The sequence below is a fragment of the Lepisma saccharinum genome, chromosome 2, assembly GCF_977018435.1.
Source record: "Lepisma saccharinum chromosome 2, izLepSacc3.1, whole genome shotgun sequence".
NCBI classification, from domain to species: domain Eukaryota; kingdom Metazoa; phylum Arthropoda; class Insecta; order Zygentoma; family Lepismatidae; genus Lepisma; species Lepisma saccharinum.
This window is the reverse complement of record NC_139230.1, coordinates 150,762,450-150,906,628: the sequence shown is the minus strand read 5'-3', so window position 1 is coordinate 150,906,628 and position 144,179 is coordinate 150,762,450. Positions and strand designations below refer to the sequence as shown.

The 144,179-nt window shown below is 37.3% G+C and overlaps 1 protein-coding gene across 4 annotated transcripts; it reads left to right on the top strand.

Moving 5' to 3' along the window:
* The first annotated feature begins 54,460 nt into the window (after positions 1-54,460).
* LOC145984145 (solute carrier family 41 member 1-like) lies at positions 54,461-142,170 on the top strand. 4 transcript variants are annotated; one of them, XM_083117606.1, is made up of 10 exons: positions 54,461-54,576; positions 63,510-63,537; positions 80,626-80,941; positions 96,756-96,935; positions 105,007-105,151; positions 111,505-111,651; positions 117,807-117,954; positions 128,456-128,664; positions 135,776-135,921; positions 141,190-142,170. In XM_083117606.1, exons 3-10 carry the CDS (start codon positions 80,648-80,650, stop codon positions 141,373-141,375), a joined length of 1,455 nt encoding a protein of 484 aa, XP_082973732.1. In that variant the 5' UTR covers positions 54,461-54,576; positions 63,510-63,537; positions 80,626-80,647; the 3' UTR covers positions 141,376-142,170. The 4 variants fall into 4 exon arrangements, with proteins under 4 accessions (XP_082973732.1, XP_082973731.1, XP_082973730.1 ...); XM_083117605.1 differs by lacking the exon at positions 54,461-54,576 and adding an exon at positions 54,685-54,768; XM_083117604.1 differs by lacking the exon at positions 54,461-54,576 and adding an exon at positions 54,776-55,055.
* The last annotated feature ends 2,009 nt before the right edge of the window (positions 142,171-144,179 follow it).

Below are 144,179 nucleotides of genomic sequence, written 5' to 3'. Positions count from 1 at the left end.
TACTCTGAACTTAAACCGGAAGTGGACCGGAAGTAGACCGGAAGTGGACCGGAAGTGGACCGGAAGTAAATATGTGTGGGTGTTTGTGTAGGTGTGGGTGTGTGTGGGTGTAGATGCAGCTAATAAGATTACACTTGACAGAGTAGCACACTGTAAGCAATAAGCTCTTATGAGCATCTTGGCTTAGTTTTAAGTGTAGCCAAAACAATATCAAGATGGGGGAAAAATTTTCAACAAGCTTATGGACAACAATTTAGCAGATGCAACTTTTGTACACATGGCCAAATCAATCTGGGGGGTCATACTTTCACGGGAAATCCCCGAGGGCTTTTTTACAAAAGTCTTGGGTTAGACAGAGTAGCACACTTGAGCAATAAGCTCATATGGACATCTTGACCTAGTTTTAAGTGTAGCCAAATCAGTCTGGGGGGGGGGCTCATACTTTCTCGTCCTAGTAATAGGTCATTTATCTCTACTCAAACAAACATAAGCTTCATGAAAGTCTTTTCTCTTTTACTTCGATGGAAATTGCACTAATTCAACTATTTTCATTATTAATTCTTCGCAAGGCAGGAATTATTCCGCAAAATGGAAAAGAAAAATGAATTAATACAGTGTTCTTAAACAAATGTACAAACGTTAAAAAACTATAACAGCATTTTCAATTTTGCCCTCAATTTCTACAAAACGCATACTTCTATCTCTCCAAATGCGATTTGCATGTCATTATTGCACTCTGGGTGTCAAAAACCATATAAAATGATATATTACATTGCCATGTTATGCGATAATATGTTCTTTAAAGAAAATCGAAATATCCAAGATGGCCGCAATTTCTGCAAGATGACTATGGGCCAGATCATGTGACCATTTTTTTCTAAACCACTAACCATAGTAGAGAATGTCTGAACAATCAAAACGTCTGGCTCTCAATCTTCCAACAGAACCTTCCCAGCTGCTACATTAAACGGAAAAATGGCAAAAGTAAAAATGGCAAACGGAAAAAAATGGCCAAAGTGAAAATGGCAAATGGAAAAATGGCGAAAGCAGAAATCACAAACAGAGAGCAATAGCAAATGATAAATAATTGATATAAATAATTCAAATGTAAATTGTAAAGAAGAAAAATATTGATGCTGTGTTTAGCAATATCAATATTTGATTACGTCACTTTACATGCATTGCAACTTTAGGTTATGTGCTACTCCTCATAAGAAATCCTGCATTGTTCTTTTGTTATATAGCACTGTCCGTGTAAATTATCCTAGTTTTCTTCTCTAGCAGTTGTCAAGTACATAGTATGAAATGTTCTCTTATACAGTTCAAAATGAAATCTAGTGTTTTATGTTCACTTGGATTGCACGGATGTTCATTTCGTATCTTCATGTCATTAGGTCACTTGGCTATCATTACAGCATCGTAATCAGGTGGATGATTATGGTCGTAAGAACACACATGATTTGTTTCAATAAATTTGTTTTTAGAATTCCTCGACACTTGAATTTGTTCCTCCATCTTATTACATTCTTCAGATCAGACTGTTTCGTACACGAGTAGATAGAAGAGCTTCTCTGCAGGTTTCCGAAATTTAACAATTTTCATTTTGAAAAAGTAAACAAGTTCGTCTCTCTGAGAGAAATAAGTGACACAAATTAGTGCGGGGGGTTAGTTAAGGGCTGGCTTCAAGTCCTGCTAGTAACAAACACGTGTGATTGGTCAGCAGGTGTGCGCAAGGCGTAAACGTGTTTTCAGTCAAAATGAAAACCCATGCTATGCTGCACCCGCCAACCCCCCTTAAGTTTCATGAAACACACATGCTTCAAATTATTTACAAACGTTACCTTTTATTAATATGTGATTCTATAGCGTCAGTAACTTCTGCCAGAAGAAATAAAGAAATAAACGGCATTATAATTATTTTTGGAAACATCAAATAAAATGTATCAATTCAAAGACAAATTAGTGATAAAGACACCAAAATTATATTAACTTTTAATTTCAAACTGTGAAATGCAAGACATATAATTTCTCATGTAAAATCATAACATATTGTATTTGCCATTTTTATTCTCGCCATTTCTACCGTTGCCAATTTTTCCGTTGCCATTTTTTCCTTTGCCATTTTTACCTAAATTCGTTTTCCCGGTTGAGCTAAGTAGGATTTACTCGATTTTAGTCTCGATTGTATTGTAGCGTTTAGTAAGACTAAATCGAAATTTTCTGATTCTAAGAAGAAAAATATTAAATCACTAAATATAACAAGTAAATAAGTTTAGAAACGCTAATGCTTCAATGGAATTATTGTTTCAATTCCAAGATAAAGTATAAAAAAGTATACACAACGGGAATACTATATGACCATTTTCTAGGAGTGTGCGGGACAGAACTTTTTGGGTAGGGACGGAATTTTTTTAAATCCCGACATTCGGGACGGGAGGTGTTCAAAATTTCCCCAAGCTCTGGAAATCTAGAATTCTATACATCATTTTCACTTTAAGTGATTGTTTTCGCATTTCTGGTACAAAAACTAACAATTTTGGATAAGTTCCAGACATTTACAATGCAGAAAACGTCGAGAATTCACGACTTTTTAAAATGACCATTCTGTATTTCCCGACTGCTCGGGATCCCGAAAACTCTGGAATTCATTTCCCGAAGTCGTGATCGGGACGGGTAATTTTTTTTCCGATCAAGGTACCGACGTTTCGGGATCCCGCACACCCCTACCATTTTCTAATATTCGAAACATATCTTATTTATGTTTATTGTTGGATAACAAGTTCTGGATCAGTTCTAGACATGTATTAGATATCCAGAATTGTATGTATTTTGGATATCTAGTTTTGGACAAGATCTGGATATGTTTTGGATATCAAGAATTGCATGTGTTTTGGAAGAGATCTAGCGACGTAATGGATATTCGGAATTGGACAATGTTTCTTACAACCAGTTCTACACACGTTTAGGCTGTGTATTAGATATCAAGAATATGTCGAGATTTAGATGTCCAGTTCTGGATATCTTATAGACGTCCAATGGATATCCAGAATTGGATATCCAGAAATGGATATCTAATGGACATCAATTGGATATCCATAATATCCATGGATCTGATCTAGACATTGTGGATATCCAACGGATATCCCTGGGAGATTTCCGTTGTATGGGAACATTTCACTGAAAAGGTGGCCCATATGGTAAGCACCTGGTGATTTGAAATTGTAGCCTACTCTTTTTCTGAACGCTCGCCGAGTACCAACGGGCAAAGTTCTATCATTTATTATAGTCCTCACAGGAATGTAGTCATTATCATTGTAATGTACAGGAATATCTCGTGGACCTCATTTTAGCTTTTAAGTCGTTCGTCTCACAGTACCTTGTAATTATACTGACTACGTTTTGGCCAAAAATCCTGGAAACATTGAAAAAGTGCAAGGTTTGGACCTCTGGTAGGTACAGTCACGGACACTTCTGGCTTGTAACGACCTTATTGAAGAAGCACTGAAGCAAGCCATCCATGTCTGACCACCAAGCGCCTTGTGACTAGACAACCCAACCAGCATTGCAATTCTGCTGCTTGTATACCAGTCACGGGTATACATCTCTGTAAATTGAGTAGTGATTGATTGATTGATTTAGTTTATTTTACTTCGCGTTTTGTGCCTCTTGGCTAATTTGCGAAGATGGGGATGAGTGATGAAATGATGAAATTGATGAATGGACATTCACAAACAACCATACCCGACCGGGGTTCGAACCCGGGACCCTTGGCGCCGCAGCGCGATGTGCTAATCACTCGACCACAGGGTCGGGCTAAATTGAGTAGTGATGCCAAAGAGAAATACGAGATGAAGATTGTCGGAAGTAATGTCTCGTGTTCTCGACATGGAATAATACTCGGTCCACGTTACGTTCCATTATTTAATGTTGTTTGGGAACGAACCTGACGGACTGGGTTTATATTTTCACTCCTTGTATTACAGTAAATTCCATATTTTACAATTATATTAATGCTTTGAACGAAAATAATACCCAGAAAAATATCGAACACACGTGCACACCACTCTTCTCACATACATGCACGTGAAAACAAACACACAAAACTAAGTTTTAAATTCCAAGTGAATGTCCAAATAACAGTAAATGGAGAAGCACGATGTGCGAAACATGGGATATTTCACAGAAAGAATGCGTCTATTTTTGACATACGTGGTTTCTATCAATAGACAATTAAACAATTATCAGTTAAATTAAAATGCATTTGTTTTTTCAGGTGTTGAGGAAGGAAAGAGACTAACTGGAGAAAAGAAAATGTAGTGTTATTGATAGTGTGTTGGTTAGCGTGCAGATATTCATCATCGAGCCCTGGGTTCGATTCCAACCATGGGCAAAATCTTTAATTTTTTTCTATTAGTGAACAAGTATATTATATTGTTTTCTATGCATTGTGACGAAATTTAATAATTTAATCTGTCCTTTCATTCTTCTAATAGGTTCTCTATCACAAGGGATATCGAGATTCTCTATCTTGGCGAAGGATATATTCTCAATGGTTCCGTAGCTACGATTCTCCAGTCCCTTACACCCGCTTGTCTTATTTATCTACATTCTTCATATCTACTCATGAAACACCATGAATCAAACGAAAACACACAGATATAGTTATAACAAGAAACACACCTCGCATCAAAGGTTCCAAGCTCGAGTTCTGGATTTTGTGCGAGGGTGATTACTCCTGTGTGTCTATTTATCATCTTCGTCTAAAAAAACATTCCTCACTATTCCCATGATTAACCTAGAGAGAGACCAAAACTACAAGCTAGGCACTGCAATGTTGTTGGTAGAGTGTTGGTTAGCGTACCGGGCTCTCACCAGAGAGATCAATGTTCGATCAAAGTGCAAAACTTTTATTTCTTTCCATCAACAAAGAAATGTGTAATATGGATTTGAAAGCATTTTGACGAACACACATGAAATTTGAGCTTTTAATGTATCAATTTGTTCTTCTATTAAGTCTTTTATCACAAGAGGACATAGCGATTCTCTAGCGAAGACAAATATTTGTATTCCACAGCTACACTTTTTCACTGCCCTTCACCTGTTGGCTTTATTTACATCGTTTGTTCAAACTAACTCACGATATATATTACAAAAATACATACAACAAAGGGAACATTATCCCTCTGACAGTGAGAACCATAGAACCCGGAAGGCTCTAAGCTCAAGTTCTCGGTTTTTATGCGTAGCTTTTTTTTCCAAGCAGGAACTGAAGGGACTCAAATAACAAAATGCAGAAAATACAAGACAATCCTATCCATGCATCTTACCTCACATCATGAGAATTACCAATATAAACAGAAGACTGCAGAGAATAATATTTACGATATAGTCTATTGTTAAACAGGCAGACAAACAGACACAGGAAAACACACAGAGAGAGAGAACAATATGAGGGTATAAACACCAGAATAGAAAATATTAGAGGTGTGCGGGACAGAATTTGTTGGGTCGGTACGGGATCGGGACGAGAAATAGTTTTAAATCCCGACATTCGGGACGGGAAAAATTTTCAATTTCCCGACAAAGTAGGGAAATTCTCGGGACGGGAAATGTTCGAAATTTCCGGAAGCTCTTGAAATCTCGAATTTTACACGTCATTTTCACCTTAAGTGATTGTTTTTGCAATTCTGGTACAAAAACTAACAATTTCCGATAAGTTTCAGACATTTACAAAGCAGAAAACGACGAGATTTGACGACTTTTTAAATTGACCATTCGGTATTTCCCGACTGGTCGGGATCCCGAAAAGTCGGGAAGTCATTTCCCGAAGTCGGGATCGGGACGGGAAATTTTTTCCCGATCCCGGTCTGACTTTTCGGGATCCCGCACATCCCTAGAAAATATTTCAAAGTAGCACGTTTTACAGTAATATCCGAATTATTATCAAAATAGTTTCATTCAGTCCACTACTTGACTACACTCTCTCTTGGAGTGTTGGTTATCTTGTCAGGCTAACATCCGGATAACCTGTGTTCGATTCCAAGAATAAGCAAGATATTCTTCCTAATTATCTCCCGTGTAATACTTTAAAAAGTGTGTATTTTAGTTTTTTAAAACTTTTAATCTATGTTGCACTTCGCATGTTGGCTATCCAAAACCTGTAAAGATGAAAATTTGCAAACATGTGCATCGTTCCGATGAAGTGAATGAAAAGTTGCAGTGTATTCATGTAAGTGCTGGAACAAGATAATGATTTATTAGCGCAAAGGATGCAAACACAATTGAGATTCTCTCCTGGATGTGGGTGGTAACATCAAAGCGAAAACGTCATCCCTAGTGACGATACTTCACTTAGCACTGACAGTAGCTTTCTTCTTTCAACTTATTAATTTCCACTTCACAACGAAAGCATTAGGTGTTGTGAGAAGTGGTCGTGCTTACTACGGCATCGAACATCCATGCCCACGGTCGCAGGTTCGAGTCCAACTCTGCGCGAGTGCTCTTTTTCTTCCTTAGAAAATCACGTGGGAACTATTAACGATTTCTGCTTTTTTTAATATTTTTTTATTTAACCAAATGATGCGCACCTCTACCCGCATACATTCCGTGGTAAGCGCGTATTGCCCTAGCTGCTAATGTGGTACGCTAGGATGTCAGTTTTACATCGTGTTTTGTTATAGTTTCCCCTTTCTTGTTTTATTTCTTTTCCATACAAGATTCAAGACAGATTTACATACTGATTTGTATAGTTTGTTTAATGTCGCATTTTTACAACTTTTAGCTAATCACGACGAGGAACCATTAACTTCTTGCAATGTGTTATTGATATAGTTTGAAAGATTAAAAGGAGAACTTCGAATAAGGTTTCTTGGAGTTGAGTTGGTGTTTTAAGTCCACTTTATGCACAGTAAGGCTAATCGGGACTGGACCTACAGCTTAAAGTGGGATCCGAACCACTTGTGCCTCCACCGGGTATCGAACCCGGGACCCCTTGATTACAAGGCGATGACGCTACCACTGCGCCATGGGGGAGGCCTGGTTTCTTGGAGTTTCATTCTGTGAGAACTCATGAGAGAATGTCGTATCTCATCTAGAATGAGTAGAAAAACAGTGTAAGGTTATAATATAATTGTTGTTGTGTTGCACAATCGTATGCTTACCGGTTCGACCTTATAATTTTCGAACTTGAATGTCAATAGTTATAGAAGAAAAAAAATCATGTATCTGCTGCACTTTTGCACTCACAATATGACAGTCGTTATTTGATACACGGAAAACAAAACTTTATTCGTACTGCGAAGGAAACCTGCAAACTTAGTAGCTTATTCCTGCCTGCTAGTAGACAGGTTCTCTACGTTAGACAGTGAATCACGTGGTCGGTTCTTATCATTGGAACGCGACCATGGGCATGCAAAAACACACTCCCACCAAAAGGGAGAAATCTAAGGAAGTTGTTTCGATTCGTGTGGAGAAACAGAACATTGCACGGGATATAACCGATCGAAGTTTGTCTTCAGCGTACTTTATAAAGGCAGAACGACAATACGGGACGTAGCAAATATAATGTGAGGCAATTATTTGTCCATTTTCCTATCCGGGCAATTTTATTGCCTTTGCGGGAGTTATTCGTCATAGTAGTTGTTGCACTATTATTGAATTTCTTCAGTATACTGACACCATTTTGAGACAGAAAAAGCAGGTCATCATATTTATACTACCGCTTTAATCTGCTTCCTTCCCCCACTTCATTTCAAATACATACGAGCGCGCGCGCACAAACACACACACACACACACACACATAACACAGTTATGACATTGGTTTTATTAACAGCTGTAATAAAAGCCTTCATTACTAAATAATTAAGTGATAATTGGAAGGTATAGTTCGCAGTTCAAAATCAAGTCATAAAATTCAGACCACGTGCAAGTAAAAATACCTCCTCCTGTCCATCTAACTTCCTGAACAGTTGCGATTTCTAATTTAGGCGTAGCTACCACAGTAGCTACAACAGTACCACACAGTAGTAGTCCATTTACATCGTCATCTCTGCCATTTGTGAGGCATTCGTAGAGGCATAGCATACATGTCCTACACACATATCGTAACGAACCGTGAAGTTCGTGGGATCTTACCAAGAACATTAACCAATTAATCAATGGGTGATGGAACTTATTCATCCTTCATCCTCGATGATGAGAGTACTCGTCATTAACATGACGAGTTAAACGCTTGGCAGTGCGAAAGGCACAACTAAAACTAAATCCCTAGCAACTAAAACTAACAACTAGAAAAGACAATGGTCACTCATTGGGTTTTATGAACCTTTGAACCTGAATCATGGCTGGGTTAGGATAATTACCTGTCTATCTGAAGAATGAAGATAATTTCGAAGAATAAAATAAACTAAGTCCTCTCTAGGCTTCGTTGCAGGTTGACCAGGCCTCGCCTCACTTTCCCTCAACTCCTTTCTCAACTCTTCTCTCTCCTCAATCCAAATCAAAAGTCAGTTCCCTCTCAGTCTCTCTCACCTCTATATCACCCAGGCCATGGAGACCTTCCTCCATGCCGAATCGTGATTTTTACTGCCTCTATTGCAAACAGCTGACTCCATAGGCTGATGGAACTTCCTATATCCTGAATACATCAGGAAGTTTGCAAAGCACAACACTGTGCATTATTTACATACCACAGATGTTGAGACAACTGAGATAAACAAGTGAATGCCCTGGTCAACATGAAGCATCAGAGAGGCTTTAAATAAAATATAATCTTATGGATTGATACGTTCTACCGCCGCGGAAACAATTTTCCATTTTGAAAATTTAAAATTCAAATCTCAAAGCTTGACATGACCCAGGATCTCCAGTTTGATATATTTTCTTAAAAAAAACACAAACAAAAAATATAAAAACAACAGGATGAAATTAATTGAATAACAAAGTATAACTTTCTCTTTGCTTCCTTACCCATAGGAGATGGGTTAGCTGTTGAGTTTGTTTGTTTTTAAGGCCACCTCAAGCACAGATAGCCTAATCAGGACTGGACTTAAAGATTATAATAGGATCCAGAGATGGATTCGCTCCACTCAACTAAATATCTGCTCTTAGGTGCAATAAAAATTAAACTGTGGTTTTAATGCCAAATATGGAACTTAAGTTGAACAATACTACTACTCAATCAATAAAATCCAAAATATGTCACACACCATCTAAGAAATTGAAACACTTCACGCAACTTTATGATCTCTCAAAACCATGTCCCCTATCTTATCCATCTTATCCATAAAACTAGAATGGAAATGTGATATTTAAGGACAAAGAAAGAGGATATGGCACAATCGATTATTCTGGTTGTAGTTATGAAAAACACTATGTCACTATGTAAATAAACGATAATATTGTTGCTTTTTCCATCTTGTTCGAGAAGAAAATAAAGTTTTAAAATAGTGACCATTAAAAAGAATTTGATTTTCATTTGAATCTGTTACATGTGATCCATGGGCGTTTCCTCTATTTTTTTAAAAATTTTTAACACTAGATAAAACATAACCTTCTTCTTGAATTGTAAACTATCTATTGCCATCCAATTCTTGGATCATTGTTTATTTTGGTTATTTTGTTATTAAGGAGAAAAAGAACAATCTTACCGATATTTGGGTAACTTGAAATAAAGGATCCTAATTGTTAAGAGATGTCGGCGTTTTAACTGAAAATACATATCTTGATCACATCACTTTCTTTTGTGAAGCAACTCTTCCATATATATACGGTATTATCCGCGATATTAATAACTTAAATAAATCAGCCAATCCTGGATGAAAACATGATATATATATTGTGTTCGTAAAACTATTTTCTGGCAATCCCTTTGACATAATTCAATTGTCACAGATATTATAACACAAAACAAATGTATGTCAACATAAATGCATATCCCCTTGCGACAGAATCCATGTGAAAAACTCAGAATATACGAGTTTAACTACATTAATCCAATTCAGTACTGTTGCTATTTTTAAAGTTGGCAACTTATCACACAATTGTAATTCCAATTGCACGCGCCCAAAAAGGAAATTCAGGGCAAAATAATTAAAATATAAACACCTAAATGGAAAGAAAATAACATGAGGAAGTGTTGAATAATGGGTCCACCATCCTTCATTTTCAATTACTTCCTGCAGACGTTGTGGCATGTTAGACACCATCCTCGAACATAGTTGAGGACGCCGACGCATACTGTCCCAAACTTCGTGCACGTGTTGTTTCAAATTTTCCAAAGAATGGTATTGCCTTGGATCCCAATCCCTGCTGATTATTCCCCATATGTTCTCGATGGGATTAAGATCCGGTGACTTGGCTGGCCATTTCAAAAGTTCAATTTCAGGATGTTCCTGGAACCAATTTATCGTGCCTCGTGATGTATGCACGCTACTGTTATCTTGCATGAAGGTTATAGTTGGCATTTCCTCTGCTGGAAAGAGTGCTCGAACACTAGGAATCATAGAGTCCTCTAGTAAACTGGTGTATTCATCTGTGTTCATGGTAGAACATACATCGACAAGTTCTCCAACACCAGAGGTAGAAATCCATCCCCAGCAACACAGTGATATACTTCCCTGTCTGTAGGTGGGCACTACGTGTTCGGCCTCGTATCTTGTATTGTCTGGCCGCCAGAGTGTTAGCAGTCCAGATGAATCGGAACGGAAAACTTTCTCATCTGTCCATATTACCTTTTCCCAGAATTCTAGAGGTTTATTAATATATTCTCTAGCAAACTGAAGACGAGCCTCTCTGTGTCTTTGTGTGAGATTGACCTGTAAGCAAAGAGGAACAGTACTTTTAATATCATACCCACCAATCTCATTACGCGGCAGTGTTATGTTATGAGACTAAAATACGGGTGCACCGTGTCTTCTCAGAATTTTGAATATTTGTCTTGAAACCAAGCTTTGTCGAACCATATTATTATTACAACATATAACTTTACAACAATCCCCATGTAATAATCTTCCATATCTCTTCTGAACACTAAGTCTTGGAGTATTTCTCTAATGTGGTAAAAAGAAAAGTGTATTATTGTCAAGCATTGTTTTTCGATCTATCATGGCAAAATTCTGATTTATTGTTTGTGTCTAAAGTATTAAATAATATATATATGAAATTTATGTTAAATGCAAACTGTGTAATCTCTGAGAATAATAAAACCGTTGTCCCATTCGGCATCAGATCTCGGAACCGCAAGCAATTGGCGGCGCCGCCGCTGTGGTCACGTGAAGCTGCTGTGCTCCCAGCAGTCTCCACGGAAGCGGGCAACTAGGTGGAATGCAAGTACGGGATCCGGTGGATGGCTGGTGAGCCAGGAAGAAATGCATATTGAAATTAACTCGACAAATTGTAAATAGCTACATGTCACGAGACAACGGTATAATTCAAATGGAACTTGCCCCGTTTTAAAGATAAAATTTCCATCTCTTTCCACTCCATGTAATAAATATTCAACACAACTCCAATAATGATGAACTCAAAAATAACAGTAATAATAACATGTATTACTAAACGTAGTAGTAGCAGCCCGAAAATTAGCAAAGCGTAACAGCTTTAATTAAGAAAAGTGATGTTAGGATATTTTGGGTCTGAAATTCGATTCAATGAAATATTCTGTATCGGATTTTGATGACTGGAAAATGAGAATATAAGCATTATTAGTATTAATTGGGGAATTCAGGATTATATACTCTTGAGTGTATTCTAATTAGATATGACAGAGCATTCAATTTAAGAGGTAATATCCAGCTCTTGCACATCAATATTAATTGGAGTGTAATATATGTAGAGGGTGGTTTATAGTTCAATTGTTGTTCAGTACTATTTACGTATTGCTCTTTTGTGTAAATAACATAGCAATCTCTACAGAAGCAGACAAAGATTTAGAACGAAACTGAAGGGAGATACGTAATATCAAGCATTGCATTCGAAAAATAATATACTGCAAGAATAATTTCTAACTTGCGGAAGTTAGTGAGAGATTTACTACACGTAGAGAAGATTAATATTATTTTCATATGTTGATTACAGAGTTTCCAGCAGATACAGTAGACCATTTCAAAATGGAGGTCTTTGGACTTGGCAACGAGTAAAATATAACAAATAAAAAAAAATATTCTATTAGTGAAATTTACTGGGAATTAATATGTTTACACCTGGTTATGTAATAGATACCTACGATTTTCGTTTGTCTAATAACTGTATGATTATCTGAAAAGAAGGAACGGCAAAATACCAGGAGGTTAGAGAGAGATGTCATGAAACACTGGAGACTAACTACAGCACTAAAACTAAATTTCACAAATACTTCTTATACTGTACTTTAAGTTCAGTATATTTTGAGAATTCAATTTCACATCTAATGATGAAATGAACCACAATGGTCGTTAGAAATTCTTATTTCTCTACGAAACACCAGATATCCTACACATGACGTCTCTTTCTCATTTGCTGACGTTGGTATATCAAGCGAATCAAAACTAAATTAGATTTATTGTAATGTCGTGTGGTGAAACATGTTTCATGAAAATGTATCTCCCCTCGGAATTTATTAGACTAAAATAACTCTATCTTCCATCTATCGTACCGATTAAAGACCAATCAGAGTGCTTCAATAGTTACCTAAACCTTGAAAGTACACAACTAGTGTGACGATTTTTATGTTGTTTTTTTCATATTTTTTTTCATTTATATTTCCATTTTAGTATGTCACACTTCAAGACTTCCTAGAGCTTATTATTGGCAGGTCTACTGAATGGTAATTCCTTGTATTTGCATAATGATACGGCAAATATTGGCACAGAGAATTATAAGGGAACAAAACGTGAATCTGCAAGAATTTTGCTCACGAATGGTGCACATTTATCCGCAAAATGTAAACAGTTGCAAAAAACTTTCGTAAACTTAAATATTTGTAACAAAGAGAAAATTAAAATTCTATGCATAACATTTTATCCTTTACGATCTGATCATATAAAAGTAAAACATACAAATTAGTAACTTTGTTTGTATGGGTGTAAAACGTAATCCGTTATACTATAAGACAGCCTGGCCATAGCTTATAGCTTACAGTCAAAGATTTTAGAATAAAATCGTAATAAACAAATTTAGACATGGGAGAGATTAAACAAGACGTGAGTAGAGAAGGAGACATAATGTTGCACTAAGTAATCTGTTTGCACGCCCCCCACCAAATTAAAATATTAAAATTCAATACACCTTGATGTATGTCCTAAAAATATATAGCAGCTAGGTTGATCTTCCAGAGTGTTTGGGAGTATTTTCGCTTTGGTTTTATGTTTGTTTCTTTTCATGAGATTGGAACAAAAATATAATTGTTCATTGCTACGGAAAATCTAAACTATTACTAGCATCTGATTTTTATTAACTTTTTAAAAAAATATATTGTTATGATTTCTATTTTTTCCCCCTAATACTGGATTATTGACCTAATGTTGCGAAATAATATTACTTTGAAAATCTCATTCGTGAAACATGCCGAAATATTCAGTCCATTTTTATTTACGATTCAGTTATAGCGTACTTGCATAACCTAAAATTATGGCGTTCAGTCAATGACACCTATACATTGCTTATGCCAGAATTTTATTTCGGGAGAGGGATCATCCCTTATCACCAGCCGCCAACTGAAGGCGAGAAAGTGGGGTAGAACTACTGTAGCTGATTTTCTCCGTGCATTACAACTTATTATACTACAATATGTTTAATCAAGGGGTTGCGAGTTCGTTACTTGGTGGAGGAACATTGCACAGTGGTTCGGATCCTACTTTAAACTGCAGATCCAGTCCCGATTAGCTTATCTGTGCATATAATGGACTTTAAACATAATTTCTATTCAAACAAGATGTTTAATCCTGCAAATGAAGTAAAATAAATTACTACTATACACTATTTAAAGTAGATATTTTATAAGATATTGAGGGGGGGCTTGAGCTCCCCAAGCCCTCCCCTTCGCTACGTGCAAGATTACTTACCTTCCTTGCAGCAATGCGTTTCCGAAGCCCATTCTCCCTTAGTCTTCGTCGGACAGTCCGTTCTGAGCAATCCAGTTGCAAAGACCGCAAAATAGCTGTTGCGGACTTAAAAGGATCTCGCCTACTTGACTCAACAATTGCATCTATTTCCTGTTGAGTGGTTGACTTTTGTCTGAAACGCCTCTGTTTGGTTTTCAATCCACCTTCTCCTTCTTCTTCATATCTCCGTACCCACTTACACACAGTGTTTAAAGAGTAAAAAAAAAAGTAAGAGTAAAAAAAAGAGTAAAAAAGCACGCATATTGTGAACCAGATTCGAACGTACGACCATTGACATTCTATGCAGGTGCGCTAAAACTCACGGCTACTTTTACCCAGAAGTATCCACAAAATCACTTGTTTCAACCAGCAATGTGCTATTTTTGAATTGCTAAAAAGTCATATCACAAAGCGAATCAACCGTTAGAAAGGAATTAATAACATAACCCACAGCGCTACAGCCCTTGGAGGGCCTTGGCTTACCTACCGACTGCTGGTCTCCCTCCCACACTGCTCCTCCGACACCTGTTATAGCGTGGAGATCTTAGACCAGTATTGGAATAGTCGGGGGGTCGGCCCGACGTATCCCCATCCGTTATAGTAGGTTTTCTTGACCGGTTTACGGTCACTCACTCGGAGCTTCCCAACTTCCTCACGATGGTGGGTTGCCACCGGCCCTGTACGTAGGCCGAATAAATTCCGACCAGAGCCGGATTCGAACCTACAAGGTCCCACAGCGAACGATCTCAAGACGAGTGAACGTCTTAACCCGCTCGGCTACGGAGGAGGACAAAGTAGAAATGTAGACATTAATAAATTAACATTTGTGCTAGGTCATACAAGTTTTTTATGTATCTTATATGGATAACACATTGCAAGAAGTTAATGGTTCCTCGTCGTGATTAGCTAAAAGTTGTAAAAATGCGACATTAAACAAACTATACAAATCAGTATGTAAGTCTGTCTTGAATCTTGTATGGAAAAAAAATAAAACAAGAAAGGGGAAACTATAACAAAACACGATGTAAAACTGACATCCTAGCGTACCACATTAGCAGCTAGGGCAATACGCGCTTACCACGGAATGTATGCGGGTAGAGGTGCGCATCATTTGGTTAAATAAAAAAATATTAAAAAAAGCAGAAATCGTTAATAGTTCCCACGTGATTTTCTAAGAAAGAAAAAGAGCACTCGCGCAGAGTTGGACTCGAACCTGCGACCGTGGGCATGGATGTTCGATGCCGTAGTAAGCACGACCACTTCTCACAACACCTAATGCTTTCGTTGTGAAGTGGAAATTGATAAGTTGAAAGAAGAAAGCTACTGTCAGTGCTAAGTGAAGTATCGTCACTAGGGATGACGTTTTCGCTTTGATGTTACCACCCACATCCAGGAGAGAATCTCAATTGTGTTTGCATCCTTTGCGCTAATAAATCATTATCTTGTTCCAGCACTTACATGAATACACTGCAACTTTTCATTCACTTCATCGGAACGATGCACATGTTTGCAAATTTTCATCTTTACAGGTTTTGGATAGCCAACATGCGAATTGCAACATAGATTAAAAGTTTAAAAAAACTAAAATACACACTTTTTAAAGTATTACACGGGAGATAATTAGGAAGAATATCTTGCTTATTCTTGGAATCGAACACAGGTTATCCGGATGTTAGCCTGACAAGATAACCAACACTCCAAGAGAGAGTGTAGTCAAGTAGTGGACTGAATGAAACTATTTTAATAATAATTCGGATATTACTGTAAAACGTGCTACTTTGAAATATTTTCTATTCTGGAGTATTTTGTTTATATTGGTAATTTTCGGGGTTCTATGGTTCTCACTATCAGAGGGATAATGTTCCCATTTTTGTGTGTATTTTTGTAAGATATATCGTGAGTTAGTTTGAACAAACGATGTAAATAAAGCCAACAGGTGAAGGACAGTAAAAAAATTGTAGCTGTGGAATTTTTCGAGAAAATATTACATATATTTGTCTTCGCTAGAGAATCTCTATAACCTCTTGTGACAGAGGATTTATTAGAAGAACAAATTGATACATTAATAGATCAAATTTCATGTGTGTCTTTTCGTCAAAATGCCTGGAAATCAATATTACACATTTCTTCGTTGATGGAAAAACATTGCCCTTGGTTGGAAACGAACATAGATCCCTCAGATGAGAGCCCGGTACGCTAACCAACACTAACAATAACACTGCACTGCCTAGGTTCCAGTCAGTGTATTTTTTTTTTATTTGAGTAGTTTTGGTCTCTCCCTAGGTTAATCACGGGAATAGTGAGGAATGTTTTTTTTAGACGAAGATGTTAAATAGACACACAGGAGTAATCACCCCCGCAAAAAATCCAGAACTCGAGCTTGGAACCTTCGATGCGAGGTGTGTTTCTTGTTCTAACTATATCTGTGTGTTTTCGTTACATTCATGGTGTTTCGTGGGTAGATAAGAAGAATGTAGATAAATAAAACAAGTGGATGGAAGGGACTGGAGAATCGTAGCTACGGAACCATTGAGAAGATATCCTTCGCCAAGATAGAGAATCTCTATAATGTAAAAGACAGATTAAAATATTAAATTTGATTTGTATCCTTTAGTCAAAATGCCTAGAAAACAATATAATATACTTGTTCTCTGATAGAAAATAATAAAGTGTTTAGCCCATGGTGGGGATCGAACCCAGGCCTCGTTGATGAAAGTTCTGCACGTTAACCAACACACTATCAATAACACTACGTTTTTTTTTTTCAGTCAGTCTGTTTCCTTCCTCAACACCTGAAAAAGAAAATGCATCTAATTTCTCTGATAATTGTTTCATTGTGTATTAATAGAAACCACGTATGTCTAAAATAGACGCATTCTTTCTGTGAAATATCCCATGTTTCGCACATCGTGCTTCTCCGTTTACTGTTATTTGGACATTCACTTGGAATTTAAAACTTAGCTTTGTGTGTTTGTTTTCACGTGCATGTGTGTGAGAAGAGTGGTGTGCACGTGTGTTTGATGTTACTCTAGGTATTATTTTCGTTCAAAGCATGAATATAATTGTAAAATATAGAATTTACTGTAATGCAAGGAGTGAAAATATAAACCCAGTCCGTCAGGTTCGTTCCCAAACAACATTAATTAATGGAACATAACGCGGCCCGAGTATTATTCCATGTCGAGAACACGAGACATTACTTCCGACAATCTTCATCTCGTATTTCTCTTTGGCATCACTACTCAATTTACCCGTGACTGGTATACAAGCCGCAGAATTGCAATGCTGGTTGGGTTGTCTAGTCACAAGGCGCTTGGTGGTCAGACATGGATGGCTTGCTTCAGTGCTTCTTCAATAAGGTCGTTACAAGCCAGAAGTGTCCGTGACTGTACAAACAGTGAAATATATTATTCTGGCAGAATCCAGAGATACTGCTCATCTTTCCTGTCTTAGAAGCTCTTGTATGTACCAAAAGGGCCTCCCCTATGTCGCAGTCGTAGCGTCGCTGCCTTGTAATGAAGGAGTCCCGGGGTCGATACCCGGTGCAGGCACGTGGTGGTTCGGATCCCACTTCAAACTGTAGGTCTAGTCCCGGTTAGCCTTACTGTGCATAAAGTGGACTTAAAACACCAATTCAATCAATGTTGTACCATGCCCACAATGTAATTCAACACCTCCCTAAAGAGCAGCAAGCTGCTGCATGGTTCTTCCTTGTGTCACTCCTGTTCCAGCCAGATGGTAGCTTTGCAACACCTAGAACGTATTTTGTCAACTTCAGTACGTATCTGTAACAGGTACGTACTGAAAGTCTATCCACAGTTGCTTTCAAATTCGTTTGATTTCTTCGATCTTTTATCAACTTACTATCCCATTGCAAAACTAAAATATGTTTTATGGTGCCACACCATTTCTCACTCCCACATTTTGTCAATGATTTATTTATAGCCAAATCGCTTGTGCTTCCCTTTTGAACCATGTAGTGTTCCGTTGTCAAGATTCTGGCCATTAGCTGTGGCAATAACAGCTGCCGTGACCATCGTGAACTTTCTGTCCGAAAGGTTGATACAATCTAAGATTCGAAGAAATTCAAAGCAACACTTCAAACACCGAACACCCCACCTCAACCTGATTTAAAGAGAAATGAACACACACATTTGAAACAATGAACTGGTTCGTAGATGTAGTTCATTAAAATATTTACTTATACATAAACCTCTATCTTTCTTCTTCTTCATAATCAGTTCCCAGCGATTGCTCTCCTTGAAGCTTTGACTCAAAATCAGATAATGACGTCAATACAACTGTTTCAGGACTTTTTATCCGGTGTCAATTGCATTCTACATTTGTTTCATCGTATTAGTAGACTAAATACATTTATTTGAACGCTATGAAATAATACAAAATAACCAATTTGCTTTAAGTTTTCATGCAACATGATATTTATATGTGCGAAACTCTTTGATACTGCATATAGCCATAATGCAAAATTTTTGAGTGCTTTGAGTGACCCCTAAATATTTTTCTATTGCCACAATATTTTGCACAGAGTACGTCTAGACCTAATGGAATAAAATTAGCAACTATGCGTTGAAATCCGAGAATTTTTTTTGCCCAAGTTATGATATATATATATATATATATATATATATATATATATATACCGGGTGTCCCAGAAGTGTTTCCCTGATTACAAACTTTATTCATATCCGCTATATGCAAGGTAGAGATGTGAAAGTGGTGCCAAAATGTTGGAAAACTAACCAAGTTCTTTTTGTTGCAGGTTTGAGTAACGTGGCTGTAGTGTAGCAGTGTCAGTGCCCAGAAAACCGGAAATGTTCATACGAGCGTAATTCGTTAGATATTTGCTCTATAGCTAAATGAGCAACAGGTGGAGATATGCTTTAGGTACGTTTACTGTTGTGAATGCTTCCCTAAAGACACAGTGGAAATGTTGTCACCTTGTAATGGAAGGGGCCCCATGTTCGTTTCCTGGCTGAGCCACTAGTGGTTTGTAACGAACATCTGATCAACAACCAAAAGTTGGCTCGATGCCAACAGAAACTGAATCACACTATTAAGTAACTACGTGCAATGTTCTCAAAACGTGTCTCTGGAGTGTGGAAGCTCGCCAAAAGGACAAGCCTTACAAGGTCGGAAGATGGATACGTGTCTTAGTAGCAAACAAGTGCCAAAGCATGATCATGTGCTGACCAAGTCAACATCCCGAGGCCACTGCTGACCACCCAGCCTCCTCCAGGCTGTCTATCAGGCTGTTAGAAGATGGACTTCTCTTTGTACACTTCGCAACATCTTATTTGACCGCCCTGAAAAATTTCAAAGTCCGGAATTCGTAAATTTGGCAGCATAGCGCTTCAGAGCCAACTAAGAGTAGCCAACTTTTCGACATTTCTTCTTCCTGAATGAAAACGCTCTTGTGATTTGTTTTAATTCTTTCACATTCCATAAAGTAGAGATACCCTAAAGCAGTAATAAAATATATGAGTAGACAAAAAAATGTTAAGTAGAAATACGAATGTTGAAAATATTTCAAGATTCTTCGTTCTGAATTTGAAAATAGGGAAAGGTATGTGCATTGTGAAACACTGAACAGGTTCTCATCCACCTGGAAAGAATTGCGGTCACATTTGAATGCAAGAAGGCAAATTTATGATGATTTTATGCGAAATGTTTAGTAAAGATACCTTGCACAACACCAAACGATTCTGCAAAGTGTGTCTTTTCCTTGGTTCTTGACGAAAAATGGTTCGAAACTCCGGCACAATGTTGCTTCAACTGAGATTAACGTGCTTTACTGAGCTTTCTGCTAGCAAACTCCTGGAGTAGTTGGTTAGATGACAGTACTTTCGTTTTTTTTTACTGTTTTCGTCAAGATCGAAACATCGTAGGTTCAAATCCCACCCTTTCTTTATTATTTTTTCCTTTTCATTTGCCGAGTACGAAGTGTTCTAATAACGTAATATAATATTATATGATATTACTGTAAATATTTTTGCGATGCATGCTCAGTGGCGGCGATTGGGTTTCAAAACTGATGGGGCAAGGTGGGGGGAGGGGGGGGGGCAAGGACAGTTTCTTTCCCTTGGTAGATAATGTTAAGCATAGTGCGGGGTCATCTGCCACTCCACACTCCATAATCGTCGCCACTGTGCATGCCTCAAGTAATGCTTCTACTAATGTTTTTAATCTTTCAGTGATTGGCAGGGTTTTAGGAAATACTTTTCCTTTCATTCAGCTGTTATAAGTTAACACATATTAAGAACTTACATGTCAACTTTCTGCATCCGGAAATGCTGGACATAAATCGCATAAATATCAACGGAAATATCCAAGAAACGTAGATAAGCATTCTCGTAAAAAGCCGTTTACTTCCCGAAAAAGATTTTGCAAGGAAGTAGGTTTGAACCCATGACCTTTCATTCCATAAGCAAACGATACCCCTACCCCACACATGCACTCGGTTTGGATCCCACTTTAAACTGTAGGTAAAGTACCGATTAGCCTTACTATGCATAAAGTTGACTTAAAACACCAAATCAATCAATTCATCTCCTTTCAGAGTGGGCTTTTTCCTATGATACTGTAGTCGGCCAGCATCCGAAAATACAGTTCTGCTTCGCGTACACCAGAGTGTAGTAGCATTTAATATTGTGGCTAATTTTACTACAGATTAAAGCGATAATAGTGTCCAGAAAAACAACCTCAAAGTAGATCGTCACACAAAGTATTTTAATCCATTGCGAAACATTTCAGTTAAGAATAATATTATGCTTTTCCATTGACCTTATTTTCGATTCATGGTGAATTTGCTAAAAGGACCACGTCAAGAAATCTAAATGTGTAGGTTTTACTAGTAAATGCATTTAAAATGCACGAAACAACAGGGGAGGAGAAAAATAAACCTCAAAAATAAGTAAAAATGCAACAAAAACTTTTAAAAATACTGACAAATAAACTAAAAGCCAAAAAAGGCCGAGAAATGCAAAAAAAAATGTAAAATAGAAAGTGTTTTCCGGCTCTAACTGAAGGGAAACGGACATGATATCAGGTTTAGCATTGTTTATAAGGGTCAGAAAAAAAGTTGATTTTTCAACTTCCGGATCCTAATTAGTATACTTTATAATACAGAAAAAATCAAGTTCACATTTCGAAAATGACTTGGAGTTTTCCACCACGAAAATATGTTTTTCATAGTTTGAAGTTCGTTAGTATTAACTTTCAAGGCTTCCATTGTTTTAATTTCACACATATTTTATATTTCATACGTTGAATATCCCTTTCCTCTCTCATTTCATACAGTCTTTGGAAAAAAGCTGAAGTTTCTTGTCAAACGGGGTCTGGTTCAAATGACTCCTTTTCGCTCTCCTGTTCCTACTTTAAACAAACAACAAAATACTTCGTAACTAAACGATTGCTTGTTCAAAACACGGAATTTTTACACAATTTACAAAATATGACAAAACGCCGATAGACATGTTCATCATTTTTCCCTTACAGCGTTTCTCGATTTTATCTGAATTCGTTTCCTCATGAAAATTGCCAAGAGGAAATTATAGATATAACATTATGTGTGAATTGGTTTCTTCAAACTGGTAGCAAATTTTAACATGAGCTATCTGGAGAAGAGATAGCGTGCTTGATTTTCGCGAGGGAGGTCGTAGGTTCGATTCTCCACCTAGGCAGAATTTTTTCAGGAGTTTATCGTTGGATGTCAAGTTTATCCACCGTGCTAAGAAGTTAACATTGGTCTCTGTATTTCACGAGAGGATAGGAAATAGTTGGAGGAAGTTATTTCGATGTTAGGAGGAAGTCACATGCCACGTGGAATGCGCAGAATCAAGTTACATAGAGCAAAATCTGTAATGGTGGTTTCGAATATTGCAAAGTTAGTGCGGAAAGTTTGTTATAACTGATACTCGTACTTTCTGTTTAAAGAAGACAAACATTTCAGATACAAAGCAGTTAGGAATTAACGATCATTATGAGGTTTTGAATTTTTTTTTTGTTTGTCACTCACTATATAAATACTTATTAGTAGTTTCTTATCGAATCGGCCTTCGTCGCAATAACAATTTATACTTATGTTAATTAGCGATTTACTATTCGTTTTAGACGCATGGTAAGATGGTGGTGAGGGGATTGACAACAGTCATTACGAAGGAACGGACATAAAATTATCAATCTTAGCAATTTGAACTCATTAAACGCTCCCCTTCGTTACAGTAATGCACTACATCACTATTCAACATAACTGTATATCTTTTTTTAGTATATCGAAATCAAATAATCAATATTTTAGGTGTCAGTGAAGAACAAACAATACATAACTTAAATAACATTACATTTTTCATCCTGAATACATATATGTGATTTGTGAATTAATGTGTGTGTTAACACAACATATGAACAATAACTAAAAAGAAAAGTTTTAACTTTAAATCCTGGAAATCTCCAACTTCTAAGGGAAAATATGGCCAGAAGGGACGTCCCTCAAATGTGCATCGGATTCATTTTTTTAAAATATTCTGTTCAGAAAACAAAAAAAAAAATAATAATAAAGAGGAGAGGGTGGGATTTGAACCCGCGACCTTTCACGCTTGACGAAAAATAAGGATAGCAACGCCTAACCAACTACTCTACTTTAACTGAATGACATTGCACCCTTAAAAACATGTTGACGTTTATGAAGACTCCCACCTTCCTGTGTTTCAAGCACATTTTCTCGACAAGTCGTGTAAAATATATGTTTTTGAGAACTGTTCGATATTATGCAAGGTATTGTAAATAAAATGTCGCATAAACTACTCACAAATTTGCTTCTTTCTGGACAAACTTGATGGCAATTTGCTCCAGGTGGAGAAAAACTCTATTCAGTGTTTCAAACCCCCCAACTTTCAAGGCGAGCACGCAGAATCGTAAATATCCCTCAAGGTTCTTTTTCCAATTTATTATTTCTGTTTGATTGTTTATTATAATAGCGGTTTATAGTTTCTAAGTTCATGGAAAGTGTTAAATTGAAAACCTCTCACCGCAGCGTTTTTCGTCTAGTGGAAGGACCTACTCAAAGTTGGCTACTCTCACCTGGAGCCGAAGTACAATGTTGCTAAGTTTACGATTTCGAGACTTAGAATTCTTTTGGGGCGGTCAAATAAGATGTTGCGAAGTGTACGTATTTACTCCAAGTAACTCCTTTCTCACTAACACTATAGGAACAGCAATCTCCATGATATCATACTCTATCCTCTAATAAAATGTTGTTACTGTTACTTAGATGTGTCTAATTGTGTTCTTCCCTAAACAGGTACAACCCACACTAGTAAACAAATCAGTATATTAAGTCTCTACCATCTAGAATAATGTGTTCTCTTACAGCTTCCCCCCCGGACCCCGTGGCCGAGTGGTTAGCACATCACGTTGTGACGCTAGGGGTCCCGGTCCCGCTCGGGCTAGGTTGTTTGTAAATGTCCATTCATCAATTTCATCATTTCATCCCTCATCCCCATCTTCGCAAATTAGCCAAGAGGCACAAAACGCGAAGTAAAATAAACTCAATCAATCAATTACAGCTTTCCCCCATTTTATCTGAGCTAAACTACCCTTACCGTTTAACTTGGTGGAGGCTCTCTGCCTTTTCACTGCAGAGGGTTGATCCCAGTACTCTCGTTGGAGTATTATGGTACTCCACCCTTACATTTGGTAGAGGTCGCTTTTCTCTGCTCTCTTACAGCGGAGGGTAGATTGTGGTACACATGGCTATAATTCGTCATTAATATGTTTTTCCTTCTTCAGAAACTCCCGGCAAATGCTGAGGGGATACATGTGTTTCTCTTGTTTCATACAGTTGGTTGTTTTCTTATCCTTATTGCTCCCCTTCGTCGCTTTCCCCTTGTATTGTATTGTTTTGTACCCGTTTGTTGTCTATTGTGAAATTACGCAACGGACATAATATGAGTTTTGTATTGATTTTTCTTGTTTCTTGAATCTGAAAACGCATTGCCTGCCTGCAAGTCCTCTTTCATTACGCTGTCCTATTGTGGTAGGAAGTGATTATCTTATAGGTCGGTTGGCTTTCGACAGGATGTGGTTTATGATAAATAAGCTGAGAGAGAGAGAGAGAGAGAGAGAGAGAGAGAGAGAGAGAGAAGCAAAGCTCGTTAACTTTATCTTACCGATTCCTTGCTCATTGTCCTAGGTTCGAGCCCTACTCCTTGTGGGTGTGGCAGGGACACTCTATCTGTTTTCTATCAGTATTCAGCTCTGAGTCCGCATTTTCTGAACTTTTCTCTACTTCAGAATGCTGGCGTGGGTCATCAAAGAATTTTCGAAGTTGGAGTGGAATGTGTACTGCGTTAACTATGGGTATTGTAGATTTACATAATTTGGTGAATTTCATTCTCTACCGTCATGTGACGATTTTCATGTAAGCGGATTGATGTCAAAATTTGATATTTTGGTTTCTTATAAGTGAATACCACCCATACATTTTGATTACTTATGTAAGCTACAGCTGGTATACGACAACTCTCTGTCTTTCCCTTCTTCTTTTGCCTGGTAGTGTTAAATATTGCCATTAAGGACTTTTTGTTTGTTTATTGGTTTTAGATGTGTAAAATGCACTAAGATTGTCATTTACTTTTTTGGTTGATTCATTACACGAAATATAATATTCAATGTTTATATTAATATATTAAACTAAATTCTGTACATTGCTTTAGTCCTTAAAGCAATGTTTATGTGATTTAGGTTAAGTTATTTTGTGTCCTAGAATTAAGTAATTGACTTAGAATTTGTACTAAAAAGTAAAAAAGTAAAGTAAAGTGCTCCCCTGTGCATAGCACCACGCCATGAAAGCGTATAGGGGGTGTGAGAGTAACGCCCCACACTTTCTTGATCCGGTCGTGAGTGGAAGTGATGTGATCAGTGGAGGTGATGTGTTATTCGACGCTGGGTGGGCGCCGGGGCCGCTTCCATCGTTAGAAAAGTTCCCGGATTTGAACCGGGATCGAACCCGGGACCTTTAGCATGGTAGTCAGACGCGTTACCGACTGAGCCACCGCGGCCACAGAATTTGTACTATTGAATGTATTATACATTCATGTTGTGTAAAGTGCCATATCCTTGTTTCTTCTGATTGTTTGAAAAGAAATCTAGGTTCGCGTATTAGTTGCAGACATATTGGTACACCCTGCATGTAGTAATAACATATTTTAGCTCGTAGAGACCTTAAAGCGTTACCCCGTAGTTTGCAGTGTTGCGTAGGTAGGTTCATTCGGCAGTAGTGAACTGCGGTAATTTCAGGCCCGGAAAAGTGAAGTTACGATTACCTTGCAATATTACTTACAAGTATCGTAGTAGTATCGGCTGTGTTTTCAGCAAGTGGAGTTGCACATGCATTTTGAGCTTTTTGAGTAATAGAAGTGTGAACTAAGAAGTAAGAAATTGAAATATATTTATTTGGTGGCAATAGGAGCCCCAGTTGTTTCGATTGTTTCCGTCAAAAGGACGCTAAGTAGGGCGATAATGAGGAATTTCGCCGCGATATTGTTTATGCTTGTGCTGAAGGCTATATTTGATATATTTATTGCATTAGATACATGCTTAGATTGCATGTTGTTTTACGTCGTGTGCTCATATAGGAGCAGTTCTCTAGAAGACGTTGCGTGCCAGAGGACGGCCAAGTCTTAGGTATATAGTAGCTACTAGTGATTTTTATTAAGTTATGCCGAAGTTACATCATTGTTTATGAGTAGGAAATATACAGTATATGTATGTAACGAGTCGTTTACATTTCGAGGTAACTAAGTTAATAAGTTGACTACACATGAGTATAATGAATTTCCACAGTGTGTGGACTAGGAGACTTCGTTATTTTGTACAGTGAGGTTCAATTCTGTGGTCGCCATATGAGAGTAACAGTTCGATTCCCGAAAGCTCACGTTCGACATTTGTTAATGGTTGCTTATGAGTTTAAGCAAGGCTCGTTACATGCAGGTAATCGTGCAAGGTAATATTTTGTGTTATTTTTCAATACCCTAGTGCAGAGTAGTAGCTACTTGTATTTGCATTAAGTACATCCAAAGTACGTAATACGATTATCGTGCTTTCAGTTATTTAAAGGGCAAGTGTCTTTGCTTGGTACACGCACTGCGTAAATTTCGATCATAAGGTCTAGTCTGAGTTCCTGAATTGAGGGTTCGCCAACTGCAACGCTAACATACGGTATAAGTCCTGAGTGACTTGGTTCGATGCTCGTTTAGCATGGTGATATGGTTGCATAGATGTTCTTTTGTGGCAATTATGGATAATTCTTATATATTTAGGGTTTCTTTACATAAAGTGTCTCGTTATATATAATTCCTAAATATTATTTTGTTATTGTAATGATCCTTTTGCAACACCCTGTTGCCTATAGGTCCCTGTGTGCCTTATCATGTGATTGGTATATGTAATTTGATCGAGTAATTGCTCTTCGTGGCTGCTTTGTTTTCTGTCCCTTTCCCGTAGTGTTTTCTCTTTTATTGTACTGTCCCCCTTACAATTGGACACAATTCTCATTTTTGTTCTGGGAGAAAAAGGGAAGATTAGGACGTAGACAGGAAGTAGCCATTCTCGGAAGTTCGGTGACGTCGAATTTAGATCGTGACGTCTTATCACTGACTACAGGAAGACTCGCTCTTCCTTCTCTCTCCTAGAGCATTTTTTTAAAACTATGTCAATAACCTAAACTAGGTAAATACATTAGTGTTATCCAAATGTAGGTTAGACAAATAAATGTATTTATAGCCGTTAATAGTAGTGAATTGTGAAACTAGACATATTGAATATTGAACATATTAGTCAACAGCGGATTTTTAATTAGTTGCCTACTGTTTTCCGATAGGCAATAGATATTATAGAATTACTGATTAACTCAGAAGGACCCCACTTTCTTGAATGTATGGAGCCGTTAGTTGTTCCAACCTATATACAGTTTCCTGTAAGTACCAATCAGGAAGTATTGGAATTTATGTGAAGAAGTGGTCCACGTTGAACTTTTGTAAAATAGGTCAATACTGTTGTTAACTAGTCAGTGGTATGGGTTACGTTATGCCTAGAATAAGTAAAATGCTTAATTATATTATGAAACTCATATATTTTCAAAGCTATAGTACTCAAGTGCATTGGTTACTTGTGCGATTCTTGCTTCTCCGAACTAATGTTTGTCGTATGTTTGTAGATTTTCCCATTGTTGTGCTTAATGGATGGAAGCTGATGGATATTTTATCGATTTCATCCTACTTCTTGCTACCTGGTAACAGATGAATCCTTCTCATCTATTAATATTTTCGTATTTCATTTTCTATCCGAACCAGTGGAAACAACAAGGCAAATTGTTGACTGAATCTTTCTTTCGAACAGTAAAATGGAAATTAGTCAAAATTCTGGACTTCGAAATCTTATGAGAAATATAAAATTTCTACAATAATAATTTTACACTAAACAATGCAAGTGCTGAATTGTTACATACATCGAAAGTACTAAGACAACTTGCGAATCAACGTTCCAAAATTTAAATGAAACTGATTTTATATCAGTGCTTAACTGATAGAAGGAATGTTAACCAAAATTTTGATTTACGTAGTAATTCAGTACGCTCTTAGGCAAAAGTATTTCACTTTCAGGATTGCATTTTAATTTGTGACAAGATTACGCTGTTTATTTTATAATTTCAGAAGTCTGTTTCCGTGTTGGTCCATGTTGATTCGTCGCCTCATTTTCATCCTAAATTCTTCCTTGTTATTCTTGTTAAGGACTTTCACAACGCTTGTTACTGCAAATGAAGTGAACTATGTACTGATCGATCAAATTCTTAAATCTCATGCTCCAATTTGTGTTGTAGTTCAAGAAGAACTCTGATCAATGAACTTTCCTGTGAATACTCAAATGAAAAACAAAAACAACGACAATGATATTGTAATATAACCAATTTCATCCATTGTGTACAAACTGTTCGTGATACATGGAGATTTCTCTTTAACTAACATTAATGTTTACCACTAACAATTTCCAATTCCTTCAGTTAGGTTAGGTTAAATCTCTTGTACCTTACCCTTGACTTCAACAACTGCGTTGTTAACGACACTCTACAACTATCATTATGCCATCTTCGTTTCTCTGCGATATAGTTCATGTACTTTCCTAAAGCCGCTATCGCAAATTCTACATTAACGCTAGCCTTCGCTATGTGCTTAGATGGGACCATCTAAGATAAGGTAGGGCAAATGTAACGAGCATCTGATCAAAAACCAGAAGTTGGCTCGATGCCAACATAAACTGAATGAGTCTCGATTAGCTTATCTGTGCATAAAGTGGACTCAAAACAAAAACTGGGAAAGACGCCTAGTTGGGACGCCTGCTCCTCCATTCCCCACACTGTTCATCATCATCACCATTCACCATTCTTTCTCGTTCTCACAATTAGCCAAACGTGCCAGAAAGCGACTCTAGATAAGAGAATAACAAAGCAAACCATCCATCCATCCACATTGCCATGAATGATGTGGCCAAAAGTTACAGAAAAGCGACGTAAAAGTAGAATAAATATATACATTTGGAAACTGTATATTAACTAAAGAAAATTTTCGTTTCTGCAGAAAAGTCAATATCTCGTACATACCTTTTACAATATCATAAAATATATTGAGGAAACTGATGTATAAACTCGAGTGTTCTAAACGTATTGCAGTTTTAAAATTTCTGAGCAAATATTATGACAAAAATAATTGTAATTCCATAAAGTGTAGGTCTATCGTTCTTGTAACAATAATTTCTTGCTGGTGAGATCCTATATACTAACAATGATCAATGCTGAACCATTGATTGCTGGCACTATTGCTTTGTCATTGTAGTGGAGAATGGATCGCTCGTTTTTGCACTGCAAGATGTGTTTTACACAGTAATTAATGACATTTTGCCGTCTCTTACACCATGGATATCCACAGGATAATTTTCCTATGGTGGCGCAAATGAGAGGCTTTTTTTTAGGGCTGGCTCAAACGAGGCATGTTTTCCCGCAAAATAGCGATGCAGCTTAAGATACGTAGCTGTTAGCCAGAATATATTCATATATGTCAGCTCAGTTTAGTTATCTCAATATTAGATTTATTCTATACTAATGAAATAAATTACGCAGATTTTTTGCTGACGCTGTGGTCACTTTCAAAATTTTCCTCAAAATGCAGAGAAGAAATGTATCTGTAGCGAAATTTTCGCTACAACTGCAGGAATTTTGTAGCTTCGGTACAACTAGGCCTATATATATATATATATATATATCAGAGGCGTATATTCGGGGCTATCTAGGCTATCTGCGAAGCCCAGACTCAGTGAATAAAATACAGAAAAAAATATCTATCAGAAAATGTGCATAAAATTGTTCATTTCAATAAGAAGATGAACCTGATTTCTTAGAGGAGTTGGAAACATTCCCCGCTTTCTTTGAATTCGCGAGACGGCTGGCCCAGCGCCGGCGGGCAACTCCACGGGGGTGACGGGCAAGCTTGACAGAGCTACCACAAAGATCACCCGATCAATGTTGCAAACCAATTATTCCCAGCATGTAATTTCCCCAGGATCAGGGAATTGTGGAGCCAAACTGTTACAGGAGAGAGAACAGGATTGCATATGGCGGGAGGAAAACCCTCTGAACTTCCTCAACAGTTTGGGTCAATGTTGCAAACCAATTTTTCCCAGCATGTAATTTTCCCAGGAATGGGAAATTTTGAAGCCAAATTATCGCAGGCAAGGGGAAAGTGTGTCATATGGCAGGGACAATAACATCATCGAACGCTTGCAGAGGAGTTGAAGAAGAGGTTGTTGACCTTCAAACACCTAGAGATACAGTGGGGAGTAGAAAATTGTTGGCTGAGCGGGAATGATTTATGAGTGCATCTAAAAATTACCGAAACGACAAGGACCAGTTCTAGTCTACATCGCGTCGAGTGGTCTTGGTGCGTGGAATTTATTTACAGGCAGCGTGTGAATACAGTAGTGAGTGGATTGTATTTTTGTGAATGATATGTGCTGTGTTGTGTAGTGAACTGAAATGTGGGACATAATTAACAAGCTGTCTATTCGACTTACGAGTGACGATAAGCTCCAAATCGTTGTGGATTTTTCTTGTATGTCCACTTTATGAACATATAAGCTAATGGGGATCGGACCTACAGTTAAAGTGGTATCTAAACCACCATGTATCGAACCCGGGACCCCTTATAGTTTCAAGGCAACGACATTACCACTGCGCCAACAAGGAGTACCCGAACTTAAAATCGTGAAAATAGGTAGGATTTTTTTTTTTTTTTTGGATATAGGCCTACGTATTTAACAATATGGGCCTGTTATTTATGCAAGTAAGAATGAAATTCTTGAAATCCTTTCCTTATTGACAGTGTACTTTTCCATGTTTTATTTATGAGGTACAGTAGAGCGTCGATTATCCGAAGTAATTGGGGGACATAGGTGTTCGGAAAACTGGTTTGTTCGGATAATCGAACTGTACATGTTTATTTGCCAAAAAGAAGTACTGTACAGTAAATTTATTCATAAAAACCGGCATCTCTTTAAGTATGTATTACAAAGTAACGTACAAAGGCAACTTTAGTAGGAATATATAGTATGTGGTACAGTTTATTAAACAAAAATATGTACATATTACATACGCATTTTGCATGAACAATACACACAGTACACAAAATTAACGTTTAAAAAAATCCTTTATTTTGGTCTGTCTAAGCAAGCCTACACGCTTACGAGCAGCTAAGTCACGTACTTTTTTCATTACAGATATCTGAAAGTGAGCGAGTACACAGTTCGGTTAAGCGGTCGTTCGGTTGACCGACGTTCGGATGATCGACGCTCTACTGTATATATTTTTAATCACATGCGAATCACATTAATATGGTGCGATAGCCCAGGTTCTTAACCCAGTATACGCCACTGATATATATATATATATATATATATATATATATATATATATATATATATATATATATATATTGTCATGGGAAGGAGAACAGGCGTCAAAAGCTAAAAGCAAAAACTAAGTTACCTCGAGCACACTGACCCAATCAAGGCAGCGACAATAACAAAATTCCTCTGGCTAGACAGAATCCAGCTTGCAACTTCCTGATCGAAAGAGGGAAGTAGTGGCACGGTGGCTTGCAAGCTCATCAGAAACACGGCACGTGGCGAGTCGGATAAGTACCCCGGACTTTTGGGAATCATCAGGAGTATTCTAACGCTATCGTGGTCGCGCGTTCGACGCGCGCCAGCCTTCTATCTGGGGTAACTGCCTCGCTGGTGCCGGGGTAGTCACCAGAGTCCGATACGCCTGGGGGATTGCTGCCCGATTAGGTGAGTGTGCTTTGCTCGTCCACCTTCCTTACCACCTTGCCGAGTCAAGGAGGGTTATCCACAACCTGTAAAACCCAGTTGAGCATTGTTTTACTGCTATATCCCTAAGTGACATCCCTCGTACCTCGTTAAACCCTTGTCACATAAGAATATATATATATATATATATATATATATATATATATATATATATATTGATTGAGTTGGTGTTTTAAGTCCAGTTGCACAACCACAGGAGAGGGCAGAGGCATTGCCCCCCGACCTTGGACAGAAACCAATTCTAGGGGGGCAAACATTGAAGTAAAGAAAAGCAAAGCTAGCAGAATCTAAGACTATCAGGACAAAATGATACTCAAGATGGAACTAGTTTTCATATATTTCTTCCAGACGGCCAGGAGCACCTGCAGTGGGAGGCACAGAGGAGCAGTTGCCCCCCTCCCTCGATTTCAAATGATATGCAAATAAAAATACGTTTCTTAAAATTTTCTTGCTCGCTTCGCTCGTAATGCCTCCTTTTCTTACAGCCTCATCAAGTTCAGAGCCGTGTCGGACCTGGGCACAGAACGATGTAAATGAAAAACGTTGTAAAGGAGAGAATGCTATGGTGCCCCGTGAAATTATTTGCGCCATATTAAATCAACATAAATTGAGAGTATTTGAAAATAAGATCCTTAGGAAAATATTTGGACCTACAAGGGATGAGGAGACAGGTGAGTGGAGAAGGTTACATAATTTAGAACTACATAATTTGTATTCATGTCCAGATATTATTAGAATAATTAAATCAAGAAGACTTAGGTGGGCAGGCCAAGTGGCACGAATGGGAGAGGAAACACGAGTTTACAGGATTCTTGTTGGGAAATCTGATGGTAAGAGACCTGTAGGAAGGACAAGACGAAGATGGAGGGACAACGTTGAGATGGACCTAAAGGAAATTGGTATGGATTGAAAAGAGTATATAGATCTTGCTCAAGATAGGGACAAATGGAAGGCCTGTGTTGCTGCAGCCATGAACCTTCGGGTTTAAGAAGGCTAGAGAGTTAGTTAGTTAGTTAGTAGTTATTAAATCAATATTGTTTTCAGTCTGTAAAAATTGGATCTAAATATTTTATTTCTCGCTTCGCTCGCATTGTCATTCTCTTCTGTAATACATTGTAAATTACTAGAGAGAGAAGTAAGACCAAACATGTACTTCAGACTGTTGCTGCTAAACAGTTTTGTTTTAAATGCATGAACAATTGTTGTGAGGAAAAGGAACACACACATTTGAGAGACAATTTATATCATTTTTGCTGTTAGTGTGTCATGAGGTGGATTAATTGATTATGTAATGTATTTAAATAACATATGTATATGTGTATTAAAGAAAATTTGAATACGTGCACAATTTAGTGTTAACATGTTACATGTGTATTTTATTATTTTACATCGCTCCATGTTGCATATATGTAAAAAACATACGTTCTACCTAGAGTTACACATGCCACATGTACAAAAGGGATTATATTCGCCATTTTTGTCTTTCAAAAATACAGTTAGTGTGCTTGTTTCCCATTATTAGCTAATGTGAAATTAAAATATTGAAAAATGCCAGGAAGAAAGCCAATAATTATAATAATAATGCCATTATTAATAATAATGGCATTATAATGTTGTTGTTGTTGTTATTATTATTATTGGCACGTTTATCCTGCTGGTACTTGTCCCCCTCCAGACAAAAATTCGTGGTTGTGCCTCTGTTTAAGCCCACTTTATACACAGTAAGGCTAATCGGGACTGGACCTACAGTTTAAAGTGGGATACGAACCACTATATGCCTCCACCGGGTATCGAACCCAGGACCCCTTGATTACAAGGCGACGATTCTAACACTACGCCATCGGGGAGGCCCGTATATAGATCCACCTATGCAGACCAGTTTTTGATATAGCCCCAATAGCAATAAGTCAGAGTAAGTGAAGTTTTAGAATAGACCTGGCCACAAAATTTTCAAATTAGTTCTGAAAACAGCGTATTGAAGGTAATTCTTTGTTAACCTGGTAAAACTGGCTGTTGAACTGCTTTAAAAAGAAAAAAAAAGCATTCCAATAACTCAGTTAATATGTTCGTTTTGGATCGATGATTTTAACAAACAAGGATAGTTAATCAAAATTAAGATAAAAGAAACAGTAATTGACGTATTGATACATTATAATACGATAAAGCATAAGAAGGAATTCGTTGTGTTAATATATTATTTTTTGTGGAATGGTATGTGGACAAAAAAATGTTTTTTCTTTCTTATCGTACGTTCAAGATTGTTGGAAATTATCTTGGAAGAGATCAATTATTTTCGATAGACGTGTGCTGTCTTATTCTTTTGTACAGTTGGGTCTATCAATAATAGCAGGTAAATTGTCCATTTCAATTGCAAGATTCAAGAATTGAAATAGAAACCAACCAAAGGGTTGTCCATCTTTGCACCAGCATCAGAACAATTTCATTCACGGTGGATATGGTAGCAAGAAGTCAGATAAATCATTTTCAGACGAAAAAAAGAGGCATAAAAACGTAGATGCAACAAAAGTCATAAATAAACATATAAAGCCACCACAAACACTAAAAATGTAATAACTGATTACTATTGATTAATTTGGTTTATTTTACTTCGTTTTTTTGCCATTTTTGGCTAATCGCAAAGATGACGATGAGAGATGGTATGCTGAAATTGATTTGAGTGACACTCACAAAGAACACCCATGACCATGCCGGGATTCGAGCCCGGTACGCAAAATGTGATAAGAAACACAATGTGTATTGAACATGATACCAATGTACATACATAGCTATCCCGATATCTAACAATTATTACAATGCTACAATAAAATAAATGAAGCGATAATTTGTTACTGTTTTACAGTTAAAAAGCAAATACTCTGAGACATGGGCGTGCTAAGAGTGGGGATTTTAGGGTTAACTGCCCACCAAATTACTTATAATAAAGCTACACTACAGTGGAACCACAGGTAAAATAGCCTGTGCAGACCCGCGATTCCTGAGAATCGTACTCCAACAAGAGGGGAGGGGTACAGTGGAGCATGCTTCCTTATGGCCCAAGGGAAAGGTGTGCGAAGGATTTTGGCCAAATGTTCTTTTCCCTTGTGGCCGCCATAGCACACTAAACATGAGTTGAGTTGAGTTTTGGTTTTTAAGTCCACTTTATGCACAGGAAGGTTAATCGGGACTGAACCTACAGTTTAAAGTGGAATCCGAGTCACTTGTTCCTCCACCGAATATCGAACTGATTACAAGGCGAAGGCGCTACCCACTACTCCATCGGGGAGGCCCACTAAACATGAAAAAATAACTTTATGTCACCACATCTCTTACTTCTCTCTACATCTCCTTCTACCCCTCTTTGGAGCGGAGGGTTCGCCACTGTGTGTGTGTGGGGGGGGGGTGTATGAACGGAGTGGCCAAATGGTTAGCCTTATCTATTTTGGTACGAAAGGTCACAGGTTTCCCCCGGTGAAAGGTCCAACAGTTCGATGTTATAGACCTGGCATCGTGAGGTCAATTGGGGAACTATTTACAACCAACAGTAGGAGATTCTGGTTTCGAGAGCCACAAAACAGCGGCGATGAGACTCGATGTGTTTGCCACGCACCACCCAATATTATGTATATCACAATTATATGCTGTACGTGTTCGTCGAAAGAAATTATCTGTTCGACACAAAGAAGAATAAAATAACTTTTGAGGCTTGCGTGTTGATTGAGTGATTGAAATATTTGTTTTGGATTCCTCAACACCTTGTTTTTTTGCACCCGTCACATTATACGGGGTCCAGCCGTTATCGTTGCTAAAATCAACTGCCTCTGAGGACTAAAATATCCTTACCCAGTTAAAAGCTGAGGCTGTAAAAGGGCACTCAGCACACATAAGGACAAAACACAGGACAACACACACAGACCTACAGAAAATTATAATGGCCGTAGGTCCAAGCGCCAGAGCCTTGTCGACCTTCAATATTGCAGTTACTAGTGTGTACTACGTGGTAGTGAGGTTGACATTTGGGGTGCCTTCTCAAAAGGCCTTTCCAGATTTCCCAACAATATTTTGGGGACCGAGGAGGCAATGTTCACCAGGGACGGCATGTTCAATAGCCACAACAGCCATGTCTGAGATATGGACAATCCGCATGCAATCATTGTGCGCCATCATCAACATAGGTTCGCAGTGAATGCGTGGTGTTGCGTAGTAGGTGACCACTAGATAGGCCCGTACATTTTGCCCTCTACTTTGTGTGGTGGGAATTATCGGGTGATTCTACATGACGTATTACCTGAACTTTTGGAAAACGTGCCACTGGCAGGTAGACAACGTATCTCGTTTCAACAAGACGGCGCCCCCGCGCATTTCGACCGGGCAGGATCGTTGGATTGGCAGGGGTGGACCTTTACCGTGGCCACCTGTCTTCCCCGACCTCACACCACTGGATTTCTTTGTGTGGGAAAAAATGAAAAGGCTCGTGTATAAAACCCTTGTGGAAAGTGCTGAGGACCTCGTTGCTCGTGTGAGTGCCGCTGCTGGGACAATTGGTGACATGCAAGAGGTATTTGCGCGTACCAGACAATCAGTGCTTCGCCGATGCCATCTTTGTCTTGAAGTCAATGGCGGACATTTTCAACAACGTCTCTGAGTATACCGGTGTTTGTGAGCCCCTATCAGCACCGCATAGTGTTCTTTAGTGAAAGGTACGAGTGAAGATTATGAAGATCGCTGTACTACATATCGTCGAACTGCATGTGCGGAGGTTGTGCGCTTCTCAGGGGAATCCCTTCAAGATGTGCTGTGCCTGGAAATGTTGCATGCCATTGTGCGTGTTTTCTTGCCATTCTACGTCTTCATTCCTTCGAGGATTGCCCACTTTCTTTGGGGAGCTCTCTTGTAGTATGTATAGCCTGACGACATATGGCCATTGTTTAACTTTTGTTTTTCGTACTGCAAAGTAGTGTGTCAACATTAGGGGATTGAAAACGTTTTTTTCCTAGTTTTCCTGTATTTTTTTTCATTTGGGATGGTGTCCTAGCAGTAGTGGGACATGTGGACATACGTCGTCATTTCATACTGGCTACATTCCAATCTCAACATTATGTAGAAAATAGTAGTACATTTCCTGAATTTTCCATCAGGGATTCCTCACTTTCTTTGTGAGTCCCCTTTCGCAATTTACACTGGGCCTCAATTGCTGCACCATTGTATTCGTCAGGTACGACTTCCTTTGTATTCTTTTAATCCGGCATTGATATCTTTCTTCCTTCTTGAGTTATTGTGCTTTAAACATGGTGTGCCGCGATTTTCGCACGCCTGTCACTAGAAAACGGTGCCAATTTCGACATTTTTTCACATGGCATTTTTTCCTTGTTTTTACTTGTCGAATCACCTCCCAAGCGTTGTAACATGTATTTTGCAACACCCTCATGTTCATATAACATTATTTCCTCGTCTCCATGCGAGGAACATGTTCCCCAAGTATTGGCATATATTTATCACGGACCACGGAAACGTATAGAGGACATCAAAACAAACAACTTTTCTCAGTAACATTTTTCTCGTTGGTGCGCTACAGTCGTTCAAAATAGCCCGTTTTGCCGCCTGAATGCTGGCAACCACACACATCATTTGGTTGTATTTGTGACGTCATATCCCGTCGTGAAGCGATACGTTCCAGGGTTGCCAAAAACACACATATTCTGTGAGAAATGACATAGCTACAATCAGCCACATTATGTACCGTAAGACAAAACAAGAAAACACGTTCTGTAACTTAACAGGAAGTAAACAAACGATACGAAAAATGGTAAAAAAAAAATATAGAATTCAAATGGAAGTGAGTGGTCATATCGAATTTTGTCTCAGCTTACATGTCAAATATTTACAAATCTAGTTACCAAGTTGGCATCTACAATTTATTCGATCCACTTCGTCCTTCTGATACTAGTTGTCTGTGATACATTGAACAGATGACAAAATAGAAATGAAAGAACTCACAATTCCAAAGGTAAGAAACACATAATATAATGTATATTCAGGGCATTATGAGACAAGTGGCAAAAATGGTTGACAATACAGGGATATAAGTAGTTGTAAAACAAACTCTCCGACGACCGTGTTTATCTATGCACCAGATACACATGTAATATTTTGCAACTATGAACAGGGCAGTATATTCGCTACTGATTCATCATTAGATTTGTGCGACAAAGAAAATTGTCGCAGAACAAAAACATGTTATTCCTATGGAGTTCAGTGCCCTGATGACGATAGTGGAAACAGTTTTTCGCTATCACCTAAACTTTTCTCTGGAAACGCAATTTTATCGGCGCAGGACTGCATGTTATTGTTGTCGCGGTGCTCATCTGCACAGCCTGTTCCTAGGGCTCGGCAGTGCATAGGGGAGGGGGCGTAGAGGAAAGGGATAAATAGCCACTTGGTTGAGGTATAGTGGAGTTGCAGTTATTTGCATCAGTCAGTTGCTAGAGGAATCACGCAGTGTCTGTTCCTGCAGTGTGTCGTGCAAAACCCCTAACGTGAAGAATACTGTTTGTGCGTGTTCGCTTGTTTCTTGTGTTCAGCGATGTCTAGGAAGTGTGGTGAGTTTACGACGAAGTCCCAAAGACATCCCATTTCCCCGCTTGTCAAAAAGGCGTACGAGTTGTATTTTGAATCAAAGGTAAATGAGGGTAAGAGTTTGGCACCACAGAACTGTTGCTCACGTTGCTTCCGCTATTTAAGTGACTGGTTACATGGAACCCACCCATCTATGCTATTTGCCGTACCACAGTTGTGGAGGGAACCTAGAGACCACATAACAGATTGTTACTTTTGTTTAACAAAAGTAACAGAAATCTTATGTAAATCAAAACACACAGTTTCATATCCAAATTTTGAATCTGCAATGCACCCAGTTCCAAAACTACCAGCGGAATGGACACTGGAAGATGAAACAGGCGATGGTAGTGACCAACCAATAGATCACGAAGATCTTTATTACACGCCATCTACATCACAGCCCCAACCACAGCCATTGTCACAGGCAGAATTGACCTATCTTGTAAGACACCTAAATCTTTCAAAAAGGCAAGCAGAATTACTTGGGTCTCGTCTTCAAGAAAGAAACCTGCTACAACTAAACACTAATATATCATTCCGTAAACGACAGCTTGGTCTTTCCACTTTTTTCTCAATGGTAGAGAGTCTGGTATATTTTAATGACATAAATGGGCTGCTTACAGAATTTGGAATGATTCACAATCCTGAAGAATGGCGCCTATTCATAGATTCCTCAAAAACTAGTCTCAAAGCTGTTCTCTTGCATAACGGAAACGAGAAACCTTCGATACCAGTGGCCCATTCCGTTCAGTTAAAATAAACCTACGAGAACATGAGACTACTTCTGAAGTATATTGGCTATTCGAACCACAAATGGAAAATTTGTGGTGATCTCAAAGTTCTGGGGCTTGTGCTGGGAATGCAGACTGATTACACAAGATTGCTGTTTCTTGTGTCACTGGGACAGTAGGGCAAGGAAAGACCATTATATAGTGAAACAGTCGCCTTCGAGGGAAAGCTTCAATCCGGGTGAAAAAAATGTGTCGCATGAACCCCTTGTTGATAAAGACAGTGTGCTGTTGCCACCGCTCCATCTGAAATTGGGCTTCATGAAGAATTTCGTGAAAGAAATGAACAAAGATGGCAGGGGTTTTCAATTTTTACTGTCCAAATTTCCTGCGATTAGTACTACAAAAATTAAAGAAGGTATTTTCATTGGGCTTCAGGTTCGTGACTTGATGAAAGACATAACCTTTGAAGAGTTGCTGACAGATACTGAGAAGGCAGCTTGGCTTGCCTTCAAAGATGTATGCAACAATTTCTTGGTTAACGTCAGGTCTGACAATTACAGGGAACTGACGGAACACATGCTGGACTGTCACAAGGCTATGGGGTGCAACATGTCTTTGGAAATACATTTCCTGCATTCTCATTTGGATTTTTCCCGCCTAATCTCGGAGATGTAAGTGACGAATATGGTGAGCGATTTCACCAAGATATAGCTGCCATGGAAAGACAATATAAGGGAAGATGGTCACCAAACTTTTTGGCAGGTTACTGATGGACACTCCTACAAGAAGTTTCACCATCCGCCCACAAACGGAAAGTTTCCAGGACACGTTCTAACTTGTAAGTACATTTCAAGCTTTTTGCAGCTTTCTCGTACCTTTTTTATGTTTTGTAATACAAACAATTAATTTTGTTCCATGATCTGTATTTTATCCAGCTACAGGTTCCTCCTGTACTGTAATGGAGTCGTTTACAAGTGTTGCGACTTAGTTTTTCATGAATTACAATCTATTGCTAACTATATGGAATACAGGCTAAGTGTACAGTGTCTCTCAAAAGTTTTAGGACAACGACCTTTTAAACTAGGCAACCCAATTTACACAAGCCGTTGGTGGGTTGCGTGCAGAGTTAGGCTCAATTTCAGGGTTGCCACATGCACAATAGATATTTATAAAATACGCGAAAGAAATATAAACAAGTATTATTGTATACAATTATTAAAAATATCATTATTATATCGCAAATGACAAAATTCTTTCTGAAAGAAAAAAATAGGTTTTCTAGTATTTCATCGCTGATGAATCTACAGTAAGGAAAAGAGGTGAGAGGAAACGAAAGATTACAAAGGAGAGGAGAAAGAGTAAACGAAAGGAGAAGAGGAAAAGTAGAGGAGAGAAGAAAGATAGGATAGACGAGGAGAGGAGATGTAGTGAGGAGAATGGAAAAAGATTCGATGAGAGATGAGGAAAAAAGAACAAAGAAGAGAAAAGAGGAGGAAAACGAGAGGAGAAACGTGCCACTGGCAGGTAGACAACGTATCTCGTTTCAACAAGACGGCGCCCCCGCGCATTTCGACCGGGCAGGATCGTTGGATTGGCAGGGGTGGACCTTTACCGTGGCCACCTGTCTTCCCCGACCTCACACCACTGGATTTCTTTGTGTGGGAAAAAATGAAAAGGCTCGTGTATAAAACCCTTGTGGAAAGTGCTGAGGACCTCGTTGCTCGTGTGAGTGCCGCTGCTGGGACAATTGGTGACATGCAAGAGGTATTTGCGCGTACCAGACAATCAGTGCTTCGCCGATGCCATCTTTGTCTTGAAGTCAATGGCGGACATTTTCAACAACGTCTCTGAGTATACCGGTGTTTGTGAGCCCCTATCAGCACCGCATAGTGTTCTTTAGTGAAAGGTACGAGTGAAGATTATGAAGATCGCTGTACTACATATCGTCGAACTGCATGTGCGGAGGTTGTGCGCTTCTCAGGGGAATCCCTTCAAGATGTGCTGTGCCTGGAAATGTTGCATGCCATTGTGCGTGTTTTCTTGCCATTCTACGTCTTCATTCCTTCGAGGATTGCCCACTTTCTTTGGGGAGCTCTCTTGTAGTATGTACAGCCTGACGACATATGGCCATTGTTTAACTTTTGTTTTTCGTACTGCAAAGTAGTGTGTCAACATTAGGGGATTGAAAACGTTTTTTTCCTAGTTTTCCTGTATTTTTTTTCATTTGGGATGGTGTCCTAGCAGTAGTGGGACATGTGGACATACGTCGTCATTTCATACTGGCTACATTCCAATCTCAACATTATGTAGAAAATAGTAGTACATTTCCTGAATTTTCCATCAGGGATTCCTCACTTTCTTTGTGAGTCCCCTTTCGCAATTTACACTGGGCCTCAATTGCTGCACCATTGTATTCGTCAGGTACGACTTCCTTTGTATTCTTTTAATCCGGCATTGATATCTTTCTTCCTTCTTGAGTTATTGTGCTTTAAACATGGTGTGCCGCGATTTTCGCACGCCTGTCACTAGAAAACGGTGCCAATTTCGACATTTTTTCACATGGCATTTTTTCCTTGTTTTTACTTGTCGAATCACCTCCCAAGCGTTGTAACATGTATTTTGCAACACCCTCATGTTCATATAACATTATTTCCTCGTCTCCATGCGAGGAACATGTTCCCCAAGTATTGGCATATATTTATCACGGACCACGGAAACGTATAGAGGACATCAAAACAAACAACTTTTCTCAGTAACATTTTTCTCGTTGGTGCGCTACAGTCGTTCAAAATAGCCCGTTTTGCCGCCTGAATGCTGGCAACCACACACATCATTTGGTTGTATTTGTGACGTCATATCCCGTCGTGAAGCGATACGTTCCAGGGTTGCCAAAAACACACATATTCTGTGAGAAATGACATAGCTACAATCAGCCACATTATGTACCGTAAGACAAAACAAGAAAACACTTTCTGTAACTTAACAGGAAGTAAACAAACGATACGAAAAATGGTAAAAAAAAAATATAGAATTCAAATGGAAGTGAGTGGTCATATCGAATTTTGTCTCAGCTTACATGTCAAATATTTACAAATCTAGTTACCAAGTTGGCATCTACAATTTATTCGATCCACTTCGTCCTTCTGATACTAGTTGTCTGTGATACATTGAACAGATGACAAAATAGAAATGAAAGAACTCACAATTCCAAAGGTAAGAAACACATAATATAATGTATATTCAGGGCATTATGAGACAAGTGGCAAAAATGGTTGACAATACAGGGATATAAGTAGTTGTAAAACAAACTCTCCGACGACCGTGTTTATCTATGCACCAGATACACATGTAATATTTTGCAACTATGAACAGGGCAGTATATTCGCTACTGATTCATCATTAGATTTGTGCGACAAAGAAAATTGTCGCAGAACAAAAACATGTTATTCCTATGGAGTTCAGTGCCCTGATGACGATAGTGGAAACAGTTTTTCGCTATCACCTAAACTTTTCTCTGGAAACGCAATTTTATCGGCGCAGGACTGCATGTTATTGTTGTCGCGGTGCTCATCTGCACAGCCTGTTCCTAGGGCTCGGCAGTGCATAGGGGAGGGGGCGTAGAGGAAAGGGATAAATAGCCACTTGGTTGAGGTATAGTGGAGTTGCAGTTATTTGCATCAGTCAGTTGCTAGAGGAATCACGCAGTGTCTGTTCCTGCAGTGTGTCGTGCAAAACCCCTAACGTGAAGAATACTGTTTGTGCGTGTTCGCTTGTTTCTTGTGTTCAGCGATGTCTAGGAAGTGTGGTGAGTTTACGACGAAGTCCCAAAGACATCCCATTTCCCCGCTTGTCAAAAAGGCGTACGAGTTGTATTTTGAATCAAAGGTAAATGAGGGTAAGAGTTTGGCACCACAGAACTGTTGCTCACGTTGCTTCCGCTATTTAAGTGACTGGTTACATGGAACCCACCCATCTATGCTATTTGCCGTACCACAGTTGTGGAGGGAACCTAGAGACCACATAACAGATTGTTACTTTTGTTTAACAAAAGTAACAGAAATCTTATGTAAATCAAAACACACAGTTTCATATCCAAATTTTGAATCTGCAATGCACCCAGTTCCAAAACTACCAGCGGAATGGACACTGGAAGATGAAACAGGCGATGGTAGTGACCAACCAATAGATCACGAAGATCTTTATTACACGCCATCTACATCACAGCCCCAACCACAGCCATTGTCACAGGCAGAATTGACCTATCTTGTAAGACACCTAAATCTTTCAAAAAGGCAAGCAGAATTACTTGGGTCTCGTCTTCAAGAAAGAAACCTGCTACAACTAAACACTAATATATCATTCCGTAAACGACAGCTTGGTCTTTCCACTTTTTTCTCAATGGTAGAGAGTCTGGTATATTTTAATGACATAAATGGGCTGCTTACAGAATTTGGAATGATTCACAATCCTGAAGAATGGCGCCTATTCATAGATTCCTCAAAAACTAGTCTCAAAGCTGTTCTCTTGCATAACGGAAACGAGAAACCTTCGATACCAGTGGCCCATTCCGTTCAGTTAAAATAAACCTACGAGAACATGAGACTACTTCTGAAGTATATTGGCTATTCGAACCACAAATGGAAAATTTGTGGTGATCTCAAAGTTCTGGGGCTTGTGCTGGGAATGCAGACTGATTACACAAGATTGCTGTTTCTTGTGTCACTGGGACAGTAGGGCAAGGAAAGACCATTATATAGTGAAACAGTCGCCTTCGAGGGAAAGCTTCAATCCGGGTGAAAAAAATGTGTCGCATGAACCCCTTGTTGATAAAGACAGTGTGCTGTTGCCACCGCTCCATCTGAAATTGGGCTTCATGAAGAATTTCGTGAAAGAAATGAACAAAGATGGCAGGGGTTTTCAATTTTTACTGTCCAAATTTCCTGCGATTAGTACTACAAAAATTAAAGAAGGTATTTTCATTGGGCTTCAGGTTCGTGACTTGATGAAAGACATAACCTTTGAAGAGTTGCTGACAGATACTGAGAAGGCAGCTTGGCTTGCCTTCAAAGATGTATGCAACAATTTCTTGGTTAACGTCAGGTCTGACAATTACAGGGAACTGACGGAACACATGCTGGACTGTCACAAGGCTATGGGGTGCAACATGTCTTTGGAAATACATTTCCTGCATTCTCATTTGGATTTTTCCCGCCTAATCTCGGAGATGTAAGTGACGAATATGGTGAGCGATTTCACCAAGATATAGCTGCCATGGAAAGACAATATAAGGGAAGATGGTCACCAAACTTTTTGGCAGGTTACTGATGGACACTCCTACAAGAAGTTTCACCATCCGCCCACAAACGGAAAGTTTCCAGGACACGTTCTAACTTGTAAGTACATTTCAAGCTTTTTGCAGCTTTCTCGTACCTTTTTTATGTTTTGTAATACAAACAATTAATTTTGTTCCATGATCTGTATTTTATCCAGCTACAGGTTCCTCCTGTACTGTAATGGAGTCGTTTACAAGTGTTGCGACTTAGTTTTTCATGAATTACAATCTATTGCTAACTATATGGAATACAGGCTAAGTGTACAGTGTCTCTCAAAAGTTTTAGGACAACGACCTTTTAAACTAGGCAACCCAATTTACACAAGCCGTTGGTGGGTTGCGTGCAGAGTTAGGCTCAATTTCAGGGTTGCCACATGCACAATAGATATTTATAAAATACGCGAAAGAAATATAAACAAGTATTATTGTATACAATTATTAAAAATATCATTATTATATCGCAAATGACAAAATTCTTTCTGAAAGAAAAAAATAGGTTTTCTAGTATTTCATCGCTGATGAATCTACAGTAAGGAAAAGAGGTGAGAGGAAACGAAAGATTACAAAGGAGAGGAGAAAGAGTAAACGAAAGGAGAAGAGGAAAAGTAGAGGAGAGAAGAAAGATAGGATAGACGAGGAGAGGAGATGTAGTGAGGAGAATGGAAAAAGATTCGATGAGAGATGAGGAAAAAAGAACAAAGAAGAGAAAAGAGGAGGAAAACGAGAGGAGAGGAGAGGAGGAGACGAGAAGAGGGAAGTGGAGAGTAGAGTAAAGGAGAGAAAAAGAGAAGATCGAAAAAAGAGAGTTCAGTGGAGTCGGCAATCTAAGACAGGAAAGGAGATAAGAGGAGTGGAGAAGAGTGGGATGGAGATAAGATGCGAGAAAAGTAGGGTAGGGGATGTGAGATAAAAGCAGAACAGAAAGAGGGGAGAGAAGAAGGAGAAGGAAAATTTTCGTAAGTTTTAGACATATCCCAATGTGTTCATTGTCCACGCCGTGGGAAACGGAATGATTCAGTTTGGAATTAAAGATGGGGGGAGGGGAAATATTGAATTACAAAATCTCATTTTCAACGAACCGAGAAGTGGAGAAAAATTGAAGAATTCTTATAAATGTTAAAAATTACGTTCATTTTTTTAGTGGTGTAATCGCAGGTAAAATCAAAGATCTTAGGCTACATGGAAGATTTTGATTTGCTCTGAACTCAGCCAAAAGGCATTTCGCACCGATCTAATATATTCTCCAATAAATTTCAAAATGTTATTGAATGCTTCATGTCGATAATTTGACCAACGCATCCATTCTTGACGCTCAGACGATATTTTCTGCAACTACCTCTTCTCTCCAGTTCCTTCTCCTCCTTCTCTCCCCTCTTTCTGTTCTGCTTTTATCTCATATCCCCTTCCCTACTTTTCTCGCATCTTATCTCCATCCCACTCTTCTCCACTCCTCTTATCCCCTTTCCTGTCTTAGATTTCCGACTCCACTGCACTCTCTTTTTTCGTTCTTCTCTTTTTCTCTCCTTTACTCTACTCTCCACTTCCCTCTTCTCGTCTCCTCCTCTCCTCTCCTCTCGTTTTCCTCCTCTCCTCTCCTCTCGTTTTCCTCCTCTTTTCTCTTCTTTTTTCTTTTTTCCTCATCTCTCATCGAATCTTTTTCCATTCTCCTCACTACATCTCCTCTCCTCGTCTATCCTATCTTTCTTCTCTCCTCTGCTTTCCTCTTCTCCTTTCGCTTTCTCTTTCTCCTCTCCTTTGTAACCTTTCGTTTCCTCTCACCTCTTTTCCTTACTGTAGATTCATCAGCGATGAAATACTAGAAAACCTATTTTTTTTTTATTTCAGAAAGAATTTTGTCATTTGCGATATAATAGTGATATTTTAAATAATTGTATACAATAATACTTGTTTATATTTCTTTCGCGTATTTTATAAATATCTATTGTGCATGTGGCAACCCTGAAATTGAGCCTAACTCTGCACGCAACCCACCAACGGCTTGTGTAAATTGGGTTGCCTAGTTTAAAAGGTCGTTGTCCTAAAACTTTTGAGAGACACTGTACATGTGGCATATCTTTTCCAGAAAAATTCGTACGTGATGGAACATTTCTGATTTCATTTTCGTAATCAGCGTATTTGATTTAGTAAAGGACACCTTCTCTCATCTCGCGGCAAGACACAAAGTTCAAATTTGTTGCACTGTTACTGTGGTTGTACGTGTTTTAGCCGTAATGTAACAACGTGAACCTCGGATACTTCCGCTATCAGCACAAAAGTACCACAAGGCATCTGGACACAAACCTGTAGATATCAACCTTGCAACGAAATTTGAAAATATAATTGACATGTAGCTGGTCGTAAACAGCCACATGTAAGCTGTAAGTCCAATAAAATTTATTGTTGTTGATATTTGACATGTAGGCTGAGACAAAATCCGATATTGACACTTCATTTTGAATACGTTTTTCACCATTTCCCATATCCTTGGTTCACTTCCCCCTTCCCCTGAGATTACTACTGATCTTCTGGCTGGTGGGCTATGATGTTCGGTCTAATGGAAGCGTTTCTAGCTTCGTTTTACAGCTAATAATGTGGTGTAGTTGGTAGTTTGTCATTTTTCACAAAATTTGTGTGTTCGTTGAAACACTGCCGTGCGCTGTTTCGCCGCAGGAAATTACGTCACGGATAAGATCAAATGTTGTGTTGGGTTGCCAGCATCCAGGCGGCAAAACGGTCTTTTCTGAACGGCTGTAGCGTGGAATCGACGCAGCAACGAAAAAAGTGTTGTTCAGAAAAGTTGTCTGTTTTGATGTCCTCTATACGAATCTGTGGTCCATGGGTGCCATTAAAATGACACCCTGTATATATACTATCCAGGGTGTCGCAAAACTCTTTCAACAACGCTTGGGTGCTGGTATATATCATAAAAACAAGTAACTTTTCCCTATAAAGTTTACATCGAAAGCGCTTAGTTTATGCGCTATAAGCGCTTAAAATCTATCATGCACGTATGCAACCCAACACAGCAAACGCTTGCTCTGACATAACTATCAGGGGCGCGTGGTAGGTTTGCCACTAGCGTTCCTTGTTAAGAGAGACGACTTGAAAACAAAAACTTGGGAGTCTTGCCTGAGCAAGATCCAAAACATTAATGATACTTGCGACAGTATTTATAAACTGACCAAGACAAATAATGGACAGACTGAAATTCAAGATTACTCATTATAAAATATTTCCATAATTGATTGATTGATTTGGTTTATTTTAATTCGCTCTTCTGCCACCTTTGGCTAATCGCGAAGATGAGGATGATATGATGAAATAACAAATGACACCAATATCTAGCCCAGGATTTAAACCCGAGACACCTGGCGCCGTAGCGAGCTGTGCTAACCACATCACCACGGAGTGTTTCGTGTGTCATGCAATATCAACAATTGCAAGGGACACGTGAGATAGGGGAAATCCACGAACAAATGTAAATAATACGCAAATGTGCAATACGAGTGTCCTTTACAGTCCACATCATTCTCGTAGGTTTTCATATACAGTAGTTCAAGGGGGTCCTTGGCCCCTTGGACCCTCCATTGAGGCTCCTTTTAAGAAAAAGTTGCAGTTAATCAAGCAATATCTCTCACAAAGAGCGCTGTGTGAAATGAATGCACAACTGTCAATTTTTTTTAAAAAATCTACTAATCTCATAGACCTCAGTGTTTATAAATATTATCACATACATTTAAGGAATAGTGTATCTAACTTAAGAAAAAAATCATCCATACACTATTTATTTTTATTATGGGCATACCTCTTTATCGTTGTTTTTGATATTGTAAATGTTCAATTTATGTGAATTTGTGTATCGCATATGTGCGTTATGTAAATATCTTTGATGTTTTTATTCTGTAATATCTGTTATACTATATCTTATCCAGGCACGCGCCCAGGAATTCCTTTCGGGGGGCTGAACACCATCTTTTTAAAGGTTATAGATAGAGAACCTCACAATTGTATATTTAAGGCCAGTGATGGCGATTGGGTTCAAAACTATTGAGAGGCCATCATGGTGTGGACGCAAAAAAATGGGGAGCAGCTATCCCCTAAATCGTCCTCACTGTTTAAGACTGCCATTTTTATCAGAACGTGAAATCGGAACATTTTTTACCATTCGACTCCTCTGTTTCCATGCATTAACTTTAATATTGTTTGCCGGAAGCATCTCAGTATGTGTGTTTGTCCATTTCCTCTCATCAGGAATCATAACATCTATGGTGTCTTTGAGTGTTTTTACGAAGCTGTTACACGTGAACGGGATGGACAATCCACTCGACAACGTGAGATTCAAACTGTGGGCTGCGAACTGGACGCAGACAGTTCTCGAATATTTCTCTCTGATTCGAGCCTGAACACCAATGTGTCTTGTCCTCCCATGTTTGCAACTTTTATAAAAGCCGAAAACCCAGCAAATTGTTCATATTCATAAGCACTTGGAAGTGTTCAAAATTGTCTGTCACAGCTTACTAATTTATCTCCAGTGACGTTCCCAAGGGAGAGTTGGTAGGGTCATAACCCCATTGAACCCAGTATTCCTAAAAAGAAAAGAACGTCAAAAAACAGGAAAAGATGGCAAAATTAGGACTGACCCCAAAAAATAGTATGCGTAACCCCCTCGTTATATTCTCATTATATTCTAGACTACGTGCAATATTATCAACAACAGGGCTATAACATTCTCAATCTTGCCTTGATAAGTATTTATCTCCTTAAATTATCATCACATTTTTCAAGAAGCAAAAAAAAAAAAAAAAAAACTATTTTTTTTAGTGTAGACTGAAAAATATGCTGGGAGAGGGGGGCTCGAGTCCCCTGATCCCCACCTTGGATACGTGATATTAACAATAATAGGGTTATAGAACATTCTCCATCTTGTATCAATAATTGAAGACTAAAATTGGTAAACGCTGTAAGTGCCACAATAATTCAAACACCGTTTTCCACGTTAAACTGTGAAATGTGCCATGCTTTATAATGTGGTAAACGTGAAATGTGGCTGGTAGCCCTCTAAGAAGTTCAAAGGGCGTGTAAAGAGGTCACTAGTGTGCACGTTCTTACTATGCGATTTCCGAACACTTTCGCTTTTGGCACTTACAACGTTTACCACTTTTAGTCGTCAATTATTTCTCTCAAATTATCGTCACATTGTCCAAGATGCCAAAACCCTAATGTTATCTAGTGTATACTGGGGGGGGCCTCGGCTCCCTGATCCCCCCCTTGGATACGTGCTATTAACAATGATAGGGTTATTGAACACTCTCCATCTTACCACGATAATAATTTTATCCTTAAATTATCGTCACATTATACAAGAAGCCAAAAATTTAATTTTACCTAGTGTAAACTGAAACCTTTCCTGGGGAGGAAGGGGGGGCTCGAGTCACCTTATCTCCGTCTCGTCTCGATAATTACTTCTCTCAAATTATCGTCACATTATTCAAGAACCCGAAAACCTAATTTTACCTAGTGTAAGCTGAAAAATTTCCTGGGGGGGGGGGTAAGTCGAGCCCCCTGTACTCCACCTTGGATACGTGCAGGGCCGGCGCTAGCTATTTGCCGCCCTGGGCGGTGGCGGCAGACGCCGCTCTCTTTCGAACCCCCCTCCCCGTCATTACGCAGCAACAGGAAATTAGAAATCAATATATTCCTAAGTAAAACATCAAACTACAATATAAAATAAGTAATGAGACGTGTTTCATTACTATTACGCTATTTCATTACTATTAAGCACAAAAGAATAGTTCAATCGACCACAGTTGAACTTTAAAGAATGCGACACTAATTTTATATTGTTAATGTTGACTTTTATAAGAATAAATTTATTTTTGTTTTATTGATTTTTTGATAGATTTCGTTGATTGGTGCAGAAATTAATTAAATAAATGATATTAAATAAATCAATTTTCTCTCTCTCTCTCTCTCTCTCTCTCTCTCTCTCTCTCTCTCTCTCTCTCTCTCTCTCTCTCTCTCTCTCTTAAACGTATCTTAAATGATGTAACAAGTATTAGGAAAGAAATGAAGGCTTGACTTCATATGTTTACCGTTGTAGGTCTGTAATATATGATCGGATTTTAAAAATAATTACATGTAATATTCCCAGATCTGGGTGATCTGAGGTCTGAATTCTTTCCTGCGTTGTCCCCGCATACAGTGGCTCTGGGGTTCACCCAGCCTCAAATTAATGGGTACCTGGGGGGCAACCCTGGGAAGTAAAGGCTGCCGGAGAGTGGTGCCGATCACATTACCTCCAAAATGGCCTAGATCGAGAATGTGTTTGGCCCTGTGCCTTCATGACATGGTGCTATATGCACCTTTGCATGTAATATTCTTTTTCGTATAATGCTATCTTGCATAAAATGGAAACAAGCGTGTTTCAGACACGATTGATCGAAGATAGTATTTTTATTAGCCTTAATTTCCAAAATAAACTTTGTTCGCCACTTTCCACGGTTACCAACAAAGTTAATAAATTAGACGTTCTACACTCACATTAGGTGCAAAAGCATGACCCTTTATCAGTTTAAGGTCTGCTTTGGTGTAATTGTTTTATTATAGCCGAAAACACTTTTAGTTCATCTTTTAAATCAGTAGCCTTCTTGTGTTAACATTCTGGCAAGTTTTCTACACTTTTCAGAGAAAAGATCAAATGACATATCTTTATGCTAACTAATATCATAAAAGAAATTGAAAATTCACTACGTTGTAAGCTGCTCAAATCTTTCTAAAATAATAGTCTAGGACCTGTTAATAAAAATCAACTTTGTACCGTTTTTGTGGATCTTCAACAGTTTTATCATACTGAAACTGCTTCTTCTTTCGATTTCGACCCTGTACAGTGTTGCCTAACTTAGGATGATATATATCTAAATTCGAAGCCAATTCTTTCTCAGCAACCGGAACTCTCAGGTCGGTGCCCCCCGATGCCTCTACGAGCTAATCTGTGTCTACGAGTGTAGGGAGGGAGGCCTGCCAAGTGGCGTCTAAGAAACTTAGAAATTTTCATCACTCCTGCTTTTTTCAAGGCGCTGATATGTTTGCAATAAATCATCTAACAGCATCTAACACATGGTAGATTAATGTTTTGAAGGCATTTGCTCATTACATTACGTAAAGTAAAAAGTCAAACCAGATAACTAGTGAGCAAAGGAATGTAAAGCCACACAACTGGTTTGCAATAAATACACTGAGCCTCATGTGCGACCATTTGGACAGTTTTATTGGCGCCAATTAAGGAGTGCATCATAGACCTCTCCCACTTGATATCTCAACAGAGTTAAGGCATCGAATCTGCTTTCACACCTTGTGGCACTAAGTGGTTTTAATGTGATACTACTGATATGTTCCTCTAGTGTTGCCCACGAGACGAGACTTTGGCCTGTCTCGTCTCGTGGAAGTCTCGTGGAAATGCTGTCTCGTCTCGAAAATATTAGTTTGTCTCATGACACATGGTCAATCTCGTCTCGTCTCGAATTTTTAAAAGCCTGTCCCGTCTCGTCCAGGCCCGTAGCTAGAGGGGGCAGGGGGACAACTGTCCCCCCTGAGAGCCTCCTTTGCCCCCTGTGAAAAATACAGAACACATTCCTACCTGAAATTCTCACTAATGTTTAAAATGATATCATGTGTTACTCTAGCAACATAACAAAGACACTAATTGATTTTGTGAGTTATTAGAGTGTATGGGATTCCGTATAATGTCGTATCAGGATTGGGGGGAGGGGATTTCCTTTCAGATTCAGACTTCGGGAAATGATTTCACAATTTTCAGTATCTAGAACAGTTGTGACATTTTGAGTAGTCTTGTATTAATGGTGCCGAATGTGTTCAGATCTTTTTTTCTTGGATGTGTTGCTATGAACTTCGAACTGCTTAAATTATTGTTTCCCAAGTCTACCTTTTGGTAATAGTGATTCATGTGATAGAGGGAGGGAGTGGATATTTGAATCTTGTTACTTAGCGTTGCTTTTCTGCCACTTCTAGCTAATCGCAATAATGAATGATGACGTGAAATTGATGAAGAGACACTCACAGACAGTGCCGCAACCACAGGGGGCAGGGGCCATATTCCCCCTCTCCCGACCTTGGACGGAAGTTCATTCTAGGGGAACCAAACATTGAAGTAAAAAAACAAGACTAGGAGAATCTAATAATAGCAGGACAATTGGATACTCATGATGGAATTAGTTTTTACGTGTACCTTGCATTTTCTCTTCCAGACGGCCAAGGGTACTTTCAAGGGGCACATAGGGGAATTTGCCCCCTTTGATTTCAAATTTGATACAAATAAAAATACATTTCGTAAAATTTTCTTGCTCGCTTCGCTCGCTATTTCTCCTATTCTTATAGTCCAAGTTCAGAGCCATAGCTGAATGGGACGGCGGGAGTCGGCCCTGGGACCCAAACGATCTAAATATATGACAAAAGAATGTTAAGGAGAATGCCATAGCGCTCCCGTAAAATTATTTGCGCCCTATTAAAACAATTTATTTCTATGAAACTTAATATCAAATATTAATGATGACACTGTAATCCAAGAAGTCATTGATCAATCAAGGGATTCATATTTGTTTGTCAGGTGTCGAAACATGTATTTCAACTATAATATAATACAAGTCACACAATATTTTGCAAAATGGTTAACGTAACCAGTAGGCAAACATTGTCTGTAGGGATGCAAGTGTTTCCCCTTTGAAGGAAATAGAGTCCGTGGTGGACTAAGGGACCCATGTTTTAATGTTTTAGCAAGGTCAAAAAAAGTATTACAATTTTTTTACACAATTCATCAAAGTGCAGATAATATGTAACCATTATTATTTAATTAATTCGATTTTGCTTGTAGAACACAACACAATGGTGTTGTTGGATTCTCGTTAGATTCCTTTGTGCGTAAAAATCTTGCATACTGGAAACTAGAGGGAATCATTATGAAGCATGATTTATAAAAGGCTCCCTTAATCAGTTCTGCAGAGAGGCCCAAAGCTGTTGTTAGTCATCAATTAACATTATCGACCGTTAAATATCAAGTAGGGTGGAGGCATATAGTGGTTCGAATCCCACTTTAAACTGTAGGTCCAGTCCCAATTAACCTTAGTGTGCATAAAGTGGACTTAAAACACCAAATCAATCAATTACAGTATCAAGTAGGTACAGTCCCTATTAGCCTATTTATGTTAAACTTTATGTTATTTGGCAATCTGGAAAGGTCATTATCGAAATAGCCTATTGCTCTTCGATGTTGCTCGAAGTTTTTTTTTTTGTTCGTTGCAGTTTCAAGATACTATCCCTTTTCTGTTACTTATAGCTTTTAGGGGAAGAGGAGCAAGTGCCTCTGTGTACCCTACCATATCTATCAATGCGACACAATATATTAAAAATTTGCCCCCTCTAGGATTGACTTCGCCCCCCCCCCCCCTACAAACAATTCCTGGCTACGGGCCTGGTCTCGTCCCGTGGACAACACTGTGTTCCTCCAAAACGGTGGGTTGGCATATATTAACTCCCAAGTTATATAATATAATATTATAACTTTCAAGTTTTCAATAGGCTTCTTTTTTCTTCTCTTCAAATTTTGCCGCCCTGAGAATTTGCCGCTCTCGGCGGTGGCACGGTTCGACCCCCCCCCCCTTCCGCCGGCCCTGGATACGTGCTATTATCAATCACAGGGTTACAGAACATTCTCCGTCTTGCCTCGGTAATTATTTCTCTCCTTAAATTATCGTCACGTTATTTTATTTCACCCCACAAAAAAAAAAAAAAAACTCATTTTATCTAGTGTAAACCGAAATCTTTCGGGAGAGGCTCGAGCCCCTAACCCTTGGATACGTGCCTGATCTTATCTATATTTACATGTATCTGACGATATCCATACCCATGGAAAAATGGGTCTCAAAGGATAAATAAAGATTATGAGTACGAGTATGGACCTGATACACCATACACATCGACTCGGAAGGTTCTGGGTTGTAGACCCGATCATTGCATTCTACGAATGCTCGTATGTGCACATGTTACAAAATATAAATCTTTCTCATGTGACGACAGTCAATAGTTCATGCCCCAGTTTTGGTTTGACCAGTTTAACTTGATATCTTTTACTTTTGTTTACTTGGAACCTCGTCTTCCTTACAGGTTTCTGATGCACCGATAAGATGATACGTAAGTGCCAACTAAGCATACGCGATGCTCAATTTTGCACGCACCCGTCATCAGCTGTCAGCGAGGACAGCGACTAATTGTTTCATCAAACATTTATGTTTTGCCAACTACAAGAGCGAAAACATAATATAGCATGTCTGCGTAGCTTTTGTATCTGAATTGTAAGTAACAATTTCCTTATCTCGTTATTTTGTAATTTTTCTTTTCTCTTTTACGATCTGAATTCGCTTTTTCTCTCTCAGTATGTATTGTGCTTTCTTCTTCCGTCTTCTGAATCCGAAACGTAAACAACTGAATGTGCACCGTGCGCAATAGAGCCAACGGGGCAATTTGTTTTTATCCTGCTAAATGAGGCAAGTATAGAAAATAGCAGTATTATTGGACATTTACATTTTTGTGCTGCATTTGTTGATTTATAGAGGATTATGTGACGAAAGTCTGCAGGAGTATGGGAGCATCTGACGCACCGTATAATCTACAACCATTGCCTTCGTAGTGTGCGGTATTTGAAGGCTTTTCTTTCAGTCTTGATCAGCGTGAAGTGCAGTGTGTTTGTATTTCGATACGTGAGGAAACCAGAAATCGGCGTTTGATGTAAAGTGAACTTGTAATTGTTAAGCCATGATAAAGCTGTTAATAAGTAAGGAAGACATTTACTTGCATATAATAGTTCTAAAAAAATCGATTTAATAATGTGATGTGTAATACTTGTTTGTATGCTATTTGAATTCAGATCTTTGAAGTAGAGTTTTTAAATTTTAATTTTCAATAGTACAGAATATCACGCCGACTGTGGTGTACCATATATTAATACTCCCAAAATAAAACACGTGAAAACAATACAATTGAATTCATGCCAAGGAATACAAAGTTTGTGCTTCAAGATATTTTTTTTTTTATTATGTGTGTATATTCATATTACTTTTCATGACTTAGAAACTTAGCTCACCTATTCATCATACTGTACATAACATAAATACAAGGAACCCAGTCAAGGTAATGAACAGGCTAGAGTATCCCAAAGAAAAATTACTGTGAACTTGCACAAAATCGTACTTTCAGTATTGGCTTTTTTTTCTTGCATGTTGCATTCCGTGCACAGGAGAAAATGACTGCCCGAATCATGAATTTTATTATTTATTTATGTTGCATTTACAACATTAACTATTTGTAAAGTGTGCTTGGTGGTAAGGGATGGTTCTTTATTGATAGAAGTATATCTCCATACTAGCTGTTTGGCTTCCATCATTCATGTGTACAAACTTTAGAACACTCTTCTGAATATCAACACTCATTGCTCGCTGAACTCACCTAATACTTATCTCTTTCTTGCGCAGGCCACCAATTCAGAGCCTTTCTAAAAAAAATTGTTAATTTTTCTAATCACTAGATTTTGATGTCTTATGTTTCAAGGTACAGAAACAACAACAACACAAGTAATAAATCATGCAGAAATGCTAAAAGCATCAAACCTAATGGAGCAAAATTACTACTACGATTGAACCTAACAATTCTAACATAAAAAATGTGTAAAAGGAAATAACTCGGAAGAAATATATACATACCTTGAAAATATGCATTGAAAAGAACTGGTAAGTTCTTTGTTTATAAAAATATGAACAATCTGACAATATCAATGCACATCACAATTTTTCACTGCAAGTATGCATGCATGAGATTCGCCTTCAGAAGTAACAGCACTTCTACCTGTCAACACCCAGTACAGTAAGCGTTCTTAAGCTTATTTGTTTGTGTATTTTATGGGAGCATTAGGGAAGTACTTTCGAATACTGGAAACGATTATGGAAGTAGTTTGAAGCTTGGAAAAACTAATGAACACAGTTAATGCTTCACCATATCAGTCACCTTGCTTTACCGAATAAATTATGATTTGAAAAGTAGTTTACAAGAGCATTCACACTTTTCAGCTGTTCTTTGTTTAGAGTCACTGCAGACATAGAGTTCTGGTTGATTTTTATACGAGACTCGAAGAGGGTTTCGTGCTTGAGACCAGGTGTTGGAAGCATTTAGGGATGTTATTTTAAGGTATTTTAAGGTAATGGTTCCGATTGCTTTATGATTTCTCCTAGCACAAAGACTAATTATCGTAGAATTTTGGAAATCATTGTCACACGAAATTTGAACCTTCCTTAAAGTAATGAGCACTGTTTGGACTCGAAAAAGTTATTTATGTTGAAAAAAACAACTTGAGAATTACCTTACGCATTTCTCATGGACAAGATATTCTCCGTCGACAATTGACAATAAATATCGTAGAAGTAAATCGGAACCTTAGTAGAATGCATTTAGGGACTTTATTGTAATGCTAAGGGAACCAAACCTAACCTGCCTAACCTAACCACGAAAGCATATATTGACCAAAACCTTAAGTAATTGCTAAAACCCTGCAGTATGTGTTAACAGACGTACATCGAAATCGAACCATGTAGAAATTGCATTCGTAGCATGATGAAATCGCAATAAAACAAAAGGAACTTTGGCCTATTTTAATGTTAAGAACCCTAAACCTGACTCACTTAATGTTACAATGAAAGCATTTAGCCACATAATACCTGTTCACACCCTGTGCACATAAAGTAAGTGGCTGTATCAAAGACAATAGTAAACAAAATATTATAGGAATATACTGAAGGCAAGAATCCTTGGCATGACTTGAGATGACCGGACCCCTCTCCGATTTTCTTTATATTTGACATACTCACTAATTGAGGCCTCCTAATCGCGAATCTGAAGTTAAAATTTGTCGGTCATGTCTAGAAATTGCGAACCATTGATGCTAGCCTCACGAACCATTGGGGCGTGGTTAGGTTAGTTTGGTTAGGTTAGGCAAACATAGTTAAAATTTGGTGTCGTGGTAGTATCAGGAATATATATACATTTGGTTCTGAAACAAAAATTTTTGCGAAAACTAACGCCTTATTTTCGCTTATTTTGCAATTTCTAGACATTTCCGACAAATTTTAACTTCAGATTTGTGATTAGGAGGCCTCAATTAGTGAGTATGCCAAATATGAAGAAAATCGGAGAGGGGTCCAGTCATGTCAAGTCATTCCGAATCCTTCTCCAGAAACTATTCTGTAAGTAATCACTAAGACACTGAAGTATGTTTTAACAGACATAAATTGAAACCAAATGCTTGTGTATCATGATTAATTTGGAATTAAACAATCTGAACTTGGGCCCCCAGTGCTCATGACAATCCTTTTTATGATGTAAAGTGAAGGATGCACTTGCATGCTTTCTAATAAATTTCCTATTCTGTAAATCATGACATAGAAGAGTAATAAAATTTGTAAACAACATTCAAATGACAATGCATGCTCATAATGGTACCCTTGAATCTCTCTTACCCATCGAGAAAGTAAAATATTTTGCATAGTTTGTGAAGAGTATGTTGTTTATGAATGTTTTTCATGTCTTTAGCATGCGGAAATGTGTTACTGTGAAGCAGAACAGCCTGAAGGCTTCGCACAAGTGAATATAGCACCCAGCATGACATTCCACAACAGCAGCTATAATTTTACGTCATTAAGTTGGAGCTGATAAGAATTTCCGTGTTCTTTCACTACCATATTTTAGTGTGCATGCAAATGGTTTTTACTAATAAAAGCAGTGAAAGTACTCAGAGATGGCAGGTTTTTTTTACTTACACGGGCCACACTGTGGGATCAAATATCTCCGTTATTTGTGTTTTCCACATGCTGGAACCAATTTTATATTATGTAAAACATCAAAATCTCTTGATTAAAACATAATTCATAAAGGGGGTACAGTGGCTGGTACCCTTGACCCTCTGTACCCCCTGGAGTAAGTGAAATATGTTGTATGATTTACGAAGATTTTGTTGTTTATGAACTTTTTCAGTTGATTTTAGCTCTCGGAAATGTGTTACTGTGAAGTAAAGTACATCTGTTACCTTAGCGTGTTACTTTACCATGAAGCAGAACAGCCCGAAGTCTTCATGCAAGTGAGTATACCACCCAAAACGACTTTCCACAACTGCAGCTATAATTTTACGTAGTTAGGTTTGATACCGATAGTTATTTTTGGCGTTTTTTTTTTGTTATTTTAGTGTACATACAAACAGTTTTTACTAACAATAAGCGGCAAATATACTCTGAAATTGTAGGTTTTAACTTACGTGGGTCATTCTTTGGGATCAAATATCTCAGTTATTTGTGCTTTCCTAAAGCTGGAATCACTTTTACATCATGTAAAATATTGATATCTGTCGATTAAATGAAAATTCGGCATAATTCTTGAGGTGGTACAGTGAGTAAACGGCCCCCAGTGGGTCAATGGCCCCCACATAATTTCCCAAATGGAGCTGATATCACAGATTTGGTAATGATGATTCAGTTTAGAAAATTTATGCATGTAGATGAGAAGTAGAATCTAAGACAACATAATGAAACCCTGCTTAATCTAATCATGTAAACATATTTCTAGGGAAATGGTATTTTTACACGAAGAGCAATAATCAATGTAATTTGATTCTGCAAAGTGACCTTCCAACTTGCACCATGTCATCTGATGCTAAATATTTTGCAAATGGCAGCTCGAATTTCTTATGTATGCAAGAGTCACCAACTGACTGCTTGGCGTGAGACACACACAGTTCAAAAATCATTCTGCAGAAACTTTAATGTGAACATTGATTACACTTTACTCCAAGTTCCAACTGTGTAATTCAGAAATTTTTCCAATTTCTGAAAATTCTGCGATTTTTCTGCACGAATCAAATTCTATTCATACCTATGCACACACATACTGAAGATGGTTTCGGTTTATTCCCTGTTGTTTCCCAGAAGGATTGTTTTCCATCCTGCTTCCTTATGCCTATGTGAGTAGGCCCGAGGGTCTTGCTTGGTATTTTTGGCATTATATACATGCATACTATTTTACTATTTACATGTTTAAGTAATAGGGCCAAAGTTCCAATTGTTTAATTCCGGTTTCATCATGGTTCACAGGCATTTTTTACATGGTTCAATTTCCATTATGTCTGTTAACACATACTTCGGATGTTTAACCATTACGTACTGCGTGTTTGTTTGAGAATGTTTTTGTTACTTCAGTATACTCCAATATGACTCTTCTCTTGCAACCAGCCATTTATTTATGGTTGTCTTGGTTATGGACTGCTGCTGCCATCTAGATCACATGTATGTGGTGCAAAGGGGTTTCGTAGTTATGTTAAGTGAGCCAGGTTTACAGCTCTTAGTATTCAAATAACATCTCTAAATTATTTCGTGGTTAGGTTAGGCAGGCCAGGTTTCGGGCTCTTGGCATTACAGTAATTTCCCTAATTGCTTCCAACATCTCATCATGTTGGTGCTGGTCTGAAACAGGACACCCATTTGAACATCATGTTGGAAGTATTCTGTAGAATACTTTGTCGATGGGAAGTGGGGATAGTTGCAAAATGTGCCTTTTACAACTTCTTTTCGCCGATAAATAGGACTTTCAGAACTGCAAACAATGCTATTACTTTCTCTTTATGATGGAAAAATGTCTTGTTGATGGGAAGTGTGGATTCTTGCATTAGGTTCTTTTTAAGTCTTTCTTAAAATAATAATTGCACTTTTCCGAACTCCAAACAGTAGTAATTATTTTCACCAAGGTTCAAATTTACTGTAACAATAATTTCTACAATTTTGCAATACTTAATCTTTCTCCTATGTAACTTTGAAAAAAATCATTAAACATTCAGAACTGTTACCAGTAATAGGTTATGATTGTTCAGCCAGTTGTCGATAGGTGCATAGTTAGGTAATATTGCTACCACCTGCAAAATATTTTGCGTCTGGCCAAATTATGCAATTTGGATGGTCATTTTGCAGAACTATTCTCCACCGATTTGTTCTGTTCTTGGTATAAAAATATTATTTCCATAGAAATATGTTTACTTGGTTAGATTAGTAGGTTTGGTTATGCTGCCTTAGTACTTCCCAAGAGTCTTATATGTACATAGAACAGTTTCTATACTGAAGAAATACTATTACCTTAAAAAAACACTCATCTAAATAAGTGTGGTAGGTTGTGTTGACTTAATATTTCCACAGTTCATTATGTGTATATAATGGAAAGTTAAGCCAGAATTATGCTTCTGGCAGCTGAAATATATGATTTGAACACATTCTATAAACTCCTTATTGGTAGTTCACTCTATTCAACTTAAGATTAATTTTTCCATACAATTTTTGTCCGTGATCGATTTTGCCACCTGTCTGGCAGCCTCATCTGGCACATACTTTTTGGTGCGCAATTACAAGACCATTTTCTTAACTCCTGCATGTGTATATATTTACCGCCATGTGAAAGAATGCTTGTGACAGCTGACTTGACTTCATGTCAAATCAATCAGGCCATGACACCCTCCGATTCAGATTTTAATGAGACTTGGTATATTTGTTAATACTACCAAGGTATGAATACATGCAAAATTTTTCTTGTGTAGAACTCAGTTACTGAGAAACAGGAGACTAAAGTTTCAGAATTTTGCTGGGATTGGTCATTGTCAAGGCCATCGTGGGAGCCTGTAGTGGTTAACGGAAAAAGATGTATATCTCAGTCAAATCGACATGTTAATTTGAAACTTTTTTCTTCAAGTTCATAGATACATGTACGTTCCATGAAAATAGTTGTCACCAAGATGACTTTACACTGCAAGTCAGACAAAAATCTTGTAGTTTTTTGTAATTTTACTAGTCAAATGCAGGCTTGTGTCAGCCTGTTATGTCACTATGGTGTGACACATTTCTGTTAATTACTTCATTCCCAAGCAGCATGTGTCACATGTCACTTGTTGCCTCAGTCTGAAATCTTCCTTATTGGTAGAACATAGTAACAGGAAACTGTCAGGTATGTCAGTAAAGTTGCAGATGATTTGCTGATGTGATTTTATTGTAAATTATCTGTAATTCAGTAAACGACGCTGTAATTTTGTTGTTATTCTAATCAGAGCTTGAAATGGAAATTGCTAACTGGGGAGGATGTTTGGCGGAGGTGTACATCTAGCTGGGGGATGCTCCTATGTTTTACATGGTAGCAATGTGACAGCTGGGGGGATGCTTTGTGAAAATTTTGCTATCCCCCCTCACTTCAAGCACTGATTCTAATGAATATACAATTGTTTTGTAAGATGTTTCTAACATGCAAATTATTTTTTTAAGGCAAAATTCCTCAATGCTGTACATTTATCAGGAAGATGAATCATTCACGTTCTTTGTGAAATACAGTTGAGACTGCTTTATACATAACTGTTCTCCCGTAACTCGGTTTTATATGTAAATTACTGTACTTCCCGGCAAAATATAATTTAAAAATGTGTTAATTAAACCTTATTTGTACGTAATGCATTTATACGTAATTCTGTGTTACACATACTAATTTTCATAAAATACAGTTGATTTGTATGTAACCAAGCTACAACAATGCCACAGAATTATACATTCTTGTTGTTACAAAAATATAAATACAAAAAAAGGATAGAATGTGGACATGGCAGCGGTCGATCTTGAGTTGTGAGAAAGACGAGTGCGGCGCAGCGGTGTCACAGAGAAGGCAGGAAAGGCATCATGAAATCAGGGTTTGGTACTAGTTTACTATGGGGGTGACACCTATAAATCATATATTTCACACTTTTTTACATTGCTAATGTACTATTTTGGAATGTGGAACATTTCCTAAGGTGAAATAATGCATTTCTAACTAAGATAATGTCTATTTCTTACATTTAGGAGTACTTACTGTTACTTGTTATTTCAATTCTGTAACACACATTATGGCGACAGTGTACTGGTTCATCGCGCGTTGTGAGAGTGTTTTGTCGATTTATGCAGTGTTGGAACCTTGTTCACCGGAAAATACCTACTTTTGTGCCCGGATTTGAAATTATGCTAATACCTCGCAAACCATTGACGTTAGCCCCACAAACCATTCACGTTTGCCCCGAAAACTATTTTCCGTTAGGTTAGGATAGGCAAGCATAGTTAAAAAAACAAAAAAACTTGACAGGTCATGTTCTAGTGAAAACATGGCGAGTTTGAAACACTGACTATGCAGTTTACGTCATCTAACACACAGAACATTGTGCTCTCATACAGAAAGCAATTGGCGGCAGCAGAAACAGCATGTCGGACAGAGATTTTCGCAGAAAACAACATGTATTAAAATGGATCAAAACTACATTCACAAACTTCCACAACGCTACAGAAAATGATTTCCGTAAGTACTTTCTTCTGTAAATTTGAAGAAATCTGTCACCCCTATAGTGAACTGTTACCGAAATCAGAAGAGATAATTTGCCGCAATTGTTCAGAATACGATTCAAAATTTATTTTTTAAGTAATTGTGATATGAAAGCACACACATTAAAAATATGCCGATAGCATCTGTATTCCATAATAAAAACAGAGCAGCGGTTTCTTCAATGAAAGTTTTCAGTTACTACTGGTTGGCCATGGAGAACAGATAGAGGAAATGTTACATGCTTGACCAGAAAGTAAAATTTATATTGGGAAGTGGATGCTAATCATCATAAAACTATTAAAGTGGAAACTTAAGAATCAAACTTTTATATTCATTACTTTACCACTTTATGACAGAAATAACATGTATTATACTCTATGTTGTAACTCAAAATAGATGCAATTACAGTATTTTAAGAATGTTATGACATGTTATCTAAATCTGTTTTTCAAGTAATTCTCAGTTATACATATTATTTTCTCTTCACCTTGACACATGTATAACTTAGGTTCAACTGTATTTGTTATTTTATATCAGATCAGTATACTATAGTTATTTATATTCATAAATTTTGTTTTTCTGCTGTATTAAAAGTAATTTAATTTTAGTCCATCTTGATTGGAAATATATCTTTGTCCAGATTATTATAATTTTATTTTTCTTTGAAATGCAGGTCACATTATCCAACTTAAAGTTGGTACCACACTTGTACCTTTGCTGTAATAAAAGTCTAATAAAAAATGTGCGTAATGCTATTTCATTTAGGTGCTAAATACGCATGCATTGAAGTTTTCTAATCCTTCATTCCTTTCTATTACAGAATCGATCTTCTCCTCAGGCCCAATATGGTAAGTTCTTGCTAATTTAGTTTTAATCTTTCAACTTTTTAATGTATTGTTTGTGTTTTTTTTTAATTGCAAAAGTTGGAAGAAAATCCTTGGAAAGTGAAGAAAGGAAGGTCATGAATGGGTTTCATCATATCTTGTAGGTGAGATTTGGGAGTTGTACAAAATACTGGTAAAAGTTAGTTTAAATTCTTGAACAGTGATACCGACATAATAATGATTGGTGGTTAAGTACATTGAGTATTTAATTTTTAAGATATTGACTTCATTTCTTTTTTCTTTTTGTAATTCCAAGCCAATGCATGAGTGTTTCTTAATGTTCATTCAGAATGTTTACCAACTTGGAAGTATGTGTGCAATTTTGCTGTGAGAATTCTGCATGAATTTTTTTCACAGACATTAAAATTGACCGACCATATTTAATTTGAAACTTTGCACTTATTCTATTTTAGCCCTGTCACTCTCCAGCTTCATTTATTTATTACTTTGATACATAGTCTAGGGGTATAGGTGGGGGGAAGGGTACACATCACCCTTACCTGGTTGCTTTTGGTAAAAAAACAAAACAAAATGCTTTGGCTTGTTAGTCCTGGGCTTCCATCCTGTTTCCCACCAGAGTGCACAGGTTATTGCTGAAAAGCCACGGAAATTGTTTTTATGCATTTATTAACTATATATACAGGTTTTGGATTCTTCAGTTAAGTTCTCTAATTTACCACATGGTTTTCAATTCTATGTGTGGCTCCTTGACAGGCCTGCCCGTTGGACACATCTAGTAGCAACGGGATGTCCTGATGCTCTTGTAGGATAATCGGAGGCCTCTGAAACCCATACACTTTACCTCTGTCTCCCACCCTCCATCAGAGAAGCTAAATTTATACGTACTTCCTCTCTCATATAGCGGGGGAAGGCAGGAAGTTCAAATCTTATTGGCATCTTTGAAATTTACACATATAAGAAAGCTTAAAGAACCAACATGGAGGACCCAAGAAAATACACAACATTTACAAATTGGGTTTCAATTAACCCTCGTGTGTGACCAGAACACACAAAGGATATAGTAACAATACAAAACACTGAATTATACACAATTATGTTTGAAAGCAAAAATACTGTGTGCAACACGGGAGGTCACTACTTACTTCTCTCTTAATAAATTTTTTATTATGACTTGCATGTCTGAGGGAAATTTGTGCTCAAGGAGGGGTATGATCACATTTTTAAATTATTTTTTTTTGCAATTAGCATTAACATGTACATGAATTGACTATATTTGTTCTTTTTAGATGATTCAGGTAAGGCAATTTCTTGATTTGTTATGTTAATGAGGTAGGGGAGAGATCATTTTTATAAACGTCAAAGGGAAAGAGCATTCATTACCCATTGTAATTTACTCCTGGGTTAATTGTTAGTTTTTGACATCTTTGGGTAGGGAGTTCATAAATTATTTACATGCTCAGTATGATGCAAAAGGAACTATTCAAAATAATTTTTATTATAATGATTATTATTTTTCATCTCTGATTTTTGGCAAATTAACCTTGAAAAGCTGAAAAGATAATTGAATTCTAACAGGGTTATAGAGTGTATATATTATTTTCAATTTCATCATTTAGGTACTACTGTTATATTGTTTCATTGCATTTTGCGGGATTCATTTCATGCATGTTAAGCTACATTTGAACTTTGTTTCTCCATTCATGATTGTTTTGTATGTGGGCAAATCAAAAAGTAAGTTACACCCGAGCTGTGTTCCTGTACTAAAAGAGTAAAATAATCACGTTTGGTGGCAACACTGTCCGGAATGTATTCTCCCCATACCCAAAGCAGCCATGCTGCAGCTGCTTTAATATGAGAGTAGTCACCGTATGAGTATGGTGCATTGTATTGAGGTGGCATCCAAAATTAAGGTGCGCTCTGTTGTCAGACTTTTGTAGACACGAAGGCATAATCAGAGTGAAATCAATCGCCAAATTGTTGAGGTGTATGGTGAGAATGCAATGTCACACCCCATGATCAGGAAATGGTGCCAGATGTTTGAAGAGGAAAGAACAAACGTGAAAGACGAACAGTGTGTTGGGCAGCCTGTAACTGTGAACACTATCGACAAAACTGAGCGTGTGAATGCAATCATCCTTGCCACCCGCCACGTGAAAATTAGAGAGATTGCAAGTGAACTGAACATATCCTACGATAGTGTGTGTATGCTGATTCATGACCAGTTGGGTGTATCATAAACTGTGGTCTCGCTGGGTGCCGCGATTGTTAACTGATGAGCACAAAAGTCAACTCAATTGAAATTGGACGGAATTTTTACACACAAGAAATAAAAGAGCTGGTCACACATTTCAAAAAGTGCTTGAAATACTTTGGTGACTGTTGAAAAAAGTTAAATGTTCATACATTTTTGTACAACAATTATTTTCTTTCTAATGTGTTTTGTTTGTTTTATACAGGGGGGTGTAACTTACTTTTTGATTTACCCTAGTATGTTCATCTATCCTAGAGATGTCTATTTTCACATGGTATGTTATCTGTATGGTTTTATTGGCTTATGTGGTATTTTCTGGTTTTGTGTTTGATAGAATGCTTTCTAGTGCTTTCTCATTGCTACATGTTGTCCTTAGTTGGAATTTGGACCATTCTGTTTATCTTTTCTGACAATGCTGAGTTTGCATATTGTGCCATTGGGGTCAGTTTTTGGACCTCGCTCTTTTTCTTGTCTGTAAATGTTGCGTTTCTTGTATTATGGTTGGTTGAGTTTCATTGTGTATGTGATGTGGTCCTTCCATGTGTGAGTATTGTGATATTTTAGCAGATGGAACTGATTTTTTAAAGTTTAGCAGTGGATTGTGATATGATTTGCAGTGCACATGAGTAAGTTCCCTGTATGTGGAGGTTGATATTTAATTTTCAGATCTATCTACTGGAACATCTAGGAATAGAATAGAAAACACTTCGTACATTTTTTTTTTAAAAGTGGTTGATGGATGCTATTTAACCAAATGAAATTTGGTAGTATTTTTTTCAATGTGGCCATATGAATTTACATTTACATTTACCTATCTAACCATTTTGTGGCTCTCTGGTGTTTTGAACAATTGCAGTCTACTCAAATGTATATGTTGCTGGGTATCAGTGATAATGGTGAACCACTTTTGACACCTTCTTGTTAATAATTGTATTTAGTGCTACTCATAGTATTGCATGGTAAAGTTCCATTTTTCCGCATTGCTCTATTTGTTGTCATCTGATTAGTTTTGAAGGACTTATGTCTTCATTATTGACACAATTCTTGGTATCTATGATGGAGATGGTAGCTTGTCACTGCCAACTGGAAGCAAAGCAAGGATGCACTACCATCTCCACCCTGGATGCCAAAACCTGTGTTAATGAAGGCCTTCGAAATTAATCAGACAACAAGAGCAATGTGGAAATGTGTAACTTTACCATGAGATATGGTAGTATGCCATTTTTATTATCAGAGCTATGATATAACTACTCTGGCTTTGGTGATGTGTGTAGAGTTTTCCTTCTAAAGTTTTGTTAATGTTTCATCCAAGGAGGCATTTGACTCTTTGTCAAAGCCGAATAACATGTTTTCCTTTATTTCTACTTATTGTGTTAAATAGGTGTGATTTAATTCATTACGAGTCTCAAATTGAATCTACCATTGCAGTTGGTGAAGAGTGCAACTGTGATTCTAATTCTAGGTGTGGGGTCCTTGTCTAATCTGCAGTAGCTAGCCATACTTATGAGCACAATTAATTTTCCTTTATATCAAATAGTGCCTATGATAACTAGACCTAGGAGTTATATTTAAAGGGCATGTTTAACCTTTATTGCATGGAAGCCTCATGTGCCAATGGGACCATTTCAAGCCTGCGCTTTTCAAACTTGCCATGAAGTGAAAAGAAAAAAAATCTAAACTATTGTCATGGAGAGGTGAAATTGGTTTCTTAAAGATTTGTTATGTATACTTGAACTTAAAGAGAATTTGCCAATTTCATCTGGCATCTTCAGCTTTCCAGTTCCTACACCCAGCTCTTGTGGCACCCTCTTCAACTTGCTCCTCCCATCTCAATTTCAGTCTTGCTTTAGGCGTCTACTTCCAGGTTCTGAAACAAGCACTTTCCTTGCTGGATTGTTTTCATTGAGATACATAACATGACCTGCCCACCTTACTCTACTTAATTTTATAAGTTTTACAATCTCATCATGTTTGTATAACTGATACAACTCTTGATTTGTTCTTCACAATTGAGGCACTCAGAATAATAATTTCAGATCCCAACCAAAGTTCATTTTTGAAAAAAATGACATTATCTGTTTAATTTCAAAACTCAGGAGATTTTTAACATTAGGACGTAATTTTTTTAGGTTCTTTAAATATGTTTTTTAAAGTTTATCTGCAAATTGTTGAACCATTGTGGTTAATAGTTTCGCAGATTTTGTGCTGTTTACTAGGAAAAAATATACACAAGTGAAAAATGGGGTAAAACTTATTTATTGAGTTTACATGTTGTATTTAACATGTTTAACATTTAACATGTTGTATTAATCCAGCTCCATTCCCAGATTTTCACATTCTTCTTCAACATCAACACCATCATGAAGAAATTTTTTTATAAAAATCATGATAGACGGGTAGTATATATTTCAATAGTTGCATCAGGTCATTGTATTTAGCTTTCTTAATTTTTCTCTGTTCACTGCACTTCTGCTGTAACTTAAACAATGAAACATCTAAAGTTTTACCTCGTTTCCTAAAATTAACTGTTTGATGCACGTCAATGTCAGAATAAGATAAACTAAATTTTACAATATCAGGATTATCATGTTCCACAGTAATGGAAGTAACCTTACGTAAAAGCAGAGGAGCACTATCGACATCTTTTTTTCTGATGACAAAGTTTGAACTACGGTAATACCATTTTGAATATCAACAAAATCTTCCCTGTTGATTTTATTAATAGTGAAAGGGTTTTTTACTCTTGCTGCTTCAATAACATCACACCATTGGTGGGGGCAATACAAACACTGCATCTTCCTTTTCTTCTTCTCAATAGCTTCATTCTTCACTGTAACATGATAGGCCTACTTATAGGTAAACTTGCATCTTTGTCTACTTTCGTCTGATTATTCTGTCCTTTTTGTATGCCTCTCGAGGTTAATTTTTCTTGATTAAATTAAACAAATAGGTGTTCTGCTTATTATAATCACCAAGGCCATAAAACTTTAAAAACAATGTGTCCTTCACATCTTCAGACAAACTTTGAAACACGCAGGTTAAATCAGGAAAGTTACAGCACTTATCTAATGGTCGACGTCTTTTTTCTGGAACTACAGTTAAAGTTTTTGTTATATATGACTTGCCACTGTTTCTGCATAACTTCCGTTTGTTTATTACCCATTCAGTTGAGTTTTTCACTTGTTTTTGACCTTTTTGCAGAGATTCTGGCATAACACACTCAGTCACGGATGTTGCCATATTGTCTACAACGCCACTGAACTCGTAGCAGACATATACAAAAGCACCCCCATTTGGGATATGTCATTTTTCCACTGATAATATTTTCATTTTCCTTACGGTCGAATTTTAAAGGTGGAATATGAGAGTTTTGGCATATCCCAATTCTTTTGATACTTCAGCATATGAAAGGTAGGTGGCAGCAGTATACAGTCATACTTATATCTCAAAATTCGAGGTCGGTTGGGATCTGCCGTTATTATTCTGAGTGCCTCAATTCACCTCCCTGATATAAGGATCCGTAGATTTGACGTAGTATTTTTCTCTGAAAACAACCTGTGATTGATTCATCCTGCTTTGTGAGGACCCAGGTTTCAGCTCCATATGTGAGCACCGCCACATCAGCATCTAACAATCACTCTCCCACCACAGGCCTCGAGGGATGGTCCCTGGGTTTGATCTAAAGATTGAGCCATATCACTGTCATTCTGAATTTATTTCACCATAATCAGGTTGAAAATTGCAGGCCCTGTTTTCTGGTGATAATTTGTGTCATACAAAGTACAAAAGCATTGTACATTGGTGAGGCAAAGATGCACATTTTAAAATGTTTATCCCCTTTCCCTTATCTTTTTTGCTCCAAAATTACCTATTCCTTGGAAAATTCCATGCTGACTACAGTCTGTCCCAGGAGTGTGTGGAGCGATGCTGCACATAATAGTAGAGGAGGGGAGGAAGTAGGAAGTAAGTGAAGAGAGCAAAGCAGTGTGCACTGGTAGCTGCAGCCACGTTGCCCCTCCATGCAATCCCCTTCCCTCTCACATGTTCATTGGATGACCCTTTCCAGTCACTACTTGCGCAGAGGACTTGTTTTCGTTTCCTTGTTCCACAGATTTCTGGGATAGAGTATAGTTCTCCACGAGTGAGAACTTGTCCTTCACAAATTATTGATGAAGCCAAAACAGATTGCTAACAACTAAGAAATTAGGTTTCCAAGTCCTGAAGCACTGTCATCTTTTATTGGAATGAACACATTTTTGTACATTTTCTAATCAATTTATTTTTCTTTATTTTGATATCTGGGCTTTGTCAATAGCCTAGAATTTGCACTCTTGCTGTCTAATATTATATTGTTTATTCATAACTCACAAGCAATATAAATATGAAATTTTAGTGAAGGAGCAATTTGATGGAAAATTGGGTATTTTGATTGACTTATAAAACTACGGAAACAATACATGTACGTAATTTTCCCCTTATTGGGTAGTTTTTTCAAGAAATCTATAAGGTAAAAGTAAAGTTCCCCATGCATATAGCACCCTGCCATGGAGGCATATTTAGGGGATGTGGGGATAGGGCCATCGATCTTGGACATTTTGGAGGTGATGTGATCAGTACCATGCTCCAGCCACCTTTACTCCCACCCCCAGGTACCCATTGGTCCAGCCACCTTTACTCCCACCCCCAGGTATCCATTGATTCCAGGCTGGGTAAGCCCCAGAGCTGCTTTGTGTGGGGACAAGGGTGGAAAAATTCCGACTTTAGATCACCCACCATGGGAATCGAACCCAGGTCTCCCATGTGGCAGTCGGACAGTTTACTGAGTAGGCCATAACATTTCTACATATCAGATTCTAATTTTTATCCACAGAATATATCATGGTTATGCCATAAACTCAGCTTCTACTATATTATTGTGTTAACTTCAAATACAAAAAATTATATTTGCATTGTAATCAAAATATAATGGCTTTCATTCTAATGTATTAAGTTTGGCTTCCGCTTTGAAACTGTAGTTCTATTTGGATTCATTTCCATGTATGCAGGTTTGATTATTTTATGAATAACTTTGCCTTAGATACAGTACTTTCAAGTTTTGTATTTTCAAACTAAAGGGCATGTAGTTAATTTAGCCTGAAAATATATCTAGCTAGCTTGTGCCAATAGTGAGGAAACTTTTTTTGAAAATGTTTTGATTATAATAAGCATTCAAAGTGTGCATAAATGAGACTATGATGGAACATTGTGAACATAACCATGATTGTCAATTGTTCAGGAAAAATATGGATGTTTCAGGATTCTTATTTCCTTTTTGTAGGAAAGGATGCCAAAACTGCAGTGAAATATGTGACTGTTATTGACTGTTGGCATGCTTTCCTTCTCCTGTGTCACCAGGTGCACTAAGATCATGATTCATTCTGTCAAGGAAATCCTTTTGTGTGCTCTTCTCACAAGCAGTAGGACCTATTTAAAATTATCTTGGCACTTTGCCTATAGCTGGCATAGAGGCATCACATGTGTTTTTTTATGTTGCAAAATTAGTACCTCTGGATTGAGGGAAAATAGCCAAATACCCTAGACCCTGAAAATAACTGTAACCTTTTCTTGGCTGGGTTTCTTCTTTACATTGAGTATTGTGCACATGGATTAAAGGAAAGTCTTAACAACAACCTACATTTCAGTGGTGTGAGCTTTTAACCCACACCACTATATTCATCCCTCAGAGCTTTTCTCAGGTATGTTACAGTGCAGTGTGTGCTATATTTGTTTTAGAGAGTGCATTTTGATTGTGTTGCAATACCAGACATCCATTAAAATAGCCTCTAAACATAGAAAAAGATTGACATAGTGGAAAGATTGTGGATTTAATTCAGGGAATCAGACAGCTAAACAGCTTATTCCATGCCATTATTTTACTAGCAAGATATATCCAGGATAGTTAGACAGTGTGGAAATAGCCATTCTCAAAACTTTGTGTGTGTGAAATATATTTACGTCTCTGAGCTAGCAAGTTTGATTCAGTTTTTCCATTGCATTGGAGCTTTGTACACTTGGCTTGGATTAGTATTTTAATTTAATCTAATTTACTTAATACATCAATAAGCAATTGTGAAAAGGGATTACGCAACACAGTATTCTGTTCTTGCATAGGTGGTCCAATAATGAATGAAAAATATGGTAGAAAAATTTGAGGGAGGCACACAAATGACAGTAATGTACTTATTAACATTAGTAGAGCATTTATACAATTTAGGCCATTCATTTAAGTTATTCATATTTATGACAATTTACTTCCAGTTCATGAAATTAATAATGTTGCTGTTTCAAGCTAGTTAATTGAAAAGGGAAATTTCCCTAATGACCTGTTATTTGTAAAAGGTGGTATAATACATGTTTAATTGATTGATTGATTTGGTTTCTTTCATTTTGCATTTCTGCCATTTTTGGTTAATCGTGAAGATGAGGATGAGTGTGATATGATGAAATCAAAGAAGGGGCACTCACAAAGAACACCCATGCCCAGGCCAGGATACGAACCCCTGGACCCCTGCATACATGTTTAAGTTTTTTACTTCTTAATACAATAATAGGTCAAATAAAATTTGACAGGACTGCCAAATTCTTTTTTGAGTTTCAAGTTCGTAAGAAATACTATGAGCCTAATTTACAATGTTAACAAGTGGGTGTCTAATTCTAATTTACATCAACACCTTCATAAATTTAATAAGCAGAACATAATACAGGTGGCCGCGGTGGCTCAGTTGGTAATGCATCTGACTACCATGCTCAAGGTTCCGGGTTCGATCCCTGGCCGATTCAAATCCAGGAACTTTTCTAACGTTGGAGGCGGCCCCGGCGCCCAACCAGCGTCTAATGACATGGGTACCTGGGGGAAACCCTGGGGGGTAAAGGTGGTCAGGGGCGTGATGCTGATCACATCACCCCCACTCATGACCGGATCAAGAAAGTGTGGGGCATTACCCCCACACCCCTTATACGCCTTCATGGCATGGTGCTAAGCACAGGGGAGAACTTTACCTTTTTACCTTTAGAACATAATACAAATAAAAATTTCACCATAAACAGCCAAAAATCAATAATACTGCAATTATAACTACTCTTTTATCTAATCCTCTTGTCTAACCATGACAGCTGACATGATTTTAACAGGACATATTTAAGTAACACAATATTATACATTGCAAATCTAAGCCCATAAAACTTCTGGCCCCTGGTCCAAAATTATTTTTCTCTATTAAACCATTTCTTTAGATGGTTCCAGCTAAAAAGGAAAAAATAGACTAAAAAAGTGCACAACTTGTAATTATGTTCCTTCCCTGTAACATGTAGAAGGCTCTACGTTCTACACTAGAAATTTCCCTTGGAATTATGTGCTAAATCAGATGTGATACACCGTGCTATAATAGACAGCACAAGTACACAAATTTGTCTGGTTCAGTGTGTTGCATAACTGTTTATGCAAATAATAGAACACTTTAGCTATATGCAGTATGTTAGAAAACAAATTCTGCATACTCTACTTGATATAGTACACTCACCTCACTTAGTACTCCGGCAGTTTGTTTCTTTACACAGCATATTTGCAGAAGATACAATTCAACATACAAATGTATCAACAGACGTATTACTAACTTTGTTGACTGTTCAGCATAGACTTGATTGCAGACAGTCAATTTAATTGTGCACTCATGGTAACATGGCATTCCACTGATGTAAAGTAGCAACACAGTAAGCAGTTACATGTTGTACTGTCTATTTAGTACAAAGCATGTGCTGAAATTCGGAGAATTATTAAAATGTAAATTGACCAGTTGTGTGTAGATGCCCAAATAGCTACTTTTTTGCCTTTTTTAATGTCAAAAAGTACACAGGCATTCGAAGCCTCGATTGACTCGTTCACGTCAGAATTTCTGCGTTTTAAGTTATATACTTCTGAAAATATGTAGTAGACTTTCCAAACATTTAATTGTTGAATAAATAAAGAAGAAAATCATCAGAACTTATCAAATACTGTACAAGTAATTCCTACTGATTCGTGGTGTCATGAAAAAATAATGAAAATCATGGTTGTGCAAGAGATCATTTGAACAAATTGTACATGTGTGCTTTTATGCATGACAAGATTGTCTTATTGTCTAAATAGAGTTGGACAGGAACAGGCAGTAAGACATCTGATTACCACCTGGGTAGTGAGATTTGATTCATGGGAAGAACAGAGAGGATTTGCTGGGGCTGTCTGTTGCATAACTCAGGCAGTGTGCAGATCTACTTGACATTCTTTACAATTTGTGTAGGGAGTTTAAAGATGGTCAGATTGTGGTGCTGATCACACCTCATATATGGCTGCTTCAGTGTATGTCACTAATGACCATAGATCCAAAGATCTTCCAGACATATCCTACATTATAATGTGTAGGAGGATTTTATTTAAAAAATGTATATGTCCTACAATTTGAGCATCACATAATTTGCAAGTCATGGTGGTCTAGTTGGTAGGGCATTGAACTGCCACATGGGGGACCCAGGTTTGATTCTTAGGGTGGGTGATCTAAGGTTAGAATTTTTCCGGCCTTGCCCCTGTATAAAGAGGCTCTGGGGCTTACCCAGCCTCAAACCAGTAAAGGTGGCAAAAGTGTGGTGTTGATCACATCACCTCCAAAAATGGCTGAGATTGGGAATGTGTGGGGCTTTACTCCAACATCCCGTAATTGTGCCTTCATGGCACCATGCTATATGCATGGGGAACTTTTTTTTTTACCAGTTGGAGTAGCAGGTAATCAGAGGGATGTAAAAACTGGTTCATTGAAGAAACTTGAAAACACACACAGTATTATATTGTAAAAGAAATCATTAAGAATGCATTACTTTGAACTGAAAATATGTAAATTTCACACTAATGCTAAAATTTCACAGTAGTATACTGTGATAAATATTAAAAAATATTTCTATTATAAAACAATAAAAATATCACATAAAAAGTCACTTACTTACGATAATGTGAGTCTCCTTCTTTGATAATGGTACGTTTCGGAGGAACAACTGCCTCCTTCTTCAGGCACTTTTAGGCATGAGGCACTACCATGCTGCGTCAAGTTTATCATTCAAGGAATATTGGTAGTGCCTCATTCCTAAAAGTGCCTGAAGAAGGAGGCAGTTGTTCCTCCGAAACGTACCATTATCAAAGAAGGAGACTCACATTATCGTAAGTAAGTGACTTTTTATCTGATATTTTTATTGTGCTTTATAATAATAGAAATATTTTTTAATATTTCTCAAACTGCGAGTAATTTGCATAAAACAAATTATGAATCAATATACTGTGAATGATTGTGTCCTACATTTTGGGATAGCATGTCCTACTTTTTGCTTACAGTGATCTGGTGAACCTAACCTTTCTTTATTATCTGGGACCTAGGCATGGTTTTTCTGTGACATTTTCAATTTTTCAGATTCCATTTTACAATGTAGGTCCACAGTCTCAACTAAACTTGAAATTTAATCTGAATCCCGAATTTTAGAAACACCTTAATAGTTACTGTTAAAGTAATAGTAGAAGTAGAAATAATTTGTAATATTGATTTAGAATCTGTCATTTCATGTACCCAAAATATTTTGAACAGAATTGATCCCAATTTTTGTCAGGAGAGACAGAGGTACACTCTTCTGCTTTGCAATTAAAACTTTTATGAGATATTGGGAAAAATTAGGCACAATGTGATACAAGAAGTTCCTGCTTTTTCATGCTTAGCTTTGTATCATACCTTAAATGCCATGCATTATGATTGTGATGCAGAAAGTGTTAGCTATCTTTAGCCTTCAGGCTGACCCAGATTCTCTGGGAGATTTGGTGGGCTCACAGATAGAGTGGACTGTTAAATACTTACACTCAGTGTTCCCAAAGTAAGTTCTCCCTTCAACTTTGGATTTAACCATTAGTCTTTTCATTTATAGGTGATGCTCAATTTGTAATGTGGTGTTTCTAGGAACCTTATGATAGTAAGGAGATGTTAAGTAAATATTTTTAAGTTTCAATTGCTGTCAGGGTGAAAAATCTATTCTTGATATGTATGTCAGATACAGTTGTAAGTGTACACCTATAGTGTTGCCAACAAGCAACAATTTCAACTTTCAATAATAATTCTGAAAAAAAAATGTTAGAAAATAGTACATAACGTAAAGAACATTACGAGGTATTTTTTACAAAAATACATTCTTGGCCATTTAGAAAAAAACAAAAACATGTTTCCATGAAATTCGTGAAGAAATTATTTTTTTTACTCCCTACTGTAAAATATAATGAAAGCAGTGAAGTGACCCCAAGAGGGTTGGAAAAAAACAGTGAACATTCTTAAGGTTCATAGATACTTACAGTATATATTTTATACACAAAATGTGTAAGGATGTGAAGTAAAATAGTAATATGTTCTAAGATTTGCAAAAAAGTTTGGGTTATGTAATGTAAAATATCGTCGCTGGCTAACTCTCATTCTATTTGATCATGTAAAAACTTCCAGTGATAAAGTTCATAATAAAACATTGAAATTAATCTTAAGAACACATACGGGGTCTTTAGGGTGACATGTCAACTGTATATTATGTTGTATTTGAACGGATTTTGCTGCACATCGATCTTGCGCTCATCTGAGCACTGCCTGTGACAATACAACATGAAACAAACATGTACGGATGTTAATGCCAATCAACTTTTAGTAGGTTTCCATAAAATTTATGCCATTGAAAGTAAATTCTACCATAGCAATTTGCTTAATTTTTGTGTATTTGTGTTATTTAGCACAGATTTTCTGTCATCTTTGATCAATCACAACTATGAGGATGAATGATTGGATAACATTAATGAAAGGACACTTACAAAGAATGCAAGGCCGGGACTCGAACCAGTGAAAATCAGTGACGAGAGCAAAATTCGGTCACTTATTGAACACTGAGGCGGTGTTTCATTCTTGCAAGATTTTAAAATAGCCAACAAACACATGTTTTGTAATTTGAAATGAACAAGGCTTGTTCAAGGGTGGCCAATGTCATACTATATTATGTTTACACTTCAAGAAAGTGATTATAAAATGTAAACCGAAAACGACAAATGGACCCGCTGAATAAACAAAAGGGGAAACAATTCTTAACAACAATGCTGGTGAAAGAGAGACAGCAACCGCTGATATTTGTAGAGACGGCCGTTAGTACATCAATGCAAATGCAGCTCCATTTTCAAATTAAGATCAATGGCTTCTCTGCTGTATGCAAATATAGTGGTGACACTTTAATATTATCATTCTACTCTCAATATGATGACAAGGAGTTAATATGTTGTAACGTAATGTGACAGTGCAGGAGTTAATAGTGTTTTCGATTAAACATGGCTTTTGAAAAGGGATGCAGAAGAAAATTAAGGGGTGCACAAGAACCCCCTCAGTGCCACCCAGCGGCGGCGGGTCATAAGGACGATACGGACACCGAACTGCCGTGTGCAACCGCATGTGAACAAACATTACATTAACATTTATATGTTAGCTTTTACATTGTCTGAATTGCAAATATTCCATTGCTTATAGATCGTTGGTTAGTCTGTTCTGTATTCATTCTTCCGCGACAATTGCAAAGTTTGCACGCCACCGTGCGGGGGAACATGGAACTTCGAGAGAAATCTGGCGGGGCGCTGTCCTCCCACTTTACGAGACGTAGAGCATTCTCAGGTGCGGTAGCGAGGGGTAAGAGGCGAGGGAACTGAGGGAATAACACGCGCGGGATCTCTGGCTGGGAGGACGGAGGGTTTGTCATCCGAAACCCACCCCCTAGGCAAAACTGGCCCTCTCTCCGGAGAAGGGTAAACAATAAAGAGTTGCCAGAAGCAATGAAGTTAACGTAAGAAAGAAAATTACCAACCGTTGAAAAAAATTATTCTGTATTCCATAATCTTATTCATTTATGACAAGAGTAGAGCAATAAATAACGCAATTTCCAACGAGGAAAGAAAATGTCGCTAACTGAAAAAGTACAGACTCTTGCATGATTTTTGTTATTTATCGTCGCTTTTTGCTTCTTTTCGGTAATCACGACGATGAGGATGAGTGATGATGGTATAATGAAATTGATGGAGGGGCACTCACAAAGAACACACATACCCATGCCGGGATTCGAACCCAGGAGCCCTGGCTATGTAATCCGGTATGCTAGCCACGGAAGTCGGCTATAGATTCTTGTTACACGCAAAATTATCGTGTAGCTATATATATGTGTTGTATTTTTTCTGAATTTAGTGAAAAGTACATTTGGATTACAATGATGTGGAGTACATCGTGTAGATTTAAATACATGTTTTGATTAGCATGTTTGAAAAAAATCCTGATCATGTGACAAAGTTCTCAAATTTCTTTTCAAGGCGGATGTTAAATAAATTAAAGACTCATCATCAAACTCACCAAGAGTCGCTACAGGAACCTGTAAACTACAAATTTCTTAAAATTTAGCAAAATTGTCTGGCAACCCCGAAGCAATAAAACAACTCTTCGTTTTCCACAGAAAAGTTAAGTGAAGCTTTTTCGGTAGTTGTACATTTGTCGCGATGAACAGTGTGGAGAAATTGTTTTGCGAAGTTTTTCTACCAGATGAAAAAATAAACAAAAAATCTAGTCCAAATTTGAATCTAGAACAAGTGTCAAAGAAGGGAGGTCGTGAGTTCACTCGCAAATTTCGCGTTGAAGGAGAGAAGGATAAATTTCAGTTACAAGCATGTCTGAAGATTTCTGGTAAGTTTGAAGTTTTTACTTTAGAGCTTCTGGTAAAGCAGATATCACCTTTCCAGTGAGATATTTATTTTGGTGCCCTATTTCACATATCAATTAGTCATGTTGGACAGGAGACATTTTCTGTGTAACTTTTTACTAGAAATTTTCACGATCAATTCACGTAAATATTCGTCATTGTGCTTATCAAGTTGTGTAAAAATTAATATCCCTTCTTCTGAATTTTCCCCTCTGTTAAACTACTAAATCTCTTAGAATTCTATTTCTTCTTCCATCTTCTTTGCATTACTGTTAAATAATTCTTAATTTAAAACGTGTAAAACATGATATTCGGTAAACACGAACGTATCAATTTCTTATCACGTTGGCTGTTATACGAAATTTATCATTTAAACTTGCATTACTAGTAGAGCAAATTTGTGCCGGCCCCCGTGGCAGAGTGGTTAGCACATCGCGCTACGACGCCAGGGATCCCGTGTTCGAATCCCGGCCTGGGCATGGATTTTGTGAGTGTCCATTCATCAATTTGATCATATCACTTATCCCCATCTTCGCAAATTAGCCAAATGTGGCACAAAAGGTGAAGTAAAATAAAGCAAATCAATAGAGCAAATTTGTGAGCTATCGCCCCTCCACTTTGGATCACCACGAGCCGCCACTGGTGCCACCCCTGCTCTATAAGAAAATAAATGCGACTAAATAGGCAGGAAAGTTTATCAAGTAAAGAGCAGAAATTGCATAAAAATTAAACAATATTCAAATGCAAAAGAAATTCAATTCCTTGAGACATTTCATTGAAATATGACTTATATACAAACAAAACGTTGAGAAGCTTACCTAAAATGGGGTTAGTCACAGAGTTGTCACATTGAAAAATAGTTTCCACCTCTTTGAAGAAAAAGGTCAGTGCTCTCACACAGACATATGATGATGGGTTCCATGGTGGCGTTTCTCATGTACTGCATGGAGTAATTGCTTTCTTGTAATTCCTCCGCATGTCTTACGCATTTCGCCCAGTCTTCTTGAGTGATTCTGTCTAGAGCTTCCTGTGTAAGTTGCTCGACATCTGCAAGTTTGAAAGTAGTGTTCTTTTTTGCAACGTATTGTTTTACTTGGGCCCAAATCAACTCTATTGGATTATACTGGCAGTGGTATGGTGGGAGGTGCACCACTTGATATCCCATTTCATTTGCCAGTTGATCCAATTCATATGTCTTCTTGGCACCTTGGATCTCTTCTTTAGATAGAAGTTCGTCCCTAGTTTCAGCAGGAGAAAATGGAACCCCCTTTATTATGCAACCACTCCATAATATCTGCTTTCCGCCAGTTCGAACATGGTGGCTTGTCTGCTTGGATGGAATGATAGCATTGTCCATCACGATGATGGAACCTTCTTCAATGAACGCAACAAATTGACAAACCAGCCCTTGAAAACCGCACCATTCATTTCTGCATGGTAATCTGATTGAACAGAACTTTTACCGCCATGAAAGACAAGTTGGTATGAAACCTGTATTTGGGGAACCAGCATATGTAATAATGAGCCGACCACTTCGACCAGTAGGTACTTTCAGGCCACTGTTCCTTTTGCAGTCATTGCATATATATTTCTTCATATGATTTTGTGAAATCCAGACATCACCCAACCATGACCGGATCAAGAAAGTGTGGGGCATTACCCCCACACCCCCTATACGCCTCCATGGCATGGTGCTATGCACAGGAGAGCACTTTACCTTTTTTTTTACCTTTTATCTGCACCATATTCATGTTTTGATTTTCCTAGCTGCTTCTACATGCTAATTCTATGCTAACAGCATGAGCATAATTGAAGATTTGTCTTTTCTGACTGGTTTCACCAAACAGATGATGTAATTAACCAACCCACACTTCATGCAATCACGTCACCTACTTTCTTTATAAATTTTTCAATAGATAAAGAGGTACTGCAAACACTGACAGTGAAGGGACAAGCAAGTAAATATGGTGACCCGGCCCTTAATTTGAATGTTTCCTTTTTTTAATGTTACCTGAGAGAATTTTTTTTCTTCCTTTCAGGATCAGCCAATCTCAGTTGATTATGCCTGCAAAGTCAACAGGTAAAAACAAGCATTCTGCTCGTAAACGTAGACACCGTAACAAGATGGCAGCAGGAGAAGTGGCATCAGATATGGAAAAAGAGGATGGTTTGGAATCATTTGGGGAGGAACGATGTCAGTTACTTGATGGGGCTCCAACAAAGTTAACTGTACATCACACCAGTAATAAAGATGACATTGAAAATGTGTGGTCCATTGCATTGCAAGTTTTTATTCCATTCCTGGTTGCCGGCCTGGGAATGGTTGGTGCTGGGGTTTTGCTAGATGTGGTTCAGGTAAAGTAATTTATACATAAATTATTTTTGTTGTTTAAAGAACATTTTTCTTCATGTGACTATTATAGGCAGTCAACATTTTCTGATTGTTGCTGTTCTGTATTTTAATGTTTTTTTAGCATGCCATTTCTCTTCCTGAAATGACTGCTTGAGTTTCTAATAATCATTACAAGTGTTTGATGGATGTCTGCTTGAAGAGTTGTCTATACAGTTGCCAGTGACTTGTGATGCACTGTAATGCCCAGGGTTCATGTTCCTCCTACTTTTCCTACTGGCGGGAAACTGGAAATGTCCTAATATTTAAGAACCGTCTATCACTAATCCTACTTTTCAAATTGTTTATGTAATATTTTCCCTTTTCTTTGTCATTAATGTGTGGTTGCTATTTTTTTAATCATAGTTGAGCGTTGACTTGAATTTCATGTAGTCATGGGTATGTGTGCATTCCTCAAGTCATCATTCGGGCCTCTCTGATAATGCACTGGTACAGTTTCTACCTTGTAATCAAGGGGTCCCAGGTTCGATATCCGGTGGAGGCACATAGTGGTTCGGATCCCACTTTTAAACTGTAGGTCCAGTCCTAATCAGGGAGTTGTAACATACCCAATTTGTGTTACATGGTACCTTCCATTTTGTAGGAGGAAAAGTATGGTTCAACTGCTGGTACCCATGTAACGTAACGAAATGCAATATGTTATAGACTGACGTTACAAGGAACATAACAAAATGTATTATGGTAGATATTAACGTTATAAAGGAACAGAACGAAATGAGCACATTTGAACATAATATGCAATATGGTATATACTAGCATTACAAAAACATAAAAATGCAACATGGTAGTAAATAACTGTACATGGGGACGTAATTGAATGCAATCCTCCGTAATGGAATGAAGTGAAAGTGAATATGGTTAATTAACGTTACATAGGAATGTAACAAAATGTAAACCACTGTAGCGGAACGGAACAAAATGCAGTTGGGTACATACCATCTGCATAAGGAACGTAAATAAATTCAGTGTGGTAGATGTTAACGTTACAAGGAAAGAACAATTCACAAATGTTAGCTAGTAAAGTTATAGGCACGTGACGAATGTAATCTATTTAACATCAAGGAAGAAAAAGGAATAGCCCAAATCTCTTACCTTTCATTGGAACATTGCGAAAAATAACTCGGTATATTGTGTGGGATTAATGTGAAATAGCCGTTAAAAATATGGTTTGTTTGTAAATAAATGAATTTCAACCAGGGTTGTTAAAGGGTCAGGAATTTTAAATCAATTCAATTCCGGTTCAGCAGGGAATATTAGCAAGCATAAATGGATCTGGACCGTAAAGAACCTTTTTATGTTTAAAGTATTTCAATTCGTTCAAGGACCCTTTTCTCCGGATCAATTGAAATATGGCACAGGGACCTTCTTTCCGGATCAATTTAAAGACGGTCTAAGTTCCATATTGAAATGAAACAATACGCAACTTGGACCGAATTTAAACTGCGTGATAAAAAAATCTTCCGGTCTTGTTGCGGAACCCAATAGAACCCATTAGAATTTATGGGTTCGTGGACGTTTAACAACCATGATTTGAAAATTACATTTTTGGCTTGAAATTTAATAAAGCTTCCAACTAGTATAGAAATGAGTAGCCATAGGTGTGTGCACGGGGTGCAAGGGGGGCAAATGCCCCCCTCCCCCTAATCATGGGCGTCTGTCAATATTTTCGACGCAGGGAAATATGGCATGGGGCATATTAACCCGATAATAGTGTTGCCCCTTCAAAAAACACCACTTGAATTCAAAATTATCGCATTCCTGCATCCCATTATAATAATTATTGTAAATTACTATGACTGGATTCAAATAATACATGTGAAATATATAATTTTAGCTGACATTCGTTTTCTAAAGGGGAGAGGTGGTCATCCTCGCCCTCTTTCCAGATTTCCATGCATTATATTATTATACTTTAATCCAGAAATGTAGGGTAGAGGAATCTTATCACCGGTTATTAAACAATATTATGCTCTTGAAGAAAATTAAGTATTTTGAAGCCGATGAAAGTTCACAAAGCAACAACGGCGGAAGAAGGTGCAGTGGCGCAACCAAAGGGGGCAGGGGAGATTAGCCCTCAAACTTATATGGAAATCAATTCTAGGGGATAAGGAAGGCAAACATTGAACTATAGAAAGAAAGGTTGCAGAATATAAGAGTAGCAATACAAAAGGATACTCAAGATGGATTTAGTTTTCACATCTTTCGTGCACTATTTCTTCCAGACCGCCAAGAGCACCTGCAAGGGGCACAGAGGGGCAATTGCCCCCTCTCAATTTCTATCTTTATACCTATATAAATAAAGTTATATAAACTTGGACAGTTGCTGCTGCTTACGGTGTAAGTTTTACAGGGGAGATTAGCCCTCAAACTTATACGGAAATCAATTCTAGGGGATAAGGAAGGCAAACATTGAACTATAGAAAGAAAGGTTGCAGAATATAAGAGTAGCAATACAAAAGGATACTCAAGATGGATTTAGTTTTCACATCTTTCGTGCACTATTTCTTCCAGACCGCCAAGAGCACCTGCAAGGGGTACAGAGGGGCAATTGCCCCCTCTCACTTTCTATCTTTATACCTATATAAATAAAGTTATATAAACTTGGACAGTTGCTGCTGCTTACGGTGTAAGTTTTACCTGTGTAAGGTAATAAATAGATTTATTATTAATTTTGGAAACCGCACCATTCATTTATAAGCACACTGTATATGAGTCATTGTGAATTTGAGTCAATTAAAACATTTTGCGTTGTTGCAAGATTATCTATTAGGATAAAATTTGGACATAATGAATTTAAGTAGAGAAAATGCAACTTGTATATCAAAATTGCCATGTCCAACTGATCTCTGAAAGTAGTGTTTAGCACGTCACATTTCAAGTATATGATTGATTGATTTGGTGTTTTGAGTCCACTTTATGCACAGTAAGGCTAATCGGAACTGGACCTACAGTTTAAAGTGGAATCCGAACCAATTTTACCTCCACCAGGTATCAAACCCGGGACCCCTTGATTAGAAGGCAACGACGCTACCACTTCGCCATTGGGGAGGCCATTTCAAGTATAGTCTATGATTGTATCTAGTATATGAATGAGATGTGTCCCTCCTCTCAAACAATACCTGGCTTGTCCCCACCGAACAAAGTGTGTCACTTATATAATATTAAGTTTCCGAAAGCAGGTATTATGCATTAACCGAAGAAAAAATACTCCTGAGAAATTACAAAATTTATAAGCCAGTTTGTGGCTGGGAGTTATTGACGGTCTTCCCCCCCCCAACCTATCCGCTTTAGGTTCCGGGTTCGAGTCCTGGTCTGTAAATATCTTTTTTAGGTGTCTCTTCATTAATTTAATCTAATTATCATCCATCTTCATAGTTTCGATTAATTATAAAAGTGACATAAAGGCAAAGCAAAATAAAAACAAATAAAAATAATTGCAAAATGACTACACTGTCAGAAATATATTTGAAAAATAAAATGCGAGCAGAACATTAATTTTCAAACAGGTATTTTGGTAGAATTGTGTAGACAGACAGCATGTTCCCAAAAGTTGCCAATCCACATGTAGCATGACCTTCAATACTGGGGTTGCGCTTTTTCAGGAAAGTTTGTTCGACGCTCCTCAAGCGTCTTATCAAGAATGCCTCATGCAGCATTGCCAATTTATTTTCAGTCGGGAAAATCTTTTTCCTCCTATTTAATCTGCGGTTGGCTGTACAATACAGCATATTAATCACGATACAGCAACTGAATTACGGTGCAGTAGGTTAGAAACCCTGAGTGCTCAAGAGCAGCTTCGATAAGGCACCTGAATTGTCTTGAGCTGAACCAGGAAATGAGCCATCTTTATTCCCCAAGACCATTCCGTAAATCTAATGCCACAAGAAACTTTCTGTGTGGATTTGTGAGCATGAAATTGTAGGTTGATGATAGTACTACAAGATGACGTGGATTTTTTTTCTGTTTCGTTATTTTATATATCTTTGCTACCTATATAGTTTGAATAACTAATTAATCATTTGATGAGCAGACAAACACGAAGAAGCCGATCCCGTGGCAAATTGGTTAGCGTAATACACTGCGAAGTCTAATGTCTGATTAGAAAATATGGATGGGTCATTGACTTTATACCACTTCTATCACCTATCACATCTTTATCATCGCAGTTAACCGAAAGTGGTAGACGCGAAATAAAAATAGAACCTTTGCATGGACGTCCAAAAGAGGGGCAAGGGCACGACCCATCTGGAAAAGAAAGTCAACCAAAAATTATGTATATCACACAATTTCATTTCAGCTACAATAATATATGTTAATTATTGCATGAACATGATAACTTCAAATTAAAGCAATGTTTTTTGAGGAGACAACACTGTTATGCACCTTGTTTGCCCCCCCCCCCCCCCCCCGGAAAAATACCTTGCTTGCCCCTCCCTGGAGAAAATCCTGCAGACGTCCATGAACCTTTGGTATCGACTTCAGAATATAAAGCATTGTTTCTTCAATGTATAGTGCGGCAATAGACCACGACAGCCTCTTACAGTATTTGCCAGGAAATATCAACACGAGAACACGGATAGGAGTTCCTCTTATTTTAGATTTTCTCAAACTAATTTCAAATATGTGGTGATAATGCCTTCTATTTAGTATGCATTTCGAGGTTTTTAGTTTGAATGGGCGTATTCCTTTTCTCGGTTTTTCCTAGAGACGATATGAGGCATTGTGGATATGAAGGGCGAACTCAACAAACGTACATTGTGAGGGAAATGCGTTTCAAGTTGTCAGGCACAGTTCGAGCTTCACAAAAACTTTGTAACACAAGATCGGAATGTTTCATGCGTGATTCTCAAAGTTTTTTTTATGGAGTTCGCACTGTGCCTGGCAACTTGAAACGCATTTCCCTCAATGCACTTCGCTGAGTTCACCCTTCGTATCCGCAACGCCTCATATTTTCAATTACTTTGAAGCATTTTGGACCATTTTTTATTTTTACAAGCAACTGCATTAATTATACATATATAGAATGATCGTAAACATGAAACTCATTCAGGGTTGCTACGTGACTGGAAAACAGGGAAAAGTCAGGGAATTTGGTTGGTCAGGGAAAAGTCAGGGAATTTTGCATATTTTCTGGAATTTATGTGCATTTTGGAGTTGCAGGAGAACCAGTTACAAAATGAACGAACGGTTCATTTCCACTTCCGAATTCGGTTCTTGTGGTTCCAGTCCCCCCCAAAAGATTCAGTTCAGAAACTTGTTCCTCTTGTCTTTATGACTTCTAATCTGTTACGTACAGTGGGATCCATGAGTATTACCATGCAAATTGTCCACGACTATTTTCATTAATTTTTCTCTCACATCCTGTGTGTTTCTAAGCGATAATTTTTATGTATGCTGGTGCAGAAGTTGTCAACAGCTTGTTTTGAGTTTTCTTTTAATTCTTGAAGCTATTATTGGGTCAAATAAAGTGCACGAACATAGTGATAGACAATGTGCATGGTAATACTCATGGATCCCTTTGTACAAAATTATGGTTCCTTTGCATTTCAATTCTATATTTATTCACTCTCGGATCTCAGTTCTTGGATCTGTTCATTTTTCGACTCGTTCTTGTGAACCTGTTCAAGACCGGAATTTGGAGAGGTGTGAGATTTTTCCTTAGAGAACAAGCTACTCAAGACGAAACCTACGTACCAGCCATTCTCAGAATTTCTTGTGGAAAAAATGTTGCTTTAGCTTTGTGTGTGGTGAGGAAATTTTCTTTCTTCAAGAACACAGCTGTTCGGAACCCGTTCTCTTTTGATACGTGAAGCGGAGCAGGTTCGTGTTCGGACAGTTCATTGGTTTTGGATCTGCAATAAAGCTTCAAGAGCAGAATTTCACGTAAATTGGCTGTGGTTGATGTCACACTGGACGGCTGTGGATGCCGAGTAAAAACAAAGGGACTCACTACTTCGTTTCCCCCGTGAACCTGATCTGTGAATTTGAGTCCTTCGTTTGCAACCCATTCAGATGCAACCTGATCAACTAGTTCATTTTCTCATTGTCATAGTTTTTACATTGCAGAGATGTGTTACACTTGAGAAATTAGTGATTTTATGCAGTATCAGTGAAGTCATTATTCGAATATGCTCGTGTTTTGTGCATGTAGAACGAATTTATTTTTTAAAAACTGGTGCGAAATAGATGAATTAAACGTACGCTGGTCACACATCGTTGTTAGGTTAGGAATGTTGGTTTCATGCTGTTAGTAATTTTACGTATTGTTTGTGTGTAAAATGAAATTATGCTGAAAAGTGGTGAAAATGAGCGCAAGTTCCTTTTGTTTTATTACGATTTCATTTATGTCTGTTAACACATACTGCAGAGTTTTAGCGATTACTTAAGATTTTGTGAATATATGCTTTTGTGGTTATGTTAGGAATGTCAGGTTTGGTTGTCTTAGAATTAAAATAAAGACCCTGAATGCACTCTACTAAGGTTCCGATTTATTTCTACATTCATTCCCACTAGTTTACGATACTTACTGTCGCTTGTCAACTGGAGAATACCTTGTCCGTGGGAAGCATGTATGATTGAGTAAGGTCATTTTGAAGTTTTTTTTCAACATAAATAACTTTTTGTTACCTTTTAAAAGACAGTTTTCGATGTTTTCCGTAATATAAAATTGGTTCCAGCATGTGGAAAACTCAAATAATGGAGATATTTGATTCCTAAGTATGGCCCGCGTATATATTTTTTTTAGGTGTATGGTTGGTCACCGGCCCCATTCAAGTTCTGAATTTCTGTAATATGTACTATTTTCAATAAATTAAAAAATATAATCATTAAACTTATTGCATATTTTCTAAAGGTACATGACCTAATTTTCTGTTGTTTCTCATTTGTGTTGATAATAGGCTAATTGAGGTTGTATACAGGTTACATTGTAAAGCTTTGATATATGCCACATTTTTTTATTGATTTTTTACGCCCCCTTAATTGTAATGACTTAGTGAAAATGGGAAAGTACAATAGTTATTTATTTTTTCATTGAATAGCATTATATTAATCACTTGGTAAATTTTCAGCTAATAACTGTGTATATTCATATTCATAATAATTAATGTGCCTGCATATTTAATTGAAAAACATGAGGTTCAAAAGCAAAAATCATGACGATAAACATGTCTGGAAAAATTTTATTTCTGGTCTGGAAAACCTGGAAAAGTCAGGGAATTTCATAATAAAAAAATCGTAGCTACCCTGCTCATTGTTTCTTTCAATGAGTGACTGTTTTCTTTGCCTTTCATTACACTTGGTCACTCAATCGCTATCTTTGTTGTGAGCCTAGATTAAGTGTGATTGGAGCTTATCCTACATGCTCTCTTCAAACATCATGAATGTGGGCTACATGTTTGACATCTTAACACAACTTCTCTCAAACATTGTTCATGAAATGTATTTCATTTATCGTCCTACGGGAATCAGAGGAACGTAACTACAAAAATCTGGTTTTCAGTTTTGTTAAAAAAATTCCTCTGAAGAGTATTTGGAGTAAATCGACATTTTTCCACTTCTAAATCTTATCTGTAAGGCGTAGTCACATTTAAGAGTCATATTCCTAAGAATACATTATTTCCTCTCCTATAAATTTGATAAATTGGAATTAAGTCCCTCTGGTTCTCACACATGCTATCAGCCCATATTTTCCAAAATTTGGCACGTTAGATATTACGCTAGATGTGTCATATGAGTATGATACATTCTTATTATATGCCTGGGGAGATTCGAACAGTGTTCTCAGCATCCGAGCCAGGTTATATCTGACTAAAATGACTAAAACTTCTGGATCCAAGTTCACTTCCTCTCGACGATTTGATTTGTTGTTTTAAGTCCACTTTATGCACAGTAAGGCTAATCAGGACTGGACCTACAGTTTAAAGTGGGATCCGAACCACTTGTGCCTCCACCGGGTATCGAACCCGGGACCCCTCTCTCGACGATTTGGCTGAGTCTGCACTTCCTGCGCTACACTCCACTGTTTATGCAATGTAGTTTTAAAAGTTGTAAACTGAGGTATCCTAGTCACCTATTCCACCGTTGCCACTGGTTATTCAAGGTGTGACTCATCATTGGACGAAACTCAACTCATTAAACCGTCTCCAAGTTCCACAACTGCTTTCGTAGCCCTTGGTTTGGAAAGGGGGTGGGGGTGAGGAAAGGGTCTTGATTTTTCATACTGAAGCTAGTTCATTTCGTTCACCTATTTCTCCTGGTTGAATTTTCTGCAATACGGAATCTACCTCGTTTTCCTTTTCATTACGTTTTATTGCATCACCCACGGTACGCTTACATGTACTTAACAATTTCAATTTCCCTGTACCTGCACCCTTTGGTTAGATACGGTAAAAATAAATAGCTGCCATTCGTCAAATGTTGCATTTCTGTTTTTGTTACCCATTTTGCTCGTACTTCAGTCAGGGAGCAATGCAGCTACTGGTAACAGATGTAGTCAGGAAGTAGCATGAATTGTTCCTTCCCCGTACTGTAGTTGACCGGTAAAAAACTATGTAAAGCCCTGTTTCCATTACCACAAATTTGCCGCGCAGCATGTGCCAAGCATTTGTTGAAATGGAAACTGTCTGCAACATGCTGCGGTGCACCTGACCCTGTGGCCGAGTGGTTAGCACATCACGCTGCGACGCCAAGGGTCCCGGGTTCGAATCCCGGTCAGGCTTGGTTGTTTGTAAATTTCCGTTCATCAATTTCATCATTTCATTACTCATCCCCATCTTCGCAAATTAGCCAAGAGGCACAAAACGCGAAGTAAAATAAACTAAATCAATCAATCAAACATGCCGCGATGCAAGTGCCGGGGACAAAATTGCCCCAAACGATTAAGACGCACAACATGCGCCGCGGACAATGGAAACAGCCTGCAGCAAGTTCCTGGGGCACGGGCATACACACTAGAGTAGAAACAGATGACGCGACTACAATCTGTGGTCCAACATGATTTAATAACAATGCAAAATCACTTGCAGTCATTCTTACAAAGTTTTCGTATCCACTTTGAAGACGTAAGTCTCTCATCAACGAGTTTTTTTTTTTCACTAGCAAACTGCTAATCCACCATCTAGGTTGTTTTCGCCTCTTTTTTTTTTTTAGAAGCTCATGGTATGTGCCTTCCATAACCACAAAACCTGCCATAGCTGTATTGTTCTGAACATACACCAAATTATTACAATACAAGAGAAGAAACACTGACTACTCTAAAGCACTGCACAACGCTACACTGCGGTCCTGCACTCCAGTGTGGTTGCGGGCGTATTTTGTAGTAGTAGTTTTGAATTGGAAAAAGTGCACTAAATGACGTGCCAGCGCATGTTGCACGTCATGGGTCTGAAACTTGTCAGAATGGAAACATAGCTTAACAGAAACAGAAGGCTTTCATGATTTGTCTGAATATTAAAGTGATCTCTTTTTTTCACACCCAAACATAAATAACTATTTTCAGATTTGAAAATGTAACAGGGGTGTAAGGGGTGACATTCCACGTAGTACACCCGTCAACTTCATTCCACGTAGTACACAGTGGACTGCAGACTAACGAGGCTCTGGCAACTGGTCCTATGGCCAGTATAATTCTGTGTGTTGTCCCGTCGTTTTGTCCTTATGGGTGCTGAGTGCCCCTTTACAGCCTCAGCTTTTAACCTAAGTCAGAATATTTTAATATTTCAGTTATGCAACATTGCGGTTATGTTATTTGTTATGGTAAGGGGCTGGATCCCGTATAACGTGGCGGGTGGAAAATAGTCTAAGTGCTGATGCACCCAAAATTAAAAAAGAAAAAAACGTAACATATAGCTTTAATAAAAGCGTATAAATATTTCACCATGGTATATTTTTATGTACATGTTGTTAATTTTGAAATATTGTGAAGAAATGCAGCAAAATGCTATGTATTCGATTACTAATGTGAGCCACTGTATATGTTATGTTTTTATTTCATGAACAATGTATGGTCAAACATTACTTTGCAGTCCTCCGTGGCAGAGCCTTTAGCACAGTGCAATATGATGCCACAGGTTCCGAGTTCGGATCCCAGCCTGTGCATTATTTTCATTATTTTCTTTGTGATGCCCTTTCATCAATTTTGTCATTTCATCACCCATCCTAGTCTTCGTGATTAGCCAAAAGTGGCAGAAAACCGAAGTTAAGTATGACAAATCAAAATCAAACATTACTTGGCATGACAAGAATGGATAGGTTATTTTGAAGCTGCTGTTATTAAAAGCAAATTGTATGTAGCTTTCCTGGACAGAAGTTTCAAACACACAAACTGATTGATTCGATAATGGGCGTGGATTCCTACTCTAGCAGAAAAAATATATGTTTCCATTTATTACTTACAACAATAGCAGACTGATTTCCCACTAAATCAAAGAAAACTTGCATTCATAGTTACAAATTGACGTGTTGAATGACCTTACTACAGATTTCTCTCACTCCAATTCTGATTAATATTCTTAAATATTTCCAACTTACTCTCGAGTTCCTCAACTAAAAATAAATTGACTGCCAGACAAAAACTCCTCTGCGATAACTATATACCACGTTATATGCAGAGTATACGTAAGTTGAAATTCCATCATAATAATAATTTGAATTCTTCAAGTAGTAGCTACAAATATAATTTTTCATATATATTTTCTTAGCAAAATATGAAGTTTCTCACTTCACAAGGATAACATATACACAGTATTTCACAAGAGTTTTTAGTTTGATCACGTCATAGGCCTAATATGAATATAAATGCCACTTCATTACTTAGTTAAAAAAAAAAAAAAATGTGCCAGGCAATCAGAATTCGAGGGTATGCCTGAAATTATTGGTAGTATCTCATGTATCAAGGGGGCTTTTTAAGTTAAATGAAGGATACATCCTAGAAACGTAATTATACTGCATGTTGCAACTGAAACCGTAGCCTCGAAGGCCGAAGTCGTTGAGCGATACACTCGGTACCAAACATTTCAAGTTCGAGTAGACACCTGGGCATGGGTGTTTTTTTTTTTTTTTGTAATCAACCCTTCATAGATTTAATATGATCCATCATTCATCTTCATCGTCGCGATTATCTACAAGTGGCAGAAAAGCGATAAAACAAGAATAATACAAAAGTATAAGAAACAAAAGAGGATAAAAGGATGAACTGAGTTAATGATAGGAAGTTTTATAAAATTACTGTTTCTTGAAGAACCCTGTCCTTTGTTATGATTGTATTTCTCAGTCACACGTTGCTCAATGTCCACGTCGACTGCCGTTCTTGCATTCTTGAAAATTACTTTCATGTCTGACTATGCTCTTGTTTGAAACGTGGTAGGCGGGCACTCTGTCTGTTTCTACACCAAAAAGTTTAATGCACCTCCTGTCCAAAAAGACAAGAACTACTGAAAGTATTTTTCAAAATTGTAAGCAGATGAGGGCCCTTGTAAATGATAAAATATACTGTCCTTTTATTCAATTAGTTTTGAGAATCACTTTCCATACAGTTCTTGCCTTCTTGAGTGTCCAATGGCCCTGTCTAGGCACAGGCCAGTTGCACAAACGCGGTTTCGTTTGTTTCATACAACAATTCCATCTAACATTTCGTTTCTACATATTTTCTACTTGCTAAAAGTGCCTTTCATATTGCCCCAGGGTGGTTGTCTACTCGGATTCTTCATGACCAAAGGTCACGGGTACAAAGTTTGAGGATTCATATTTTCCGATTTTGAGTGGTGCTGCTGCTATGAGTGACCACAAGAAAAAAAACTTTGAACGAAAGAAAAGTCCCCGCACAGCTTTCCCTTCTTCCCTTCAGCTCGGCACATAAGGAAACACGGTCAACTCTCCCCCTCCCCTCCTCACGGCAGTACGGTGCACAGGAGTCGCGGGTCTGCACAGGTTTATTTCCTTGTGGTTCAGTTTGCCTTCTCAAGGTCGCGCAGCAAGCAATTATTTTTTGTCTTCCAAAAGGAAAAGCTTGCCTCTTGCTTAGGCGGATGAACGCATGGCACGGATGATTCTTTGGTTGGTTTTTATGTTTCGTCCTTCAGCAATTCCGATAACCAGAACTTCTGTCTCGCCAAATCTTGTGTACGGATGTTTTCAAACATTTTGTTTTACAATTTAATTTTTTCACTGACAACCAAAACGAAAATACATAGTATAACTTAATGACTTTCAAGGTGTCAAAATACTGTAATGTTACTATGCTGCCGATCACAATTATGAGTCTTCTTCGAACACGCCTTCGATAACGGTATTTTCTGTTCGTAACGGATATGTGTATCACTTTTTCAAAACAGACTTTTGTGGGTGAAAAGAACTGTAACGTTACAAAAGTAACGAGCACAATTATGCGAGAGATCTATGTTATTCTCTCCGGAACACGGCATCGGACATGGTATTGCACATCGGAACGTCTGTATGATAGCAGCTATCAATAACGTTGTTGCTTTGAAGCAAGGAGTGTAACAACGTTTTTAGTCGTGACCTCAATTAAGTTACTGGTTAATTGTAACGTTAGTATCACTTTCCACACACACTAAAGTTACTAGTCAATACGTGACGAACCTCTTTCTTACCCTGTAATGTTACTGGTCACCGGCAATGGATGTAACGTCAAAGCGTCACCTAACGACCTACTGCTTTACAGATCACTTATGGTTCGGTACCGTTATGCACACCTGTAACGTAATGTTTCATATACCTGAGGTAACGTTTCTGTTCACGAAAAAAGTTACTCTGTTTCTGGTTGTAACGTAACGGAAACCGTTATTGAAAATACCACCTCATTTCGTTACATTAAGACTCCCTGGTCCTAATTAGCCTGACTGTGCATAAAGTGGACTAAAACACCAACTCAATCAATTCAACTCAAATCATCATTCATTCTCATTGTCACAGTTATCCTAAATAGACAGTCATAAGTTAAGAAAAATATTTAATAATAATAATAAAATTCCAAGTGTTCCACTGAATTTCCTTTAGAGGAGTCCATCTGCAGTGTATGCAAATTAAAAAAAAAGTGGGTGTGCATGTAAGAAGTAGGGAATTGCTCAGAAAGAACTAAGAAATTAAGAGAAAATAGTAAATATGTGTGGCTTATTGAGGAAATATGACTATCTTGCACTTTTTAATAACTTTGAAACACTTGGAATTTTTATATATCCAGCATTTTCCATGCTAGAATTTTTTTTATATGCTATTAGCTACTCCTTCTTTTCTTGGTTAGTTTCAGATCATGGTAACAGTATGAAAAAGTGAAAATATTTAAAATACGAGGTCTGACAATCAAGTTCGTGAACTTATCCTAGAAAATATGCTACATACCTTATTTCTGAATAGTGCTGTGGTCACCTTCAAAGTAACCTCCTTGGGAAGTTATACACCAATGCCAGTGCCTACTTCACCCTTCAAAGCAATTTTGGAACTCTTTGTTTCTGGAATGGCCTTGAGAGCTGCCGTCGTATTAGCCTTAATGTCCCAAATGCCATCAAAATGTTTTCCTTTCAAAACTTGTTTGATCTTTGGGTAAAGAAAGAAGTCGTTGGGGGCAAGGTCAGGCAAGTATAGTGCCTGGTCTACCAAAGTTATTTGTTTCCTGGTCAAAAACTCCTGTACAGACAGTGCCGTGTGTGCAAGTGCATTGTCGTGATGCATAAGTCATGAGTTGTTGGCGAAAGGTTCCGGTCGTTTGCATCTCAAACATCTCATTTTGGCAATGTTTTCATCTATTCGACTCATTACTGGCCGCGCAACCTTTTGTTCATTAGTCACTTGTTCCCTCCCCCTCAGAAAACCATTTAATCCATTTGTACACTGCTGTTTTCTTCATGGCATTCTTGCCGAACACATGCACTAACATTCTCCATATTTTACTCCCACTCTTGCCCAGTTTCACCAGAAATTTCGTGTTTGTTAGTTGCTCTAATTCCAGCTCAGCGATTTTCACGACAGCGCACACACACAAGCACAAACAACAATCAGCACACATCAACGCGAACTCTGCTGTGAGACACTGAAATACCAAGGTTACAAAATCTTACAAAGCTGCTTGTATAGTGCTGCCCTCAGTGCTAACCAGTGGCGAGTTTGCAAACTTGAATTGTCAGACCTTGTAGGTTGGTCATAATCATATTTTCAATTATGGCATGTGCTTTTCTATTTTTTTTTTTTTTGCCTGAAAAGCCATAGAATATGTGTTCTGAACATGGCTGAATAGCCTGTAGGAGGAACATTTCCACTTTTCAGCAGAGAAGAGTGGAACATTGATTTTATTAGTTCAATCATCATGCGACCTGCAACAGCCAGTAGTCAAGATAGGATCCTCATTCATGTTGCTAGGGTGCACCATGATTTTGTCTTTAGATTACACTTGGAATAAAATTATATTGAGATGTATTGATTCTGAAAACCTTATTCAAATGAATCCAAACAATTTTAGTAAACAATCTATCTCCTCTTTTTCATTTTTCTTCTGGACAATCCTTGCTGAGAATTAATATCTGCCCATAACGAACTGCAGAAAAACGTACCTTACGCTATAATAATTCTCGACATATGTACATGCTTGTACACAGTTCTTTTTTCTGTCAGTATGCATTTGTATGCCATACTGGCACCTTTTTTTTAGATGTGATTAAAATTGATATTTTATTTTAACAAAAGAAATGTGTGTGTTTAACTATATGGATGCATGATGAGTTATGAATGTATCACAATATTTTTAGTAGTTCTTATGAACACAATAACGACAAATGAACTCTGAAGAGTACAGAAAGAAAGCCCTACTTGTATGTATCAATGTTTGGTGAAATTTATGGAGAATGTTTCACTGAAGATACAATAAAACTTTGTAGGAATTATATTTAGTTTTAAAATTCACATTTAAAAAATATATTGAAAAGGAACATGAAGATCTAATCTGTATTACTGACTTTTCAATAAGTTTCACTCATTTCCATGTAGAGTCATGCACACTTCTGGGTTATAAAATCCCATTGAAAGTCAGTGGGACTGTTACAACCCAGAAGTGTCCGTGACTGCATGCAGAATTTAATTTTAGATTGGTATCAGGCATATTTAAAATAGTTGTATTTTTGATTAACAAAAACTTGGAAGAATTAGTATTATCCATGATTGGAAAAAAAATGTTTAATTTGTATAAATTAATTAGTATTGCTATTGTGATACTTCTAATCACAGTTTATTTTGTAGAGCATGATAAATTTAATATATTTGGTTATTATTACTACACAAACATTCAGTGCAAAATTAATATGTCAGTATCATCTGCTGGCCTCCATGGCAAAACTGTCAGCACAGCACAGTGCAATGCCAGGGGTTCCTGGTTGAAATCCCGACCTGAGCATGTGTGTTCTTTGTCAGTGCACCTTCATCAATTTCAACATATCATCACTCATCCTCATCTTTGCAATTAGCCACTCAATCATATCAATATATTTTTTGCTGAGTGACACTGTTTCTTTTGTTTATACCATTTCGGACATTTTTCTATGTTTGTGAGCCTATTTTTTAAAATATGAAATTAGCATTTTAATGTTTCCTTAGTGCTGTTCATGCATCATTTGCATGTAATGATGTAACATAAGATAACTTTGCTGTTAAAAATATAAAGTTGTATTACATAGATTTTCACATAAAACTTATCTTTGTGATATCATGTGTTATACATATGTGTATAATTTATGCTAAATCTTTATTTTTCAGCATTGGCCAGTGTTTGAAGTTGTATCAGAAGTTTTCATATTAGTACCAGCATTATTGGGTTTGAAAGGTAATTTAGAAATGACTTTGGCTTCAAGACTTTCAACCCATGCCAACTTGGGTTACATGGATAGTCCAAAGGAACAGTGGAGCATGATAATTGGAAATCTCTCTCTCATACAGGTATGAACATTTGACATGTTTTGAATACTGCTCCTCTCCGATGATTTAGTGGTTGTATTGTCAACTTGTAATTAAGAGGTCCCAGGTTCAATACCCAGTGGAGGCACATAGTGATTTGGATCCCACTTTAAACTGTACAGAGTGGGTGAAAAGTCCCTACCCACTGCTACACAGGTGTATTTGGACAAAGTAATAAATCAACTATTACGTATTACAATTTGCTTTTATTAATTAATACACACAAAACAATAATAAAACAATGCTTACATGATTAAGGATCCAAAACATCTGTGTGCAACCCTCCATGCTGAAAGCACAGTTTTATTCGTCGCAATGTTCATTTGTTCAGGTGCTGCAACAAATCTGGTGTGATTGTTTCAAAGGCAGCACTAGCTGCATGTCTTCTTCTCTGATGAGTGTTCTATTTATTGCAGCTCCCGTAATCGAAACATTCATTTCTGGGCAAAAGAAAATCCTCACTTTTATGAAGAAATCGAGAACAATCCACCACATGTTATGATATGGGTAGGAATGACAGGTAAATTTATTTTTGTCCTTTATTTTTTTGATGGGTATGTGAATCAGGACATGTCTGAGGATGCTGAACTGTTTCCAGAACTGAGAGCCAGAGGAATAATAGAAACCGTGACGTTTCAACAGGACGGTGCTCCACCGCATTTTGCATTGGCAGTCCCAAGGCAACTTAACCAAGTGTGTCCGAACTGCTGGATCAGTCGTGGGTCAGATAATACTCCTGCCCCATTGCCCTGGCCTCCAAGAAGCCCAGACCTTACCACGCTGGACAATGCACTCTGGGGTCTTATTAAAGAAGAGTTGCAAAAACATCGGTACACCACAAATGATCAGTTTAAGGATGCAGTTCGTGCTGCCTTTGAAACAATCGCACCAGATTTGTTGCAGCACCTGAACAAATGAACATGGTGACGAATAAAACTGTGCTTTCAGCATGGAGGGCTGCACACAGATGTTTTGGATCCTTAATCATGTAAGCATTGTTTTATTATTGTTTTGTGTGTATTGATTAATAAAAGCAATTTGTAATTTGTAATACGTAACAGTTTATTTATTACTTTGTCCTAATGCACCTCTGTAGCATTTGGTAGGGACTTTTCACCCACTCTGTAGATGCAGTTCTGATTAGCCTTTCTGTGCATAAAGTGGCCTTAAACTTCAATGTACCAATGTGTTTTGAATAGTTTGGTATTCTGTTCCAACGTAGGACGAACAGTGTTTACGTTATCCAATATTTGTAAATAGATGTGTAAAAACATACGCTTTTAATTTGCCAGCATGTGTGTAGTGAAAGTTTTAGTTTAAGAGGAACCGCGAATTTTGTTTAGATTCAGTTTACCTTTACTTGGTAGGTTCCATGTCTACATTAGGGGTTATTTGCACAGATATAATTATGCGTAAAATTACACTAATGGGATGTTTGGTTGGTCTGGATACCCTTTTCTTTCGTCCCTGTTTTGTACCCATCAATACAATAAAACAGGGAGATAGTAGGCTTGTACCCAGGAGAGGGCCATTGTCCTCCCCTCATATTATGAAATTTTAGAACGTGAAATATTAAATCCTGCAAAACAAATTTTGATAGAATTTAGATTTCAACTTTTGCATACTCAAATCAATTGGCTTTTTGTGGAGAGGGACAGACTATAGATTCTGCAGTCAGCAATATTGAGTAATTATAGTTTTATAACCATTGATGCAAGGCTACCAGATATTCAGATTTAGTGGGAGAGTCCATTGTTTTTAATCACTGTCCAGACACTTTTTATTTTTTTTACTGTGGTGGTGGTACAAAAATGCCTCGTTTTTTTTCAACTCTCATATTCTTCATCTTCATTATAAAAGGGGTCTTCCCGATTGCGCAGTGGTAGCGTCACTGCCTTTTAATCAAGGGGCCCCATTTTTGATACCTGGTGGAGGCACATAATGGTTCAGATTCCACTTTAAACTGTAGATCCAGTCCCGATTAGCCTTTCTGTGCATACAGTGGACTTAGAACACCAATCAATTAATCAATCTTCTTCGTTATAAGAATCGTTGCTAACATGTATAATTTAATTTGTAAATGTATTATTTTCTAAACCTAGAACTATCATAACTGTTCAATGGTACTGGAATAATAAAATTAAAGGAAATTTGAAAACACTGTTTAATTTTCGAATACTTCAGATATTTGAATGTAAACAATTAGCCCCAAGCTGTATGCTGTGTGACAGCCTTTGCATATGAAGGACTGTACTGCTGATTGTCGGGTTGGGAGGGGGTGTCTATTGATGAATTGAATCTTTTCCTTTACTTTGAGCCATAATTTTCAACTCTACAGTTATACATTTCACTCCTTCCGATACCACTATAGTATTGCTGGTCACATCTAACACTTCAACAGCAATTTACTGACCACTGTAGCAGAGTGGCTAGCGTGTCACGCTATGATGCCAAGGGTCCCAGGTTCGAATCCCGGCCTGGGTGTTCTTTGTGAGTGTTCCTTCATCAATTTTATCATATCATCACTCATCCTCATAATCATGATTACACGATTAGCTGAAAGTGGCAGAAGAGTGAAGTAAAATGACCTAATTCAATTTATCCAACAGCATTTTCGGCCCTTCTTTGTTCCACATTTCCGGATCTGCCCCCCCCCCCTTCTCTTTACCCCAAATAAAATCCTGGTTACAACCTGTGAAATAGAATGTGGTTTTCCTTTCTCTGACTGACTGGACTTTCATCAAGGCTTTTGCCACCCCGTAATAACAGGGTTTGTGATGATGGATGTTTTGTCCCAATGATGGTGGCACATTACAGCATGTCAATTTGTGAAAGTAAAGGCACAGAATCATAAATGACTGTAAGGAACTCACATTGAATACATAAACTATTTGAAATAGAATCTCTTGTGATGGTATGTTGAAGTTTTAAATAAATTGCAGCATATTTAAGATTCTAACATAAACTGTAAAGAAAACTGAAGCCAACACCCATGATCAGTGAATAGTTGATGCAATAATTGAAGATGATGTAGTTTGAAATGCAAAAACATACAGAGGACCCTTCACACTGTTGTTTTTGGCATTGACAGTTCTCTTGCTGCTGTTTTCATTTATTTCCATGGTCTCTGACACATTTTGTGCCTTTCTCTGAGGTGATAGATGACCAGTTACTTTAAGGGCACAATGGACAGTTTCTATTTCCAGCTAGATGTTTTAAGACCCTAAACTTCTCCTCCTTCCCCACTGACCTTTCCCTGCAACAAGCTGGAGAAAGCGAGTGTGCTGGATATTTGTAGGAGGTAAGGGGAGGGGGACTTAGCTTTACACTTATGGGAATATTATGTTACTTGTTCTCTTGGTATTACCAAACTTACGATGGTGTAGAATGAAAAACACATGAATGGAAAGAAGACACATTGAAGATTTTATTGGTAATCAGAAAAGTTGAAACTCCCATTTGATTAGCTGTAACTTGAAGTTGTTGCATTTTTTTCTGCATAAGGAATGCATAGGATTCTGAAAATTCTTTTTAGTCATATTTTTTAAACATTGTGTCTAGCTTAATAATAAACTTGAAAAACTGCTTCCACTTGCAACGGGGAGAAATTCATAGTGTCTTGTATAGTCAGGTTTCTTTTTAGTAGCAGTGCCCATTCCGACAATATTGAAATACTGTATATGCACACCTGGTGCGAAACTGTCACTCTTTGCCTTAACATCTAGTGGATGACTGGTCCGTATATGTACTAGCAGCACGTGACAGGAATTAGCATGTCACCTCTACGAAAGTACAGATGATATTTGATATATATTTTTTTTCATACAAGGGTCGTTCAAGGTTGACCGGGATTTTCGTACGTAAAAAATCGATGAATAGCCGGGTCATGATGAAACGTGCGGGTGACGTAATGTATTCCTTCGCGAGTAACTAGTGCCAGGCATGACGTATTTCGCGCATGCGCAGCAGTTGCAGCGAACATGGCGGCAAGCAGTGTGTCTGTCGCTGTGGAGCATTGGTGTGTAATCAAATTTCTCGTGAAGGAGAAAGTGAAACCAGCTGAGATTTTCAGACGATTGCAAGCACAGTATGGTGAACAAACGATGTCGCGGACAAGAGTGTACGAATGGTGTGAGCAGTTTCACGAAGGACAGGAGCTGGTGGCAAATGAAGCGCATGGACACATTCGCCCGACTGCAGTCACACCAGTGAATATCGCACGTGTTGATCAAATGATTCTTGAGAACCGGCGAGTAACAGTGCGGGATATTGCTGCCGAGGTGAATATCAGTGTCGGGAGAGTTGAGACAATCGCTCACGACCACTTACGCTTCCGCAAAATCTGTGCAAGGTGGGTTCTCCGCCAGCTGACATTCGATCAGAAGTGGACACGCAGGACGATCTGTGAACAGCTTCTGAATCAATTTCGAGCAGAAGGTGGTGAATTGTTGCAATCCATCATCACGTGTGATGAAACATGGTTGCACCATTCAACCCGAGACCAAAAGATGCAGCATGGAGTGGCGGCATAAAGGTTCCCTGCCCCCCAAGAAAAGCAAAATGCAGCCGTCCGCTGGAAAGATCATGGCAAGTGTCTTCTGGGACATGAAGGGCGTTATCCATGTGGATTTTCTGGACAAAGGGAGCACGATTAATGCCCAGTATTACTCCACATTGTTGAGTGGTGCTGTACAAAAGTCCATTCGCAAGAAAAGACCTGGGATGTTGTCTGGAAATGTCATTCTTCTCCATGACAATGCCCGCCCTCACATGGCCAATGTGACAACAACAACTCTGGCAGACATGCACTGGGAAGTTCTGCCCCATCCCCCCTATGGTCCGGATTTAGCCCCCAGTGATTATCATTTGTTTGCACCCCTTAAAGACCATCTGGGAGGGAAGAAATTCACGACAGACGAAGCACTGCGGAGCGATGTCCTCCAGTGGCTACGACAACAACCAAGTACTTTCTATGCCAAAGGAATTCGGGAGCTGCCAGAACGATGGCAACGGTGCCTCGGCGCGCACGGAGAATACTTTGAAAAACTGACATAGTTTGGTGTTTCTTCTGCTACCTATTTCCTCTGCAGAAATAAAAGTCCTGGTCAACCTTGAACGACCCTTGTACATTTGAAGGTATGGCATACTTGAATTACAGTGCAATAAAATTTATTGGATGTTTGTCAAGGTGTTGTTTTATAATTTTTTTAATGATAAGAATTTGTCAGTGTGAGTTTTAAAGCTCGGGCTTTTTAAATACACAAAAATGTTTTTAGGAAATTATAGAATTTTTTTTAATGTAATGGCTAGGGCTTTCACAGGAAGTGCCAATGTGTCCTTCATGTTAAACTGAAGTGAATAGAAAAATTCCAAAATGTAGCACTGCTATGTTAGTAGAATCATGAGGTTTCTTCTGAACTGTGTATTTTTGTGTGTACTTAACCAGAACTGCTTAAAAGTTTTAGCTTGAAGTGTTCAATATGGATGATGATTCAAATTCCTCACAGTGGCACAATGTGACCACCAGGTCTTAAATACAACCAAAAATTACGATAGTTGTACGTTGAAATGAAATGACACTGTATTGTAAAATCTTTGGTATTCATATTTGTCTTTGAAGCTGTAATTGGAAAATGAAATCAGTCCAAAACTGTTCAATGTTATTAGGTGGTAAATGGGTAACATTCATTTCTGAAAAGCATTTGGAATTATCTAGAAATGACTTAAAAACTGTATAATAATGTTGCATATGTGTGGAAGTAAATTTTTTGGTTTATGTGCAAGTAATATTTATTTACGAAGGAAGCAGAATGTGAGTTTTGAGTTTTCATGTCCACTTTATGCATAGATGTGCTAATTGGGACTGAACCTAAAATTTTAATGGGGTCCCTAACCACTATGTGCCTCCACTAGGTATTAAACCCAGGACCCATTGATTACAAGGTGATAATGTTACCACTATGTTATCAGGGAGACATGAAGCACGAATGGTATTGTAATAATTTTTGCATTATACACGCATTATTATGTTGAAGACTTATACTTCTTGCATGCAAACAGAATTAGAATATATGAACATTGACTTCACCATGATATCATGTTAAATACGTAGTTATGAATCAGATTCATTGATTGGGAGCAGAAGCAAGAGGGCAAAAATAGATAAGGTCCAGAATATTTTTATCTAGATTGAGCAAAATATGCACATGTATCTTTTCATGCTGGAGCTAATTATTATTCTTCGTTGTGTAAATTTATTTCACTTTTAAATAATGGTCTCCAGAATAAGTTTCGTTTACATGTTTGAATATTCATTCTCTATTTCCTCTACAGTATTATTGAATTGGGTTCTAATCCACTAACTTTTTGCATTTTTTTCTTTTCTTGCTATTCATTTCATTGAATTTTAATATGATTTGATATCTAAATTATTAACTCAATTGTGCCTGAATATTTTTTGGTGTTAAATTGTGGAAATTCTTTGAGTACACGATGTATATGAACTGTTTGTTAAAAATATACAAGAATTTTTAACCACAGAATATCGGTTGCCCAAATATGGCATGGTACGAAAATGAATGTGTGAGCATTGGTAGAGTCATTTTTAGATACGTACATAAAGAAGATTTTGTGCAATTTTATTACCATATTTACACATGTATAATGCACGTGCATGTATAATGCGCACCCTGGTTTTTATGGGGAAAAGTGTCAAAAATTATATGTTTTATGTAATGCACAGTATAATCCTGGTTCAAGAAATGGCTTTCTTAGTTGTAAGTCGTAAAGCTGTTGCTATGCAGTGCTGAAGAAGTTACTTTCTATTATTTCTCACCCAACAAATACCACTTATATGCATCCCATGTGACAGGAGGTGCATGCTCGAATTCCGCCAGAATCGCACTGCTTTTCTTGATGTTGCAAAACATTACATTACAAAGTGAGAAATCGTGGGAAATGCCCTTTAAACTTTTATACATGGCTTTGCTCATTTTCTCTTTACTTTTTTTGAAAAAACTTCAAAATTTATATTTTCCATAACTAACGTAACGTTTATAAGAGGCACATTCAGGACCCTCAAACTAGCAGTTAGCAGCACAAGATTTATTCCATTAAGGCATTTACACACACCATGTATGTCATATTATTTGGTCAGTAATACATTTTAATTATTATTTTCTTTTTCCTTATCTTTTCTTTCATCCAAAGTACAATAAAAATCAAAATGTTCCTTCTTTTTGTGATGAGTTTATTTCAATCTCAATGCACCTTAGTGTCATCATCTTGAATGGAATACTGTTGTCATGTTCAGAAACTGCAGAATTTAAGCTTTACAACGATATATAACATGATAGGGTTCCGTAAACATGAAAAATCAATGCAAGTGTCACAAAATCATGGAATGGCCCTGCACGGTTTCACGTTGGCTGTCCGAATTATTCCATGTATAATATGCATCACAGTTTTTGGGAGCAAAAATTTTGGAAAAAAGTGTGCATTATACATGAGTAAATACGGTATTTTGCTCGTAATTTATTTAGTTGATAGCATTCTAACTTAAACACATGTTATACATTTGATAAGTAAGTATTGATTGCTGCTTGCATTGTTTTATGCTCTCTGATTTTATGCTACATTCGGCCATGTTGATTGCCCAGCTTCAATTGTAATGCTTTTACATTTCTTCAATATAACAGAGGGCAGTCAATAATGCCTCCCTCAGACCATTAATTGAAATCCAATGAATGGGTTTATCAACAAAATCACTCTCATTGTTGGCAATATACTTTTACAAATGCATATTGACAATGGTGCGAAAACGAACCAGTGGACATAAATGGGTTAAGAAAACTTCTCTGAAAGGATTCAATCCCCCCCCCCCCTTTTTCCTGTTCAAAAGTATGAGTTACCCACATTTTGAAGTACTTTCTTATTTCAAATCTAAACTATCTTATGTCTTTTTTTCTTCCTATTTGCATCATCATTGATTTGTAGTCACCATACTATTTCTTTTATGTGTAAACAAACACTACAAGTAGTTTTTATTTTACAGTGCCAAGCCATAGTAGTTGGATTCTTAGCATCTTTAGCAGCTGTTATTATGGGATGGGTTCCAGAAGGGAAGTTTGAAATAAGCCATGGTCTTCTTTTGTGTGCCAGTAGTCTAGTTACTGCATCTCTAGCAAGTTTTATTTTAGGTAAATATGTCTTCACTATTTATTGCTTTAAGAAAAAGTGTTAACTAACTAACTCTCTAGCCTTCTTAAACTTGAAGATTTATGGCTGCAGCAACACAAGCCTTCCATCTGTCCTTATCCTGGGCAAGATCAATCCAATCTTTTCCATCCTTACCAATTTCCTTTCAGTCCATTTCAACGTTATCCCTCCATCTTTGTCTTGACCTTCCTACAGGTCTCTTACCATTAGGTTTCCCAACAAGAATCCTGTAAACTCTTCTTTCCTCTCCCATTTGTGCCACATGGGTTGCCCACCTAAGTCTTCTTGATTTAATTCTAATAATATTTTGACATGAACACAAATTATGCAGTTCTAAAGTATGTAACCTTCTCCACTCACCTGTCTTCTCATCCCTTTTAGGTCCAAATATTTTTTTAAGGATTCTATTTTCAAATATTCTTAATTTATGTTCCTCATTTAATGTATAAACAAATACATTAGGGATGGGCAGATATGAAATTTTGGTTGATACTGATAGGGTACTGATAACAAGTTTTACTGATAACTGATATTTTACCGATCTAATTTAATATTCCAAATGGTCATCTAAGAACTTGAATGTATCATTGACCTCCTTAATAAATGAGTATTTTGAGGTGACTGCAGTGCATATTTAGACATGTACTTTTTTTAAAAAAGTAGGGTATGGAAATTATCCATAAAAATTGCAACAAAATGGCAGAATTTGGCACTAAATTATAATGTATTTATTGATATATCATATCATTAAGATATTCTGTAATTTTACCGATAAACCGATATGCGTATATCAGCTAATACTGATAGAGTACCGATAAATCTGTCCCATTCCTAAAACATATTCAATATGGATAGTACATGGAATACTCATCTAATAGTGATTACACAAGCCTGCATTTTTTAACTTCATGTTTGGGGTTTGGAAAATTATAGGTGATATTTACTAATTCGACCATGCTGAGTTCGAAAATGACATCCATTTCTCTCCATCACGTAAGGTTTTTTCACAATTATCATCATCATAATAATCCTGAAATTGAGTATATGTAGGGGCATGCATATTTCGTTTTTGATGAAAAAACTGAATGTCAAAAAACACATTGTGGTGTTAATTTTTCATGATTTTGAAAGGTGTGAGATATATTTTGCTACCATGTTTTGTCACAAAATAATGCGAAATGAACTGCAAAATGCGAAATAAACTCTTAAACATGAAATTTAGGGTTTATTTACCGATGCCAGACCTTCTGAGGTCTGAATTAACCTGCGAGTTAATGCAATTCATAGAAAATTGATTAATTCTGCTGTTAATATTGGAGAAGCAAAAATGGACTCCTTTACAGAGAAATAAACTTAATATTCTGATAACTACATAAATGTGCTATTAGATATAAAATGTTAATTTTGTGTAATAAGTAGTTTTTAAATCAAATTTAGGATTATATTCACAATTTTAAAATCAAAATATCTTTTTATATACCACTTTTCACTGCTATAACACCACAATTTTATTTTATTTACTGCTTTTGAACCCGAAATTGACTCAGTTTTTGTACTGAAATTTGCTTTTTTATTTACCAAAATCATGTGCCTCTAAGTATAAGGTTAATGTAATGCCGATAAGTAACTTCTATTCACTCTAAAACACTAACAAACACACAGGTAACACATACTGAGGTTACATTTAGTTGCCAGAATCTCGGGAAGTGCCATCACAATAGTCAGTCATCATCACCATCATTACTATACCTGTTCTCTTTCATATTAGGACGTGTTCACATAATAACCTTTGTAGAAGTGTTCAGTTGGAGCGAAAAGTTTATTTCACGGAAAAGCATACAATTGAAGAATTTGGAGTGTTGCTTTGAAAATATGTTTAGTTCCCTTACAGCAAATAACATCAAAAAAGCATGATTGAAACCAAATAGACCCTACATTACAAAATATGCACCACATTACAAATAATGACATTATGTTACTGAGTACATTACAAACTATACATCACCATATTACATTTGATATTATGTTAATAAGATGTGATAAAGTGAGTGAATGAGGTTTATTTTTAAGTCCACTTTATGCACAGATAAGCTAATGGACACTAGACCTAACGTGTCTGACTACCATGCTCGAGGTCCCGGGTTTGATCCCCGGCTGGTTCAAATCCGGGAACTTTTCTAACGGTGGAAGAGGCCCCGGCGCCCACCCAGCGTCGAATAACATGGGTACCTGGGGGAAACCCTGGGGGGTAAAGGCGGTCACATCACCCCACTCACGACCGGATCAAGAAAGTGTGGGGCATTACCCCCACACCCCCTATACGCCTTCATGGCATGGTGCTATGCACAGGGGAACACTTTACCTTTTTTTTTTTTTACACTAGACCTACAGTTTAAAGTAGGAACCAAACTGCTATGAGCCTCCATAAGATGGGAAATACAAACATCGCAGTTAATTTGTCAGGTACGTTGCAAGTCAGCAATACACTTCAGTAAAGAGCCCTTTTGTTTTGGAAAATCCTTGATTAACTTTCTTATATCTGTGCCTAAAATACAACTTCTTTCACCTTGGCGAAGGATACTGTGTGAAATTTCTTGCAGAGATACTGGAAACATTCACCAGGTCACTCACTGCCAATGATGAAACTGCTTCTGAAATTCCTGACATAGCATCAGGAAAACATTGTTGCTACACCTACATACTTACAACAACGAAACTGTATTAAACAAAAAGTTCACAATACATTGCAGACAAGTCCGTGAATGTGTGTGCACTACATATTAATGACGTGGTAGCTGTAGAGCAAGAACTATGGATGGAGGAATAAAACGGGTGTCATTTTCATGTTCAGCACCATAAGTATACTAAAAAAAAAACCACCATTACTTCTCAAACCCCTGAAACATGCAGGCCTGTGTTGTTGGTAAACTTTGGTGTAAATTTTAGAAATTAACACTACTATTATTTTGTGTTGGTCGTGTATTAACCTGGCAAAAATCTATCTGAAAATAATGTATTACTAGAAATCACATGTAAAGAGTGGTGTTGAGGCAAGGTAAAGAACTGGCTGGCACTCTAGGTGATGCTGAGCATTAAGCTGATGATGTGCACTCCAAAGTTTATAGATTTGAGTCCTGGTATATGTGTTTCTAAAGTGTGTGTGTCAGAACTGGTGCAAGGTGGCCTTGTTTTGACTTACCTATAATAATCTGTACTTGTTTTTTCAGAACAATATCAAGAATGTGTGTGGTTAGATTAAAAATGCATCACCAAACTTTACAGTGTTTATTTTTCATGTACAACATTATGTAGTAGCAGGAAAATTAATTTGATGTATTTTTCCACAATCTGCAGTTGAAAGTTCTGGCATTTTTTTCTCTTCTCTGATGCTGTTGTCCTCTGCATGCTAGCAGAAGTCCCATGGAACAACATTAGTGTTATCCAGTATATTAGCAATCTGTTGTTCCTCACAATAGAAACACTAAGTTGGAGAGTAGAAGAGATGTGATGAAGTAGAAATGTAGTGTACCTTGTTGTGCAAGTATAAGCTCAGAAGAAAAGCAAATCATACAACGTGTAACATATGTCCAGTGTTTCATGTGGACATGTTAAGTGGTTGCAAAGCTTAGTTCTGGTTTAGAAGTTTTGTGTCAAAGATGCTCCTGCAAATATGGCAGGCTTTCATTTGTGAACGATAACGCTTAGGACATGATTGAGACTAATCCATATGTAACCTGTATGATCACCTGTATTCACTAGGAAAAGTTTGCAAAGTGGATAAATAGGTTTCATATGATTTGTCGGAAATATAAGGAGATCTGACTTGAGCAGGATGTGAACATGAGCAGTTATTGTAGTGCATAGTTACTTGAAAAGGAAAAAGATCTTTTACAACCTTGTGTGGCATTCATGTCAATTTGTCGTAGGGTGAGCCACCATGGAACATCTCTAAAGCCTGCACTGCACCCAAGGATTCTTACTGTGTTCTGGACATCACATCATACAATCCACTTTGAACTACTGCGGTTGTAGTCTTCTTGATAATATGCAGAGCACAAGAAAACTTGCTGTAGAGCTTCTGTGACTCATGGACAGAGGAGGGGTCTCTCCTGCTTATGGATAGCATACTGCACAAGTCATGAAATGGATGGCCACAGAGTTGGTCAGCCCTACCCAAATGAATGGTAGGATTTTGTAAGGTTATCGTGAAAGAGACGTTACATGATAAACCTTGAAGGTAGTTGTATTAGGTTCAGCATCTCAGAGTTTCTGTAGGCAGCACCGCAAGGTGGCAATTGAGGAAACTATGTGAACAACTGCAGTTTGTGCACTAGCAGGAAATAAGATGTGGCCACAGCTTCCAGGTAGTGCCATGAAACTGGGAAAACTAAGCAGTCTGTATTGTGTGCTACCAGGTAGGAAGTTGCAGCGTGAATTTGTGCACTGTAGTGCAGTGTATATCATACAAGATAAAGCTGCTGTGATTCTGATGCAAAAGCAATTTGGACACCAGTATCAGAAGGATCCACTGCATAAGAACAATATTCATCGACGAGTCATGCAGTTACAAGATATGGGTAGTGTGAAGAATTAAAATCATCAGGTAGACTGAGAATATCAGACAAAACAGTGGAGAGAATCTGAGACTCGTGCATTTGTGGTCCACAAAATTGCTCCTGCACCATAGTCAAGAATTGGACCTTCCTGAATTATCTGTGTTATGTCATACAAAAAAAGTTAAGGTTGCATGCATACAAAATTCAGTTGTTGCATGAAATCAAGCCACAAAACAACCCAAGAAAGGTGAATTTGCTGTGAACATGCTATGAAGATTGGTATTTGTTTCTTAGATGAGGCGATGTTCCGTGTTAACATTTGCGTAAATATAATCACAACTGACAAATTTTCTGCACAGGACAACCACATGTTCTACAGAAATGCATTTGAGATTTTCCAAAAGTCAAGCTGGGTTGATTTAAATCGCAATTTATATCAAGATTTAAATCAGGTGATTTTTAAAAAATAATCACTGATATGTGCATTATTCTATTAATTATTTATTTTAGAAGTTTGTAGATATCAGAATCACTAATGGTGAAAGTACATTAAAGCACATGATTACATCTCATAATCATTTAATGGTGAGCTCTAAGAAAGGAAAAGAAAGGAAACAAAATACATGTACTGTTGGGGTGAAGCTCATATGAAAGGAAATGTAATTTGTAAACTGTAAACAAACTTAATTTTTTCTTGATTATAAAACTCAATAATTTTTATAGGCAAATATAGCAAACATTTTGTGTAGAAAATATACTAAATACTAGAGATGGGCTGATATAAAATTTTGGCTGATACTGATAAGATATTTATCAATATATTGGATCAGTACAATAATCATCAATTTTACCGATATGCCTATATTGGCCGATACTGATAGAATACCGATTAATCGATCCCATCCCTACAAAATACTAGTGTCATTATCATCAAACTGTAAATAAACACGCATTTGATATTTTACAAACTATCATTTTAAAAAATGCCAACATTCAGCTACGAAGACTTAAAAATCCAGAATGTTTTATTTTCACTGGCTCTTGACTACAGCACACTAGTGTGAACACATTATCCATGTTGGTTGAACCACTTCTATCTCTAGCTGCTCTTTGGATATGATTTATCATGATTTTCATAAGAGAAAGCTTATTGAGTTTGATGAATAGATTCTCTCGGGCTATCGACCAGGTGAGTTGTGGAAACAGAATAGAACAGCGCTGTAAAGAACACCAAAGCAACATCAAGTATTTCCATCCTAAAAAGTCTGGTCTAGCAGAACATTCAATCAGTGAGGGACACAGACCAGATTTCAGCAATACAGAAAACTTCAAACTACTGGGGCCGCATCATCAAGGAAGCAATAACCATTCATGAAGAAAAATATTATCTTAATCGCGACACAGGGCTCGAACTAGACCAGAAGCACGCACGCAGCAGACATGCCACCCGATTGGTCTGCCATCTTCACCAGGATCCGCCCTCCACGAACATATATACACCAGTTTGATGCTCAGAACTGCACTTCAACCCTGAAGATGAGAGTGATGTTAGCTCTCGAAAACTTTGAATATTTTCCACAACTCACCTGGTTGATAGCCCGAGAAAATCTATTCATCATTCATCGCCAGGAAAGCTTCAAGTCTTACTTATTCAGTTTGTTATGCCTGCTCATCTGCTACATAGCATGATTGTTTGTCAAATGATTAGTATTAATTTTGAAGACTAGTATACAAGTTGAATGGCCACTCTAACTTTCAAAATTGTTTCTTCTTTTTAGGGATTATCATGGTGGTTGTTATTATTGTGTCACGACACTACAAAATCAATCCTGATAATGTTGCAACACCAATAGCTGCCAGTCTAGGAGATCTTACTACTCTTGCTCTATTGTCATGGATTGCATCCTACTTGTACGATGCTATAGGTATGATATAAAGTGCAACTTATTTTTTCATTAATGATGAATATTTGATGTAGGTACAAAGCATGAATAACTGTTTATGTATTTATATTAGAAATAACCTGCCATGCAGGAAACCCGGGTTTGATTCCCAGGGTGAGTGATCTAAGGTTGGAATTTTTACAGCCTTGTTCCTGCATAAGTGGCTCTGGGGCTTGCCCAGCCTCAAATCAATGGGTACCTGGGGGCAGCCCTGGGGTATAAAGGTGACTGGAGCATGGTGCTGATCACATCACTTCCAAAAATGGTAGAGATCAAGAATGTGGGGCCCCTACCCCCACATCCCCTAAATGAGCATTCGTGGGTGCGGTGCTATATATATATATATATATATATATATATATATATATATATATATATATATATATATATATATATATATATATATATATATATTCTAATTAAATATAAACTGCAAATGTTCCATCATCTTAATGTATGTAACTGACAGATTTTGTCTTAAAGTGCACATTTAGGCATTTATGTGACATAACAAGGTTATGTGAATTATTCCTTTATATGTATTAATAATAATGATAATAATGAAATAGCAGAATTTTTCACTAAGCTAAGGTTAATTTATAGAAATTTGAGATCAGTAAAACTATCGCCAATTTTATCAATATAACAGTACACCAACATTGCTATATCAGTTTGTACACAAAGAGTACCAATTATTCTCTCTCATTCATAATTTATATAATATGCATACATAGGAAATTAACGAAGAGGAATTTTTGTTGCAACTAAAAATTAACATGGTTACAATGTTACTTGCTCATATATTTTGTTTACATAATGAGGACTTGTGCTTGTCATGTGTAAAGAGTATATATTTTTCTGTTTCAACTAATTAGCTCCCGGTCATTTTAAACTCTGAAGTTATTGCCATAGCATTCCCTGATGCATCTCAACATTGTTGTTCCATCTTTATCCAGGCCTTCTTATAAAGTATTCCTTCCTCTCAGAGTATGTTTTTCAGCATCATGTAATCTTTTTCAATCACCCTGGTAGATTGCTATGACATAGTTCCGATGGAATATTTTTACAGTAAAATGTATAAATAAATATTCTGATCTACTTAGAATTGGTACAATTTTCAAGTATTTGTATCAGTAGGAATTGCTAGAGAGTATCAGCAATCGGCACTTGTGGTAGCAGTTAAAGCACTGTGTGCACCCCCACCCCCCTCGCACACTTATACAAATGCATAGATACAATGCTGTTTCAATACGGACAACATAATTTAGCTATTTTCATGTAATTATTAATGGAATAGATAATTCAGAATGAAACCGAATTTTCATTTATCTGTATCTGCTTCTGCAAATACCTGAATCCTCTATGAAGTTTCACTTAAAAAAATAAACTCAATTTACATCTGATGAAGTATATCAGTCCTCTCCATCACAATTGTATAGATAATACAGGGATGCTAAATAAACAAATAAAAACTTGAAAGGGGTGTTCCTCATCACTTCCATGATTTCCTTAGCCATTGTTATTGTCACAATGAAGTTTCAAAAAACAGAAAAGTGATGTGAAATGGTGAAAATATAATTTAGCACAGTGAGAAAACTGATAAAAGAGGTTTTGTGTAATTTGCCCCTTGTCCAATTATTCACTGGAACATTATTCCAGTATTTCACTTCAGACAAAGTACATCTTCCTTCCCACTATGATGCATACACCTATTTCAGATTGTCGTGCTTCTTAAGTATCTGCGAAATTATGCAATTGGAAACACTTTGCACCACCATCATGTGAAAAAAGGATTTTGTGGTCAAATGGAAATTATCAATATTTTAAAATAAACCTGTCAAATTTATATTGTGTAGCATTTGCCTTATTGTTGTCATGTCATTGCCCAGGCTGGGGCTTGAATGTGTGAACTTTAATGGGGAGATCGAAAAATTATTGATGTAATGACCACCAAGTCAATATGGCATAGTTCCAATGTATACTTATTTATTAAAATTTATAAATATTCTAAATTTAAATTGTTTATTGGTGGGAATTGGTAAGAGTTTTAACATTGTTCAAAATGATGTCAACTCGGCCATGATATAAAAGCATACTTCATGTACTCTGCTTTTGTAAATTTCATGATGTGAAGCTAATTTTTTCTAAGACAAAATACATTGCAGTCACCTAGTTACATGCATTAACTGGAATGTAAGGGGTGACTTTCCCATAACCTTTAGCAGACAGATAGGAAATATATCAACCATGCAGGTTTTTCCATTGAGAACAGATGGGAGATAAATCTCCCAGCTCCTCATGGCAGCAATTATCACACCATTTCTTGAACACTGCATGCAATATTTCAGTTTGTCTTCTTTGTTCATCAGAATACACATGAAAGTATGACATACTCGAATTACAAAACAATATATCCATTGTTACTATTATCAATAAGCAGAGAAAAAGTCCTTTGTTACCCATCATAGTATTATTGGATAGATTATAAAAACTCCTCAACCACCACTTTTTTCTGATATATTTTACTTTTACATGTGATAATGAGAACAAAAGAACAGTTTAACAATGTGTGACAATGAAGGGTCTAGTGGGAGTGTGGGGGTAAAAGCCTAAATTTCAAAATTTTCTGAAATTACACATTTCTGAACACCATAATTTCAGGTTTTTTTTTCTTCCAAGTTAAGGCACAGGCATTACATATCCTCATACACTGGTCTTTTGTCATGCTTCCCTCTAAATTTAGTCCATCCAGCATCCATTGGGCCAATGCTAGAAGCGAAATTCCAGAAATTATTTTTGCAAACTGGCATCACTTCCACTTATACACATTTTTATTTTTTTCTCTGCTTTCAATGAAACTTTGCATAGTTGTTGGAATGTTACCACTGCTTCATACTACAATTTTTTGTCATTCACTTTGGTCTATTGTAGGGGCCACAGGGGTATGCCATTTTTTTTTAGAAAGTTCAATTTTCTTCTTCTTCCTTTAACACTCATTCTTGGAAGGCACAATGTATAAATTTTACCTCTGCTAAAAGACCTATCTAAAAACAAAACTGATTTCATCACTACAACAATTAGTTCTCAAGCTATGATTTTGTTTTTGTACTTTGCAGCAAGTTTGAAAAGAACATGCTTGAAAAGGTCTTGTCTGCAGAAGCTTTCCAGGCATGCAAGGCTCTGTCCACTAATGGTGTCACTTCCACATAGTACACCCAGGGCTCTGGCATGTGGATTCACAGCCAGTATAATATTCTGTGCATTCATGTTGTGGCATATGTTTGTGATTTTTTCTTCATGCATTTCATTATAAATAACAAAATAGACATGTACGAGGGGGTGCTGAAAAGTTCGTAGCCCAACCCAGAAGGAGTGCACGTGGAATGATGAAATTTTACAGTTATTCTATATACTCCCCCCGAAGTTCAATACACTTCCTTGCACGGTGCTCCAATTTATGAAGACCTGTGAAAAAAAATTCTGAAGGCTGTTCTACACACCACTGTTCCGTAGCACTAATCACCTCCTTATCAGATCCAAAATGGCGTCCTTTCAAGTGTTGTTTGAGTTTGGGGAATAGGAAATAGTCTGATGGAGCTAGATCTGGGGAATAAAGGTGTGATCTAGACATTGAAACCCTAGATCATGCAATGTCAGTTGTGTTTGCAGTACTCGATGGACAGGGGCATTGTCCTGCAGGAACAGAATTCCTTTTTTCATTTTTCTGCGGCGTTGCACTTTCAATTTGTCTTTTAATTTTGTGAGTAATGCAGAGTAATACTCTGCATTAAATGTCTGACCCTTGGGCAGGTGGTCTATGAGTACGACTCCATCCTTATCCCAAAAGAATGTTGCAAACACTTTCCCAGCCGACTTCTGCCTCTTGAACTTCTTGGGGAGAGGGGAACCTGAGTGCCGCCACTCCATTGACTGTTGTTTCGTTTCAGGATCGTAGTGGTACAACCATGTTTCATCCATAGTTAATATTCGTGACAGAAATTGGTCGGCATTTCGTTCAAAATGGGCAATGACTTCCCTTGATGTCCTCACTCTTTCACACTTTTGATCTGCTGACAGATTTTTGGGAACCCATTTTGCCGAGAGCTTGCGCATGTCCAAGTCATTATGAATTATGGTACCAACGCGTTCCCGAGAAATGCCCATAATCTCTGCCACACGTTTTGCTGAGATTCTGTGATTTTCAAGAATAAGGTCATGAATTTCATCCACGATTTTGGGGACAGTCACTGTTTTTGGTATTCCTGCACGTGGAGCATCATCTGTTGAAAAATCGCCAAGTTTAAACTGTGCCACCCACTTCTTCACCACTGCATATGATGGAGGAGAGTCCCGTAGTGTTCCACTGATTTCCTCATGAATTTGCTTCGGCGACTTTCCTTGGTGGAACAAAAATTTGATGACAGCTCTGATCTCGATGTTTGTAAAATTCGCTGGCTGAGCACACATGATCACTTCAGGGGTCCGAAAAGCACAATAACAATTCAGTTATTAATATGAAAATTTGCATGTGTACATACTAAGATATGTTCTTTAAAACTGTAAAGTTTCATCATTCCACGTGCACTCCTTCTGGGTTGGGCTACGAACTTTTCAGCACCCCCTCGTACTTAAATTAGTAGGGACCTCAACTTTTTTTTCTTTTTCCCAAAATTTGCATTTTAAATTTAGCATACTTTCCTTCCAAGTATACCTAAAGTTATAGGTACTAAACTTTATTGTGCTTTTTAATCTATTATTTTAATTTGAAGGTCACATGGCCTATGCCTGTTCGTGGCAGTGTCATACATTGGAAACTATTTATGAGAAGTTAATTTCCATTATTTCTCAGGTGACAAGTACTGATGTTATGGCTTCTGTGTGACTGTAGGTGACCACTTTATCTCTGCTCGAAGCATCCCATGTTGCTCGGTAACACAAAATGTTTTTTACACAATAAGTACCAATGTTATGGCTTCTGTATCATGGCAGGTCACACTTGATCTCCACCAAAACTGCATTACTTTGCTTGGTGACATAAAATGTTTATTTTGCAACAAATACTGATGTTACATCTCCTCCGTGAAAGTAGGTGCACACTCAATCTCCCCCACAAGGGTCCTGGGTTCGAATCCTGCCCGGGCTTGGTTGTTTGTGAATGTCCATTCATCCATTTCATCACTCATCCCCATCTTCTCAAATTAGCCACGAGGCACAAAACTCGAAGTAAAATAAACTAAATCAATCAAATCAAATCAATCTCCCCAAAACCACACCACTTTGCTTGGTGACGTGAAGTGTTTCTTGCATATCAAATATGGAAGTTACAGCTCTCATGTGACAAGTATGTGCTCTCAATCTTCCACCAGAACTCTTTGTCACTTTCCTCAGTGATGCAAAAGATTCTAATAGAAGGTGAAAATTGTGAGAAAGATCTATTTACGTGTGGTTTCATGTAGCTGTTGGTATTATTCTGTGTGTAACACATGCCATAGGTTCTTTTGTGGATAAAATTTTGGAAAACATGGATATTATACTGTACATGCGTAAATGTGGTAATTTTTTTTTTCTAAATGCAGGTATGAGCCTGCATTTTCTGATTAAATTTTTATGTAGTACATCTCCTGCATGTTAATATTCAGTGCTGTGTGTGAAACTTAGTAAGGGAACTACTTGGTGAAAAGAATTGACCATGTTGCTTGCTTGTGAAGCTATTCAGGAATAAACCTTGTGTTCATGTATTGAGAAGCTAGTCTGAATTCCTCTCACATTACACATAATGTTCTTTTTCACAATGGAAGTGCAGTTTAAATAGCCTAGTGAGATCTCGATGTGTGCTACCACATACAGTATTGATTCAATTCAACAGAGGAAGCATTGAATGTGGGTACAGTTGTAGAAACATGTTATTCAAGATGTGAAGTTGAACAATTTAATTTTCAACTGTTAAAGTACTTGGACTGTCAATTCACTTTGATTTCTCTTCTTCCTGATTAACTAGTTGTACAATTTGTTTGTGAGGATAATTATGCAGAGAGGATCATGATAATTTTGCAGAATTAAACCAGACTTTAATTTTGTAATAATTTTAAAATCCAAGGTGAGAATTCAAATTAAATATTTTATTTCTTTTATTTCAGATAATGAACAGTGGCTGGCTCCACTCATTATAATAGGTTATCTTTTGTTGACACCACTTTGGGCCTGGATAGCTTCCCGCAATAAGTACACTAAAGAAGTTCTACATACTGGATGGACTCCAGTTATTTCTGCTATGTTAATTAGCAGGTAAGCTTGTAAAAGAGTAATTATAGTTACACTTTTGACATCACATTTATCGGTAAGAAGGTAAAGTTTGTACTTTCAGGGTGTTCTCTTTGGGAAAACCTGGAATTAAAAATTGACATTCATTTTCTTATTCATTCTGCATTACAGTAAAACCTCATTTTGTCAGGTGAAGAATGCAAAGCTGCAAGTTAAAACATATTTTGTATTATCCAACATCAAATTAGAGGTTTTCCTGCACATTTTTATGGACAATTCTAGTTGCTTTCTAAGTTTTTCTACATTACTGCATGTTAAATGTGATAATTACTTACATTTAATTCCTTCTCCGTAATAGCCAAGGAAAATTTATAAATAAACCGGTGAAAGATTTTATGCTTCGCCACATGTGATTTAACTCTTCTATTCTTGCAATTTTTGTATTTTTGCATTTGCATAGCAAGTGTGATAAATATCATTAGTACATACTTTAAGAGAGATTTCACACTTTGAAGTGACAAGTGACATGCATCAGATTTTCCTTCAAAAGAAACACATGCCACAATGCTTGTATTTGATTGGTTCATTTCGAAGCAACATGTTCCTTATCCCGTCAGTGTGAAAGTGCCATTACATATGTGTTAGCTTTGAATAGTAATGCGGTATAACAAAATGTGCAAACTTTGGGTAGAACTGTTAGGAAGGATGGTTTTGTGGAGTTTAGCTTAGACATAGAGCTTCTGATTCCCTGTATGCATGTGGGGCATGAGAAGGATAGAGGAACCTAGTTTGCTGCAGTTAAACTACATGAGGGTCTGCAGCTTTTCCTTTTTTTATTAAAGAAAGAATGCTGGATAAATCTGAATTGCCCAGCATCTTTGATAGAATAACACTACTCATTTTACATTATTTCTGTTTTTACACTGAAATGTCAATGATAAATAACAGTGGCAGGTGATATATAAGAAACTTTACAATTGTATTCTTACCATGTGTTTAAAATTCAATAAGTGCATCTGGACTTGGGAAATCCATATTTCTAGTTACGTAGTGCATATCAGTTAAAAATGCTAATAATTTGACCAATCCATTATTTCCATAAAAAGCCTGTACTTCTGTTTGTAGTTTCCCATTTGTTATTTATATTTATAAATATTTATAAATTATTTATATAGATATATATATAAAAAATCAAAGAAAGTAAGAGGAAACACTCACCGGACAGTAGAAAAATTCAAAATTTTCGCTAACTTCGTAGCATCATCGGTGTGAGGAGAAAGAGACGGAACCTTCTTTGATTTTTAGTTAGCCCTTTTGGCCCTCCTTGCTTTTATCCATATATATATATATATATATATATGGATAAAATATATATATATTTATATATATAATATATAAATCATGTACAGTCAGGAGAAAATTGTTGTTCTTATGGAATCATTAGAAGACATCCTACAATTCATAAAATTTAAATTTATACAGTGACACCTTGATTTTTGTTTTTCAGGGAATCAAGATGAAATAAACTTAGTGCAGGAAAATGTAAAATTCTGGGAAAATTTCGTAACATACTAGGACAATGAAGATTGAATGTAGGATGTAAAATCCATGAACATAAAATCAGAATTCCACTGTATTTCTTTTTAACAGACAAGTACAAAATTCAATTGTCAATATATGTTGCAAGGTTTTGTTTTTCTCGGGGTTTGATGCAAGTTTGAGGAATTTCAGCACATTTTACACTAAGTCCCTAACAGTGGCAATTTACTCCTGACTGTACTATGCTGTTGTAACAAATAATGTGCAACTTCTTTCTTCTGAAGCACAACCCATCAATGACTTAATGTGACTTGAGGAGTTTAACGAATCATTTGGTTTTTCATAAAATGCTTACCAGGTTGTATCAAGTTGGTACAATATTAGTTATTGGTATCTGCAAATTTCCTATCTGCACTTTATCAGTACCAGTTAGAAATTTATATCCCTAATTCATATTAGAGATGTACCTATTGTCACAAGGGACGGGGCTACAGGGGAGCTAGGGGGGCTGAAGCCCCCCCAAAACCAGTCTCAGCCCCCCTGTAGCCCCCCTAGATTTTTGTAGTATGGTAGATGCATTTAGACTGAAAACTTCAAAAGTAGTTTTCATTTTCCAAAATAAAACTTCCATTGGGGCAAGTACAATGTTCAAATACATTTTCTAGGTTGGTTAGATCGCAAGGTTACTTTATTACGATGTGTTGTAAATTCAAAGAGAGGGAGGCAGCTGCAGACATGCCTGGATAACAGTGGCCAATGAATATTTGGTACTAAGTAATTGACCAATCACGAGTCCCCAAACTTGCTACGAAATCTGCTGCCTGCCTGATAGGTGGACGTATTCAGTGACTGTGATTTTGTTCTTTGATTTTTGGCATATACAATTAATTGTGTAAAATTATTAGCCTTTATTAATTGTATCACTATATTTCGGAATATGTCTTGACAATGCAGGACGACATTGAAAATCTAAAGAACCGTCATGCATTTTTTCTGTTCCTCATTCGAATACCGACAATTGCATGACTGTTAGCGATGTTCTCAGATTGGTTTCCTTTCATCTGTCCTTAATGCTGCAAATATTCGAGAGGGAGAAATACGATGTTAAAGAATTAAAGAGTACACAAACTACCTCAATCTTAAATTATAAGAATTGCAAATATCAAAATAGGGCTCCCAGCCCCGATAAAATTGTTGCCTTGATATAAAGGGGTCCCAGGTTTGATCCCCAGAGTAGGTAACATTTCATTAAGTGGTTCGGATTCCACTAATATCTATAGCTCTTGTCCTGATTAGCCTCTGTGCATATAGTGAACCTTAATTCAAATTCCAGTCAACTAATGATTGCAAAACAATGCGAAACTCAGCACACTTGGGCAATTTTATTACTCGCAGTCCTAGTCCTACATGTTAAATAAGTCTCATTTGTGAGGTTAGAAAATAATTTCTGCAGGATACCGTGCAGGAGAATCAATCTTTGAAGCACATCTAAAACTATTGATCCAATTCTCATCAATATTTATGCAGAATTCATTCTGAAATTAAATTATAATCTTCAGCAATTATTTTCAGTGATCAAAATGCCCAGCGAAAGAGTTGCAATTATATATATTAGTTAATTTTATGTCAATGTATTTGCCTCCTAATGAAGGTGAATTTGTAGTGAAAATATGTTTGTTCCTTGAGAGTGACACCTCCTAAGTGGATGGTATTTCTCGCATCCTCCTCATTTTTAGGTATAAGTTCTGAATTCCAGTCGTTGAACAAGAAAACGTAACATAATTTCATCATGTCGGTAAGGATGGAAAACATTGGATTGATCTTGCCCACAATAGGGACAGATGGAAGGCTTGTGATGCTGCAGCCATAAACCTTCAGGTTTAAGAAGGCTAGAGAGTGATTTAGTTATGTAGTTAGTTGGCAGAGAAAACTCTATCACTAATACACTTTCTATTGAAGGGTGGTATTGTTTATTTGATGCCTACTTTATTAAGTTAGTGCCACTTTTCTGAAGCACGAAAAGCCCCAATCTATTGCCGCTCCCTACTGTTGTGATTGTGTGCCAATTTAGAGTTATGGCACACTATGAGGCAGAAAGGAACTCAAAATAAAGATTACTTGAAATACTTACGTGAAATTAAATTTTTTTCGCACTTCCGCATTGCACAATTTAATGGTTAAATCCTATTAATTTCAAAGATCCACTGTCTTCATTCACTGTCGAAATTAATAGGATTTAACCATTAAGCAATGCGGAAGTGCGAAATGTTTTTAAATTTCACGTAAGTAATTTTAAACCACGTTTACCGCAACCATCATGAATACTTGAAATAGTTGAAACATTCAATATTGCCTTTTATGAACTTTATAGACTTTGTGTTATTGAAATGTTCATACCTCCCTTAACGGCTGCTTGCAGCAATGCAAGTGTTACGTCTGTAATCAAATTGGTAACAAGAGGTTGAGTGCTCTATCTATTTTGTCCTTTGGGAAAGAGATTGCAAAATATTTGGATTTAAACAAGGTTGTAGCTGCTTATTAAAACAGATGTAGGCTATACTATCGTAGTTTCTTGCTGTGGTTCATTTTCTCATTTTAGCAAAAAAGTAGCTACTGAAACCTCTGCCATGGTAGCTCAGTCCTTAGGGCATCTGACTACCATGCGAGAGACCCCAGGTTCGATCCCCAGCAGGGGAGAACTGGGATTTTTTCCACCTATTCAAACAGCTCCGGCACCCACCCAGCCCCACACCTACTATACTCCTTCATGGCATGGTGCATAGCGCAGGGGAGCACTTTACTTTTTTTACTTTTTTTAGTAGCTACTCAAATTCCTTACATAGAAACAGTGTTACGAGATTCAAGGAGTTAATAATTGTAGTTTTTATGGCGTATTTTGAATTGTTCATATGAATATTAAATCTGTGATATTATTCCACTCAATAATGGCTTAGGAAAAGAAAACAATATAATTATTGCATTTTATTTGACATAAAAGATTCGTGCCTGGAACAAAATGCGGTGATTTATCTTTGGATGTGACTGAAAAATGTGTCACTGGTAAAATTATACTGTAGTAAAGCATAAGCAAATACCTTTTAGCCGGTATAAGTTAGCCCCCCAAGAATTTGACTCCCGAAATCTTTAGCCCCCCGCACTTATTTCAGGCTGGCACAGTCACCGATTGTCACATCATTTTTACAGATTCTGATGGAGTAATGATATAAAGTGTACAAATGCAGTGATGTACTTATCCAATACAAAATGGCAAACCCTCAATGCTGAATGTTAATTATGTATCAATCTGCTTAATACATGTGTGTGATTGTCTGCTAGAAATACAAAATATTTAGAAATGTATTTAAAAGAATAACAGTCTTAATGATTTTGCTGTAAATCATACAAATACCGGTAATAACAAATGTATGTAGAAGCAACCTGCAGACTATAGAAATATCCGATCTTCAATATTATCAGGAATTTTACAGACACTCCAGTGTGTCAGAGATACTCCTAGTTTGTACCAAGTACTAACAGTCTCTCTCTGTTTTCATGGGAATAGTGTAAATAGGTTACCTGGTGCTTTCCTGACCATTATTGCGCTGGTAAGGAAAATAATGTAGATAAATATGTTCCAAGGTCACAAACAGTTTTTGAAGTTTAAAAAATACATTTGGGAAATAGTTTATTTTTTTTGTGGATTTGAAAAATCCACGAAATAGTATCATTTCTCAGAGTAGTCTTTTGTGGTACGTAAACTGAAGTGACAGGTTACATAGGCATTGCTTGAACCAATAGCCTACTCAAGAAAAGTTGGCAACACTGCTTTTTTGCTACTGTGCAATACATTTTAATATTTTAATGATAACCTGTGGGATGATTTTTGGTATATAGTAGAGCTAAAGTTTGGAATTTTTCTGTTAACTTTGGCATAATGTGGGGGACCACAGGGCCTCCCCAGAAAGAAGTTTCTTGAGTAAATTTATTTGCCTTCTTCTAATTGCACCTGGATCAAGTTTGAATGCCAACATTGTACTTCCTCTGTAAGCCCTAGCCATCCCATCAAAAATAAAACCAACTTCAACACTCTGTGATGAATAGTTATTCTATGAAAACATTCCCTTGCATTTAAAAAACCCACATTTTAAAATTCTTAACAAGTAAAAAATAAAAACCCCTTTTGACAAACTTCCCCAATATTCATATTGTATTGAAACTCAGGTATGCCACCACCTTCATATGCATGTAAGTGAATGGAAAAAATCCCTGAAATATCTGTTTTCGGTATTTTTAAATGCCATCGTGTGGTGCTGGTCCATATGCAGGACTGGCAGGAGTTTAGGCCTTTACACATGGTGTCTAACGCATTGAGCAAATGGCATTTCTGGATCAGTAACTATCATGCTTTGTCACATTACCAGTGATGAACCCAAAATTTCTCAAAAGAAAACTTTATTTGTAATATGTGAATATTCCAAATATCCACGTTCAACTTACCTTGCAACAGGAAATCCAGAATCAGCATTATCTCACCTATCTTGCAACAGAAAATTCCAGGTCCGCCATTAGGGGTGTGCGACGCGTGCCACTGGACAGGGCCTCACACTTCCGAAATATTTTCATAATATTGTTGAATCTTTTATTCGCATTCATTTCTTGTGAAAATGTGATCGCATTAGAATAGAAGAAAGAAAAGAAAGGAAATCTATATTAGTGATACACTGTGTTGCCATTCCTCACTGGACACCCCATACCAGTACGTTAATCCGGTCGCAGCACCACATCAGTATCGTGTAGGGCCACCTTTCGCCGCAATGATGTCCGCAACCCTTTGAGGAAGACTTTCCACCAATTTCCGATATGTATCGATGGGAATCTTGCCCCATTCCTCCTGCAAGCGGCAAACAGCATAGTGGTGTTTTTTGGGTGGCATGGCCTGGCTCTCAAGTGCCGCTCCAACTCTTCCCAAAGGTGTTCAATGGGGTTGATATCTGGACTTTGGGCTGGCCAATCAAGTTTTTTCACACCCATGTCCTCGAACCACGTGTTGATAATGCCTGTCTTATGACATGGATCATTGTCGTGCTGAAACAGGTATGGGCCAATACCGAATTGTTCCCACAATGTCGCTAGTTCAGAATTGTCCAGAACTTTTTGGTACGCATCGCCATTCATGTTTCCCCGAACTAAAACAAGAGGACCAAGACCATACCACAAAAAGCAGGACCACACCATGATGTCACCTCAGCCGAATTTCACTGTAGGTACAATACAGTCCCGTAAACATCATTCACCAGGCATACGCCACACACATACTCATCCATTGGATCGCCACATCTGGTAGCGTGATTCATCACTCCATAGGATGGATTTCCATTGTTCAAGACTCCAATGGCGGCGTTCCTTGCACCACTGTAACCGACGGGTCGCATTGCGGGCTGTGATATGCAACTTATGAACTGCTGCGCGACCATGAAAACCAAGTGTGACGATCTCCCGGCGGACAGTATGACCACTTGCAGCACTACTGGGGCCGATCAACACTCCTGTGCCACCATCTGTAACGACGCCTTCTGGTTTGACTTCACCACACGTTTCAAGCATCAACGGTCACGATCTGTTAATATTTTCGGTTTTCTGGGTCTGGGTCGACATGTCATGACCCCCTCTCACTTCCACTTCACGATAACATCACTCACTGTTGACCGGGGTATCTGAAATTTGTTGGAAATCTCACGGGTCGAATGCCCAAACCTGTGGGCTCCAATGATCATGCCTCTTTCCGCCTCACTCAGTTTGCCTCGTCTGTCCATATTCACTGCTGTAGCTGGAATGAGTGTATTCTCAACCTGCAATGCTTTTTATAGGTTGCATGACGTGTACAGACGATCCCAAGCACTTTTTGAGGGGTGTCATAGTGTAGATCTAGATTTAGATTAGATTGCTGTGTACGAAAAATTGCTGTTGGATTTCTTATTTGTGAACACAACCTTCGACCGATTTCCTGTCATAAGCTATTGCCCAAGAGAGTACAGTACCTGATTCTTTTTGAAGCTCGAGACCCCAAATTTGAGGGTGCACATGTTTGGCCTCCCTCGCTTGGATTTTACAATCTGGTAAATTGAGAAAAGATGAAAAGAAGAGGATTTACCGTGACAGGGAAACTTGTCCTGGGTCCAAATTCCCTTTTGTGTGAAAAACATTCGCAGCTGAAATGGAAATAAAGATCTGGAGATACTTTTCTTTATATTTCTCAACCCTCATAGAGAAGGGGCGTTACAGATTTTGTCAGATTTTACCACCATGTCAGTGGGCCATCAAGTTTCAAGTGAAGTTGTTATCGTTTGAAGCAGTAGTGCATGTGGCTTCCATTGAAGTATTTCATTTTCGGTTTATGTAAAATAATCATCTAACATAGCTGATAAAAGTAGTGAGTGGCAAAAGGAGCTTCTGTAGTTTGAAATGAATGAAGAGGTTCAAGACATATTTGAGTATCAACATGTTTTAAATAAAAAAAGAAAGAAAAAAGAAACACCACAGTCACCAAAATATCATCAAAAAGCAATGTCGTGTCAAAATTCAACTTTCAGAACGTGACTGAAGACTCGGATACACAAAGTATGAAGTAAGTATGAAAGGTAAACTGTACGATTTTTGCCTTTATTGAATTCTACATGTTTCTAAAGGAATTTCCCCTTACGATACTTACCAAACCCATATGAAATGTTCATTATTTTACAATTCCAATGTGTGAAGTCTGCATTGTAATCAAGGGGTTCCGGGTTCAATAACTGGTGGAGGCACATAGTGGTTTGGATTAGGGATGGCCAAATCCAGATTTTTTTAAATCCAGAATTTAGATGGTTAAAAGGGAGAATGTGGATTTCAGAGGTTGGAGGCAATCCATATTTCGGATTTTGGAGAGAATCCAGATTTCTGAGTGATTCTGGATTTTGGTGGGAATTCGGATTTCAGATGCAATCCTGATTTAGAAGGCAATTTGTATTTTGAATTCGATCCTTCCTGGTTCCAGGCTATCACTTATTTTAATACTAAGTTCAATAGCACATAACCAAGTCTTCTGAATATGTTTGCAGGCAATTTCAAACTGAGAAAGCGTAGTTGGGTAACTAAAAAGCAATGGGATTAGTGTTGTTGCAACAGTATTGCGAAGTGTTGTTGCAACAGTATTGCGAAGCTACAGCAGTTCTTCGTTTCGGCCAAACATGCCCATATTGATGGATGGCTCCTTGTCTGCCATAGCAGTTGCACAAGACTGGGATTTTGATAGATTGACAAGTTTGCACTGTAGGTCAATGCGCAAGAATCTTCTGGCGCCAAAACAATATAATCATTTGCATCTGCTTTGGAGCTCAAACAATGGAATCGTATGCAACACAAAATGTATCTTCTGCTTTTGACCAAACTTTTCTTGCTCTTGTGCCATACGTGCACAAAAATATTCAGATTACATCTGACTTTTGTGTAACTAACCTCATGTACCAACTTTTTTTAATTACTAATTATTGTTGACCGAATAAGAAAACATAAATAATGCAATCATTTCTTAAAAGAAGGGAAATCAACTTACTGTATTACTAAGCGCAGTCGGCTTCTTTCAGGGACAGTGCCAGAAAATTTTGACCGGGTGGGCAGGAGCCAAATACTGATAAATTAGGATTGGCAGATGTAAAGTTTGAGTTTCAGAAACAGATTTTCCCTTACACCATTTCTCTCTGCTTGTATTACCCCCCTCTCTGTTTTAAACACCCATGTGCATGCATGGGTAATTGTTCACCAAATCTTCTGATTAAAATTCTCTCTATACACTCCAGTCTAGAAAAAAGTAGCGAAAGTACCCAATGTCGTCACCTGTTGTAAAGCCTCTTGGCTATCATTCCTCTCTTTCCTGTGTGAATCTTGATATGGCCTCCCTATTTCTCTCATTTGAGTGTCCCTTTCCTGATGCCCTTCAATTGCTCACTGTGTATTTCGCTTTATACAGAAGATATTTTATCTTATCCCTTCAAATTAAAAAAGAATTTATCATATCCTATACTATATTAGTTGAACGACAGATTACGTTAATTGATTTGATTTATTTAACTTCACTTTTTTCCACTTTTTGCTGATCGCGAAGATGAGGATGAATTGTGATAAGATGAAGTAGATGAAAGGACAATCACAAACACACATCGCCAGATCACAAAACCACGAAAAAAAAAAAAGCTCCACGTAGAATTGTACTGGTTGTAAGTCCAGACACCAGAGTCTTTGTTAGTCTGCTAAATGCAGTCCAGGGTGTACTACGTGTAAGAAAGGCTGACATTTGGGTGACAGATTAGAGTATATTGTTAAATTCATGCGACAAATATTTTAAAATATGGATCAAAATCCGGATTGCCTCCGTAATGAGTTATCCTTCCAAAACCTGTTTTGCCTCTGTAATCATTTTCGCTGCTAAATCTGTTTTGTCTCTGACAAATGGATTTCAAGTGTAGAATTTCAAGAGGAGTGAAAGGTGTCTATATTTTCATTTTCCAAAATATGTAGGGCCTCATGGATATGGTTTGCACAGGGCCTCGCGTTTCTTAATGGCAGCCCTGGGTAATGCAGATAAACATGAACACAGGTAAAACTTACACCCTACCTTTCAATCCTGACTCGGAGACTTTGGGGAAGGAATTCACAGGTAGGGTGGATGGAGGAATTTCCATCAAAGTTAGTTGTATTCTGTTGGAAGCTGTACATCTTACTCCCTGTTGTAATGGATTTGTTGTTATTATTATTATTAATGCATCCTGTAAATCTTTGTTTTAATGTGCATATCGTTAACACCTTTGTGTATGCTATATTTACCTTTGTGAATGCTATATTTAGTATGAAAAATACAGTTCTGCTAGAGGAAGAATATTTTAATGTGTGTGACAATTATTACCTTATTTCTTTTCATTTTTAATTCCAATTCAATTTTTTTATGTTACAGCATTGGAGGCCTTATTCTAGACTTCACTGTTTCAAGCTTTAAGGGAATTGCTGTGTTCCAACCAGTTATCAATGGAGTTGGAGGTAACCTAGTAGCAGTACAAGCCAGTAGAATATCAACCTCCCTCCATCGTGACAGCAAACTGGGTACTCTTCCATCCTATGCAAATTTTGTTTGTATGAATCCAATCAAAACCTTTTTTGGCAAAGGTAAGTTAATTCAATTTTGCATCTTCAAATAGAAGTAGTGATGAAATGCATCTTATTGTACTGTATCCTATAGCATAGGAACCAGCTAAAATGGTGTGTAAAGTAGATAATTGTTACATGTTATGTAATTGTTTTTATTAAAGAACACAAGGATTCCATCTAGAAAACTAGCAATGTGATTGAACATGAATTCTTAACATTTCTGCTTTGTGATCTGTTCTATTATTTTTAGTTGTAATTTCCAGATTCAAGTGTTGAATTATTACTACATTCATGCCTTGCAAATTTTTGTTTTGATGCAGTAAAAAGTGGAAGATAGTAACATTTCACTCTTCTGACTTTTTTTTCTAATTATGTGGTATATATTGCTTAGAAAACCATATTTTTATGTTGAAACAGCAGCCAAAACAACTACAAACACACATTTCCAATGCCAGCTCATTGAACGAGCATATTAAGTGGTCTACTTTTGATCTTACCACCAAACTAACCAAGTTCATGTCCTAACCTGAGCATGAGTGTTCTTTGTGAGTGTCCTTTCATGAATTTCACATAATGATTAGTCATCCTCATTGTTGCAATTAGCCAAACATGGCAGAAAAGCAAAATTCAGCAGTATTTGTTGCTTTCAATCTGTTGAGTGCACAATAGGGTGTATCAAAATATTTTTTTTTCGAAATTCAAAAACATATAGTGTGCAAAAGTTGCATTATCGTACCAATACATCACACAAAAAAAAATAGCCAACTTGGAAGATTTCTAGCCACGCCTCTTCAGGCTTGAACTTTTAGGGGAGAAGTGCCGAATATCGCATCCATGTTGTTTTTCGTACGTGGCAGAGCGAAAATAGGCCAAAATGAAAAAAATAACAAGGGCAAAATAAACTATGGAATGTTTTTCAATACATTATACACATGTACATAATGTTGTAAGCAAAACTCTACGATTTTGTGAGTTGAAAGAAAGTGTGCATAATATTGTACCCCGGTGCAATATTAAGAATACATTCTGTAACAGCACAATTTTCCAAGACTTTATTGCCGAAAGTAAGGACAAGAAGTAGTAATGAAGTATTTCGTTAAACAAATGTAATAGTAACTGTTACGGTCCTTCACATGACAATACACATGTGTTACAAATTACAAATGAAACATGGAAATTGCAGAATACAAGCTACAGATGACAAATGAAACATGGAATGAATGCTTTGAAAAACCATCAGCAAAAATGTAGTTTAAGAATGAGCAAAATAAAAAGCAATGCAGTTCAATGTCCATGTCAAAAGCAACATAGAAGTGTACACATATTCTAATGTTCCAAACAAAAATTGCACATGAACAGTTTGTAGTCCTCAGTACCCACGCATTGCTCATGACACCAAGTGCTACACCGAATACAAATGATCCATTTTTTACCTGCTTTGTCACATGAAAACGTTCTGTTACAATAAGGACATTCATTTAAAGTGGATTTGGGAAAAGAATACAACTTGGAAGCATGCTTTAGGTCCATCTCTTTAGATCTCAGAGCGATGATTGCATTCCTCATGTTCTCCTCAGACTCTCCTCAGACCACTGTTTCCTTTTCTTTCTATCCATCTGAAAGAAAAACTGAGAAGTTCGTGAGGTTATTTAAATTATGTAATTTCCTTAGACCAAATCATTACACTAATTTGGAACAGAAAAGTCCAGATAATAGTAGTGTAGAAATGTAGAAAACTTAGACAATGAGGTATAATCCTGCAACCAACTTATTTACGTTGTCCTTAGTAATCACTCCAATGGGACGTATGCTATTCGTAATATCGCACCCGTGTGGTATTTGGAACACATGCAGGGTGCGATATTCAGTACAACTGGGAAAGCCAACATGGCGCCTACTTCTACCACAACAACGGAATCCACTTCACAATATACACTTTACACTACAACTACATAATGTACACATACCATTTATGCACTAATTATATGACTATATACATGTCGTTGACAACAACCTTGCAAAACATTTTGGGCTTCACCAAAATTTAAACCTCTCATGCTTTTCTTCCACCTGCACGCAGTGCGATGAAACTCTCTTTGCTGGAGTACCTACCTCAGTCGATTATAGTATAACTGTTCACACCAGAGTGCAGCACTTCCCGGCCGAGATACGACGGGGTACGGAATTAGGAAGGGATAATGATATCATTAAGATTGCACTTGGTGGATTTACAATGTATTGTGTAATTAAATTCACAGGAATAGGTGAAGAAGAAAGCTTTGTGTTTATCTACATAGTACATTGAACCAGCGAGAATAGAAAATTTTGGGTCTATAGGGTTGGGAATGGAAAGGGGGAGGTGGAGCAGAGGCCAGAGACCATCCTCACCACATTCTACTGCATGGGCAAAGGGTTGCTGCCAAAGTGGTTCATGCGGTTGTGCTACAAGTTTTCACGTACACGTTATTTCAGCCCTACATTGTAGTTTCGACATCGAAGTTTCAGAATTCAATAGTGTTTGTGCTGAGAACAGCTTTGGATATGGTTGTGTTTGTGGTGACCATGGAGACCGATAAATCATCTGTTCGTACAAGAAGCAACATAAGTACGAGTTATGAATCTCTATTCGGAACTCCTTGTGTTTTCAGTTCCAGGACATTACCTTCATACAGTGATGTGATGAGATGCTATAGACTTACTTGTCTAGAATTGAAAGGGGAGGGGAGCAAAGAACCAGCAATTCGTTCCATTTGTGAAGAAGTGGCAAAAAAGTTGGGAGAAGTGTGGTTTCCATCCTCAGTTCCCAGAGTTTCCTTTTATATTATTACTAGTATGATAGATGAATATCACAAAAGTGTCAGGGCTAAATATGAAAAATGTGAAAAAAATGCAACCAGAAAGAACTAGAGAAATTTAAAGATGATTCCCAAAAAATTTTGATATGGCTAGTTGCAAATGTACGGATTTCAGTTCGTGCAGATGTGAAAAATTGGAAGAAAATACCTGAATGGAGAGACAGTTTATTATAGATTAGAGAACAGATAGAAAAATGGCGATAGGTACCGTTGATGTACTGGAAACTAAAACTCTTCTGAAAAGGGAAGAAAGGAGAGTAAGTAAACGTGCTGCCGTAGAAGATGATTTGAAAGAACCATCGACCAGTGGGATGCAAGCGACAGCATGTGATTCAGACAGTTTGTCAGAAGTGGAAACCGTAAGTGACAGTGACTTTAAGTGGTCTTATCCCCTAGAGTCTCGACCAAAAAGACAATCTTCAACATAGATGAGGGCACCACTTCCGACTTTAGCTAAAGTAAAGGATAAAACTGGTGTGCTTTTAAGAAAGGTTGCTGCTATCGCTTGTGCCATTTTAGAAGATTTGAACATAATTTCACACAAGGATCAATAGAAAGTTATAGACAAAAGTAAGGTTCAAAGAGAGGTTGCAAAAGACCATAGTTTTGTGCAAAAAATAGAACTTAATGAAGGCATTAAACCTCAAAGTTTATATTTTGATGGTAAGAAGGATGAGACTGTAATGTTAAAGAAGATTGGCGATCAAAAACACAAAGAAACTGCAAATGAGGAACACTTATGTGTTAGTTGAAGAACCAAACAGTCTATACCTTGGTATGCATCAGTGTCAGGATCATCCACTGTTATTAACATTGAAATTTTGATAATTCAGAAGCTGAAAGATAATAATGTGGACTTGATAGATCTGAGGGCAGTTGGTTGCGATGCAACTAATATTAATGTCTGAGTTCGGTGAAGACTCATAAAATTTCTCGAGAACCATGTTCAAAGACCTTTGCAGTGGTTAATTAGCCTCCTGCATTTCAATGAATTACCACTTCGACACGTGATGGACACACAACAGGACCTTGTACATTTTCGGACCCTGTAGGGAAAATGCTCCATAATTGTGAGGACAGGCCAGTTACGAACTTCGAGGCTATACCTGCCGAAATGCCAGCCTTAGATATACAAGATTTGAGCGCAGATCAGCAGTACCTTCTGCAAATATGTCAAGCTGTAATCAGTGGCAAGTGTGACGCACATTTAGGAAACAAGAAACCCGGAAAATTATGTCATGCTAGATGTTTTACTACTGCTTGTCACCTGTTTCGCCTTTACATTTCCACAGAAAACCCAACAGAAGAACTGAAGATTCTTGCTAAGTTCGTTGTGTATGTTTATGCTTCTGTTTGGTTCTCTGTGAAATCAAACCCGACATGCAAAGATGGTGCTAGGCACTTACATCTGGCAACTAAGCTCCCAAGGTACCGTGAGGAACCTTTGAAAACTGTAGTGAATAAGGTGATCGCCAGGAATTCATTTTTTGCTCATCCAGAGAATTTGTTGCTCAGTATGCTGACAGATGATAAGCGTGAAGTCAGAGAAATATCTGTGAGAAGTAGGGATGGGACCGATTAATCGGTACTCTATCGGTATCGGCAGATATAGACATATCGGTGTATCGGTTTATTGGTAAAATTACCGATTATTTTACCGATCCGATTATCGATAAATATCTTATAATTTAGTGCAAAATTCTGCCATTTTGTAATTTTTATGGATAATCTCCATGCCCTAGTTTCTGAAAAAGTAAATGTCTAAATATTAAACTTCTTTCGCATTTCAATCAGCTCGAAACCCACATTTATTACGGAGATCAATGAAAATTTCAGGGTCTTCAAGGACCATTTCTAATTTTACATCGGATCGGTAGAATATCGGTTATCGGTATCGGTAAATTTTATATCGGTACTATATTGGTATCAGCCAAAATTTCATATCAGCCCATCCCTAGTGAGAAGGATTTTAGATGCTCAGACAAGGAAAACATCTGGTGAAGGGTCAATACATAAGTTCAAAGTGCCAGAAATAAATTTCATGGCAGAGGACTACATCAACATGATAGACTGGGATGTGTGCCTTGTCACAGAGCCTTCCTTAGCTGCCCATTTGAATTTCGAGGACATTGAGAAGATGGTGGACGACCAGAATATTGCAGAAACAACAATTGCATCCTTTCTGCGTCACACTCAATCAGTTGAGAGACTGGTTAAAATAGTGAGTGAGGCTTCAGCATGTTTGTGGTGTAAGAGAAAGAGATGCTTATATCAGATCTAAACTTGATGCAAGAGAGCAATTACCAACATATAAGAAGAAATCTGATTATTTTGAGCAAAGAAAGAAGTAAAACTAAAATTAAAATAACAGTTAGGGGAGGGAAAAGTGGATGGAGGGAAGGTGGGCTGGAACTCGCTGGCAGCAATCTCCACACGATGAGTTCTGGCTTGGTGCAACCTACAGCATTATACTACACTAGAACAGACATGCGCGCACATGAATATATTTTAGTTTCATTGCTATATTTGTTTTTTGTTGTAACTAATCTAAATAGTTACATTTCGTTATAAAAGTTGCAGTTTACATCAAGCGAAGAGCTGCACTTTCTTCCATTGGGCACAATAACTAGACCCCTCGGGAGGCATGGCTAGAAATTCTTAAATTTTTGTGAGATGTTTTGCTACCATTACGCAACTTTTGCACACTATATGTTATGTTTTTGAATTTCTGAAGAAAAAAAATTGGGTGCCTTTTTCGATACACCCTAGTGCACAATCATTCTCCAATTTTATGACTGAAAGCAAGCATTTAACCAATCTCTGTAGTGGAGTCCACATTGTAATATGTTATGAAGCTAGAGGTCTCAGGTTTGTACCCTGGTCATGCAATGATGTATCAGTGTGTGTGTCCCATCACCCATTTCTTATGTTATCATTCATCCTCATTGTTGCAGTTATTCTTAAGAGGTAGAAATGTAATACAGTAAAACCTGTCTTATTCCAGAACATGATGGTTCCAAGCAAAATTTTCCGTCTTAACAGTTTTCCTTCTTATACAGGGTTGACTTTAAATACAGTATAGAGTGCTGCAGGAAATAATGGAAACACAGATTTACATTTTGTATTACTTATAATGTAGAGTACTAATGCATGTACGTACATGAATAAAAATGCGATAAAGTTGCAATAAGCATAGCAGAGATTACAATTATGTAACTACACCACAACATGTTGGTACACTTTTTACAGTGTTGTAAGAACGTACAGTTGTACTTATGTATCTTTTTGAACCCGGGACCCCTGGCGTCATAGCGCGATGTGCATAGAGGGAAAGAGAAAGATTGAAAGATGGAATAAGAGAGGTGAAGAAAGATTGAGATAAAAGTGAAGAAAAAAAGAAAGAAACAAAGAGAGATAACAAGAAAAATAGAAGGATGATGAGGAGAAATAGACAAAGAAAGGTGGAGAAAGAGGATAAGAGATGAAAGAAAGAAACTGAATTGTAACAGCTATGAGTATTGTAGCGTATTCTTTCATATTGACAATGTTACCTATAAGCGAGTGGCAACAGAGGCGTGTTCCATTACAGTATTGTATTGTTTTCTTGCGAGCGAAAAAAAATAAAGGAAGAAATTTCCATCTTACTGAGAATAAAAACATCTCGTTGGTCTTTAAATGGTGTTCCTTTTCCGCGTTAAGGAGGTTTCTGCCTTAAGCAGGTCATTTTCGGGTATAAAATCAGTCCGTTCTGGGGACTTTTTTCCATAGAGTTGCAATATCAAATTAAGTAAAATTTAGTTACCTGAACAGACTTCAAGATAACTGTGAATTTAAAATTATCCCTATTTTACTTTGCTCACATTAAAGTACAGTAAATATTTTTATCCTATTAACTGGGGATGTGAACTCTGTATCATCCAATCCCCCCAAGAGATGATAGTATTACTGTGTAGAAAGCTAAACATATGCTTGGTTAAGGGTTTACCTTTATTGTCCTGGGTTCGATTCCTAGTGGGACCTCTGTAAACATGATCTTTTTGAACATAGCTACAGTTATAATTTACCACTGTGTGTTTCTATTTGCTGCAGAATTTTTTTTGCAGCAGGTGGTTAAGCTTCAGTTTATATATTACAGTAATATGCAGGGTATATATGTAGCATTACTGTCTGTTGACCAGTAGCATGCCTCATTGCATTGTTTCTTAAATTCTGTAAATTATATATTCAACAGAATCCATGCATCTTGTTATTGTTTTTTCTTGTTTTTGTTGTAGGTCATGCAAGGACAGCACGGGTTTTACTTACAATGGTTATCCCAGGCCATTTAATATTTGCATACACCATAAGCTATGTGAAAGCTGGACATACATCACTAACTCCAATATTTATTGGTGTGTACCTCTGCGCTGCTCTTCTTCAAGTAAGTTCTGATTCACTAATTTCTGCTAATGTTTATGTCTATGTTATTACAAGGGATGTATGCATTTATGCAAGATCAGGTATTACAGGTCTTTTGCAGTAAAATTCTTGAACAGCATTTCAAAACAAAGTATTGTAAAATTTATTTAATTTGGAATTTACAGTATTCTAGAAAGTAAGCACACACATACTTTTAGCCTCCCTGATGGCGTAGTAGTGACAACGTCACATTGCAATTACAGGTTCTGTACCCAGTAGAGGCACATTGCACAGTAGTTTGAATTCCACTTTAAACTGTATGGGCAGTCCTGATTAGCCTATCTGTGCATAAAGTGGACTTCAAACAACAATTCTAAAATTGTGACAAATGCTTTTATTGTTTAATACAGTAGAGTCCCAATAATTCGAGGTGGGCAAGTCTCTCTACCTCGAATTACAAAAATTCAGACTACATGAAATAAGATAGGGGATGGAAGAGGCCAAAGGAAACACTACATAACTAAGAACCACATTATGTGTAAAAAGGAAAAATGGGAATTACAGTATCCTGCTGGGGGGAAGGGGCATTAGATAACTATATGTGTTTTCCCATCATGTGGTTCCACATTACTGTACTCACTTGGTTTACGAGAATGGATCATGCTTTCTGCTCTTGTACGACTAACAAAACACTCACTCAAAGTTACTTCTTTCTTGCGTCAGATTATGTGGAACATCGGATTTTTGAGAGACTAATTATTAGAGGCACACATCTTTAGTAAATAAAAAAGCAAAATTTCAGTACAAAAACTGTCAATTTTGGGTTCAAAAGCAGTAAATAAAATAAAATTTTTGCATTATAGCAGTGAAAATTCAGATAAAATACAGTATATAAAAATGACATTTTGGTTTTAAAATTGTGAATATATTCCTAAATTTGATTTAAAAACTGCACTTACTACACAAAATAAACATATCCCTTCTAATAGCCCATTTATTTAGTTACCGGAGTATTAAGTTTATTCCTGTATAAAGGGGTAATTTTTGCTTCTAAAATATTTACAGCAGAATTGATCAATTTTCCATAAATTGCATAAATCACAGGATAATTCAAACTTCAGAAAGTTTCACATTGGTATATAAACTGAATTTCATGGCTAATTCACATTTTGCAGTTCATTTTGCATTATTTCATGACTGACACCTTTCAGAAATATGAAAAATTAACATTACTAGTTACTATTAGGAGCTGCGTAATCTGGTGTCACAATCGTAAAATTTGTGAAGAAATTTGAAACGTGAAAGGAGATAGGAAGATGACTTGAGGTTGAGAATTTTGTAAAGTAAGACCAGAGTGTACATTGTTCATCTTTCTTGCTTCTGTAACCAGCCCAACTTGAGAAAGTAAGGCGATAGATGGTCCCGATATTTTAAATTAAAAATGTGTCGTACGCAGTTTGTCAACATCTAGCTAATTCACCTGTGACGTCAGAATAAGCTATGTCACAATAGGCTAAATGACATAAAACTAGGGATTGACATAGGTTGGCTTTGATAGAGTACAGGGATGCAAAGGCTTTCCTGCACGCGTAACTTGTGTTACTCGACCATGATAAATTTCCATCTAATGTAATTCCCAGATCTTTAACAGTTTAATTAAGTGGAATGTGAGTCCAATCTACAAGAATGGAAAGTTGAATGTTAAGATCTATGAAACGTTTCAGTTTATCAGAAGCAATCAAAATAGCTTGTGATTTATTACCTCATTATTTTGCAACCAATTAACAATCCGCTTTATATCAGTGTTAACCTTAGAAATTCCATCATTTAACGTTAATAATATAACTGAAGGTTATCGGCATACAGATGGTAACTGCAGTGTTTTAGGATATTTGGAAGGTCATTGATATATAAGGAGAATAATAGAGGACCAAGTATGTTTCCTTGCGGAACGCCACAACTGATCTCAGATAATGCAGAATATTTGCCATCGTAAACCACCCTTTGCTTACGTTCAGTTAAGTATGATTTGACACAGTCTGTTGCAGAGGGGGTGAAGTTAAAAAAAGATTGAAGTTTGGCAATGAGTATATCATGGTCGAGTGACTGGAAAGCCTCTGTATAGTCCAATAAAAGTAAAACCGTCCCCTGCCTGCAGTCCATCGCCTGTCTGACGTCATCAGTTATGAGAGTCATGGCCGTGCTAGTGCTGTGATTAGGTCTACATACCAACTGAAATGAAACCAGAACTTCGTTTGTATGTCTGCTGATTTGCTCATGAGCAATATATTCGAAGGCTTTCGATAGTGCGGGGAGAATACCGATAGGTCAAAAATTGTCAATGCACGTGACAGGGTTAGTTTTGCCAAGATGTAGAACATGTGAAATTTTCCACTTATTGGGAAAAATACCTGAGCACAGAGAAAGGTTAGAAATGTCTGTGATGTATACATAAGCCATTAAAACCCCACAATGTTTTTTTTTTTTCTCGTGACATGTTTGACCGTACTTAGATGATTAATGGCAGATAAATACAGAGATGTTAATATCACAGCCTTTGGCTAAAATATTCATTTGTGCAATTTGATGGTTTTTGCAGTAAGAAACATGCTTTGTTTATGTAAACTAGGAATGGGACAGATTAAGTGGTACTCTATCGGTTTTGGCCGATATAGACATATCAGTGTATGATGATAATTTAGTGCAATATTCTGCCATTGTGTTGTAATTTTTATGCATACAAACATATACAAGGTATGTACTGAAAGTAATGAGCCAATGAGTGATATTACTCAGTCAGAAACCACTATTTTTATTCTACCTATGGTAGTACATAATTTGGACCTTTTTGTTAATTTTCCACATAACATCCAGATCGGTCAACAGATTTGCGCCACCATAATGGCAGCTGGAAAATGCCACTTGACATGACGTAAACACTGGGGAACCTTGAATTCTGCTGTTCTTCAATGGAGCAAACAAGTGAAAGTTGAATGGGGCTAGGTCTGGGATGTAGGGAGGGTGGGGCTCCCAGCCAATCTTTTCAATTTCTTGTACTGTGTGCCTAACTGTATGAGGACAGACATTGTCATGTTGCAAAATGACATTCTGGTTGTGTGGATGCTTGTCACAAATTGCTTATCACAGTATCAGTACGTCCAATGTTCAGATAACATGCAATTTTTCATACAGTTATCCTCCTTTCACTTTGGATAAGCTTGCCAATCCGGTCTGTGTTGTTGCACATGGAAGCTGTTTTTGGTCTGCCACTATGAGATGTATATCTGTGTTACCATCTCTAAAATGTTTTGCTCACCTTTTCACTGCACAGTAGCCCATGCAAGCATCTCCACAGAAGTTCTTTAAATGCTGATGAATTTCTGCAGGTCCCACGTTTTCACTAACACAATTCCATGCTGGCACATTGATGAAACGGACTGTTTATGGATGCCATTTTTCTCCTACCGACAGCACTGACAGCGAAAGTGCTCATGCACCAGCACGTGGTTCGTGCAGTGGACGACATATGGATGTACCTGTCATACGTGTGGTTTCAACCAAAATGGTCAAGGCCCGAGAGTAAGTGAACCAGGTTCATGACTTTCAGTACATGCCTTGTACTTTTAACAAAAGAAGGGCATGAAGATTACATGTCTGTAATATGTAAACGAGTTACTAAAGATATATCCGCAAAACTTACTTGTAAATGTTGTATTAATTTCGGTGGCCTCTGCCACCATCCACTTGGGAACTTGATGCTTCACTGTTAGGTTGACTTTCTGTTCTTGTTGTTGTTTCCTTGACTACTGCTAGGGTGCTACTGCGTCTGCTGCGCGTGATTGGTTTGAGCTGTTGTAATAGTGGGAGCCAAACATGATTAGCCTGACCACTGTCGATATTCAGCTCGTGCGGAAAGGGCATAATTGCATGCGTCTCTTTGATTTTGGTGTCGATTAGGGTGTGTGATGTGTGCCTAACTGAAACTTTTTGGATCTTGTGTTTATTGAACTTGAGGTGCCTTGCTAGCCCGGTAGTGGGTTGGGATTTTTTTTTTTGCATCTGCTAAATGCTGTTGTATACGCTCGTTGACAGATCTGATGGATCTGCCAATGTAATGTGAGTTGCACTCACACTGGGCATCATATACACCTGGGTTGTCTAGTGGGGAAAGGAATGATCTCTTGTGTTTGCGTAGGGCATTGGTTATTTTGTTCATTGGTTTGTGTGCGAGTTTTATGTCATATTGTTTCAAGGTCTTGGCTAGGCGGTTGGATGTAGTCTGGTGGTAAGGGAAGGCAATCCATTTAACTTTATCACTGCTGGCTGGGTGGAGTAGGTTAGGTTCTCATACTTGCATTTCTGCTTTGCTGCACCATGTAGAGAGTTGATATACTGTCTAAATGTGCAGCTTCTTTTGCATTGCAGTCATCTGGTAACACACATTAAGGAGATGAACCATTCAGGTTTTTAAAGGGCCATTTGCAATTTTATATCGGATCGGTTATCGATATCGGTAAATTTTGTATTGATACTTTATCATTATTGGCCAAAATTTTTGTTATCGGTATCAGTAAATTTTATATCTGTACTTTATTGGTATCGGCCAAAATTTCATAGCAGCCCATTTTTAATATAAAATCATGTTTTTGCAATAGTGGGGAAAATGCACAAGATCTCAGGCATTTTTTATTTGAATCTGCACACTTTGATTGCCTTACAGAGAAAATTTCAAGGAACTACAAATGTTGCATGCTGAAATATAATTATTTTATTAATGTAATACACTCCTGCAATGAAGAGTCAGGAGCCACATATACGTATAAGCAAATCCTGAAAACTTTGACCTCATGTAAAGTTAAAGGCCCAGAGAAGCAAAAATTGATATGGTTTCTTACCTACACTCTATCCCAGGTATCTCTGGAGTAAGCAAATTAAAACAAGTTTCTGCTCAAGTAGTGACTTGAGAGTGATTGGCCAATGAATTCGTGAGAGGGGAAGTGAGTGCGGCTACCAGAAATTTGCAGAAGCATGCACTGCTTTGCTCTGCCAACTTGCAGTCTCCCCTTCTCTACTGATATGCATGGCCATGCTCTACATATTCCTGGGACAGAGTATAGGTCAAAGCTACAAGTATAAAAGGTTTCAATGAAATCCATGTCGTTGTGTGACATTTCAGTTTTTATTGGACAAATGGACATGGAATGACCCTATGGTCACAATAAACATTTTTTCTGATCCATTGTTGATACTCATGATGTTAAATGTAATAAATATTGCCTTCTTTCCACAGGTGGTTCTTCTTCTATATTTTGCTCATGTTATGGTTCACTGGATGTGGACACAGAAGATTGATCCAGATAACTCTGCAATTCCATATCTGACTGCATTGGGAGATTTTCTTGGCACAAGCCTTCTTGCCATTGCATTTGAGTTCCTGTATTTAATTGGTGATAGAGATAGTGATGTGGGTGACTGAAAACCTAAGTTAATAATTTGTACTAAGTGCTGTGTGACTGAAGGAACCCTGGATGGTTCTTTAAAACATTTTCAAATTTGTACCGATGATACATTTCTAGTCGCACTGACAATTTTCTACAGGAGAAAGACCTTAGAAGCATGTGTTGAATGGTTTCAGACAGTATTTGGTAGGATTTATATTCTGTTGCATGTTTGTTATTATTTAATTTTTAAAAAAAAATTAAGTGAAAGGTTTATTAGTAATTGTTGGAGATGATGTGTAATATGATATAGGTAACCAAAGGTAGAATGTAGGTCTTCCCTTGTGAAAATATAGTATTTATAAGGGTGGGTGACTGACAAAGAAAAGCATTACGGCGAATCTCATTGCACGATGTTCTCTGTTAATGCACTTGTGAAATAGGTGTTGTAGTTGAAACACAATTGAAATGATGCAAATATGACTGACGTCCATCACACTTTGCAATTCAGTACGGTGTGGATATCGCTCAGGTTACTTATGTGCAGACAAGTACAATTCCAAACGCATGAAAAGTGTTTTATATTATTCCATCTTATGTTGATTAGAATGACAAATTCTTTCTGTGAAATTGAGTTCATATCCAGAAGAAATTTTGCACACACACAAATTAAACATCAGGTTGAAAAGGTTTTGAACCTGAGTGGGGATAAATTTATTTTTCAAGAAGCATTATTATTATTATTGAGCTTTGAAACCACCTAGATATCATAAGAAAGTTGTTTCAATACAAAACACTCAGAGGCACGAAAGTACTCAATATATATATATATATATATATATATATATAAAATTTATGATGTATATTTATGGCTGAGGATTCAGACACTTTTTAACCTGATTGCATGTGAAACAGCCAAGCATAATAAGATAGAGGCAACTGCCATAATACATATTAATGTTAATTTCTTTGGATTTCAAGATCTTTTCCTACCCTAATTCAAGCTGGGTTGTTTGATGTGTATGCATTACAATTGGTACTTTTGTTGTTTATCAAAATATCACAAACCAGAGTGCCTTGTATATGAAAAACGTGTATAGTTAGTTAATTTTTATACAAAAATCAGGTCTATTTCTACTTCAGTAGTAACAAATGAAGATAATCACTGGGAGAGTTATTTTTCCTGTTTTGATAACTTAGTGACAGGTAGCTGTTTTTATAAAGTAATTTCCCTTTACTTTGTGAGGGAGTGTTCTTTATTCTGCTGATGAACATAAATTTAGAAGATTAATTCTAAATAGTTAACAGCATAAAATTTATATGTACTATACAGGTCATATGAAACGAGTACATAATACAGCATAAAATCTGAATTTGCTTTGAGACATGGGTTTTGTCTTTGCAAATCAAGGTATAATCATATAATGAATGAATTGTCCTAATTTTTGAATTAATTAGTGTCAGACTATAGATTAAGTAGTTATGAAAAATACTTAAATTCTTAATAACGTTTGCTTTTACTGTAAAACTTGAGAGAGAGAGAGAGAGAGAGAGAGAGAGAAGTCCAGCAGGATTAAACTGTTTTTGAGAATTAATAATCTTATTTCATTAGTATAAATCAGTTAAACACAACAATGTGCTTGCAAAGATAACATATGTCATGAGTGATAAAATATTGTGTTGGCACTAAAGCACTTTGTACTTTTTTACAAAAATAACATGTTGTCTTCTTTCTTTGATTTACTTAAAAAAAAAAGAACTGTCGTTAGTTCCACGTAAGGTTTCCACCAGTATTAACTAGAATATGTTACAGGAAAGTACTTAGTCTTTTTGTTTATGCATAAAATACATGAAAGATAAAATAATATTGAGGCAAAAGTTCTGTGTAAGTAATGTATGTGGTACTGAAGTGACAGGAGAAAATTTAGAACAATGTTCACTAAATATTTTTATTGTGCATGTTGTTTGCCATATCAAAGAAAGAAATGTGTCAACTCTAAAATATTGTAATCAATATCTGCATATGACATATATTTACTTTTTACCAAATGGCATTGGCAGACAAAATGTTGTGTATTAATTACTATGAAATAAAATTTGTATGAACAGTTGGCTTAAAACAACTTGCATAATAGCATGCAAAAGAACAGGCATAATACTGTTGAGCATAATTCTTAATTTATTGTTACACCATCATTAAGAGACATTTAATACTACCTTTTCTTGAGTATGTAGTGTTTCCATCTTCATGTGATCAAAAGGATTGATAGATGGAATGTTAGTGGGACCAGATTAGTTTTGTTGTAGGTCAATTTAAAATTATAGATTGATAATCATGCAATAGTGGAATAATTCCTTTTCTACAGAATGAAGTTAACATTCAATTATTGTAGGTTCTTGGGATAAGATGATATGGGACCAATATGAATGGAAGGAATTTAGGTCTTTTGGGGTCTTTTGAAAACACCAATAGTGATGTTTATTTTCAAAATTTCTTACTGGAGTTAATAGGATATCCTAATTGTAATTCACAATTGTCTGTACTTATAAGATTACCAGCTGTAATTGTTTGAAGCACATTGTATGATATTTTAAGAAGAAAAATATCATTACTCTCAGTGCGGTACCTGCAATGAAAATGGCAGACATTGGACTTTTGCACTTTTAAGCATAAATTAAAAATTACCTTTAAAATGATCAAGATGTTTTGGGTACTGTTTATTTTTCAGAATAACCCCTGTATTTGTAGTATCAAATTATACATGAAATTTGGCATAATACAATTTGGTATTAAAAGTGGATCAAAGGAAAAGATTATACTTTGTATTATGTTAGAATTTGG

What these genes read in the sequence shown, in the direction of transcription:
- LOC145984145 (XM_083117604.1), top strand. An exon ending in TTTTGCTAGATGTGGTTCAG is followed by an intron (nt 80,942 to 96,755) that starts GTAAAGTAATTT and finishes TTTATTTTTCAG; the next exon opens with CATTGGCCAGTGTTTGAAGT. An exon ending in GAAATCTCTCTCTCATACAG is followed by an intron (nt 96,936 to 105,006) that starts GTATGAACATTT and finishes TTTATTTTACAG; the next exon opens with TGCCAAGCCATAGTAGTTGG.